At 36.0% G+C, this 144,179-nt stretch overlaps 1 protein-coding gene and 1 pseudogene across 2 annotated transcripts; both read left to right on the top strand.

Moving 5' to 3' along the window:
* Positions 1-17,502: 17,502 nt before the first annotated feature.
* LOC132303098 (high affinity nitrate transporter 2.5) lies at positions 17,503-20,799 on the top strand. Of its 2 annotated transcripts, none has more exons than XM_059800186.1 (2): positions 17,503-19,122; positions 19,943-20,799. In XM_059800186.1, exons 1-2 carry the CDS (start codon positions 17,975-17,977, stop codon positions 20,289-20,291), a joined length of 1,497 nt encoding a protein of 498 aa, XP_059656169.1. In that variant the 5' UTR covers positions 17,503-17,974; the 3' UTR covers positions 20,292-20,799. The 2 variants fall into 2 exon arrangements, 1 of the variants encoding a protein (XP_059656169.1); XR_009481093.1 differs by lacking the exon at positions 17,503-19,122 and adding an exon at positions 19,163-19,760 and having other exon boundaries at positions 19,943-20,081.
* A 37,358-nt stretch (positions 20,800-58,157) lies between these two features.
* Positions 58,158-139,294, top strand: LOC132304885 (alpha-glucan water dikinase, chloroplastic-like; annotated as a pseudogene).
* The last annotated feature ends 4,885 nt before the right edge of the window (positions 139,295-144,179 follow it).

Raw genomic sequence — 144,179 nt, 5'->3', positions numbered from 1 at the left:
TTGGAAGGGCTTTCAGCAGGCTTTGGGTACAGAGTTGAATCTTAGCATTGCTTATCATCCTCAAACTGATGGATAAACTGAGAGGGTTAATCAGATCATGGAGGACATGCTTCGTTCTTATGTTCTTAAATTTAAGGGCACTGGGAGAATTATTTGCCACTTGTAGAGTTTGCATATAATAATAGCTTCCAGAAAACTATTGGTATGGCACTGTTTAAGGCATTGTACGGTCAACCATGTCGATCTCCTATTTGTTGGATGGAGGTTGGAGAGAGCAGATTTTTGGGTTATGAATTCATTAAGGATACTTCTGAAAAGATTGCTCTTATTAGGGATCGCATGCGTACTACCAAGAGTACGTAGGTAGAAGAGTTATGCTGATCGTCATACTCGTGCATTGGAGTTTCAAGTTGGGGATCAGGTTTTACTCAAAGTATCTCCTAGGAAAGGAGTAATGCGTTTTGGAAAGAAAGGGAAGTTGTCACCGCGGTTTGTCGGTTCATTCATGATTACAGATTGAGTTAGAGTTGTGGCTTATCGGTTAGCACTTCCGGACCATTTGGATCGTGTACAGAATGTATTTTATGTTTCCATGTTGCGAAAATTTCTGCTGGATGAGGATCGGTATCAGCATATTGATGTTGGGGAGATTGAGTTACAGCCAGATGAAACATATTTGGAGCCACCCTGTCGTATTGTAGATCGTCGGGATCAGATTCTTCGCAATATGGTTATACCGTTAGTGCGTGTCCAGTGGAGTCAGTATAATGAGGCTGAGTCTACTTGAGAACGGGAAAATGTCATTCGCTTGCAGTTTCCTGAAATAATGGAAGAAGGTAAGAGCGAATTCCGATGACAAAATTCCTTTTATTAGGGGGGAAGAATGTAATACCCCTAATTTTAAAAAGGATAGTCTCGGTATTTATTTTATGATTTTTATTGTTTTTATTTCCTTTTGTAATTCATTGCTTGATTTTTTTGGCTTGATTGTTTAATTTTTAATTTAATTATATGTTTATGTGGTAATTGCAGTAGTTGTTTACTTGTTTTATTAAATAGTGTTTGCTTTCATGAATTTATTTGTATATTAAATGTGTTATTTTTATGTTTATTTTTATTTAAAAAAGGTCTTTAAATGGATTGTGGTAATGGGCCAACAGTTAGGTTGCATGGACTACTTGAATGAGAGTTGGTTATGGGTACGGATATTTACCCATATATAGATAATTGTATATTTATTTACTATACATGTGTATATAAGAATGGAGAATTATTGTTCTAATAATTATTTATTATAATTCTAATATTAGTAATTTCAGGTTAGTAGGGTATATATATATATATATATATATATATATATATATATATATATATATATAATTATATGTATGTATTAGATTATCACATGTAGGACATTATATGTATATATAAATATATTTTAATTTTTTTTTCTTTTGCTTTAAGTTCACCAACTTAGAATGGGAGACGGATTAGGGTTATATAAGCCTATATAAATGTATCAGTATATGTCTGCAAAGGGTAAAGAAACCCAATTTACGAACAGAGAGTTTTGAGAGAAAACTGAGAAGGAGAGAATTAGGGTTTTGCTAGGAACAAGGGCTGGACCAAGGAGAGGTGATTGACACTTGCTCGTGGGTTGAACCAAGAGCAATGGAGGGTCTGTGAAAGCAACCAAGGTCATCGAATTTATCAGTGAAGAAGGTTTAAGGTTTCAAAATTGAAATCAAAGGCAAGTTCTATTTCTTGATCTTTCCCGTAGACTTATGTTCTATGCATGCCTAGATAATCTCCAAGATTTAATCAGACATTAATTTGATCTTGTATGCATATTAAATCAGAGTTAAACTGTATTATGTGTTGTAAATTTAAACTGATTCATCGTATCAACTATTTTCAAATATGTGTTTTAAATTTCTGTTAGTGATGCATACTGGAGTTTATGGGTTACAGAGATAATTTGGGACATAGATTGAACCCTAGGGACTTAAACTAAACAGTACAGAGGGTTCTGCACATCACCGGAGGCGAAGACGATGACAGGGTTCGGAATACGGCTCTCAGGGAGAGAGAGTTGGCTCTCCAAAGGAGAGAGCCAGCTCTAGGGAAAAGAGAGTCGGCTCCACAAGGGGTAGAGCCGGCTCCCCATGAGGGAGAACCAGCTTCACCAAGGGGAGAGCCGGCTCCCTTTGTAATGGAAGCGGCTCTCTTCTTCAAAATTGTTTTTTTTTCCCGTTGTTTGGGTTCTATTTGGCCACTTGGAGTATTCCTAAGTTGTTTAAGTTGCTTTAAATGATTTAAATAACTGTTATGGACATATACAAATACTGAGAAGCATGACTTATAGTAATATGCTAAGAAATGGAACAACAGGAATAAACAATAAATCTGTATGTTGATGATTTAATAAAGGATTTAATTGTTTACTCGTATTTTAGCAATTTTGTTATGTATGATTAATAAAATGTTAATCATGTTACAACCATGTAATAAGCATAGTTGATTATATAAAAATTATTATGCTTATATGTGATTAATTGGTGTTTTAATTTATTATTTATTTCATCAGTTAATGGATTTCTGGATTATATGCACCGGTATGGGACGGTGGCATATTAGGGATGAATTAGCTCAAAACGCTAAGTCCTACCTACTTTAGTATAAGGGAATGGAATAACTTTAAAAGTTAAGTCCTACTTATATTCATGTCAGGTCAATAAATAGTTGAATGACATTACCTTGGTTTTGGATGGATTTTAAATACATACTTATGATACCATGATATGAGCTTGAGTCTCAGGATCGTTGGTTAGGGAACGTATATGCAGTGGGATGCATAACTGGCTATGATGGTTAGAGGTATACCCTGTTAGGTCTAGGCACTCATGTCCATTTCAGGTGCGTTTTGCATGTTCCCTACTAGTCATGTTGAGACTGACCTATAGTCCAGTGGGAGTCCCTTAGTGTGGATATATATATGTACGGACTATATAGTTATTGTTGAGTTGTTTAGGATGTATCTGCATATCGGGTCTCTGTTTGGATTGTAGTTAGAGTAGAACTTGATCGTGGGCCTGACCCACTTATATTTTTCAGGTATCGGACGGTTCCAGTCTTAGAGCTTGCTCGTGCGGAGCAGAGACGGTCACTCATCTTTCCGACTACGTAGGATTGCTACTTATGTTTTAGTTTTGGTTTTCCTTTAGTTCAGTTATTTATTTTTCAGTTAGAATATTATTAGGGGTCCACTAGATGGATTCCCGAGTTGTAATAATATTGAAGGTTTTGGCAGTTTTAGATTACAAGGATTTTTATTTTAGAATTCTTTCAGCTAATTTAATTATTTTTTAATATTCTTTTGTGTTCTGTGTTCGTTTATATACTTAATTGTTTGGTATCTGTCGGATCTGTGCTCGGACTTGATCACCCGTGGCTCTAAAAACGAGGGGTGTCACAATAAGAAGTGGAATGTTCAACTTCATCGCCCTTTACACGTAGCAGGTTATTATTTGAACCTAAAGTTCTTTTATTCAAATCCAAAAATGGAAGAAGATGAAGACATTGCAAAAGATTTGTATGAATGCATTGCAAGGTTAGTCCCGGACATCAAAGAACAAGACAAAATTACCGAGGAGCTGTCCTTATATTCTAAAGCTGAGGGCCTCTTTGGTAATGCCTTTGCTATTAGACAGAGACATACACGAGGACCAGGTAAAGTGGTAAAGTATATTAAGTTAGTATAGCTAAGTTTTAAAATTATTTTGACAATAGAGTCTGTTGCCCAAGTAATGACCCTAGAGGGGGGGTGAATAGGGTCATTGGCAAATTATGGAACTTTTTCGATTTAGCTTCTTTAAGATCATTTTATTTGTCTCTATACTTTAGAGCCAAATATGATTCGTTGTGATTGAATATTTTTCTAGTGAGTTGTAGTGTAGATACAACTTAATATTTGGAATGTAAAACAATGAGCTTGCTACACATGAGAAGATTGCTTTTAGCAAATGAAAATTTCATTTTTGTACATTGAATCATGCTGATTAGTCATGCAACTAAGTGTGATCATCATTGGTTCAAATAAATGAATTTCTTTAAGCTTCAATGCATTCAATTCAACTAATCATTTAGAATTAGCATTGCACAATATTGAAGTGATTAATATTCAAGGTGCAAATGTTATGAAAATATTATCATAGAGTTTATAACAAATTTATCAAACACTTGGTATGCATATAAACTCTAAAGGTGAATGATGTGTTGAATATGCATTTTGTCAAACACTTGGTATGCAGCATCATTTCAGCTATATATGAATCAAATATAGAACATATAGTCTAAGCTAAAATCAATCACTCATTAAACTTAATCCAAGCATTTATTCAATCCTCCTCATACAATCAATTAAGCTTCACATACTAGTTAATTGATTTATATAACTATTCTACTCAAAATAAACTAAACATTTGATATATGAAGATTGAGTAAATAAATATGCAATTAAATGTAAAGAGAGTAGAGAAAATGCAAACCAAGGGACACACGATGTACATGGTTCGACACAATCTCGGCCTACGTCCATGCCTTGAGAAAACCTCTCAAGGATTCCACTATGGCTCCTCCTTACGGGTGGAGAGCAAACCTTTACATGTTCTTGCTTGCGGGTGAAGAACCGACCTTGTAATGAAGCCATCTCGCTTCTCCTTCTTTTGACGGTTAAGAAGGAACCATTACTCACTCTTGTGGGTGGAGAGCTCTACCAAATCCTCTTATTAGAGAGACACCTTCTTTCTTTTATGGGTTGAGAAAGAGAACCCTTACAATAGCTTAAACAAGCATTCCCTTGCCAAGAGCACCTCTTGGTCTTCTTCTCTCAAGAATGGATATATAATGAAGCTTACAATGAATGTCTCTCAAATAGACAAATATACAAATCAAAGCTCTCATACTTAGAGTTACAATTGAAATAATCAAATGAAAGCTCAACTCTAAGTTTGAAAGATGAATCACATGAATGATATACAATGTATTTCAATGGTGATCCTTGTGTGGACATTTAGAGCAAAAGCTCCACAAGGAGAGGGAGGAACTAGAGCAAAAGCTCTGTAGAAGTTCATTTTAAAAGCCTCAACTCGAAACCAGAAAACCCCAACTCTATTTATAGAGTTTCAGCAGTTAAATAAAAAATATAGCTGTTATGCACACTGCCCGAGAGGAAATAGCCATTCATATTCAGATCTGGGCGAAGTTCAGTCGACCGAAATGAAACACCATTGTGTTTCGATCGTCCGAAATGGTTAAGATTGGTCATCATCCTCAGTATCTCTGTTTCGGTAGACCGAAGTAAAACCCTTCTCTATTTCGGTCGACCGAAATGAAATGAGATCTACCGAGTGCCTTATTTCAGTAGGCCGAAAAAACTTGCCTATGCATTTCGGTCTGCTGAAATGAAACTGCTGCTTTATGAGTTGTGTTCTAAGTTAACAGATGAGACAGATTTACACAGGACATCTGCACAAACCTTATTTCCATTGAAACCATTTAAGTAAATGTCTTTACTTTAAGTTTACATCCGCACAGACCTTATTTCCATTTACTTTAAGTTTACAATGTAAATAAGGAAGTACCCCCCATTTGGATTTAATAAAAAATACTAGAAAATTGAAATACAACTAAATCAAAATGTAGAAATTCAGTTTTAGTACAAATTTGGATTTCTGACTGTTTTAGTAAAAATGAATCCTTATGTAGACCAATGTAGACTTGGTCAAAAATTCTAATAAAATCAGTTTAGACTAGTTTAAGTATAAAGAGTTACTACCGAGAAAAATTATTTTGAAATAATTATTATTTCAAAAATCCATTTTTCACACTTAGCCAAAAACATAGTTTTTCATGACGCGCATTCTGGGGTCCTAATGTCCGTTACCAACTTATGGTAATGAAGGTTTCTCATGCCTTAATTGTTGACCAATATGAATTATATGATTGATGTGCATGGTCTTAGCATTTCTAGCACAAGTGATGAGTTCTTTCAAAGCTTATGCGAGCTTGAACTAACTCACTCTTTAGCAAAGACTCCATGTGCAATTATATATGAAGGAAGTGCATAGTCTATTGCTAATGGATATAGGGGCATATGAATGATGATATGATATGCATGGTCCTATAGAGATGAGCTTTCAAATGAAGTTACTTCAAAAATAACTTTACAATTTAAGCTAACACTCACCAAGCTATCTACCCCTTTCTTCAAGCTTTATTCATGATCTTTTAGGCTTTGAGGTATTTTTGCTTCCTTCCTTTCTTTAAGTTGTTTTCTTAATCATTGATGTCCAAGTTATCTTTGGATGGACTTTACATTTGGTTCCTTGCAACTTCATGTCTTCTTTGTCTCCTTTGTTATCCATAGATCTGATCTTGAGTAATGGAATTCTAGGAGTGGTCTTTATGATCTTCATTAAGGTTCTTCTTTGAATGTGAATCATCTACAACACTCAATGTGAACATTAGTGTAATGACCCAGTCATTTCCTTCATTTCCTTTTTCTCAGATTCTCACGGATATTTTTTTTCCGTTGTTCTTTTCCTTTATGAGTTCGGTTTCTTATCACTTAGTGTCATCTTGAGTGCTCTGGAATGACTTCCAAGAATCTTTTCTTTGGATTGACAACTTCCTTTAAGGACCGAGTCATTTCCACATTTTTCGTTTTTCGACATTATTCACTTTTCGTCATTTTCCCTATTTCGTCTTTTTTCCTATTTTGTCTTTTCCCCGTTTGTCACTCTTTGGCACAACCTTACTTTTCATGCTCAGAGTTGATTTTCAACTTCACGTACCTTCATCCTAAGTGGTTTCCACGAAATACGTGTTTTTACTTTTGTAAGAAAGTACTCTGGTTGCTCCCAGTGTCCATAGGGGCATGGATGCATAGTTTTTCAGAATCTTTTTCTTTTCTTGGGGTATTTTTCGTAAATATCTTTTGAAGATATTTTATTTCAGGGGTTGTTAAGAAAATATTTTTCGAAGATATTTTCATTCAGGGCCATTAGTGCAGTTTTTACTTTTTGCAGGGGCATTGTGCAATTAGCGAAAGTTATTGCAAAAATACCTTATCTGGAGCCTGGATCCTCGTACGGGATTCATTTTCACATTTCGTCGAATTGTGTACTCTTAGAATTCCGTTCTGGTCGTTTTTCTCCAGTTTAAGAGTTTCTAACCCCGGTTGCCGCCGAACTTGTTCTAGGCATATCTTTCTGCTCGGGACTCAGTTTTTGATGCCGTTTCTTCCGTTATTCATCTTTTCTCATTTTGAATCTTTTTTGTTCATGGATTTTTGCCTTTTGAGCACTCCTGCTCAAATTTCACTTTTCTAGACCCGGCAGGGCCCTTTCAGGGCACTTTTTGAGATTTTCTCTAAATAGGGGACTTAAAGAGAAAATATCAGATTTTCTTCTCTCTCTCCTCTCTCTTGGCCGGAAGCCATGGCTACCAAGGTGCTGCCACCCTCTTCTTCATTTTCCGGCCACTTCCCTCGAGTGAAACATCGTAGTGCCTTAGTGTTTAATGCTTGTCTTGATGGCACGCATCTTTCACCCTTATTAGAACCTATTTCTGACCATTTTTCGAGTTTGGGTTTGAAGTCAAGTTTCGATTTTGATGGGACTTCTTGGGGATTCTTGTTCATCATGTTGTTCCTAACAAAACCCTTCAGTATCGTCGGATTCAGAACACTTTTTTTCGGTGGAAATTTGAGATTTTCATCTCAAATTGAGGTAGGGGATGTTTTGGGATTTTGTTTATGTTGTATTTGGTGTTTTGCATGATTATACAACTTAATTGCATGCCTTGTATCAAATCTAGAAAGTTAGTAATATTTATTTCTTTGTATAAGATTTAAATTTCAAAGGTGTATATAGTATAGAATTAAATTGTGGCATGATGATAAATTAGGCTTTAATATGTTTGTTAACATATATTAAATTGGGATTATTTGAATAAGATTTGCACATTTTATTTAATATTTTTCTTTTGTGAAAGATTAATTCCCATGGCCATACCTTGCATGAAATTAACTTGTGATATGCTTTTCAATTATGTCTTGGCATGTTGTTTAACATACTTTAATTTGAGAGCATTTGGATGAGTATAAGAATCTAGAGATTTTAATTAAAAAGGGTTAATTAAAATCTATGTAATTGTTCCATTGGCTTAATTAAGTTTTTAACTTGATAATTGGGATGACTAGAACTTGCATACTAGTATATATTAATTTGAAGCCATTTAATGTTGTTTTAGAATTTAGGGATTTGATTATCATGATTTAATTAAATTTCACTTCATTGCTTTAATGACCTAATTAAATTTTTGATGTGGTATATGTAATAACCATGTTATGTTGTTTAACATGTATTAACTAGGGATCATTTAATTGAGATTTGAAACCTAGGGAATTTAATTAGCTTCTTTAATTAATTTCCATTTTTATTGTATTATTGATTTAAATCATGTATTTGACATTAGTAGTATGTTTAAAGCATGATTTTAGGCTTGTAATGGATTTATGAGTTTATGTTTTCAATATTGGATTATATTGTTATAGCGTGTAACGAATCGCACACTGAAGATTCGACATGTGATGTTATTATAGCGCGTAACGAATCGCACACTGAAGATTCGACATGTGATGTTATTATAGCACGTAACGAATCGCGCTCTGAAGATTCGACATTGTCATCCTATAGTAGTTGTGGATTTAGAGCATGAGCTATGTGGTTACAACCTACTTATGCATGGAATATAGTTTCGTGCTTTATATATATTTCGTATATAAGCTGTTAACTTATTTATTTTGGAGTCATTTAGGACATGGTTACTATAACATGGCTAGAGTTTGGCTCTAGTGCGGGAGGTATGAGTTCTCCCCGTCGAGATAGTGCGTACTAGGGGTGGTATTACCAGCGGGTTAGTGCCCGTAATAGCCGTTGAGGTCTTGGCAGAATTCCGAGCTTAGATGTCTAAGTATTCCACTATTTGATTTCGCACTTTTAGATTTCTAGTTGATAACCTAGAGAATCTATGTCTTGCTGTGTGGTATTAGAAATTCTAATTATACTAAATTGCTATATTTAGTTGATTTCGCACTTTTAGATTTTTAGTTGATAACCTAGAGAATCTATGTCTTGATGTGTGGTATTAGAAATTCTAATTATACTAAATTGCTATATTTAGTTGATTTCACATTTTTAGATTTCAAGTTGATAACTTTGAGAATCTATATCTTGTTACTTTGTATAGCATGCTTCTATCTTAGTTAAATTGCATAGATATTGTGATTTATGCTTTATTGTTTAAATGTGACTTAGAAATGGTCCTATAGATTCATTTAGAATATAGACGTTAGGCGGCATGACCCACCTTTGTCGTTTTTGTATATTAGATTTCAAGTCCTATGTTGTTTGAATTGCATAGATGATGTGATTTGTGCTATAAATAATTTAGGGTAGCTTAGGATGCTCCTTGAGTTTCATCTTGACATAGACGTTAGGTGGCATGAGCCCCTTTGACATGTTTCACCTTAAGGTGATAAAATTGTAAAATACTAGGTCGATGCATGCTCATTTCCTACGAGTAGCTTTATGTTACTTACCCCAAAGTTATTGGGGCATATTTCAGGTATAGGAATCAAGCATGAGATTCTCATTATGCTCGGATGATTTGTGGACTTGAAGGTTCCATTCTTGTAAAGGTTGGCTTGAAATGCCATCTGTAGCCTTATTTGTCAAATGTGTATATTTGATTCTAAACTTGTAATGTGTGCCTAAGCACACTTTTTGATTCTCATTTTATGTATATGATAAAAGGCTAAGGGCCAAATTTCATTTGAAGTCCGTGTTTATTCATAATGGTTGTATTTTGCCTTTAATGAGAATATGTGAAAAAGCATGTTTTTTAGTATGTTATTTTGCACCGGAGTGTGCTTTATGTATGAAATTCATTATCTAGCATTCATTTAATATATGAGGTGTGGCCAAACGCCAAACACCATTTAGTTTTCATTTTTGCATTTTAGTTCACATATTGCATTTTTTGGCTAAAATAGTAGAAACCGAGCTTTTAAGGATTCATTTTCAAATTGGGTGGTGTAAAGTGTGTTCTGGCACCTCCACTAGGTCTCATTCATCTTGTATGAAGTGTGGCCAAAGGCCAAACGGTCATTTGAAACCATTTTCTAATTTTGGTTTCCATATTTTTCATTTCAAGTTCATTTTCGCCTTTTTGGCCGTCGGGGGGTCGGATTTTGACTCAGCCATTTCTGGGAGCCACGGACCATTCCCGCGCGCTCAAAATCATTATTTACATTTGCGTGCATGATCGTTTTCAAGAAAAACCATTTCCTTTATGATTTGAGCCTCCTATGGACTCATTTTAAAATTTTCTTGCATAATCTGATTTTAGGGCCTTTTGGGCATTTCCTTCGAAAAATAAATTTCAGTTTTCACATGGTCACTTAGAAAATGTGATTTCAGGGGGGGAGGGGGGGTGGTTCTTCTTTGTGTTTTTCCAGAAAATATTGTCTTGGTACCGAAAATCCCTCGTGAAGTTTCAGCTTCTAGTTTTCATTTTAGCAGCTTTTTAACTCTCTTGACTAGATTTCTTGGGAGGGCGTTTTGGCCATTTTGCAGTGATTTTGTTTTCATTTTCTCTCACAAATTTGGGTAGAAAATTTGATTTCGGAAGGGGTTTCTTTTTCGTGTTTTTCCAGAAAAATTCATCTTCTAGCCCGTTTCTGCTCTCAGATCTTATAGCAGCTTTTTGCCTCTTGTCCAATTCTGATCTAGGGGCATTTTGAGGATTTCACAATGAATTTTTTTTGTTTCCGTTTGCGTTGTCGAGTAGAAAACTCGATTTTAGGGGGGGTTTCTTCTTCGTGTATTTCCAGAAAAACTCGTTTCGACCTCCGTTTCAAGCCTCAGTTCTGGATACTCAATTTTTTCTTCTTGTTGTCATCATGTGCATGCCATTGGGCACCGGCATGGGCGCCGGTGGGCTCGTGCATGGGCGCCGGGCGCGCCATGGCCTTCGTCGGGCCGCCGCGACGTCTCAACTTCAAACCCTCATTTCTCCCTCGTCCAGACTCCAAATCGAGTGAAATTTTTTTTGAACTTGACTAATTTTTCGCTGTCTTTCCAACGGTGTGCTCGGCTGTACCCGAATCTTCCTGGATAATTACTAGTTTACCCTTTTTGCTTTAAGTGCTTGTTTTTCTTCGTCATGCCCTTTCTCCTTTGTCCGGACTCCAAATCATGCGATTCTTGAGTCCATCTTGATTAGTTTTTCTTTGTCCTTCCAGCGGTGTGCTCGGTGGCACCCGAGTCCATAGTTTTTAGAAATACTATTTTGCCCCTGGGGGCTTATTTGTCATATTTTCGATCTTTTGCTTCCGCATCAGTTCTCATTGAGTTCCACAACCTCATGGAAGGTCTTTGACTTCTTAGAGTCTTATTTTCTATTTTCGCTTCCGCATTCGGATCTGTTATCGGATTAATCTTCGGTTCATCACAGGACGCACTGGCTTGAAAAACCAGGGCTATCACAATTAGTCCATAAACACCATTAATGGTTTGTTATCATCAAAACACCTAGATTGTCCTTAGATGAAATCCTTAAGGTCAACAGAGTCGATACAAAGATGAAGCTAAAGTTGCTAAACATCATTACTAATTTTTTTTAATAGCTAATTGGTGGAAAGCTTACGGCAAGTCAACACATCTCCAAAAGTTTGCTATAAAGGTTTTAAGCCTTACTTGCAGTTCTTCTGGTTGTGAACGAAATTGGAGCATGTTTGAGCATGTAAGTATATACTATCTACTAACTAGGTTTGTAATTTAATTGTTGAAAATTAAATTTTTAATTTTTTATACTTACTAGTTAAAGTTGAATTTATTACAACTTCATAACAAGAAAAGAAATAGGCTCGCTCAAACAACTTTGAATGATTTAGTGTTCATCAAATATAATAGGGCATTGAGGTGTCGATATAATATGCGTGACACTCTTGGTCCCATTTTACTCGATGACATTGATGAGAACAACGAGTGGTAGATGGGGAGGATGTATGATGATTTTGATGCAGAAAATGATCTAGTCTTTGAAGATGATTCCTTAACATGGGATGATATTGCTAGTGTTGCTGGTATTGGAGAGGATAGCAGGCCGCACCGGTCTAGGTCAAAAGCTAATTCTAGTTTACAGTTACCAACAAAGGGAGTAGGAAGTTCTTCAGTTCGACTTGTGGATGAGGATGAGGATGAGGAAGAGGAAGAAGAAGAGGCAGATTCAGATGAGATAGAAGATGATCCTAAGAATTATGAATCATTTAGTGACGATCAAGATGATGTTATGCTTATTGATGATGAGGATATTTAGATTCGTTGGTGTTGTCTTCTTAGGAAGAAATGATGTTTATGTTTGTTTTACTTTTATCTCATAATTCTCCTTAGTTGACTTTTGCATCTTTATATTAATATGTTATTATATTTGATTATTCACTGCTGAACTCAAGTACTTGATTTAGTTGGCTTTGGCATGTTTATGTTGAATATTGAACTTAAGTAATTGATTTAGTTAACTTTTACATCTTTATATACTATTGCATCTTTATTGGGTGGGGTTTTTTTTTTTTTTTTTTTTTTTCAATGCGCACCTCGCCTTGCGCCTTAGGCTCCAGGAGGCCTTTGCACTTTTGTGTGCCTTAAGCCTTTCACAACTATGGTGTAACCTCCTCACAACCCTTTTGAAAACTAAGATCATCACTCTTCTCTGTAACTCCTCTTTTTCCAAGACCCGAATGCAAATTTCTGCTCACTGTAGATAACCCCATAATAGTTCCACCTTATATTCCCTTAGAGAATATAGAAGTTTCCCACCTTGATTCCCTGTAACACCACGAGAGAACCAATCACGACCCTTAAAGCTCCACCCTCTATTACAACCTTATAACTTTTGGAGTCTAGCATACCAACTGAAATAAGGCTCCTTTTCAGATCCGTTATATGTCGCACACCTGACAATGTTCTCACCAACCCATCATACGTCTTGATCTTGATTGTTCCAATTCTTAAAATTTTAAAGGTTTTTCCATCCACCGTCAAAATAGAACCATAATTCACCTCTTTGTAGGAGCAGAAAAAAGGACACATATGAACATAATAACCCGAATCAAGAATCCAACTGTCATTAAAAGACATACATGTCATCATTTTTCAAATCACTCGTTATAGCAGCTACCACAGAAGCTGCCTCTTGAACCTTCTCTTTGTCATTCCCATTCTTTGCCTTCAGTTTCGAACAGTGCATGATGTTATGCCCTAACTCGTGGCATTACTAATATTTCTTGTCTTTGTGATTCCTCGATTTGGACCTAGAGCTATTTGAATTTGAGCCTCGATTTCCTTTCACCCTCCACTTGTCACACATCTCCACCCTCCACTTGTCACCATCCTAGCCCCCCATATGTCGCCAATCTCCTTCCAACACATGGTCCAATAAAAAACATAACACATGCCTTCAACTTTCCTTAATTGCACAAAAGTCTTTCCTAGAAAATATCCAAAAAGGTAATTGCACTATTACCCAAAATGAATATATCTCCAAAAGATATTCGCACAAAAGCCCCTAAAAATGAAAATGTCCTCAAAACTTAATCTTACAAATAACCCCAAATAATAAAAGATGAAACAAAACAAGTACAACACAAAACTCTAATGGAAGAAGTGTCGAGAACTATTCTTAAGCACTTAACTTAGCCCGGTTCGATAAAAACCGAACCAGAAAAATAAACAGAAAAGAAAATCCAAAAAAATCAAAAAAGGAACCTATGATCTCTACACCTTAGGAAATCAAGAACTCATCATTCTGGAAAATTCATCTCTCGAGATCTCCATTTATTCTCGACCATTTTATGAAAGCTCGAGCATTCCATGAAAGCTCGAACACACCTCACAGCATTCCCCAGATTTGTTGCACTTTCTTCAAATGACCATATCTCATTTGTTTTAACATCAAATTAGGTCATTCTTGAGCTCAAATTGACCAAAATCTTTCCGATTGTACTGGTCTCATTCCAAAATTTCAACTATGGAGTGAGTTATGATCGTTTTAGTGAGGATGAGTCATGTTTTCCATATGTTAAAAATTTCGGTTTGTATCGAAACCATTCCTTCAGGGCTTAGAACCTCATGGGATGGCTCATGGGATGTTAATAAGTATTTGGTATGACATTAATGAACTTCATTTTATTCATCTTTTGAGTCACATTAGCTATGTAGGTTAATGTGGTCTTTAGTTTCCACATCTGTAATCTTTTTTTTATCCTTTCTATCCTTAGCTTCCGCAGTTGTACTCATGCTCATTCTTGTTGACTTCGTTTGATATTATTTTGTTGTCCTAAAGATGGTATTTGTTTCTAGTGGCGTTTTTATTCATAATCACTTCCGCATTCAGGTTTGGCTTTCAGGTCGGGTTCAGACTTTCTTGGTTAATGCAATGGATCATGGGGTTTTGGGCATTACATTCTTGCCCAAACTGAGGTGAATCACTAATCTTCATCTAATTGCTCTTAGAGTAACTCTGTTTTACACCAAATAGCATCCATGGCACCAAACTAAGTTTATCAACCATTCGAAACAAAGAGAGCAGAAATAGAGAAATTTTTGTAATATGTTTTTATCCCAGAGGTTTAGGCAAATTACACACATATAGACCGTGTATCATTTATTAACTTGACCTTCCCTGAGATTTGGTACGTGTGTTCAACACACTCCCTAGTGCTTTTTTCCAACAAACCTGTTGACTAAATTTTATAAAATGATAATTTCCATTTCCCTTGTATAAAATGCAAAATTATATATTATTATAATATAAAGGCATTATTGACTTTTCACACTCAAAGTCACTTTTCAGTTGCTGGTGAATCAGTGTAGGAGAGATCAAAGTAATAAACGTTAAACGGTTACATGTATCTAATTTACACAAACCTCAAGGAAGATAAGTGTAATTTATCCTTTTTAAAAAGTAAAATAATAAAATACTAGAAATTTAACGTTGAGAAAAGATTATAGAAAAATTTAGGGAGGCAATATTCGCACCCCACTTTTCTCCAATTTCACTCCACTTACCTTTTTCTTCTAAAGGAAATGACAAGTATGTCATTGAATTGATTAATACATAATCCTTTATTTTATAATGTCATCACTACTCTTTGTACAACTTTAACTTTCTTTTTACCTTTTTTATTTCCTTTACATTTTTTTTTTTTTTATATATGTGCTATACTTCTTTTCTTTTCCTTTTTTCGAAGGTCCTTTCAAAGAAGATAATTTATTCTATATAGATAAATTTATTTTTGCCAGCTAAAAGAGATAATTTCTTCAATATGGACGTTTTTTTTTTTGGTACAATTGAAATAAATAATTTATTCCTCAGATATTTTTTTTCAATCCTATCAAAAGAGGTAACTATTTTTTTTTTGGTAATTTTTTTATGGATTTTGTCAAAAGAAATAATTTATTAAATAGAAATAGCCTCTCTTTTTTTTTTTTTTTTTTTTTTATCAAAAGAGATAATTTATTTAATATAGATAATTTTTTTTGAATCCTCTTTTTTTCGTAATTTTTTTTAGATCTTAACAAAAGAGATAATAAAGGACAGTCGTGTTATTTAAAAAATAATCATCATTTACTTGTAAAGTTAGAGTTAGAATTGCTATTTCTTTTAAGATTGGAGTGCAAATGTTGAAAAGTGAAGATTGGAGCGCAAATGTTGAAAAGTGATGAGCAAATATCGCCTACCAAAAATTTATTTATTAAAATGATGTCCTTTTGGAACTAAACTAATCCCACAATGTTTAATTAAACACAATTATCATGACTAATTTTCTTATTTTTACTTCCTAAATTCATATAATTATATTATATATGTCTATATGTAAATTAAGTTGTTTTTTTTTGTGTGGGTAAGGATTGCACTAATAATAAATTTAGATTTTTATTTAATAAGATTTAAAATTTTAAAAAGTATGATTAAAAGATTCCAAGTTCATCTAACAATCTATTGGAGAATAGTCAAAGAGACCTGCACAAACATCATCCACAATTTTTTTAAAAATAATAATAAAAATAAGCTCAGCATTTTGAAATGTCGGCAATTGACTCTCTCACATGCACTGTAAGGTGGGCCCGAGAAAGACTGTGAAGGTAGAATTTTCAATTGATGCCGTTAGCTTTGAGGGAGTTAAAAATAGTCCAATATGACAGGCAATGAAAGTTGACTTCCAATGCATGCCAAGACAGTTGTATGGTCCCAGACGAGCGACATGTATCCATCTACACATATTGCCTCACCTACACGTATCGCGCTATCACACACACTCTTTCGCTCTCTCTCTAAAAAACGCACGCACGCACGCACGCACGCACGCACGCACACACACTCTCTTTCTCTCTCTAAAAAAAGGCTCTATCACGACACTCTCCTCGCCTACACGTATCGCTCTATCACACGCACTCTCTCTCTCTCTCAAAAAACGCGCACGCACACACACACTCTTTCTCTAAAAAACGCTTACACACTCGAGCGGAATATGGAAGTCATACTCTCTCTCTCTAACACACACACGCTCAAGCCGAAGATAGGAGTTAGCTGAAGCTTGAATTTGACAATTCGGAAAAAGGTACGAATTTAAATTTCATAATCTTTTTTTTTTCTTTACTTATTTACGAAAAACTAAATCAACATATCAAACACATTTAGAAACCTTGATCTATCGTTTTAAAATTTAAAATTTATTAGTGAATTTAAATTTCATAATCTTTTTTTTTTCTTTACTTATTTACGAAAAACTAAATCAACATATCAAACACATTTAGAAACCTTGATCTATCGTTTTAAAATTTAAAATTTATTAGTGTTAAATGAATCAAGTTTAAACAGTCTAATTCATTAAAAAATGAAAAAGACAAATAAAAAATACAACTTTCGTCCAAAAAAAAAAAGTATCACTTTTGAAAAACAAAAACTAAATCAATATATCAAACACATTTAGAAACCTTGAACTATTGTTTTAAAATTTAAAATTTAAAATTTATTTGTGTTAAATGAATCAAGTTTAAACAGTCTAATTTATTAAAAAATGAAAAAGACAAATAAAAAATACAACTTTTCTCTAAAAAAATGTATTATTTTAAAAAAAAAAACTGTGACAGTTTAATTTCTGAGAGTCATATTTTTTCGAAAGTAATACTTTTTATGAGACAGTTCAATTCCCTAAAAGTCACAAGGTTAAATAAACTAACGACTTCAATTGGTATAGCTACCATTTAAGGCGGGTTCAAAACAGGTATTATTTCCAAGGCCAAAATGAATCATATTCATTCCAAATAATCAACACTGTATTAATTATATATATAATTTCTTACAAGTCAAAAGATGCATATTCCTTGGATTCTACGTAGCTCTCCAAAGTCCAAACTCCAAAGTCAATTATTGGAAACAAATTGTTTATAATATCTTTCTTTCTGCAGAGATTGATTCAACTACACAACCACTTGGCATTAAAAATTAATCAACCTTCAAAACACAATCACCTCTTAGATAGTCCCTTAACCTTTTCACATCTTTGAATTCTAATTTATGCTCTTTCCCACCTATGAAGCTGCTATAAGCCAGTGTGACTAGGCGAATGTATGGATTTTTGATCGCCAACCCTTCCTTTCTAATCCCACAAAAGGTCAGTCAATCCTAACTCACAATCCTCCGAGTCACAGACGAAGTCTAAATACATATATTTTTGTACGTTTTCATGTATCGCCTCTGCACAAATGGAAAAGAGCACTTTAAGAGCTTACCAAATCTAATTCTATCATTTCATTAGCAAATTCATTTATTCAAGGATACAAGTATGGAGACGCCTCCCACTACAACCAATTCCGACCAATATTCAAAGTTTGCTCTTCCGGTGGACTCTGAACACAAGGCGACTGAATTCAGAATACACTCAGCGGCAGCTCCTCACATGCGAGCGTTTCATCTGTCCTGGATTTCTTTCTTTGCTTGTTTTGTTTCCACCTTTGCTGCTCCGCCTCTCCTGCCGATAATTCGCGACGACCTCAATCTCACCGCCACTGACATTGGAAATGCAGGAATTGCGGCGGTTTCCGGTGCAGTCTTTGCACGAATAGCCATGGGGACCATGTGTGATTTGTTCGGACCCCGTCTTGCCTCTGTCGCGCTCATCCTCCTCACTACACCAGCAGTGTACTGCTTTGCCATGGCCAATTCCGCTATCTCCTTCCTCCTCCTGCGATTCTTTACCGGATTCTCTATTGCCACTTTTGTCTCAACCCAATACTGGATGAGCTCCATGTTCTCTGCTCGAGTTGTTGGCACCGCCAACGGTGTTGCAGGCGGCTGGGGCAACCTCGGTGGCGGGGCAACACAGCTCATCATGCCCCTCGTGTTTTCCCTCATCCGAGACATTGGTTTGGTTAAATTCACAGCATGGCGGGTTGCATTCTTCATCCCGGGTTTGTTCCAGACCTTGTCGGCATTTGCTATCTTTTTCCTCGGCCAAGACATGCCGGATGGGAATTTCTCGCAACTACATAAATCTGGAGAGAAGCATAAGGATAATTTCCTGCAGGTTTTTTATCATGCAGTCACAAATTACAGGGGATGGATCCTGGCGTTGACATACGGGTATTGTTTCGGGGTGGAGCTAACCATAGACAATATAATTGCGCAGTATTTTTACGACAGATTCAATGTGAAGCTTCACACTGCAGGAATGATCGCAGCCAGTTTTGGATTGGCGAATCTGTTTTCGAGGCCGGGAGGAGGATATATCTCAGATGTTGTGGCGAAAAGATTTGGAATGAGGGGTAGGCTATTTACCTTGTGGATGGTGCAAACCTTAGGAGGATTGTTCTGCATTCTTTTGGGGAAAGTGGGGTCTCTAACTGCATCCATTGCTGTTATGCTTGTGTTCTCTGTATTTGTTCAAGCTGCATGTGGCCTCACATTTGGAGTTGTCCCTTTTGTCTCCAGAAGGTATGCATACTAGTACATTTAACTAATATTATATTATCTATTTTTGGGGGATTTATAAAAATTGATCATTGTTCCTATCATATAGATTCAAACTCAAACTAAAAAATAGCTATATGTATCACTTAGCAGCTTCAAATTTTTATTTCTCTTTGTAACGTAATTATTGTGAATATGAATTTTGGCAATTAAGTTTTGCATCATAAAAGTGTCAATTGTGACCAAAAAAAAAATACTTATAAACTTTAAAATATTCGTACTAGATTATTTATCATGTAACTACTACAGATTGACATTTGGGATATCCTCCCCATTGAGGATCGCAAAATATCATACATTATTGAATGGTGATATCAGGATGTGAATCACAACACACCTAACTCCCTTATCCACCATGTCATCATCATGATCAATTGTGAGGTCCCAAATTTGCAAAAGGTTTGCTGAGGAAGATATTCATTTATTTATTATTATTATTATTATTTTCGGAAGCTGATCGAGGAAGATATTCAACATACGAGAACTCACACCTTGGACTAAAAATGCATACATATGACCAAGTGGTGGAAAAAACCATATATTATAACCTCAATCCTTCTCAAGGGAATTAAGCTGCAGTTTACTGGAAATTATTGAATATAGTAAGCCCATATAGACTAGTTCATATTTTCGAGACTACTTTTCATATAAATCAAAATCAAAAATCAAAATTTTCTGCCTGTGCATACTAACAGAAACTATTTTTGTCTCGCATCTATCTGGATATTCTAATAGAAAGTGTCCCATTTTCTAATGTTACACCTGCAAATGTCTCGTTCTTCAGGTCACTGGGGGTAATATCTGGGATGACCGGGGGCGGTGGAAACGTGGGTGCAGTTCTAACTCAAGTAATTTTCTTCAGAGGATCCCGGTACTCGACAGAGACGGGAATAACTCTGATGGGCATCATGATTATATGTTGCACTCTCCCAATGCTCTTCATATACTTCCCACAATGGGGTGGCATGTTTTGCGGTCCATCATCTAAAGGCACCACAGAAGAAGACTACTACATGTCGGAATGGAATTCCACCGAGAAAGGAAAAGGTTTTCACCAACCGAGCTTGAAATTTGCTAACAACAGCAGAAGTGAAAGATGCAAAAGCGACACGACTCCATCTGTAAGTGTTTGACTACTGCCTCTTGATGTTATGTAGGTCATGATGCATGTTTTAGTGAAAAATAAAAAGTTTTTCATCTTGATGTTTTAGTGTTGTACAATTGTGGTTGCAAGGTATAGAGAAATGTCAGGGAATACCATTCAAAAAAAAAAAAAAAAATGTCAGGGAAAGGTAGTATTATACTATTCTTTGAAATTCAGTTGCTCATTATTCAATCAATGGAAGATGTTGATTCCCAGTGATTTATATCCATTATTGTACATATCAATGGCATTGTGACCTTGCTAGAAGAGAAATTGTAGAATCCATAACCCAATAAATTCAGTAGCACACTATGGACTGAAAGGATAATTATCTAAGTTAATTACTAGAAGCCTTTTTTTTTTTTTACGTAAAATATTTTTTTTTTTTTGGTTTTTTTTTTTTTTTTGTAGTTGGCAAATGTGTTCTATTGGGCAGGACATGTAAAATAACTTACTGAAAATTGATGAATAAGTTATTTTTATTAACTTTTAATATATTTTTTGTTAGTAAATATTTTACGACAACCAAAAACTAAAAAAAAAATAAATAAATAAAGTAGAGAGAAGTTGGCGTTTAACACAACTTTTTTCTTTTTTTGTCCTTTATATATCTTTGGACTAAATCAAATAATTATTTGTATAACATTTGCTTATATTTCCAGTCAACTGCAATTATTTTGTTCATATAATTCCGCTCTTTGTGGTGTTGATGTTCATGCCTATGTTTGTGAGTGAACAATTAGTTGGTTTATGATCCTACTTTGGTCTCCTATGATAAGGGGGACTGGGTATTTTGGGTCTGGACTTGTTTTGCATATATAGTTGTATATTCTTAGCTTTTATTTTATTGCATACTTAATTATGCAATAGATATATATATATATATATATATATATATATATACACACACACACACAATTTAATATTGTAAAAATTGAAAAGGTATAAAAATTAGATGTACTTTAAATAGTAGTGTGTGTGTGTGTGTATATACATATAGATATGGATAAATGTGAGAGAATTGGTCGATTTGTGGAGTTTGTTTAATAAAAGTTTTTAACCATTTAAATACTATCATTTTTTTTAAAATGTAAAGAGAAGGTTGTATTTTAACACAACCTTTTTTTCCTTTGGAATAAATTAAATAATATCTTGTTTCAAAAATTAAACAAATATATATCTATATATTTGGATTAAATTAAATAATATCTCATTTTTAAATATTTTGAAAATGTACATTCTACATACATTTTATAGTACTGGGTGTATATATATATTGATTGAGATATATTTGAAAGTAATGAATTAAATTAAAATAATTGTATTAATAACAACAAAAATAGAATGTAAAAATAAATGTAATGATACAATAACTCCAAACAGTAAATGTGGCACATGTTTTTAAATTCAAATAGTATTCTTCAGAGTTCATTAGTTATAAAATAAATATGAATTTCTAACTATTATGTTTTAAATATATAATGACAATAATGCTCACCCTCTCTCACTACTTCATAGGTTATGGTTATGGAATTGAGAAGGCATGAAACATCACAAGTTGACATAAAAATGGTATTATGATTTTTTTTTTTTTTTAGGCTGAAAGCATGGTAAAGGTTGAGAACTAGGATTCTTCTAAACTTTTTTTTGTTAATTATGTCCCCTGTAGCAGTGAATAGTGTGGAAAAAATACTTTTGTTAAAAATTATTTTGTTTTGCACAATGTTAAAACGTTTCATGAATAGTGGTAAAAAATCGAAACAGAAAATTTGTATGTTTTCGCGCTGTAGCGTTTGGTACTGCATCTTTTAAAATAAATCATTATATTTATACCAAATATTTCATGTTTTTGTTTTAAAAAATCTTACAACATGCATTCGATTACTATTCAAAACAATGATTTATTTAAAAATGGTATTATGTTTATAGAATTATGATTTATTTATTTATTTTATTTTATTTTATTTTTTTTGAGGCTGAAAGCATGGTAAAGGTTGGGAACTAGGATTCTTCTAAACTTTTTTTGTGATGTCCCTTGCGCATTGAAGTAACCCTTCATGGCCACTGAGTTGGCTCAAACTTGGCTTGACCACAGGCCCGAATGACCATCACCATAAATATTTAATTTTAAAGATGTTGCATTAGAAGAATTGAATCAGCGTCTTAGTTTAAAATTTAAAATAAATTTTCTTCTATTTTAATTTTAAGGTGACAATTCGACGTTCTCTGTTGCAACAAGAGAATCCGTAGGGCCTGCTTGGTACACGTTTTAGTTTTTTTATTTTATTTTATTTTTTTATATTTATTTTTGTCGAGTATTATAATAGTGAATGGTGGAAAAAATACGTTTGGTAAAAACTATTTTGTTTTGTACAGTGCTGAAACGTTTTCTAAATAGTGATCAAAAATCAATGCAGAAAATTTGTACTTTTGTATGTTTTCACACTATAGCGTTTGGTAGTTTAGCGATAAACAGGTTTTTCTTTTTTTTTTTTCTTTTTTTTTGAAACTCTTAAATGACATTTTTAAATAAACCATTATATATTTTTCAAACTTCTAACAATTTTATACCCAATATGTTTTAATGTGTTTGCGTCCGAAAATCTTATAACAAATTACCAAATATGCATCCAATTATTATTCAAAACACTTTACGATAAAACACTTATTTTGTTTTGGATTAAAACAGAATGCTAAAAACAAGAAGCCTACAAAACAAAGAATCTTACAGCATAATAATGCTGATATAGACACCAGAGATCACTGATGTTCCCAGTAAAAAAGCTACCATTCAAATAAATTTTACATATAATGTTCACCTCTCACATTAACCTGAAACTTCTCTATCTTTAATACCCTTTTCGGTTTCCTGCTCTAATTATCTGTCTAGCTTTTCTCTCATTTAAACTAGTCTTCCCATCTTACCCCTTATAGTAGGTCTAAGCATGTTGAAAGGTAAGTTTAACGGCCGTGAAACTAAATAGGTGAAATTCAAGTTAAGTTCGTTGAAAAAAATATTGAATTTGGTTCAAATTGATTTTATTACGTAGAACATGACTTCATAATATTGGCAATAAATATTTAAACAAATATTTGTATTGTTAAAAAAAATCTCTATATCTATGTTGTTCTACCATTTTTCACCACGGTATAAAAAAAAATTTAATCAATTTTTGTGAAAAAATAAAAAATATCCATTATATCCTTTATATGTGTATTTTTGAATTGAGAAATATCTTCTGCAATATTTTTTATCAAAATTTTATTCCTTGTTTTTGGATTAAAAAAATTATATAGGGATGGTGTTCTTCTTTTGTTTTTCATTTAAAAAATAAATAAATTTAAAGGAGCAGCTATCATTAAACCCACCTTTAGAATACCACCTTTAGAATAATACCAGACGCCGAGAGTTTGATATTATCGTCCTGTACCTTCAAACATTCTCTCTCTTCATCTCCCGGCAGAGGCATGCTTCAAAGATTTGTGTTGGAGGTTTCCAATTTCTCATATATATATATATATATATAGACATACGTATATATAATATTATATATATATATAATATTATCTTAATATTATATCAAAATATCACAGATTTTTGTTGGAGGTTTCATTTTCTCATATATATATATATATATATTATATCAAAATATCACAGCAATTTAACCGAAGAAGGAAACAAGGTGGTTAACATTTTGAGTCATTTAACCAAACGGTATTCGGGTACAGCATGACCCAAAGATGATAGTCGAGTATGATAATTAATAAAAATGATTCAAATATATAAATAAATAAATAAATAAAATACATATTTAATATATATTTCAGGCCGCGGGCAAATTCTAACACAAACTCATCAAGGTGCATTCTCTCATTCATAAATGTCTAACACAATCTCAAAGCTGTCGACATTAGTCCTCCATAAACTTCTAGCATTCTCATTAATAATTTAATATATATTTAAGGCCCGAAAGAGATTCACAATTTAATATATATTTAAGGCCCGAAAGAACACCAACTCATAAGTCATAACGGTGCATTCTCATTCATAAATTTCATACACAAGGTCCTCCATAAACGGCTAGCATTCTCATTCATAATTTAATATATATTTCAGGCCCAAAAGAAAGAGATACTACTAGTCTCACATAAACAGTCAACATTAACCTGCTAGCATTTATATCCAAATGAAAGATATGCTAGTCTAACACAAACCACCTTAGAAAAGGACCACCTCCGAGCCACTGCCGCTGGAGCGGAGGGCTCTGCTGCCGCCGTCCCCCGAACTCCTAATATCTTTTGGCAGGCTTCAAGATCACTGGCAAAAAAAAAAAAAAATTATGTTTTTTTGGGATGGCTATTCAGTACCAGCCCAAAACCTGCTACTGCCCAATCATATCAAGAGCGACTATTAACTCCCATGTATTAAACACCAATTAGACAATAACCATCACAACAACCTAAACAGAATTTGTAGTGACCTCTCGAGGGGAAAGGTCCCATTGAGTTCTTAAAAATCATAATATTTTTTCCATAAAACGGATTTTTTTCCTATATTTCAAAAAACTCCATTCCAACTCTGATGTGATGATTTTTGAAAAAATGAACATCATTGATTGATTTAGAACACCGATTGATACTTATAAAGTTAGAAAAAAGAATGAATCCTCAATTTCCTGGATGACATAATCTATATTTCATGCAAATCCTTATGATACTAATTGAACCTTACTCGTACTCTATTAATTTTCTTTTAGTATCTCATCAAAATTGAAATTATTTTTGTAAGTTCATTAAGGATGTGTTGTTTACTCAATAAATTCCCTCCTCCACCCCCCCCCCCCCCCCCCCCCCCCCCCCCCCCCTCCCTCTCTTTTTTTTGTCCCTGCTTATATTATAAGTAAAAATATAAAAAAGAGTTCTGATAAAGCTGGAAAAAATTGAAACTAAAAATAGGAACCTTTGTGAAACAGGATCAAGAACCATTGATATTTTGACACAACAAAGGGTATTTTCAGGAATCATTATTTTTGTATTAATTCTATTAAGAAAGGCAAACATAATGCAAAAAAAAAAGGGGGGTAATATCAAAGAAACAAAAACAATTGCATATCCTCGAACTACCTACTCAAAGGGACCTCATGGCAAAATAAGTAGAACACACCAAACCTCACATATGGATGTATTCCGGAAGTCGGTGCTCAATGGCCAAGTTTAGGCATAACATTCAGTCTCTCATCTAAATTTGGTAGGGTAGGAAGATAAAGCTTTTCCAGGAGGAAAGAAAGAGTTAATCATGGTTAATATCAAATTTACAACTCCCGTATTAGTATAATACATCTCCCGGACTTATACCCTTTGCTCTTTTGCTTTCCATCCGAACTCTCAAACCAAATTTAACGGACAGTTATCCCAATATGATATATATATATATATATATATATATATATATATATATATATATATATAGGGTAAAGTGCAGAAAACCCCCCTCTAGTATAGGTTTTGTGCACAATTCCCCTTCCTTTTCAAAAGTGAGGGCCGCCAATCCCTAATTTTCAAAAAAGGTGCATCTCAGTCCCTGTTTTCAAAAAAAGGTGCAAATACCCCCTTTGACCACTTTTTGACTAAAAGAAAACATGAAAATCCGATTTTGTCCTTTTTCCTTCCCACTTTACCCCTCATATTATGCCCTATTCACTCTCACTCTATCCCTCCCTCCCTCCCATAACTCTATTCCTATTTTGTGTCATTATATATAGGGCTAAAAGCATAAAACCCCTTTGTTGTTTACAAAAAATATCTACTAACCCCTTCAAGTACATAAACTATCATATTACCCCTTCATGTTTTTAAAAGTATATCATATCACCCCCTTCCCATTAATTGACCGTCTAAAATTAAGGGGATCTTGTCACGTGCACCATATACTATATTATGCTGACCAAAGTACCACTGTTCTCTCATAATGACGAAATTGCCCTTCTCAGTATAAAACAAATTGCACGGGCCTTTACAGATCAAAGCTTCAGTTTTGTTATCTTCTTCTCTCTCGTTTCAGTGGTGTGCTATCCTCCATAGGAGCAGTAACAAAAATTGTAGTACTTCATTAAAGCTGTAATTGATCGATTGAAGTCCCCCAATTGATGATTTGAAGCCCTAAATCGCAGCCCGTGTCAGTCCTAAGTTGATTATTTGAAGCCCTAAACCGCAATCAGCAGAAGCCCAAATGTCTTTTTCCACCACACAATCTGTTAAAAATATGACACACACACAACATACACCACACGAACCACTTGGAATCCACCAAGATCTTCGACCACTGAGCGATTACAAACACAAACACAACACTCGTTTTTAACAATTACACTCAACACTTACTTCCAACACTCGCCTCCATAACACTCAGCGCGCACACACAAACATAACACAACAATTTAGGGCATAAAATCATTTTATTAGATTTTATTTTATTTTTTGAAAAGTAAATGTTTTTATAAAATGAAAAAAGCGTTCAAAAGGGGTATGCGTCCCTAATACAAAAGCAGAATAAAATAAAACAGGAGCTAAGAACCCATGGAATCCAAAAAGTCAAGAAAAAACATCATTAGTAGAGTAAGAACAACCCTTCACCAAGCTAAAGATGGAGCGTAGGATAATCATTTTTAACGTCGCCAAAGAAAGACTCATTTCCTTCAAAAGCTCTATTGTTCCGCTCTCTCTAAATACACCACCAAACACAATGCGGAACTATTCTCCAAGATTCACGAGCAAGACCTTCTACATAGCAGCCCCTCCATACATTAATCAACTCCCTTGTAGACTGTGGCATAACCCAAGAAATACTGAATAACCCAAAAATCGTATTCCAACAATCATGCACCATAGGGCAATGCAAAAGGAGATGATCCACGGACTCACCCTCGCTTTTACAAAGGTAGCACCTATTGACGATAATATTGCATCTCCTCCTCAAATTGTCTAAGGTCAAGATCTTGCCCCAGACGGCAGTCCAAACAAAGAATGCCACTCGAAGGGGAGCCTTGGAACGCCAAACAGTCTTCCATGGGAAATCATAATTGACAAAGTTGGAGAGGTTCAAAAACATGGACCGGACTTCGAAATTCTTATAGGAAGAGTGAGCCCAAAGTAGAGAATCATTACCACTACCAACTACATCATGATGATACAGCCTATGAAGGAGAGCACATACGTCCTCTATTTCCCAGTCCTGAAAAGAGCGCCTAAAGCGCACATCCCAATTGATCCCACCGCTATCAAGCTGATAACAATCGAAAACAAGGGTGTGTTTATTGGCAGCAATACCAAAAAGTCTGGGAAAAAAGCAAGATAAAGGTTGTTCTCCACACCAAAGATCATCCCAAAAACGTATACGTCTACCATCATGAACTTTAATTCGAATATGAGAGGAAAAGACATCCCACCCTTTCCAGATATTTTCCACATACTAACTCCTCTGCCAACAGATACTAGACAGGATGACCACCTGCCCCTTTCTTCCCCAAAACGATAAGAAATAATCCTTCTCCACGGGCGACCGCGTTCCCTACTGAATCTCCACACCACTTGTCCAAAAGAACTCTATTAAAGGGAACCAACCTCCTGACACCTACGCCGTGGGCTTACATATTTGCACCCACTTCACAAGGTGATACTTAACTCATCGCCCCTACCACCCCAAAGAAAATTCCGTTGGATTTGTTCAATCCTTTCCGCAATAGAACAAGGAATCTGAAACAAGGATAAGAAGTAAGTTGGAAGGTTTGAGAGGTAGCTCTTGATGAGAGTGACCTTACCACCCTTCAAAAGATATTATTTCTTCCACCCCGCAAATCTCATTTCGAACCTATCAACCACTGGGTCCCAAAGGCAAACCCAAATAAGAGATAGGTAGAGAACTTACACCACACCTAAGAATTGCCGCTAAAGAGGAAATATCCTGAACTTCCCCGACCGGGACAAGAACGCTCTTGCCGACATTAATTTTCAGCCCAGACACCGCCTAAAAACACACAAGGATACACCTCAGGTATCTCAACTGGGACACATCAACATCGCAAAAGACTAACATGTCATCTGCAAACAACAAATGAGAAATCATCATCTGATGAGAAGAATCTCTCCCGACCCCAAAGCCCTTGATAAAACCCAAGTCCTCTGCCCTCTTCATTAATCTACTCAAGCCTTCCATAACAATGAGAAGGAGATAAGCTGACAAAGTATCTCCTTGTCTCAACCCCCAAGAGCTCCTGAAAAAAACAGCGGGGGACCCATTTACAAGGACAGAGAATTTTACACTCGAAATACATGTCTCAATCCATTTTGTCCATTTCCTTCCAAAACCCATCTTCTAAAGCATATATAGAAGATTCCAATTAACATTGTCATAAGCTTTTTCAAAGTCCAATTTGCATAAAACTCCCGGGACACCGCTTCTCATTCTAGAATCCACACATTCTTCGACAATAAGTGCCGAATCAAGATTCTGCCTGCCTCCAACAAAAGCATTCTGAGAATCCGATACAACCCTATCCAAGACATCTCTCAATCTAAGAGCAAGAACCTTAGCAATGAGTTCGTAAATGCAACCCACTAAACTTATCGGTCAAAGTCCTTAATATCAGAGGCAACGGCCCTTCCTGGGAATAAGGGTAATGAAAGAAGCATTGAGCGACTTTTTGAAGACTCCATGCGTATGAAACTCCTGAAAGGTACTCATAACCTCATTTCTAACCACCTCCCAACTTTCCAACAAAAAGCGCATAGTAAACCCATCTCACCCCGGGGCTTTATCCCCATTACAAGTCAACAAAACCTTCAAAACTTCTTCTTCAGAAAAAGGGAATCTCAAAACGAATTATGTCCTCCTCAGAGATGGAATAAAAAAGAAGACCATCAAGCCTAGGTCTCCACCCCAGTGGCTCAGTGTAAAGCCTTTGATAAAAAGACATGATCCCACTGTGAACCTCATCCTCCCTTACCAACTCTGAGCCATCCACACGACATCGTTTCACACGGAGGGTATACACCCCAATACGACATCGTTTCACATGAGAGCATAATTGTCATTTAAAATTCACAATTTCATTTTAATAAAATATTAATATACTATCAAGGGCATTATTGTCATTTCGCAATCACTAAACATTTTTGTAACGAAAAGGGTTATATGTAGTCTTTGTAAACAACAGGGGGTTGTATGTTTTTAGCCCTTATAAATATACATATATATATGTATATATTGTGAATTAAATGTCATCTGAGTAATTATTTTGTTATGACCATACAATAATAATAATGAAAAAAAAAAAAAAAGTACCAGCAAAACCCATTAGTTTAATTTGGTTCAAGTTCTGGTGGAGCTGACCGAGCTGTTCCAACGACACTTTCCTTCATCAAATCGGTAAGACACAACTGAAAGTTAAGAGTGTTTGGTTTTGGTTGTGTCTTATCCCAAAGCTAGAGTGTTTGGTTGTTTGGAATAGACAAAATGGGATTTGCTTTATTCTGGTCCCAAACAAACTCCTTTGGCAATTGGACAAAGGCCTGCATTTTTACCTATTAAATTATTCTAATTACATGAGGGCATAATAATAATTTTAAGTCACAATGGGGTATTTGCACCAAATCAATAGTATAGGGGGGTTTTAAACTACACTTTACCTATATATATATATATATATATATATATATATATATTTAAAATAAGTGAAGTTCATTTAAAGCATACTCTCATGCGGGGAGCGCATCCCATATTCAAACAAAACTAACAGAGGAAACACTACACCCTTAAGCTATCCACAAAATCCCAAATAGATTTAAAATAAGAAAAACCTATTAACCCAAAATAATAAGGAACTAAGAATGGAGAACTTAAGTGCCCAACTAGAAGCCTCATCTCCCTCAAATATATATATATAATCAATGTACCTTGTAGGGGTTCTTTTTTACTAGGTAATAAAATAAAGATATCAAGAATACAAATACGAAGGAAAACAGAGGAGATGCTCAGTGTAAGAGGAGGAGAAGAAGACTAACTATCAAGATTAAGATGGTGGTAGGGCGAGTATACAACATTCCATGACAGCTTTTCTTCTGTTCGGAAAGTTGGTTCTTTCTTCATTGGACAATGCTATTTATAGATCTAGATTCCATTAGTCATTATCCAGTGGTCCCTTCTATGCATGGTTCCTCGCATGCATCACCCCCAATCCAGATTACGTGAGTAATCCTGAAGATTTAGTGGTCTGAAGGGTTCAATCCTTTCCTCGAGCCTTGTCCCATGTTGCCATGTCACTTCTCCCCTAATCAGGGGCATTAAATGTTGCTTGGCCGTTGGTTGGTCAAGTCTGACACAACATTAATTGTGATTTTAAGGTTTGCTGTCATGACGTGTATAATCCCATCATCTTGTTAATTGGGCCTTGCTGAGAGCGAAGGCACCGCTTGACTTCTCATCCACCAATCCAAAATCCTCCTAAGTTTCCCAAACATGGATTCCTATAACACGAAGATCCTACCTTCATCTCGTGCTAAGGAGCTCCAATCTTTCAAGACAGCATCATCTGGCGTAACACCAGGACTCGGGATACTCAAGAGTCAGTCTCTAGAGACTTGATGGGCCTGGTGTGGCGCCAGGACTTGGAATGCTCGAAGATCGGCTTCTCGAGGCTTATTGGGCCTGGGGTGATGCTAGGGCTTAGAGTGCTCGAGATTTGATCTTTCGAGGCTTGAGGGCCTAGAGCGATGCCAGGGCTTAAAGTGCTCGAGATTTGATCTTCCGAGACTTGAGGGCCTGGAGCGATGCCAGGGATTAGAGTGCTCAAGATTTGATTTTTCGAGGCTAGAGGGCCTGAGGCGATGCCAGGGCTTAGAGTGCTCGAGACTTGATATTTCGAGACTTGAGGGCCTGGAGCGATGCCAGGGCTTAGAGTGCTCGAGATTTGATCTTTCGAGACTTGAGGGCCTGGAGCAATGCCAGGGCTTAGAGTGCTCGAGATTTGATCTTTCGAGGCTTTTGACTTTTCAACTTGTCACGGAGGATTTAGCTAGGGTTGTATTGACTTGTCAACGTGCCACATCAGCTTCTGATAAGTGACACCCACATTTTGCCCCCCTGCACATGCCACGATTCAAAATGAATTATTGCGCGTGCAAGACTAGGTTTCTAGGTCATTTATTGTTTCAAGGAGGCTGAAGAGATGCGAGCATGAAAGGTCGCTTCCAGTTATTAATGCGCCATCTGTTGCCGATTTGATTTTTGGGGGCACCCGAGGTAAGAGGGCAATTAAAAGGGAAACTGTGATAGAGTAAAGGGTTACTTGTGAAAAGGACTTAGAAAGTATGGAGATTACCTGAACTTCCATCATCGTCGGAGAAGAGATCTCACAAAAGTTTAGAGTTCTTTGGTTCATTGTTTCCTTAGTGGAAGTGACTGCCACCATGGTTAGCAAGAAACAAGAGTTATGCAAGAAGAATTGCCCTCCGCCAAAGGTGCCAGCAGATTCGGAATGGCGACGGGCACCATTTTTTGGAAAAAATGACCTGTTTTGGCACCGGGCGAGCAAGGTTGTGGTCGCCGGCGAACCACTTGAAGTGGTTGAATTGATGGAGGAGGAAGTTAAAATAAACCTAGCTCCTCGCATCCCTGTGGATACGATCCTGCGATTTACGGTCGAGTAAGGGCAATATCCATGGTCCTATGTGAACTTCAATAATCTCATAAGTCCAGCCCATAGTTGGGAAAAATGGACGGACGCGATCCTTGTAAACCCGGAGTACGAGGCAATCTTGGACGCAGCGAGTTTAACACCGTGTATTAAGCTGTTTCGCCAAATACACATTCCTCGCGACACTGCAGGTTTATGGGAATTAACCTTGTGATGGAGCTCAAGCTCGCATACTTTCATTACTGCGTGGGGAGAGTTCACTCCCATGATTGAGGATGTGAGCCAGTTGCTAGGCCTACCTTTTCAAGGGGTAGAAAATCCTGGCTCGTGGGAGTTCGTGCAAGCTGAAGAGACTTTGGCTCATGATCTCGAGATGGCACTAGAGAAAACCAAAGATTTTAGGTCGTTGTGGGGCGCACAGGGTGTTCACCATGCTGAGCGAAGCAAGGGTACACGCAAGGCCACTCTTGGGGCGTTAGTGCGATACTATTTTAAGGACTTCCCCATGACAAAAAAGAATATCTCAGAGTAAGAAAAGGGATTCTAGGTCCCTAGGCTGATCATTCTTCTAGTCTCGCAGCCAACTTACTATGTTGGCTATCGAGATACCTGTTCGAGGGGACTCCGAAGGAAACTATGCAGCCACGACTTGTGGATCTGGCGGTGAAGCTAGCGAGTGGTGTGAAAGTGGCCCTCGCATCTCTCTTTATGGGAACATTATACCACTGACTCGATATGGTGTGGGAAGACATGGGACGGTCTGTGAGGCGCTATGTCCATTACTCGTACGCGTCTACCATCTTTCTATAAATGTTCCTGTACGAGAGGTTCCAATCGTATGCTCCCATCCCAGCAGACTTGGCTGTGGACGAGGAGGTGGTACGAGGCATGAGATGGCATGGTCGGTCGCCACGAGGACGGCTAGGATATACCTTGGACCAAAGCTTCCAATTCATTAGTCACCCTTATGCGGTGGACCTGCTTGGGGCTAAAACTCTGCCCATGTATTTTGATGATAATGAGAACATTCCAGCGGGTGCTCATCACTTGAATGCGAGCGAAGTGTTGGTGTTCTTGTTGATGAGCACCCCTGGCTACTTGCCCGCGATATGGGAAGGGGGCAAAATAGCAAAGACATATAACCGTCATAGAGTCCCTCTGTAATTTGGCTACGATAGGGGGGTACCCTCGCAATACATCTTTGTGGAGGGCGAGGACTCTTACGAGAGTAGCTTCGGGAGATTTGGAGTGGCTCACATTGGGCTACTCCGCGAAGGAATTGGCGGTGTCTTCCTGCTAGGAAGAGGCAAGGTCCCGAGATGTACAAAGACGGCTCGCTCGCTATGGGCAATAGAGATAGCGAGCTGGAAAGATTTTTATCAGAGTCCTGCCCATCGTGCAAAGGCATTGGTGATCTATTCGAGGGACCATTCACTGAGGCCTCCAATAGAATTTGATAGGGAGGGACCTCTGCAGCTTCGTGCCTGACCTTGCACCCACTGCAACGTAACAAGGGGCATCATCTCAACCCGTCGCGGCAACCACTAATCTTGCCATCGAGGCAGCCCCAGCGCCTGTTCGTAGGCGCAAAACGAGGGCAACTTCACGCGCAAACCTTGCCCCCCCCCCCAAGCAAACGCGCAGCTGTAAGCGCTGCAGAGCCAGCTATTGCTAGCGTGAGGGAGGAAAGGGTAAGGCCTCCAGTGCCAAGTACATCTCGACCCATGGCCTCCAAGCAGAATCCCACTCGTGGATGGACCAACTGACAGTGAGGATACGACTACTTCTTAAGATGATGGCGAACAGCCTCTCGTTGGAGAGCATGGCTCGATGGCTGCAGCCTTTGGGCCAAGGCAAGGGGGGTCGCGTAGGCTTCACCGGGTGCGAGATGGTGGAATTGACGCCACTGTCCATGATATAAGCTCAGGCGAGGTACTAGCTTCTGACAGTGAATTTTCAAATTTACCTACTTTTGATTTTATGAAAGCCTTAAGTGAGAGTGCCCTGTATTGTTATGGTCAGGAGGACACTTCAACGTGGGTGTGAGAGGAAGAAATGGAAGAGCTCGCGGTGGATGTCTCGCCTCTCATCACCATTCGAGAAGTACCTGTGTGCACGTATACCGCTGAGGTGGCAGAAATGATGCGAGGGTATGTAAGTGTTACATCGTCACCTCAAGCGAGTGCTGACACTGCCAAGGACACAGTACTTTCCCAAGAGGGGGGAGGGTATGTCTCGAGCTGATGTCCAAGTGAGGGCTGGGAAAGGGTCAGAATCCCTAAACCCTGAGGTGACAAGTCGTTCAGACGATGCTGCAGCTGGGTCACCCAGGGGCAAAAATGTAGAGGTGGCCCCGCGAGGTAATACAGATACAATTTCAAGCTCGCCCATGGAGATACGAGAACCCTCACAACTGAGAGATGAACAGATGGGAGAGCACGTCTCTTCTGAAAAGGGTGAGGCCTCTGAGTGAGACCCCCAAGCCTCGCCTTTAGAGACACGGGAGACAGAACAGATCCCTTTGGTAAGCGAGGAGGCGTTGCAAAAGGAGAGGGTTTAAATCTCTCATTTGACGGAGTTACAACCTTACCAGTCCTCCTAGTGCCACAAGCGGAGATTACTGTGGTGAATGCCACGGCTACCCCAGCGAGGCGGTCTACAGTTCCCACTGTTGAGCAAACTACAGCAGAAAGGACTCCTCGTCCTCTTGGCGAGGCAACCTTGGGGACTGAGCAACGTGCTGTGAGTGGCACAGGGCCACAAGCTGCTAACGCGGAGGCGGAGTGGATGGGTATGCCATTCCCTCATGCCTATGTACAACTCCTCGAGGTAGCCCTTGCACATCATCCCGAGGTTGTGCAATTTCTATCATCACGCCATGTATATGTGCGGCACTCAATGTACCTATGCCTTGGCAAAATTTTGGAAGTTTTTGCAGCAATCGAGCAGGGCGCGACCAATGAAAACCTCATCCAAGAGGCCACACTCCTATTGGATGATGTTCAGAGGCTCGAAGTTCCGGTTTCATGTCTGCGAAGACGATTATTTGTGGCTGAGAAGTGTTTGCAGCAATGACTGCTCGCACCACGCCTTCAAGAAGTACGGGCTTGTATTGGCAAATTGGAGGGGGAGCTCGCACAAGAGTGAAAGAGCTTGGAAGTATTGACAGCATACTCACGGGAGCTCGATGATGATTACTCGCTACTGTCATCATATAGGGATTAGACTTGTAGATTACTCTTTTGATTATTGATGTAAATATGAGTCAAGGACTCCACAATTGTAATCGAACAACCTTGAATGCAAAGAAAGAAAATTTGTGATTATTCCACTCTTAGTTTTTTTTTTCAAGAACTCGAGTCATGCACCAAGCTGAATAAAACCAGTAACTTTCATTCAAGATAGCTAAGTTTAACAAAAGTAAGGCTTAAGCCAGACATTATTAATGGGGCTATGATCAGAGTCCTCGAGTATGTAATAATTACTATCACTAGATGTCTTGACAATATAGGGGCCCTCCCAATTAGGTGAGAACTTGGGAGCTGAGAGGCCGCGTATAATGTGTGGAGCAGCTTTAAGAATGAGCTGGCCTGGTTGGAACTGTCGAGGTTGAACATGCTTGTTATATGCTCACGCTATGTTGCGCTGGTACTGTTGGAGGTGCTGTAGGGCTAACTCGCGCCGCTCATCGAGGGCTTCCAACTCAAGCTGCGCCGCCGGGACTGCAATATCAATGGGCAAAACAGCTTCCGTTCCATAGACAAGAGAGAACGGAGTTTGACCTGTGGAGCGTTTGGCGGAAGTGCAATAAGCCCAGAGTGCTAAAGGCAATTGCTCTACCCATGTGCCAGGCTTTTCTTCGAGCGTCCAACTTAAGATTCGAATGAGATTCTAGTTTAAAGCCTCTACTTAGCCATTACCCTGGGGGTAATATGGCGATGAACGCTTATGTTGGACATTGTACTGCCTGAGCAATCGCTTGACTTTATGATTAATGAAAGGAGTACCATTGTCGGTGAGAAGGTAGTGAGGGATTCCGAAGAGGCAAATGATAGTCTCTTGTATGAAAGCCAGAAACCCCCCCCCCCCCCGGTGGCATGCTTAAAGGGATCGCCTCGATCCATTTAGTGAAGTACTCTGTTGTAACAAGAATCCACATGTGACCTCGCATCGGTGGATGGATTGGCCCGATAAGATCCAGCCCCCATGTATGGAATGGCCAAGGGACTTCGCTAGGATGGAGGGGTGTAGCTGGTGCATGGATCTGGTTTTGATGATGTTGACAAGGTCGACATTTTTGTACATGAGACTTGGCATCGTGCTTCATAGTAGTCCAATAAATTCCCTTTTGTAACAAATACGCGAAAAGCTTGCATGAGCCTTGATGCTCTAACTGGTGAGCCTCCTTGAGAGCTTCCATGGCGTCATTGCGAGATAAACATTGCAGATACGTACCATTGAGGGTTCAACGAAAGAGTTCACCTTCCCGAATCTCGAATCGTGCGGACTTCCTCTTGAGCTTTGCAGCAACTTGTTTATCATCTGGAAGGGTACTATGTGCAAGGAAATCAATGAACGGGCGACGCCAATCAACCATCTCGAGAATACAAGATTCGGTCTCAACCATTACAACCTGACATCGCGGGCAGGTGCGTTACAAGGTATTGGCCTGAGCTGCCATATCTGGCCAAAAATAACCCTGGCACTGAAACCGCAGGTACAATGCCAAAGGTGTAGCACAATGCTGCTCGTGAGTTGCTATAAGAGCTGCCTCAGTATCGCGAGGGCCCAAACATTTGGCTAGTGTTCCACATGGCAGGAGGAAGTAGAACAGTCCCTGTAAGAGCTGGAATGATTTCAATTGTGTGAGAGGTAGTGACCCTGTCCGCTGTTTGAGCTGACTAATGATTGGGGCTCGCCAATCATTGTCCAAAATAGTTTGGGCCAGGAAAAGCTCAGCGATGGTAGCTGGACCAATGCGTTTTGTGATGCGGATCTCAGTCATGTCATCTATAATAGTCAGCTTCAAAGCTAACATGGCAAGGGCATATGGGTACCTATTATTGGAATGAGGTACATGTAAGAAATAAACGGAGGAGAGTCTTGCGAGGAGCTTTTGAATAATGGTACGATAAGATACGAACGAAGGCTCGCGTATAGCATACTCACCTGCTACCTGTTTAACAACCAACTTGGAATCCCCGCACACACATAAGCGCGAGATGCCTTTGTCGAGGGTTGCGAGGAGGCTAAGAATGAGTGCTTCATACTCAGCTTCATTGTTAGAACAACGAAAGGCCAGCTTGAAAGCCGCAGTAACCTGCTGAGTTGGCGAGGTGAGAACAATGCCTGCCCCTCCACCCGTGCTAGTGGAAGACCCATCAAAAGCTAGTTTTCATTCGCCGTGACTGTCGACAATGGCAGCCACCTGGAGCTCGTCAAGGGGCAATGCTTCATCGAGGGGCTCATGCCTCTATTCGGGGAACTGCGCGAGCAAATCTACTAAAGCTTGGCTCTTAATACCCTGCGGTGCATAACAGGTAATGTCAAACTCCGAAAGAGCTAAAAGCCATCGCGACAGCTTCCCTGAGATGATTGGCTTAGAGAGGAGGTGTCGATACGGGTCGTACTTTGTGATCAGATGGATGCGATGAGCCATGAAGTAATGTCTAAATTTCTGTGCAGCGAAAACAAGGGCGAGGCAATGACGCTCGATGGCTGAATAGCGAGCCTCAACCACGCGTACAAGGCGATTGAGATAATAGACTGGTCGTTCTTGCCCGTCAACTGTTTGCGCGAGAAGGGCCCCAATGGACTTGTTAGTTGAAGTGAGATAGAGAAGCAAAGGCTGCTCCCTAACAGGTGGGTGCATGGTGGTCGAGGAGGCAAAAATGATCTTGATCTTCTCAAAGGTTGCTTGATAAGCCGCTGTCCAAAGGAAATTGGCATTGCCTTTAATCAAAGTGCTAAAAGGATGAGAGACTTCGGCAAGAGCTGCTACGAACCTACGCAAATACGAAACTTTGCCCAAAAAACTTTTGAGCTGTTTGAAGGAGTAAGGGCGGGGCATATCTGTAATTGCACGAGCTTTGGTGGGGTCGAGGTCGATTCCCTGGCGATGCACCGAAAAGCCTAAAAATTGCCGCAACGTACCCCAAACGTGCATTTAAGAAGGTTCATGTGTAGATTGTACATACAACATCGCTCAAAAACGCGACGCAAATCGTGGAGATGATCCTCTCACCGTTTGGATTTCACGACCAAGTCATTGACATAATCTTCCACCGTGTGATGCAACATATCATGAAAGATGGCAGTCATGGCTCTTTGATATGTGGCTCTAGCATTCTTTAACCCGAAGGGCATGACAGTGTAGTGGAAATTGCCAAGTGGTGTTCGGACCGCAGTCTTGTGGGCATCTCCTTCGGCCATCCATATCTTATTGTAGCCGTTGTACCCATCCATGAAGGAGAAAAGTGAGTGGCCGGCCGTTGCATTAACCAGCGTGTCAATGATAGGAAGATGGAAATTATCCTTCGGGCATGCCTTGTTGAGATCGCGAAAATCGACGCAGATCCGAATTTGTCCGCTCTTTTTCTTCACAGGAACAATATTTGCCGGCCAAGTTGGATGTAAGATTGTCCTAATGAATCCTGTAAGGAGTAAATTTTCTACCTCTGTCTTGATCTGAAGCTCGAGCTCAGGTCTATAGACGCGAGGTGCTTGTTTGACAGGGCGCGAGCCTGGTATGGTACTGAGATGATGTGTCACGAGCTGGGGGTCAAGTCCTGACATCTCACTCTAAGTCTATGTGAAGACGTCCAAGAATTCCTTCAAGAGGGAAATAAGGCCATCTCGCAACGATGGGCCCAATTATAAGGAAATAAAAGTTATCCGTGGTTCTCGTCCTGCAGGGGCGAGATTAACTTCCTCGAGATCCGGCAGTTGCAGTGGCTCCTCCTTTACACTCGTAGGCTCAACAACTGGGCTCGCCAAGTTGGAGCCTGCACACCATCATAAACGATAGACATATCGCCCATCCGGCAGCCTCACTCGTTTGCACTCCCGCAAGGTAGCGATTTTTGCACCACGACGAGGAACATACGGCTGTGGAGGGTAAAAGATGCCTTGTTGTACCTCCTCCCATTTGGGTAGCGGAGTACGAATTATATGTGCCTCTGCTTCTTTATCCTCATCATCCAACTCATCCAAGAAGAGAGCCTCAGTAAAATGTGCCTCATGCTTGGCAAAAGGCTTATCAGAGCATAGAACCGTGACGACCTTGTTACCTAAGATACCCTTGAAACATTGATGGTAGGTAGAAGCTACTATGCCAAAACGGTGTATCCACGCCTGCCCGAGGAGCACATGGTAGGATGTATCAGCCTTGATGACATGGAATTTGGTGGGAGCTCGAAATCTACCAACCGCGAGATCAACATTTACATAGCCGAGAGTCTGGTGGGATTTATTGCCGAAACCATAGACATCGATGGTTTCTTTGACAAGGCGATCTTGGGGCGAACCAACTTTCTGAAAGGTGGCCCATGACATGATGTTGATGGAAGACCCGTTATCTAGAAAAGCGCATCAGAACTCCCTACCATTGAGTTGTGCAATGACATAGAGTGGACGATTCTGAGGGGTAGAGACCCTTTTGTCAGATTCAGAGAAAGAAATGGTCAATGGAGCCTGGTGAGAGGAAGGTTAACTTGACGAAGTGGCTGCACAACACTATTCCTCACCATATTGCGCTTGAACCTTAGGTTGCGTGGGATTGGTTTCTTCTAACTCGTTATAATACGTGACCACAACTACACCGCGATGACGAGGGTACGGATTGCGCCGCACATCCTTTGGCGCGGGCAACTCGAGATCACCACCCTCGAGCCGTTGTTGAAAAATTCACCTCAGAGTCCTGCATACACTTGTTGGATGTGTGGTGGCTTGGTGGAAGATACAAAAATTTGGACTCGCACAATCCTGCGCGGTCGGCTCTTTGTGAGGGACAGGTAGCACGACTACACCGTGCTTGACCCACTGTTCGAGAGTACTGGCAACTTCTTCCATACATACCGGGAATGAGGGAGGATCATTTGTTCGCTCAGCTCGAGATCCATTGGCCCTAACATCTGTCTCGCGGCTCTTTTTTGCCCTGTCATTGAGAGGAGCAACCGGCGTGTCCTTGCGAGTGACCTGTCCAGCGACCTTTGCCTTGGGAGGTGCGAGATCCTTACAAATGTTCCGTACAGCTGTGGTGAGATCGCTGAAGCTGTTGAGACCCAGATTGACTAAGTGTATCCTGTAGGTCTTAGTTATGCCTTGTATGCAAATATCAACTAGATCCCTTTCACTGCTACCCTCGAAGCATTCCCTCGCATGGGTCTAGAAACAAGAAATGAACTTGAGGGGCTCCTCGTGAGATTCTTGCGTTTCTTTGGTGAGAGAGAGAGTAGTGACCCTCTCGATGGCTTGACCAAACTTATCCTGGAACTTCTGGGAGAGTTGCTGCCAAGTGGTGACCGAGCTGGCTCGAGACTACGAAACCATCTATAAGCGAACCCGGTGAGAGACTTGGAGAATTCTCGCAGGCGTACGATTTCGTCATGGCTATGTTGGCCTAAAGATTCCACGAATCTTTGCAAGTGCTCATCGGTATCCCCTTTGACGCCATCATACTTGGGAAATTTTGGGATGATGTACCCCTATGGGTACGGTGTCTGAGCCAGGCTTTTTAGGTACAGAGGCTCCGTACGCAAAACTAACGCACGTGCAGCCGATAGGGCATGCTTCATGAAAAAATCACGTAGCATAGATTTAGTGACATATTCCAGGGAGGGGTTTGCCGGTGGAACTGTTTGAACTGGGGTGGGCTTTGGGGATGCTTGGGCTTGCGTCGGTGGATACCATAGTAGTGGCACGTGAGTAGATGAACTACCTGGCTGGTTATGCTCAGGAAGGGCCACTATAGTGGGAGAAACAGTTCTGGCTTATGCACTTTGCCTGATCAAGGCTTCCAACCTATCAAGGCAGTTATTAAAATCACGGTTGGACTGCAACAACTCCTCATGAACAGAAGGGGCCGCTGAACTTTCCGGCATGGTGATATGCGGTGCACGAGCATTGGAAGCACATGACGGTGCCTGGGATTGAAGAGGAACGTCACCACCACCTCCAACAGAGGGCTCTGAATGGTGAGTCGGCATATCTTGTGATTCCATCTACTTGTACTGATATCCCCAGTAAAGTTGCCAAAATGTAGGGGTTCTTTTTTACTAGGTAATAAAATAGCAATAAAATAAAGATATCAGCAATATAAATACGAAGGAAAATAGAGGAGATGCTCAGTGTAGAAGGAGGAGAAGAAGACCAACTATCAAGATCAAGATGGTGGTAGGGCGAGTATACAGTATTTCATGACAGCTTTTCTTCCTTTCGAAAAATTGGTTCTTTCCTCATAGGACAGTGCCATTTATAGATCTAGATTCCATTGGTCATTATCCAATGATCCCTTCTATGCATGGTTCCTCACATGCATCACCCCCAATCCGGATTACGTGAGTAATCCTGAAGATTTAAGGGTCTGAAGGGTTTAATCCTTTCCTCGAGCCTTATCCCATGTTGCCATGTCACTTTTTCCCTAATCAGGGGCATTAAATGTTGCTTGGCCGTCGGTTGGTCAAGCCTGACACAGCATTTATTATGATTTTAAGGTTTGCTGTCACAACGTGTATAATCTCATCATCTTGTTAATTGGGCCTTACCGAGAGCGAAGCCACCTCTTGACTTCTCATCCACCAATTCAAGATCCTCCTAAGTTTCCCAAACATGGATTCCTATAACACGAAGATCCTACCTTCATCTCGTGCTAAGGAGCTCCAATCTTTCAAGACAGCATCATCTGGCGTAACACCAGGATTCGGGATACTCGAGAGTCGGTCTCTCGAGACTTGATGGGCCCGGTGTGGCGCCAGGACTTGGAATGCTCGAAGATCGGCTTCTTGAGGCTTATTGGGCCTGGTGCGATGCCAGGGCTTAGAGTGCTCGAGATTTGATCTTTCGAGGCTTGAGGACCTAGAGCGATGCCAGGGCTTAAAGTGCTCGAGATTTGATCTTTCGAGGCTTGAGGGCCTGGAGCGATGCCAGGGCTTAATGTGCTCAAGATTTGATCTTTTGAGGCTTAAGGACCTGGAGCGATGCCAGGGGTTAAGGTGCTCGAGATTTGATCTTTCGAGACTTAAGGGCCTGGGGCGATGCCAGGGCTTAGTGTGCTCCAGATTTGATCTTTCGAGGCTTGAGGGCCTGGAGCGATGCGAGGGCTTAGAGTGCTCGAGATTTGATATTTCGAGACTTGAGGGCCTGGAGTGATGCCAGGGTTTAGAGTGCTCGAAATTTGATCTTTCGAGGCTTGAGGGCCTGGAGCGATGCTAGGGCTTAGAGTGTTCGAGATTTGATCTTTCGAGGCTTTTGACTTTTCAACTTGCCACGGAGGATTTAGCTAGGGTTGTATTGACTTGTCAACGTGCCACATCAGCGTCTGATAAGTGACACCCACATACCTTTGCAATATATATGTGTCGATTGACAACCCGTACAAAAGAATTGAATAAAATTCCAAAATTTGAGGTAAAAGAAAAACATGGGAAGAAGAGCACTGTACTGTTTAAATCTATAACATTGTTTAACATATTTATTAAAGGGTACACGCAACAAGAGAAATGAAAATGTGTATATTAAATTTTTTTTTTTTAAAAAAGGAAGGAAATTTAAGATAATAAAAGACAGCAAGTAGAATAGTCATGCATGATTTATAATTCAGTTTTTAAGTAAGGAAATTTAAGAAAATACAAGAACATAAGGAGAACAGTCTTGTATGATTTAAAAAAAAAAAAAAATCTGTTTTCAAGGAAACAAAATTGAAGGACGTGAGAGTAGCATGGTCATTAAATAATAAATAAGCTTAGAGCTAGGTACATTGGATGCGTAACTTACATTCCTACCAAAAAGAAGAAGAAAAAAAAAAAGAAAAGGGATAAAAGGAAAAAGAAGAGGTTCTTTGTTGTTTTAATACTTAGAGAGATATATTTCAAGCTCCTTCGAAAAGCAAAAACATGCCTCGTTGTTGGTCCTCTTAAATCCAATGGAGGAAGGTGTCTTACCAAGTCAAGAAGAGGTCCACATGTTTGTAAACATTAAAAGGAGGCAGGAGAGAGCAAAAATTATGTAATCATAGTCACTTTTCGTTCTCCTGGTAAAGTTGAGTAAACTATCCCGATTAGTTGTCAACTTCAAGAACCACTCATTATATCCTCCTTTTCTTGGAATTGTAAACAGATAGGACATGGACTTTAGCCTGAAGTTTGTGGTCTTTACCCTCTCAGTAATGTTGGCACATGGGATGCTAGTGCCTGTAAACTCATGGATGTAGGCAGATTTTGGTCAAACCATGTTGTATACTGTGTTTGTGTGATAGTTTGATTGACTTTCATTGGATTTCCATGATTTGTGCATTTCTGTTGTCCCAACATACATTATTTAAAATGAGATGTGTGATGTTGTGGCACCAATTTTGTTCCGGGTCGCAACACGGCCAGACAACCCATTTAATACTCTCTTGTGCACTTTTGCAGCCCTACGTTCAGAATGGCTGCTGACAAGTTGAGTACATGGGGTTTACAATGTAAGCATGGAGAGGTAGAGAGGGATGGATGGCCACAGTGGTTAATGGATGATTTGAACCAGGACTGTGATCTTCTTCATCAATAAATTTGATTTGCTTTCGAAGAAAAATAAAATAAAATAAAGAATAACCACAGAAAAACAAATACACTTTCGCTCATATTAATAATTTGAATAGCTGGATGCTGAGGAGCTTTAAAAACTTTGATCTTTAGTGGCGGGTTGCTTATTTTGGGTTTTAGGGGGTCCTTATTACCTGGTGCGATAACAGAGGTGAGGGGAATACAATAGTGGTGAGGTTAGAGAGAGATGTGTGCACTTTTGAATGGTCCCGAGCTATTCCTAACAATGCATTAGACCTTTCAATCGCGGGATCAGTCATAGAGTTCTACGGCTAGATTTCAATGTTATTTGTCCAGGATTAAAAGACAATTTCATTTGACACGACATGGTTAAAGGAGAAGGAATTCAATCACTTGTTAAACAGGTTTGGGAGGACTCATACAATGGTTCGGTTATGTATGGTATTTTCCCAAAACTTGAAATCAAGCAAGGCCAGATTGCACCCATGGAGTAGAGAAGCAAATTCGAGAATCCGCAGGCCAAAATTACAATGCTCCAAGATCAGTTGTCGAAGCTAAAAGTGAGTCAAAATGGATTTGATAGGTGTGAATTCAACACATATATATATATATATATATATATATATATATATATATATATATTTAATAAGTAAATATTTATTAGAATGTGTTCAAAAGGGGAACGCATCCCGAATCTACACAAAAGGCGAAAGCCAATGAAAAAGGTCCTGAGCACCCAAGGAACTCCAAAAATCAACAATCTTCTCTATAGAATATCAATTGAACGGGAGATGGCTGAGGCGTTGAGAGTAGAAGAAATGTATTGGAAGCCGAAAGTCCCACATTGCTTGGTTGAGGCAATAATTCGAAGGAAAAAAGAATGGAATTTCAAGTATTGAAAACTTAGCAGGTAATAGGGTGGAGACTAAACAAGAGGTTAGGTATGTGGCCGGAACTTATTTTTCACAGATCTTTTCTTCATCTACCACCTCTCATGATTCTGGTTGTTGGGATTTAGTACAATGTATGATTACCAAGTTCAAATTGGCCGTCGATGAAATAGGCCCCATTAAGGCTATCTACGACTAAACGGTTTTACTCCACTATTTTTTCAGTCGAAATAGGCTACTGCTAAGGAGGACTTGGTGGTGGGTTGTTAACACCTTTTTACTCTAATCACTTATTGAGAAGCTTCAACCATTAAAATATTATGTTGATTCCAAAGAATAAAAAATCCAGATAAGATGACCCAGTTTCGTCCCATTCCCTTGTGAAATGGGGTTTGGGTGTACAGCTGTTCTCAAAAGTGATGGCTAATAGGTTGAAGCCTCTCTTCCATTTACTAATCAGTAAGTTGAGTGCTTCTATTCCATTTTTTTTTTGATAAGTAAGTTGAGTACTTCTATTCCTAAACGCTTGATTCTTGTTAACATTATGTGAGCTCATGTGGTAATTCCAAGAGAGAGAAGTTCGGCTATGTGGCTTCAATTTTTTCCCTTTCTCAAAAGATATACAAGGCCTAATAGGGCCTCAAACTCTCAGAGAGTCCAAAAAATCAACTATTTCCTCCATGGAATTACAATTTTTCCCGAGAACCCAAAAAAAAACTGGATATGGCAAGAACGTATGATAGGTTGAAATGGGTCATTAATCAAGGTATGCTAAAACAAACTGGGTTTGCAAAACAACGGATTTGAATGGTTATGAGTTGCATTTCATCAGTTTCGTATTCCTAGATTATTAAAGCCGACCGAATCTAGGGGCTTGATTCATCTATTGAGAGATCTAAGGAAAGGAGTCCCTTTGTCTCCTTACCTTTTCCCCTTTTGCACTAAACGCTTGTCATTGCTCATTCACCAAGCTCATCAGAGGAATTAAATCAAAGGAGCTTCTGTTTGGCAATGGGTGCCCCAAATCACCCATCTTTTGTTTGCTGATGATGCCTTGCTATTTTGTAGGTCTAAAGTTTTTAAAGCAACTTGTTTAAAGAACATTATGAATCAGTTTGAAAAATTATGAGTCCAACATGCCAATTATGAGAAGTCAGCCTTTTCTTCAATCCTCATTCGTCAAAAATGTTGAAGGATAATCTCACAAGAATATTTCAAATCCAAGACACTGGGTGCATAAATAAATATTTGTATCTACCACCGGAAGCCAGTAACTCCAAGCGTGCATCTTTAAATATTTTCGAGTTGTTAGGTTCTTAGATTGAAATTTTCGTACAACAAAACTCACTCATTAATGTAATTCTCTTGAAGTCTACACTTAGTGAAGAAAGATACATCAAAAGGAGAAGAATGTCAACTCCAACTACTACAAAAGGACAAGGTTGTCAACTTCATCAACTCAAAGGGTAAAAAGGTAAATTCACACTGATACTCAAATATCACCATATAGGTTCATGCACACATGCTATATATATGCGAAGTTTCCAAATTTTTTAAGCTTACTTTGGCATTTGATTATGCATTTAGAAAAGTTTTTTGAAATAGGAATTTATGCTCATTTTGCCAAGTTTCAAAGTTTCCTAAATTTGCTTAGACATTGCTTGTGCATTTAGAGAACTTTTTTCTAGAACCTTCATGTTTTCTTCGTACTCAATCAATTGAAGGCTTTACATGTATTCAAATCTTGTGAACGACATGTTCAACCAAAGGGATGTACAATTTATTCTCCTGCAACCCTTATATTTTGATGCTTCTTTCTAGCAATCGAAGCATGAGTACAGGGGTGGTGAAGATCCTTCAAAGAAACCTACTTTCACACTAGAGACTTTACACTCAAACCTTATATTGAATTGATGCATCACACAAAGTATTAAAATAAGCAATAGTATTGGGATGCTAGAGCATTAAAAATAGCACGCGTCAAAATTTAAGTGGACCAAGTGAACCACGACCCAAAACAAAGTTCAGGGCGCGTGAGAAATTCAATAAGCTCCCTTGCAATGCAACAGGCCTATCAAGCATAAAGATGTGTGAGTGAGCATGCATGATGAGGCGAGCTTTTATGTAGTGCACTGTGAAGTGAAGATCCTTTGGAGAAATCTAGTTGTGCAACAAGGGCATGTACACCCAACCACTATATTAGATTAATGCCATCACAGAGCACAAAAAAAAAGAAAATGTAGAGCCATGGCATTGCATATATAGAGCATTGTGAAGAACACACGTCAACATTTAAGTGGACCACATATTTCATGAATACACACCCATATGTCGAGTAGGAAAGGAGAATTGCAATTATAGAGGAAGTTGCAAGGGAGCTGACACATTGATCCTTGTGCTAAGGCCATGTGATGTGATACAAAAGTGACATCACATGTTGGCTGCCACCTAAGAATATGTAGATCACAGTGGAAGGAAAAAGTTCTCAAGCGCAACATAGATTCAAAAACATTTATAATGACACACAGATGGCAAATAAATGCATTCATCTACGACTAACAACTTGATATATGGTGAGACCGATAGAAAAAGAAGAATGTATAAATTCAAGTTCCAAGGAAGATGACAAACCATTTATTTAACCATCTCTTCATTTTACGATCCCTGTAATCAAAACAAATTAAGATGTAAAAAATTAAAAAAAACATTGATGTTGCATGAAAGCAATGACAATCACAAAACTAACACATAGAATCATTAAAAAAGAAAGATGCTCATTGCTCACTATTTCAGGCTTCAGCAATTAATAACTTCAATCAAGGTTAAAACAAAGAAAAACAGTGCTACCATAGGATTGCAACAACCAAAAAGTTGTAAAATATATATAATCAAAAAGTGCATATCAACAGATAAAATTAGTTGAAAGAGAGATAGAAACTCTGAACAATTCAATTGAGAGTGGGCGGGGACGAAACATACGCCTTATCAATTGCATAGCCGGTAAGATAAAGAGAAAAGGCACCAATTGGATAAAGGGAAAATTACATATAAATGAAGTTAAAGTTCCATATTTATTTAGAGACTGAGTCAAAGTTCCATATTTCTCTAAAATGGATTGCTGAGGTGGCACATGGTATTTTACTGTTTAGAAAATTATGGTGCCTAAAATGTCCTTTCCTAACAAAAAAGTAGTACCTTCAGTTCAAAAAAGTAGTACCTTCAGTTTAAAAAAGTAGTACCTTCGGAGAAAAAGTAGTACCTTCGCGGGTGTTTAAAAAACATGGTACCTGAATACCAAAAAGTAGTACCTTCAGTTCAAAAAAGTAGTACCTTCGAAGAAAAAGTAGTACCTTCGCGGAAGGGTATTTTAGGCACCACAATTTCTAAACAGTAAAAAACTATGTGCCACCTCAGCAATCCATTTTAGAGAAATATGGAACTTTGACTCAGCCTCTAAGTAAATATGGAACTTTGACTCCATTTATATGTAATTTTCCCTTGGATAAATAACTGATGCAGGAAAACAAAATTATTAAAAAATTAGTGAAAATTGAAACACAATTAATTAAAAAAGGAAAGTAAGGTGAGGAGAGAGAATTACTCATTTTAGCAAGCAATGGCAATAGAGTAATCCGACAACAATTCCGATAACAAATCTCGACGAAGCACATCTGAAAGAAACATTTTACTTATAAAAATGAAATAAAAAGAGAGAGACTTTTATCATCAATCAAAATTCAAAATTCAAAAACAAAAACACAAAGGGGGCAAATTATTTGCAAAAACTAAAGCAGGTGGGTATTTTATTTTAAAATAAAAAAGGATTCTAAATCAACCATTGATTCGTAACAATCCTTACTGTATTATGTCAATTTTTAACCAATTCCAATTCCAATTCCAATTCTTCTGCAAACCCTAGCACGGTCTCCACAGTAATGTAAAAAGTTTGATAAAAATCAATATATTGATATGTATAGGAGGAGGAGGAGAATAAGGTGTGTACAAGTACCACTACCAGTAAAGCCAATCGAACCGACTGTCGTCCCTTTCCTTTTATAGGTGGGAAAACCGAATAAGAAGGAAGGTGATGGAGGATTGGAGCTTAGAGCCTGTTTGGGGATGCTCCATCTTGTTCTATGTCCTTCCCTACGGTGCAAATGGACACTATTGAGGACACCAACTTGTTTGGTATGGGCTGTATTGTGTCCAACAGTGCTAGAACAATTTCTGTTTTTGGGCCAATTTTCGGAACAAAAAAATCATGTTCCAAAGTGTTCCCAAATTTCAGCTGGCCCACTATTCACTGTAGAAAGGAGAACAATAGCCCAAAGTGCAGGAATTCTGAGAACACATATTTAAGAATCGGTGGAACATTGCCCTAATTGTGAACTTGCCTACATCTCTATTCTCGTTCTCAACTGTGAACTTGCCCTAATTTCTGAAAAAACATTCTGACTTGCCCTCTCTCTCTCTGCAACTACAAGCTACAAAATCTACAAGAATTAGAAGTTCGAAACCCACCTCCATCTCTATTCTCATTCTCAATTCTGAAGTTGCCCCCTCTCTCTCTGCAATTGCAAACTACAAAATCTAGCAGATCTGTGAACTTGCCCCCCTCTCTCTCTTTCAAGAACTATCTCAGCTCTGCGTTTTCCGGCGAACCCTACCTCTGCGTTTTCCAGGGAACCCAAAGCTTCGGCGCGCAGATCTGTTACTCCGGCGAGCTCTTGTGTGCTCTCGTCTGCCGATTCCGACGAACCCCACATTTGCGTTTTTTTAACTGAATTTTTGTTTAATCCAAATTCTCAAATCTCTTGTAATTTTTTCACCTGCTATATATATCTATATATATTATCTGAAATTTTAAAAAAATTGTTAGATAATATAATATAGGGATAATTTCACTGACACCCCCAGTAGTTTGGCCAAATATCAGTCTAAAATATCTTTCGAAAATAACTATCACTCATATTACAAACGTTTGCTCCGTTTTTCACTCACACCCCAAAAGTTAGTTTACAGATGTGTCAGACCACTTTTTACGTGTAAAAAGACATTTTTACCCTTTGACTTTAGTTTGACCCTGACTTTGGTATACCCTCATTTTTTTAATTTATTTTTTTACAAAATATCAATATTAAAAGACAATATGGCCCCTCAAAAATTTATAAATTTACAAATTATATTATATATACAGGCAGACATATATATACTCCTATATACACACACAGACATATATATATATATATATATATATATACACACACACACACACACACACACACAAGTACAACACTACCACCAAATACAGCGGCAGAGTCGTCGTCGAATCCGACAACGGCTGCTCATTCGCCGTCAAAGTCGACTCTCCCACCTTCTAAACCGATATCTCCCTCGCCGCGACCTCATCTGCAAGGTCGCTCAGATCCTCCAATCCTCATCATCAGACCCTTTCCTCGACCTCTCCGACTACCTCCAAACACTCCGAATCCTCAGAAGTCCTCAAATCCACAACCCTTGCCCTAGATTTCTTCCGATTCTGCTCCTCATCCATCCCCAAATTCCGCTGATCCGGTCCGATCTGTAAATCCAAGACCCGGATCTGTCTCGCCAGATCTCCAAGACCCAGTCATCTCCCTCTTCGTAGAGCTCGTCTCCACTGGATCTGCCGCCACCGGATCTGTCTCGCCGGCGCCATCAACATTCTCACAGCCGTCTTCGCTCTCCATCTCCAAGCTCGCCGTTACCGCTACTCCACTGTAGAGCTGAGCTCTTCACTGCCGAATTGGAGTTATCATCTCTCCCGCTAATCCACTCACTACAAGTCCCGCGAATCCTCCTCCAGCCGCCCCTCGCTAGTTCTCTCAAACCCAGATAATCCGTATCTATATAGTTCTCACTGCCGATTCAGTCCACCGGCTGTGGCCAACGAGCAAGGGGGTTTCAGACGGCGGCCGGCGAGCAAAAGAAGCTTAGCTCGCTCTCTCTCTCCCGACGACAAGCACTCGTCCTCGCTATCGCTGCCCTAAACCATGTTGCCGCTTCTGTCGCCTGAAGTTTCTACTGTGAACCACGCCACCGCTTCCAACCCCTGCCTCAACCTTATCTGACAACAAAAATGGGTTTGGGTTATGCAACCACAATCGTTGGCGGCACCACCACCACCATCACCCCATCATCACCGACCACCAACCACCAATCTCTCTATACACTTTCTCTCTCTTCTGCAACACACCACCCACCACCAAAAAAGCCTTAACTTTTGGAACCACAACCCACCACCACCACCACCACCACCACCACCACGGCCAACAGTTACATCTACCCAATTGTCGGGGTATAATTGTCTTTTAACTAATCTGATATTTTGAAATAAATGTTATTAAAAAAATAGGGGCAAAGTTGTCTTTTCACATTAACGGAGGCTGTAACTGAAAATCAAAAATGGACCTAAGTGCTAGTTATTTTCGAAAGATATTTTAGACTGATATTTGGCCAAACTACTGGGGGTGTCAGTGAAATTATCCCTATAATATATGACTTATTATTATATAATATAACATATGATAAAATTCATTTTTCTATATATATATATATATATATATCAAAATAGCTTGAATCCTCATTTTTTATATTTGTCTATCTGAAATTTAAAAAATTTAAATTTAAATGGAGAAAGAAAATAATTGTGACTTATTATTAGATAATATAATATATGATTAAATTTGTTTTTTTATTTTTAGTAAAAAGGTACTGAAGAAGCAAATTTTTTATTTATAGGTTTTTATTGGTAATTTTTTAATAAAAAAAACCCAACACTCGTACTAATTTCATGCAATGAAATTTATTGGTAATATTTACAGGTTTTTATTGATAATTTTTTAACAAAGGAAACCCAACAATTTTTTTTTGGTAACTTATAGTTTTAGAATTTGTCACTTAAAAAAATATATATATTTCATGATATTTTTTTTAGTGATTTTGGTTACACTTTTATTCTTCCAAACATGTTTTGTTATCATATTTCTTAGAACAATATACATTACCAAACATGTTCTACCATGTTTTTATTCCAAAATTCTCAGAGCAAATTTGGAACACCAAACATGTTTTGTTCTCATTTCAGAACATCACACTACAAAGCACTTGTTCTGTTTTAGACTAGAGCAGTACACTACATCACACTACACTTTCCAAACGGGCCCTTGTTGTCTGGCCCCTGACCCACCCAACTCTTTTCTTTTTAATGTATTGGCCCGGCCCAATCTTCTCTCTATTTTTAGAGTTTCAAATATTTGGACATTCTTATAGAAGAAGAAAATATCAAGTATAATTGAGTCTCAAGTCCTCTGTCTTCAGCTTAATTGGAGTTTTATCTTTCGAAGGGAAAAAAAAAAAAAAAAACAAATCTATGTTTTCAAGTATAATTGAAGCAACCTTTTGGCCATATTAACAGTGATATACTAGTTAAATTTTTTTTTTTAACAATGACATCCCCTAAGGTCTCAGTCAATGAGAAGATCTCAATTTTTTTTATTTCTTTATATTATAAGCTTCCTAAAATTTTTATTTCCTTTCTATTATCAAACTTACTCAATAGAAGGGCCCCAAAATATTTATTTCCTTATATTATAACTTTCAAAAAAAATTATTTGTTTATATTAGAATGTTCCTAAAATTTTTATTTTCTTATTAAACTTTGCCCAACAGAAAGGCTCCAAATTTTCCATATCTACTTTTAACTTTTGTCTTCTTTGTTGTTTTATTTTATTTTATTTTTCCTTTTTATTTCTTACATATTTTTTTATTAAATTTAAATATATGTTGTATAACTCTAAGATTAATTATGTGACAAGAAAGATTAATTGGATTTACTATATATTAAATATTAAAAGCCCACTTTTATATTTGTCACCTAAGAACTCAAATTATATTGAGCGGCCCTAATTATTGCCCTTTGACTTATGAATTGACCAATTTAAATACTAAAATTATCGTTCTACCCTTTTATAATATTTATAAAATAATAAAACAACATCAAACCCATTCTCCTCTCTCTCAATCTACACAATGTAGTAAAAATGATAAAAATTCGCTATAAGAATTTTGTATGCAATGGGGTGATTATATAAGAATTAAAAGAATATGTATATGCATTGGGGATGATTATTAATCTTGTAAGAATATTGTAAACTTAGTAAAAATGATATAAACTCATTATCACCATTGCTTTTATATGCGTAGGTTATATATTGTAGGCTCGCAGTGGAAATGAATTTGTTAGTGTTTATGTATTCCATTCTCATCAATTTCACTTTTTAAAAATTAATAGAACACTTAAATCAATCAAAATTTGTATAAATTTATGTTTAATGAATAAATTTATTTTATTATTATTATTATTATTTTTAAAATTTATTGATATTTTAGATTTCAAGTTCAAAGAAAATTTTAATGCCTAAGAATTATCGATATTTAAGGACTATAAGTTAATACACACATATCATGTGTCTACATAAAATTACAATATATTTAAGAAGGGTCAAGTGCAAAAAATACCCCTCAAGTATGCTTACAATGCATATCACACCCCTCTTATGCAAAGAACACCTCTCAAGTTTCAATTTGGTACGATCAAGTTATTGTGACCCGAGTTTTGATTCAACCCGGAGCAACAGTGATGAACCGAAAATTGACCCGATAACGGATCCAGATGCGGAAGCAAGAAACAAGACACTGATCTTCCAAGGCATACCACACCTCTAAGACACTAAGATGACCCTCCATGAGGTCTAGGAACTCAAGGGAAACAAAAACATGGGAACAAGAATAAACCTAGGTCTCTAGAGATACGAACCATTCTTAGGACACCATAGTGACCTTCCATGAAGTCACGAAACTCAAGGAAATAACTGAAAGCGAAGTTAGAATGAAAGGGTCAAATGGCTTGAACAAGATCAACGAGGTCAAGTGGGAACGAACGAAACAAGGTTAATCTATCTAAGCAACAACCAAACAAAACTCACAAGGCAACTCCATTTCGGTCAACCGAAATGGAGCTTCGGTCTGCCGAAATATGCCAAGAAGAAAAGGGTAAATGAGCCTTCAGTTTGGTCGACTGAAATGACAAACCGGTCGACCGGTTTGTGGCTCGAGATGAAAAATGGTGCTTCGGTTGACCGAAGCAGAGAACCGGTCAACCAAACCGAAATGGAGCTTCGGTCTGCCGAAATACGCCAAGAAGAGAAGGGTAAATGAGCCTTCAGTTCGGTCGACCAAAATGACAAACCGGTCGACCGGTTTGTGGCTCGAGATGAAAAATGGTGCTTCGGTCGACCGAAGCAAAGAACCGGTCGACCGAAATGAGCCTCAACAGTGAAAATGACTACTAGATTTGGAGTTTTTGCTGAACAATTGAAATCCAAAGGGGTTAGGTCGACCTAAACAAGCCACCGGTCGACCGAAACTGGTCGAAAATATGCATATGAACCTGTTATGCACCTAAATTGAAGAAAAGACTCTAAGTCTTATTTGAAACCCCCATGGCATGATCAATTTACATTATAAGCTAATGTGTGATGATGTGAACATACACACAAGTGTAATATGAGATTTTAAACATGTTACAATGGCCTACAGCCTCATTATATTTCTGTTATAAGATTTGACATGTCAAACCTCCAAAGTTGATAAAAATACATTTCAAAACAAAATGTGGCACCAAATGAGTACAAGTGTAAATATAAACATGCTTGGCCCTTGGCCTCATATTATACATGTTGAATACAATGAAAAGAGTGTACTTATGTACATATTACACAAATGGAATCAAAGAACACAAGTTTGATACAAAAGGCTACAACAATGGCATTTCATGCTAACACTGGCATGAAATGGAAACTCAAAGCTACAAGCCATTCCAATGAACGATAAGTATCACGAACCAAGTCTTCATACCTGAACAAATGCCCCAGTAACTTTGGGGTGAGTAAACAAGTTTACTCGTAGAGAATAAACATGCATCGACTTGATTTCTTTCAGATTTTTAGACTATCATGAAACAGTTCAAAAGGGATCATGCCACCTAATGTCTATGTCAAAGGTTAGACTCAGGGAGCACCCTAAGCTACCATAAAGAAATAACAACAAGAATCATGATATGTATACATATATGAAACGAGACAAGTTGCGATAATCCAAAGAACACGACAAGAAGGATACTTGAATATAGATTTACATAAATTGCATTATCAATACAGTTAAGCAAGGTTTGGAATAATCCATACAACACGACAAGAAGGATGCTTGAATATAGATTTACATGAATTGCATTATTAGTAGAATTAAGCAAGGTTTGGAATAATCCATACAACACGACAAGAGAATACTAGAATACAAGGATCACATAATTTATGCAATTTACATGATTGGAACATACTAGTTATCACAATAGGAAGTATACTCGGATACAAGTTAACAAGAATTACGTTATTAATGCAATTAACATGATTGGAGCATTCCAATTAACACGACTAGAAGTAATACACGAAATCATGAACCAGGCATAATATTTATGCAATTAAACAAGGATAGAACGTTCCATGAAACATGAAAGAGTTATACATGAATCAAGAACAAGGCATAATATCTATGCAAGTAAACAAGATTGGAGCATTTCATATACACGACAAGTTTAAATCTTCAAGGAATAGCAACTTGAAATTTAAAGAGTGAAATCAACCAATGTGGAAAACTCGGATATCGCCCGGATTAAAACCGTACTCTTGAAATCACTTTAGGGCTACTAACCCATGTGTACCTTTCCCCTAGTGCGCACTATAGTGTAGGACATTCCCCCGTACTAGAACCAAGTCCTAACCATGTTAATTCTTAATTGATATCCCAAGTCCCAAAATCAACAAGTTGTGCAATTCAGATTATATCAAATACAAGAAATGCATTAACCACGTTTCATGCACAACCAAGATTTTGGAACACACAAGTCATGCCCTAAGTTCTCAACTATCATGGCATGCGAAATGTCAAGAAATCATAGTGTACATCTATATAGACTAGAACCAAGATATATAGCACATGAAATCTATTGAAGTAAATATACCACAAGTATAAGATACATGATTCAATTACTCATTAAACAACATATGTGTAATTAAACTATTTCATGACAAATGTGCATGTTCATTAAATACATTAATGAAACCTAGATACAAGGAGTCACGATGCTTAATAAAAAGATGAAAGTACATGAAATGTAAGTCCAATTCATAAGTTAACACAAGTTCAATATCAAAGCATGATTAACGCATTGGAAACATATAAGGAAATTTAATCTACTTAAGGGATTAAATTGTCAAGATTACAAGACAAGTCAAGGATTATGTCAAGGACAAGTTCAATATCAAGTTACATGTTCATTTTATAGAAGACACAACCATTTGAATCAAGTTCCATACAAATGAAATAATAAAATATTAAATTTCAAAACTTATCCAATTATTCTCAAATTTGTACATGTGAGGGAACTTATCAAGGAAAAGCATGAATACTAAGTTAGAAACTTAATCAAGACAAAGGAGCCATTGAATGGATTTTAATTAATCCGTTTAATTAAAATCTCTAGGTTTTGAAATTCATCCAAATGATCTCAATTTAAAGTATATTATACAACATGTCAAGACTTGATTTAAAAACACGATACAAGTGATTTCTATGCAAGACACGGCCATGAGTGTTAAACTTTGATACTAGAAAAATAATAAATGAAAGGTTTTAAAACCTAATCAAATATTCTAGATTTAATATATGTGAAACTATATGACATGCATATCAAGAATATCAAATCAGAATTCCAATGGAGTAAATAGTACACTTGGAATAAATTAATTAATCAAATTAATTAAATATTACTATATTTCAAAACACCTCCGATTAGTCTCAAATTCACCTATGTTGAAAAGTATGATACCTGTAATACCCTGATATTTTAAAAGATTTATTAATTAAAATTAATTACTTTTATTTTATTTTTAAATAATTTATTCGATTTAATTTGAATTAATTGCATTTATTTTAATTTTTTGATTGATTTGTTTTATTGAGTGCTTAGATTAATTATTTTACTGTATTTATCTTTCGTAAATTACTGATATGATAATTGTTATGTGTGTGCTTAATTATTGATTGAATTGTTGGCGTGTTGATTTTATTGGTATGGTGTGACTTAGTTGTAATTTATTTTTTTGTTTATGTGGTTAGTGTAATTAGTTTTTAGTTTTTTTTATTTAAGTGTTTATTTAATTATTTGGTTTATTTAAATTAATTGGTTTTGAGCTTAAGGGAAGTTAGACTAAAAGATGTGGTCTTGGGCTTATATGAAACCTTAGTGGGTTAATTAATAAAGGCCCATGGTTATTTAACTATTTAAATGATCATTTTTATATTAATTATAAATATACATATAATTATATATAAATATAATTAATTAATAATTGTTATGGAAAGATATATATAAAGATATATATTTATGGATATATATAGGTCTATATGATTTAATTAACCCATGAGTTAATTATGGAAGGTATATATATATATCTGTAATATAATATATGTTTAGAGATATATATTATTTAAGAATTATTAGTTTATTTGAAAGTCCTAGTAGGAATACGATTTGGATTCTAATGTGTATAAATATACGCATAAGACTTTAGGGTTAAAAGTTTACACGTTAGACAAATAAGAAAGAGAGAAAATGAGAAGGCCGACAAAGAGGAGGCCGGATTAGAGAAAGAGGACATCGGATTTGGAAGAGGCAATCAAGGCTTGGAGTTTCGGTTTCGTTTAGTTTTCTCTATCAAACCTCTTAGAACTCATAAATATTTCACCTTGAGTATCAAGACTTTAAATTAAATTTATTAATTCAAATCATGGATAGAACGAATTAATAAAAGCATTAAATTAAATTTATTTGATTAAATTTTGTGTAGATCGGATTATTTAAAAGTATAAATTATTATATTTTATTCTTTTGGAATTTAATTGGTATATATGTGTGTTGTATATATTTTTAAAAATAAATTTAGAGACTTGATCTGGACTCAAGAGGGTTAGATACGGGTTATGAGATTTTATAGTTTTTTATAATTTGCTGGGAAATTTTTTTTTTTTTATGTAATTTTTTTTAAGTTGTTTTATTAAATTTGTGGGTAAAAATATATAAACTACTAAACTGTTAGTGGCTGTTGATCGGTGCATCCCAAGGGATTTGGATTCGGTGTGGGTGTGTGCATGGAAGTGGGTGCATACACTAATCTTGATCATTAAAATTATTTGAAGGTAAGTGGATTGATCTGGTGCATCGTGGCACATGAAGGGTTGGTGCGCATACGTATCTAGGCCATGTAAGTGGTTTGGTCAATTGTGGATTGATCTAGTGTAGCGCAATTCATGAAGAGTGGTGCTCACTCAGATCTGAACCATTAATTGTGACTTGATGGAGGAAAATAATCCGGTGTGGTTGCACTTAGACAGCAACCGGGAGCTCAGCCAGTCACAAGAAGACACATCAGCCAGAGGGGGTTATCAGGCGCGTGTGCAGCGCGTGGAAGCGCGTAAAGCCAAGTGGCTGCTTGTGGTGGCGCATGGATGCGTGTGTAGAGAGTGTGAGAGCATTTGGTGGCTCGTAGGGACGCATGAGGAAGTGTTTGGGGTTCCGGTAAGCTTCTGTGGTGTCCGGTGATTTTCCAGAATATATTTTAAGCTTGTTAGGGTTGAAAACAACCACTAAAGGATGCATTTGTGGTGTTTTGAGAGCCATACAATATCATTACGATATTTAATGGGTTTAGTCTATATTTAATTAATCACCGGGGATGAAAGGAAGTGTAGATATATATATATATATATATATTATTTTAATAATCAATGGGTATTAAGGAAGGTGTTGTACACATATATATATTAAATAATATATATATGTATATATCATTTAAGATAATTAATGTTATTATTCTTATTTGGTATATCATATTTTCTAGGAGTATGATTAATTAAATTATAATGGATTGGTTATTAAATTTATTTTATGCATGTAATATGCATGAGATGGCTATGTATGAATTAACTTATTGTTAAGTTTAAAGTTGATACATAGTTGAGTTGTAGGTATGGATGAGTTGTCATAGGCGTAAATATATTGCCTGAGTATTTGCATAAATAAAATACATACATTGGAAGCATGGATGAGTTGCTAGTTTATTAGTATAAATATATATACTTGTAGAAGCATGGTTAAATTGCCAATGTATAAATAAATATACTTGTGAAGGCATGGTTGAATTGCCAATGTATAACTAAATATACTTAAAGGAGGTATGGTTGAATTGTCGATATATAAATAAATATATTTATAATGGCATGGTTGATTTGCCAAAGTGTAATTATACTGCTATGTATTAGATGATTAAAATATATCATCTATGGTTATTGTATGGATAAGTTGGATTAGGATTAGATATTCTTAAATTAGAATAGTCTAGTACTTACAAGTTATTGTATAGTTTTATATATTAATAAAATAATACTAACGGTGACATGGATGCTTTGTCAAAGCCTAGATCGTGGTTGTGTGATTTAAACACTTAAAAATCAGTATTGGTTTTGGAATTTAATATAATGTTCTTTTAATTATATTTTATTGTTTAAATTATTAAATTGTTGTCTAGGATGAAATTAAGGTTAGAGAAGTTTCTATAAAAAAAAAAAAGAAATTATGGATTGGACTAGGTATGATTATTATTTAATCATTCATAATGGTTTTGGAATTAATGTGCCTAGTTATAGATGTTGTTGATATGTTGTATATAATCAATTATATATATGTATATCATTGTATATTAAACATAAAAGACTTTATTAGGTTTGGTTTTGATTAGAGATGATCTATTTATTGGTTTTCAGAGGCCTGGTAGAGTGAACTTGCTCGTAGGGTTTAACCCACGATTTATTTTTCAGGTTATTAGAAGTTCAAGTCTCAAGGTTGAAGACTTATCTATTCTTTCTATTTTATTTCAAAGTAGGATAGTATTACTTCAGTAATTATTAACGGATTTATGGATAGTGGATTTTGGTTAAGGGGTCCTTGAGTTACGGATTCCCGAGTTGTAACCATTGACAAGTTATTAATGGAAATTTTTATTTATTAGTTTTCTTCAGTGTATTATTTATTCTTTTTATTTCATTTTATACTTTGTGCTTGTTTGAAGTACTTTAATTGTTTTGATATCCTCTGATTTTGTGAGCGGATTTGATCAACCTGTGTTCCAAAATCAGGGGGTATCACAGTTGATATCAAAGCTTGACCCAGCCGGAAGTGTGCCGACGGGGATGTTAGGCCTCCAAGGGGGGTGGATTATGATGACCCTGTGGGCGGCTATGCCATGGGCGGGTGCGAGAGACACTGTCAAGCTTCCTCACTGGCGAGTTACGGGTACACAGTCTTACATCGCCTGGGTAGAGGAAATGTGAAGTGCTTATATGTAAGTGTGTCATGTCCAATTAGTATGAGGCCTTTTGGGGTAAAGCCCAAGAGCAAGACCGTGCGGGCTCAGGCCCAAAGCGGACAATATCATACCATGTGGTAAAGTGAGTCGTTACAAATGGTATCAGAGCCTAACCCAGTCGAAAGTGTGCCGACGGGGACGTTGGACCTCCAAGGGAGATGGATTGTGATGACCTTCTGGGCGGGTATGCCGTGGGCGTGTGCAAGAGACACTAACAGGCTACCATACTGGCAAGCTACGGGTGCCCAGTCCCACATCGCCTAGGTAGAGGAAAGGTGAAGTGCTTATATGTAAGTGTGTCATCTCCAATTGGTATGAGGCCTTTTGGGGTAAAGCCTAGAGCAAAACCGTGCGGGTTCAGGCCCAAAGCAGACAATATCATACCATGTGGTGGAGTGGGTCGTTACAAATGGTATCAGAGCCTGACCTAGCCGAAAGTGTGCCGACGGGGACGTCGGGCCTCCAAGAGTGGTGGATTGTGATGACCCTGTGGGCGGGTGTGCCGTGGGCTGGTGCGAGAGACACTGTCAGGCTACCACACTAGCGAGCTACGGGTACATAGTCCCACATCGTCTGGATAGAGAAAATGTGAAATGCTTATATGTAAGTGTGTCATGTGCAATTGGTATGAGGCCTTTTGGGGTAAAGCCCAAGAGCAAAAACGCGCGGGCTCAAGTTCAAAGTGGACAATATCATACCATGTGGTGGAGTGGATCATTACAAATAGTATTAGAGCCTAACCCAGCCGGAAGTGTGCTGACGGGGACGTTGGGCCTCCAAGGGAGGTGGATTGTGATGACCTTGTGGGCGGGTGTGCCGTTGGCAGGTGCAAGAGATACTGACAGGTTACCACACTAGAGAGCTACGGGTGCACAGTCCCACATCGCCTGGGTAGAGGAAAGGTGAAGTGCTTATATGGATAGTGGATTTTTAGTTAAGGGGTCCTTGAGTTACGGATTCCCGAGTTGTAATCATTGACAAGTTATTAATGGAAATTTTTATTTATTAGTTTTCTTCAGCGTATTATTTATTCTTTTTATTTCATTTTGTACTCTGTGCTTGTTTGAAATACTTTAATTGTTTTGATATCCTCTGATTTTGTGAGCGGATTTGATCAACTCGTGTTCCGAAATCAGGGGGTATCACAGTTGGTATCAGAGCACTCCAAGTTCAAGTGTCCCTAGGGTGTCTTTCATTGTGTGACTTCCGCGTTGTGTACTCTTTTACTTAGAGCTTAAGTTTAGGATCTTTTGTATTCTAAATTTGGTCCGTTAGTGTGCATTATAGTTAAATCGTTAAGTCTTATCAGCAAATGGTAGGACACCGATTTGGACAGGATTTGAGGAGGCAAGAGCATAGGTGCCAGGATCGTATACTAAATCAGTATGTGGGGAGACAATATTTATTGTGAAAATTGATTAAATGTCATAGATTACGAAGGTTGATAGTTTACGTTCACACAATAAACACGGATGCGAGATAGAGTAGATAACTGAATTGTGGAAAGTATTACTTCTGCACTCAGTATTGTTCAGGGAGGATGAATGTAGTTATAAAATTGGTTTGTAAGTTATGTTTTGAGGATTGGGGTGGTCCAAAGTTATTTAGATCAAATTAGGTGATTTAAATAGTTGAAATCGACTGGTTAAAATCTCAGAATGCATTACAATGATAAGGACATGAACAATATGGAATTTTAATTAACTTACATATTATGAATTAAGGATTTAGTTGCTTAATATTATTCTTGCAATTTCAATGTATATTTATGTGATTTTAATCATGTATTTATCGGATTTTTTTTTTTTATTTTTTATTATGCTTACTTAAGGATTATTTGATGTATAATTATATATGTTACATCAGTTATGGATTTTATAGATTTATGTACCATTAACATAATATGGAGGTATTTTAGGGACAGATTAACGAAAAAGTTAAGTCCTACCTATTTATTTATGGATTGTATGTTTTAATGCACCGGTATGGGACGGTGGCATTCTGGGGATGGATTAACCAAAGAAGTTAAGTCCCACCTATATATTTATAAGGGAGCGGATTAACCATAGAGTTAAGTCCTACTTATTCGTGTCAGGTCAACGGAATAGTTAGATGGCATGCCATTGAAATAATATGGTTGGATAGAATGGATTTTATACATGTATAGATATATGCCACGATATGAGCTTGAGTTTCAGGATTAGTGGTTAGGATGGAGGCTTATATTGCCGATTGAGATGGGTAGCTGGATTTAAGGATGTGTGGGCCCTGGTAGACGGAGGACTCATGACCACCTTTGTGTGCTTTTTACATGAGATACCCACTATCCGGTTGAGACTGTTTTAGTCCAGTGAGAGTCTCTAGTGTGCACTTATATTTATCAATTATATAAATATGGAATTGGCTAATTATGAGATGTGTCTGCTAATTATGAATATGTGTGGATGGGTTAATTTCCAAATGGATAAAAGGAATAATGAAATTTGAAATTAAATAATCAAACTTTTCATTTCATAGATTCGTGAATTTCGAGGACGGAATTCTTTTTGTTAAGGGGGAAGAATGTAATACCCCAATATTTTAAAAGATTTATTAATTAAAATTAATTACTTTCATTTTATTTTTAAATAATTTATTTGATTTAATTTGAATTAATTGCATTTATTTTAATTTTTTAATTGATTTGTTTTATTGAGTGCTTAGATTATTTGTTTTATTGTATTTATATTTCGTGAATTATTGATATGATAATTGTTATGTGTGTGCTTAATTATTGATTGAATTGTTGACGCGTTGATTTTATTGGTATGGTGTAACTTAGTTGTAATTTATTGTTTTGTTTATGTGGTTAGTGTAATTAGTTTTTAGTTTTTTTATTATTTAAGTGTTTAATTAATTATTTGATTTATTTAAATTAATTGGTTTTGAGTTTAAGGAAAGTTAGACCAAAAGATGTGGTCTTGGCTTATATGAAGCCTTAGTGGGTTAATTAATAAAGGCCCATAGTTATTTAACTATTTAAATGATCATTTTTGTATTAATTATAAATATATATATAATTATATATAAATATAATTAATTAATAATTGTTATGGAAAGATATATATAGAGATATATATTTATGGATATATATAGGTCTATATGATTTAATTAACCCATGAGTTAATTATGGAAGGTGTATATATATATATGGAATATAATATATGTTTATAGATATATATTATTTAAGAATTATTATTTTATTTGAAAGTCCTAGTAGGAATAGGATTTGGATTCTAATGTGTATAAATATACACATAAGACTTTAGGGTTAAAAGTTTACACGTTAGAAAAATAAGAGAGAGAGAAAAGAAGAAGGCCGACAAAGAGGAGGTCGAATTAGAGAAAGAGGACACCGGATTTGGAAGAGGCAATCAAGGCTTGAAGTTTCGGTTTCGTTTTGAAACCTTCAGGCGAGTTTTCTCTATCTTTCCTCTTAGAACTCATAAATATTTTACCTTGAGTATCAAGGCTTTAAATTAAATTTATTAATTTAAATCACGGATAGAACGAATTAATCAAAGCATTAAATTAAATTTATTTGATTAAATCATGTGTAGATCGGATTATTTAAAAGTATAAATTATTATATTTTATTCTTTTGGAATTTTGGAATTTAATTGGTATATATGTGTGTTGCATATATTTTTAAAAATAAATTTAGAGACTTGATCTGGACTCAAGAGGGTTAGATACGGGTTATGAGATTTTATAGTTTTTTATAATTTGCTGGGATTTTTTTAATTTTTTTTTTATGAATTTTATTATTACTATTTTTTTATGTATTTTTTTTAAAGTTGTTTTATTAAATTTGTGGGTAAAAATATATAAACTACTAAACTGTTACTGGCTGTTGATCGGCGTATCCCGAGGGATTTGGATTCGATGTGGGCGTGTGCATGGAAAGTGGGTGCACACACTAATCTTAACCATTAAAATTATTTGAAGGTAAGTGGATTGATCTGGTGCATTGCGGCACATGAAGGGTTGGTGCGCATACGCATCTAGGCCATACAAGTGGTTTGGTCAATTGTGGATTGATCTGGTGTAGCGCAATCCATGGAGAGTGGTGTTTACTCAGATCTGAACCATTAATTGTGACTTGATAGATTAAAATAATCCGGTGTGGTTGCACTTAGATAGCAATCGGGAGCTCAACCAGTCACAAGAAGACACATCAGCCAGATGGGGTTATCAGGCGTGTGTGTAGCGCGTGGGAGCACGTGAAGCCAAGTGGCTGCTTGTGGTGGCACGTGGAGGTGCGTGTAGAGAGTGTGAGAGCATTTGATGGCGTGTAGGGGCTTTTGAGGAAGTGTTTGGGGTTCCGGTAAGCTTCTGTGGTGTCCGGTGATTTTCCAGAATTTATTTAAGCTTGTTAGGGTTGAAAGCAACCACTAAAGGATGCGTTTGTGGTGTTTTGAGAGCCATACAATATCATTACGATATTTAATGAGTTTAGTCTATATTTAATTAATCACTTGGGATGGAAGGAAGTGTAGATATATATACATATATATATATATATATTATTTGTATATATATAAATATTATATATATATATATGAATTAATTAATATATGATTAGTATGGAAGGACGTATAAATATATATATATATATATATATATATATATTATTTTAATAATCAATGGTTATTAAGGAAGGTGTTATACACACACACACACACACATATATATATATATGTATATATATCATTTAAGATAATTAATGTTATTATTTATATTTGGTATATCATGTTTTCTAGGAGTATGATTAATTAAATTATAATGGATTGGTTATTAAATTTATTTTATGCATGTAATATGCATGAGATGGCTATGTATGAATTAACTTATTGTTAAGTTTAAAATTGATACATAGTTGAGTTGTAGGTGTGGATGAGTTGTCATAGGCATAAATATATTGCCTGAGTATTTGTATGAATAAAATACATACACTGGAAGCATGGATGAGTTGCTAGTTTATTAGTATAAATATATATACTTGTAGAGACATGGTTAAATTGCCAATGTATAAATAAATATACTTGTGGAGGCATGGTTGAATTGCCAATGTATAACTAAATATACTTAAAAGAGGCATGGTTGAATTGTCGATATATAAATAAATATATTTATAATGGCATGGTTGATTTGCCAAAGTGTAATTATACTGCTACGTATTAGATGATTAAAATATATCATCTATGGTTATTGTGTGGATAAGTTGGATTATGATTAGATATTCTTAAATTAGAATAGTCTAGTAATTACAAGTTAGTGTATATTTTTATATATTTATAAAATAATACTGATGGTGACATGGATGATTTGTCAAAGCCTAGATCGTGGCTATGTGATTTAAAAACTTAAAAATCAGTATTGGTTTTGAAATTTAATATAATGTTCTTTTAATTATATTTTATTATTTAAATTATTAAATTGTTGTCTACGATGGAATTAAGGTTAGAGGAGTTTCTATAAAAAAAAAAAAAAAAATTGTGGATTGGACTAGGTATGATTATTATTTAATCATTCATAATGATTTTGGAATTAATGTGCCTAGTTATAGATGTTGTTGATATGTTGTATATAATCAATTATATATATGGATATCATTGTATATTAAAGAGAAAAGACTTTATTAGGTTTGGTTTTGATCAGAGATGATCTATTTATTGGTTTTCAGAGGCCTGGTAGAGTGAACTTGCTCGTAGGGTTTAACCCATGATTTATTTTTCAGGATACTAGAAGTTCAAGTTTCAAGGTTGAGGATCCGCAGCTGGAGGACTTATCTAATCTTTCTATTTTATTTTAAAGTAGGATAATATTATTTCTGTAATTATTAATGGATTTATGGATAGTGGATTTTGGTTAAGGAGTCCTTGAGTTACGGATTCCCGAGTTGTAACCATTGACAAGTTATTAATGAAAATTTTTATTTATTAGTTTTCTTCAAACTATTATTTATTCTTTTTATTTCATTTTGTACTTTTTGCTTGTTTGAAATACTTTAATTGTTTTGATATCCTCTGATTTTGTGAGCGGATTTGATCAACCCGTGTTCCGAAATCAGGGGGTATCACAATACCCCTCAATTCTAGAGTCACGGGTGATCAAGTTCGAGTACAGATCTGAGGGATATCAGACAATTAATATATAAACAAGCAAGAATAAAAATTGAATTAAGAAATAAAATAATAATGCGCTGAAATAAATCTAAAATAAAAATCCTCAACCTTTAAATAATAAATTAATATTATTTAAATCCTTCAAATCCGTACAACTCGGGAATCCATCCAGTGGACCCTAATAATTCTAACTGATAAATAAATTTACAGAATAAAAATCCAAAATTAAAATAAGAAAAGAAATCCTATGTAGTCGAAAGAGTGAGTGACTGTATTTGCATCACCATAATCAAGCCTTAAGCCTGGTACTCACGAACAATTGAAAAATAAAGGTGGGTCAGGCCTATATTCAAGTTCCATCCTACTACGATCCGTACATAAACCCGATAAGCAGATACATCCTAGATAGCTCGGCAATATCTAAAATAGTCCATATATATATATACACACTATAAGATGCTCACTAGCCTATAACATAGTTTAGCCTGGGTAGAAGGTGACATAAAACACGCTTTCCAGCGGCCAAGTATCTAGACCTACCATGGAACATCAGCTATATCTAGCTACCTAACATTTGCGATATACGCATCCTAACCGTGATCAGGAGACTCAATCTCGTATCACGGTACCATAAGTATATATATAAATTCCTTCCTAGTGTAGAAAGATAAAATAAATATCCGTTATGTCGTTCAACTGTTTTAGTTGATGGACATGCATCCATGTAGGAGTTAACTGTTTAGGTTAATCCATTCTGTATGTATGAAGGGGTCGGACTTAGCTTTTTGATCTAATCCATCCCTGATATGTCACCGTCTCATACCGGTACATATAATGCAAATGATTCACAAATGATACACATTCATTAGAACATCAAATATATCCAGAAGCCAGCATAATAGAAAACAGATATTATTAAGATCCCATCATGCATCCAGTATATGATTATAACCATAAATCCTCCAAATAAATTGTTAAAGTAGTGATAAACAATTTATAGTATCCACGTCCATATAATTGATAAAACAGATTTTAAACAGTTCATCAATTAACATCCACATCATGGTATAATGACTATTAGAAACATGACCTGAGCATATTATACTAGACATCCCTAACCATACTCTCATACTAGTTCATTTAAATTATTAAAACAAAGACTAGTAATGAAAGTCCTCCTTAATCCCTGATGGCATGAAAATTATCATTTTATTACATGACGCCCTATATAATCCTCCATCTTAAAACCTGTGCCTGACATAATATGTCAACTAAGAAGTCTCATTACATATTATATAAAACCCCAACGGTATTTTATACTTACCCAAACAAACTGGTTAAAACAAACCGGTAAATAAAAGCTCCTCTACTCCTGACAGCATGCAACCCTGTATTTAAATTACATGACATCCACATCCACAACCCAACCAACCCTCATGGATCTTAAATATATCATAATTATCTTTGATATAAAAGCCTAGAAATACCTGTTACCTCAGTTCATTGAATTTGCTAAAATAACTGGCAATACGGCCCTCCTTCCTTCCGACGGCATTCATATTTAATATTTTATAATTCATATCGTCTTCTCCAGTTAACCCACCAACTTATTCTAACTGTTCTAAGGGTCTAACAGGTTGATTTTTAGTATTTACAACTTCCCACAACTTTTCAAAAACTCCGTTCAAGCCCTTGAAGTCAGAAAACTACCAAAAATACCCCCGAAGGAGTTCTGTTCAAGGGAGCCGCATCCAATTTTAGGTTGAGCCGGCTCCACCCACATTGGAGCCGCCTCAACCTCTTGTGGAGCCGGCTCCACTTCAATGGAGTTGTAATGACCCTGGATTTTTCAACCCAGTGTGTCCTGTGATGACCTGAACCGAATCCAAGATGCGGAAGCAAAAAAGCAAAAATGGCCTTAAGAGAGGTACGCCATCCCTAGGCACCGCGATGACTCCCTATGAAGCCACGGAATTCAAATGAATAAAGTGTGGAAGCAAAATAAAGATAAGTCCTTAGATATGTACGTCATCCCTAGAGCACAAGAATGGACTCTCAAAGAGTTTCGATACTCAACGGAAACAAAATAAAAAGAAGGGCATCAAAACCCTACAAGAGAAGAGCTAGGGGTAAAATGGTCATTTTACCCCAAGAGGAAGGAATTTAACTTTCAACAAGTCAAATTAGATCTAAAAAATCCTAAAACATCATTTGGTAACTTCACATGAAGTCCCAAGGCCAAGGGAAGAGAAATCCCAGATGAACCCTATCCCGGTTCAAACCAAATCCGGCACCCTCTCACTAAAACAAGGATATCTTGAGGTAGGAGAAAAATATGAAACTGAAACTGGTACCATTGGAAAGACAACAAAAAATTAATGAAGTTAGACTCAAGAAACACCTGTTTCAGAGTCCGGACGGAAAAGATATCAAGTCCCGAAGTCGAAGGAAGGAAAACCCTATTTCGGTTCGAACTAAATCCTGACACTACGTCACTAAAACATGAATAACTTGAGCTAAAAATGGAATCTGAAGCTCTAATTGGTACAATTGGAAAGCTTATTTCGACACGGTAAGTTTAGACTCAAGAATGGACCAATTCGGAGTTAAAACGAGTGAGATATGGCACGTTGAAAAAAAGTGTCTGGAGCAGGAACAGTAACCGCGGGGGCCCGCCAAAAACCTGCGGGGGCCCACCAAATGCAGCAGTAAGCCGCAGGTGCCCACCAAATGGCTGCGGGGGCCCGCCAAATGGGGCAGTGGCATGGGCTATAACCTCAAAAAATGCAGGAACAGTGCTTTTAGCAGCAAATTGAACTTGGAACGCGGTTTATGAGGTCAAGATGACATTTTTCGGAAAAACATGAAAAGGAAACTCCCCCTAAAATCACATTTTCTATGTGATGAAGTTGATAACGGAATTTATTTGTCAAAGGAAATTCCCAAAATGCCCTTAGAGCAGTTTAGGCTCAAAACGACGAAAATGCAACTTTGCACCAAGCATACATTTGACCCCAAATGCACTTCTAATCTGAAAAAAATATACACACACATGTAATAAGTGATTTTGAGCATGCAGGAATGGTCCGCGGCTCCCGGAAATGGCCGAGTCAAAATCCGACCCCCTAACGGCCAAAAGGGCGAAAATGAACTTGAAATGGAAATTTTGAAATCAAAAATTAAAGAATGACCTCAAATGACCGTTTGGCCCTTGGCCACACCTCATACATGATTAATGAGATCCTACAAAAGAATCAAAATGGAATTCCCACACCCGATGTAAACATGGTGACGCAATGACTTGGCATTTTTCAATAATTGCACAATATTTTATGAAATCATAGATTACATAAGATACAAAATACATGTCATTGGCCTCCGGCCTCATCTTATACATGTCAAATATATTGTAAAGAGTGTACTTATATACACATTACATAAATGGAATCAAATATACACATTTTGACAACTGAGGCTACAAGTGACATTTCAAGCTAACCTTTACAAAAATTAAAGCCTTCAAGTCAACTACGATCCAAGCAATGATGAACATCACGAACCAAGTCTTCACACCTGAAACAGGCCCCCAGTAACTTCGGTGTGACTAAACAAGTTTACTCGTAGAGGATGAGCATGCATCGACTCAATTTCTTTAGAGATTTTTAGGACTAACATGATACTGTTCAAAAGGGTCATGCTACCTAACGTCTATATCAAGGTGAGACTCAGGGAGCATCCAAAGCTACTCATGCAATTGAGATAAATTATGGCATACAAGTATACATGCTCAAGTATACTAAGCAATGTTAAAACATGTTATACAACGTACAAGCATACATTTCCAAGTATACTAAACCATATTAAGACAAGTCATGCAATGTCTAAGCATATTTACACAAGTATGCATTTTATATGAAAATCTCGTAAATCAAGTATACTGACACAAGTATACTAAGCTAATAGGATTGTACATATGACAAGTATACATAGCACAAGTATACTAAATGCAATTTAAACTTGTGGAGCAAGTATATAAGTTCAAGTATACTGAATAGGATTCAAATATCCAAGTAAGCATTAATTCTCAAGCTACAAGTAATCCATGATTAACAACTTGAAATTAAATGAGAAATCAAATAGTGGAAAGACTAGGACATGTGGTCGCTAGACCAAGCAAATATTTTCGGGTAATTATGACACATAACGTACTACCTAGTGCGCACTTATGACTTAGAAGACTCTTATCTCCGTACTAGAGCCAAACCCTAGCTATCACATAATTTATGTTCTCACAAGCTTTCCAAAATCAACAAGTTCAACACTTATACAATATCAAATGCAAGTTACCACATTCCATGCACAAGTAAGGTTGAATTCACATAATTCATGTCCTAGAATTCAAGTCTAAGTAGCATATGACAAGTCATGTCCTCAATATGCAATTTATACACTAAACAAGAATATTTTTACAACAATTGAGTCACATTACCATCCTAAGCCACAAGTACTAAATAAGTTTCAATTTAGTAACCAACTTCCAAGGTAAATAATTGTAATACTCTAACAAGTTATATACCTACACAAGATATATGTAAACAAGCCATTCAAGTCAATGATATTCCATATCATGATAAGTCCAATTACCATGTTAAGGAGCCATAAGTATTAATTCTACATCAAGTTAGTAGCATGCTTACAAAGTAATTAAAATGCCACATTTTAAGAGATTTTCAACCTAATCATGGAAAGTCTCTAGATTTCAAATTTAATCCAAATAACCTCAAATTAATATATGTTAAACAACATAGCATGTTCATTTCATATATCAAATCAAAAGGGCAAAATGAGCAAGACATCATCATATAGATTTTAATTAATTTAAATTAATTAAATCTTTAATTTTTCAAAGTTGTTCAATTGATCCCAAATAAATATATGATAAGAACTAAGTCATGGCCATGCTATATATCAAGTCAAAAATGGAAAACAAGTATGGTACAATTAAATAGAATTTAAATCAAATTAAATTCATTTAAATCTCTAGATTTGAAAACTCATTCAAATGGCTCCAATTAATTATATAATAAGGATCAAGTGAAGGCCATGCCACATACCAAGTCAAAAGTGAATTATATGCATGTTACAACAATCATTAATTTCTCAAATTAACATTAAAACATGCATATCACTTGTATTTCATTACAAAAGCAATCAAAATGACTTGAAAAATAAACTATAACACCCCCTACCTCACAAGAGGATTGTTCCCCTTGAATCCAAGGAAAATCAACACAAAATGGTAAACCCTTTAAGGGTTATGTAGAGGAGGATGAGGGGAACAAAAAGTATTCCCAAGGTTAAGCTTGGAAATCAATGGACGGCTCTCAAAATCAAGGTCAAAGCTTAAGGCTTCAAACTCCATCCATGGAGGCTAGGGTTTGTGGTGAGGAAGCTAATGACATAATGTGAAAAAGTGTGAGTGGAGGAATTAGAAATCCTCCACTCACTAGGTAATCCTACACTATGGTCAACACACACATCTATGGTCAATTACATAAAAACCTTTCTTTAAAACCATAATTCCAAAGTGGCCCAAAAATTAATTGCAAGACTTAATCTGGAGCATACATTTGTCACTCATCCAAGCATCCATTGTAGGCTTAATCCTAAGCCTACACTTGTCAACCATCCAAGCCAACAAGTGCACCTATCCAAGGTCAACAAGTGGTTAAGTCTCCACCCTCCACATGTCCTCATCCAAGGCCTCAAAGTGTTTCCACACAAATGTCAACAAGTGGACCAATGAGAGTGTGACACTTGTCACACTTTTCAAAAATTGCAAAAAAAGTCCTTTTTAAAAAAATATATTCCAAATTATTTTGTAAAATGGTTCCTAAGACGAAAAATAATTATTTTATAAAATTACACTAAATCCTCAAAAGTTTAGAATATTACAAAAAGGTTATGCATCTATACCCTTTACAAGAAAAGTAAACACTTACAATTCTTTTCTATAAAAGTGAAAATACACATAGCATGGTATTTAAATATCATGGATGCATGCAAAACTGGAGTCAAATTTGAACACGAAAAGTGAGGTTATGCCAACAAAGTGACAACCGAGAAAAAGACGAAAGGTGAATAATGTCACAAAAGTGAAAATATGAAAATGACTCGGTTCTCAAAGGAAGTCGTCAATCCACGGAAAAGAGTCTTGGAAACCATCCCCAAGCACTTAAGATGACACTAAGTGACGAGAAACCAAACTCAGAAAGGAAAAGATAAACGGGAAAAAAATATCCGTGAAAATCTAAGAAATTAAAGGAGCCGCCTCCATTGAAGGGTGGAGCCGCCTCCACTTCCCCAGCCTCTGTTTTTCCTTCTCCTCTTCCTCTGTTTGCCTTCTTCGCTTCCGGCAATGTTTCATTCCTCTGTCCTACTTTTGTTAAAGATTGTAAAGGTTCAAATTAAGTCCTAATAACCCTAGAAACTTCTCCAATTCTAGTATGAATTACTTGACAAAAGCTTAAACCATGATCGGAACAGTTTATGCTTCTTCCGTTTAACTTCTTCGCTTCCGGCGAAGTTCAATCCTCTGTTCCAAATTTTCTTAAAGTTCTTAAGGTTCAATATAAGTCTCAACAGTCCTGGAAACTCCTCAAGTTTCCATCTAGCATTACTTGACAAAAATTAAAACCGAATCAAAGCAGTTTATGCAAGAAAATACAGTTCTAGTTTTAAAAGCATAACACAGATTACAACCTAATCTAATATGCATACAAGTCTATGTTAAAAGTTAATTAGGTTCCTGGAGACTATTTAAAATGCACAGAATACAAGTTTACAGGAAAGAGATAGAATGAAACTTGCCTTTAGGTTTCAGTTTGAAACCTTTCAACGCCGTCTCAAGTTTCAGAATTCTCTAAGATTGTTCCTTCCTCTGATCACTGTTTCATCCCTCTGTTACTTCCTAATTCCATCCCAAAGCAACCCCTTCTTTCTCCTTTAGCCTTACAGGTGATCTCTCACGACCCTCTCTGATTCCCTCTACAGCTTCTCTCTGTTTTTCCTCTCAAGACACTATGTCGTGAATAAGGTTTTCAACCTAGCAAACCATACTGTCATATATATATATATATATATATAGGTTCCTGCTAAACCTTAATCCTAATTCCATGACTCATTATAAGTCGGCTAACCTAATTATAACATAAACCCTAAATTATAACTCAAACGATGCATTAAACCAATGACTTAATAAATAACTAATTACAATTAAAACAAATAAGTAAAGTCAAACAAATAAATAATAAACTACATAAGTCATTACAACACATAGAAAATTTCAAATCAAATAAATAATTAAAGAAAAACACAATCAGACAACATTAATTTAAATAAACACAATTAATTAATTAAGAAAACAAAACAACCAAGTCACATAATTAAATCAATTAATCAATGAAAAACAAAATTAAATTTCCAATTCTATCCTTTTGAAAGTTAGGGGTATTACATTCTTCCCCCCTAACAAAAGGAATTCCGTCCTCAGAATTCACGAAACTCTGAATTAATATCTCTTCACAATTCATTTCTATTGTCGTGTGGCACAGCCTCTTTATAAGGCTCCACCAAATTCCAATACATCTAACAATATACCAAGTTTCTTTGTTTAAGAAAATAGCAAAAACATACAATTCCTAGGTTGTAGCTATCAATGGTCCAATCGTACCCAATATTTAGTGAAAGGGTAACAAATCCCTATTCCTCCAAGTTCCATAGAACAAATGCATAAAATTCCTATGCAACCAGCACTTAACAAGTTGGTAACGCTATAGAATAGGCAACTGCCTAACTCGATTAACAAAATCCATGAAAAGTCAGTGTAATACGTAAAACTGACCTTCCTCCAAAACCCATTGCTTCCTATACAAAAAAACCTCCCAAATAACCATTTCCTGATAGAAAACTCCTATGTACGAGTTCAACTATCTACAACCTCTAACTGCCGCCTCCAACCCGCGTGTAATCATTACCAAACGAGAGTATTTGTCTCCGTTGTATCCTTAAATAAAGACAAGGTCGTATTATATAACCTCGCTTCCATGCCAGACCAACCAGTGAGACATCCGTACATCCTATCCAAAATTTTCAAACATTGTCGCACTAACCTCCCTATGCCAACAATAGCACAGATAACAACTGAAAAGCTAAGTAATGCTTTTAATTACCCATGCCAACCTAGGATATATATCCGAAGCGTATTTGCCATGATCCAATATTGTATCGCGTTCAAAATTCCTTTCTAGAAATGCGAAGCGTAGTTGTTACTCCAATACCTTCGAAACTCCATTGACATAGCAGTGTTTAACTCCTATAAGAGATATCCACATACTATAACTCTGTTATCAGTGCAATGTAGAACTGAAATAAACTGTCAAAACAAACACCACTAACAGTGATATCCACCATCGAACTTGCTTATCCACTACTCGTATTCCTTATGGAATTAAAAATTCCAACCAATGTCGGTACTTTCTACCAATCATCCCCCCCTGATTAGTCCTACTCCTAGTTTGATATAGGAAGTGGCTAAAACCGCTAATGATATCCAAGTATCAATTTCCCACCTTGTTAGCAGGTGATACACTTGGAGGCAGTGATATACATGTCTTTATCCTTACCGGCTCACCAAGACAAACCTGGTAAGTTGTGTTGTAAGTCCTATCCATTTGACTATACCGTAAAATTTATGAATTTTACATCTTAGTCACTCCGACCTTCCTAAAATCAAAAAGACAACTACCAATCCTCCTTCAGTACCCTAAACTCATCTGAGTAAGATATTACCTCCTGTGGGGTCAGCCCAAATATTCTAAGTTAACCGCCTCCATTTCCCTGGTAATAGCAAGTGTTATTATTCTCATGTGTTAAAATGCAATGGATTGTGCAATAACCACCGCAGATCCAATTACCACATCAGTTGATAAGATCTTCCTCCTCCCTATTACTTTCACCAGACGAAACTTAATGTAAAGTGTGAACAATCACATCTATCCATCTAAGCCGTCTCATGATCCATGCTATTTGTAGGAACTGATTTCTTACCAGTTCCAAAATAGACGAAGTGAAGCTAATTTAATTGTATCAGTCAAGCAAAACTCCCCACCAAAAATCCCGACCCTTGTGTAGAACCAACAATCCTTCATCTAGATCCGTGGAAACTACTCTGTCAGTCCCGCTCTAGTATAAGAAGTTGCTGCAAGGATCTAATGATCTCTGATGGTCCATCTAGATTAATGACCATATCATTAGTCTGGTAACACCAGCTTCCATATTTAGATGTTTCGTCTCACCTTCAAGTCTTTGACATCCTACTTCTCTAACTTAAGTAAGTGTTTATTAGACTTCCTGTCTAACTTCAAATGCGTATGAATCTTTCCATCCCCCAAATAGTCAACATTTTCATATTATTTATGCAAATGAAGTGACTTATTTTCCCCATGATATACAACCCCAGCAACTTCTTCTAATGACATGCCTTCATAAATCAAATTGTTAATGAAGGATAAACTGATGAATAGTTAATCCGTATACTATCCTCAATCGGTGTCATTCTAATAAGTACTTAAACCAGTATAAAATCCTCCTGCCGACTTAGGAACAACTTCTGAAATTTCCAAGAAGATGTTCTGCAAAGTCAGTACTTCCGATCAATCATCGTGGCGTTAAAACACATCAAACTAATCGTACTAGATTATTTGACTCATTATCCCATCCTGAAAACATACCATAATTACGCATGTCTAGGTTCAATAAATTGGCTAGAATTATGTAGACCTACCAAATCCTATGAACACATGCTCACAATCCTAGCGTAATTAACGTTGTTCCTCCAAAATGATAGTTGGTTGATCACATACTTGTGTCCCCAACTAAACCACATTCCCGATCCTGATTAATTAACAAAAAGAAAACACATAATGCACACACACCATAAAACACAATAAAAATCTACGTAACACATCGTTCCTCCTAGCAAAGAAAGTCTCTTTTAGAAATCAACTTTACCTGATTAGTTCACAATCTCCTTATTACAGTTTCGGAGGTAATCATCCAACCTCGAAACCTAAGCTGAAACCATAGCTCACAACAAAATCCCTTTGCCTTAGCAAATTCCAAAAACTTAACCCTCATACTCCTTATACACGGAATGCAAATCATCTAATGTGACTGTAAGGAGGTAACTTAGACCGTCACAACCTAATTCCTATACTCCCCGGAACGTGATATAAAATCATTGCCTCATTCTGAGAAGCACTCCATCCGATTCCTGAACCCTAAAGAGTTCCTTTATCTACCTCTTTTAAAGGTAAAACGAAAGTCTAACTATATATAGGTTGATCCACACCAACTCTATAAGTATTATTCACTATACTATTAGCGAATAAGGTCACTTTTGTGTGATCCTTGATTTCCAAGATTTAATACCCTCTTTCTTGGGTATGTTGAAATCTCCTCCACTAAAATCCTCTTTGGACTCCTTTTCCTCGGTTGTCTCCTTTATGAGAACAACTGAAATCATGTTGGTCCTTTTATATGGTGACCTAAAACACACACCTAAATTTTTCCTTGGCTTATACTTCTAAAGGTAGCGCCAACCAGAACTAAACCTTCAATCCCAAGTTCTGCTTCTAATAGAGAACTCGATAACGTACTCCTCTACTCCTTTGGGTCTAAATTGCTATTGCCGTAGACCCTATCCTCCTCCTAGTATCAACCATTCCATAATTATGAAATATAATTGACATCAGCTCCTCCTAACGAACCGTAAAAGAGTACAATGAATCCTAATATGACTCTAAGTTTTAAGAGACACAACGCGGAAGACTTCTAACGAAAAACACTCCTAAGGACACTAAAACCTGGAGTGCTCTGATACTAATTGTGATACCCCGCAATTCTAAAGCCACGGGTGATCAAGTCCGAGCACAGATCCGAGGGATATCAGACAATTAATATATAAACAAGCAGGAATAAAAACTGAATTAAGAAATAAAATAATAATGCGCTGAAATAAATCTAAAATAAAAATTCTTAACCTTTAAATAATAAATTAATATTATTTAAATCCTTCAAATCCGTACAACTCGAGAATCCATCCAGTGGACCCCTAATAATTCTAACTGATAAATAAATTTACAGAATAAAAATCCAAAACTAAAATAAGAAAAGAAATCCTATGTAGTCGGAAGAGTGAGTGACTGTATCTGCATCACCACGATCAAGCCCTAAGCCTGGTACTCACAAACACCTGAAAAATAAAGGTGGGTTAGGCCCACATGCAAGTTCCATCCTACTACAATCCGTACATAAACCCGATACGCAGATACATCCTAGATAGCTCGGCAATATCTAAAATAGTCCATATAAATATACACACACTATAGGATGCTTACTAGCCTATAACATAGTTCAGCCTGGGTAGAAGGTGACATAAAAACACGCTTTCCAGCGGCCAAGTACCTAGACCTACCAGGGAACATCAGCTATATCTAGCTACCCAATTTTTGCGATATACGCACCCTAACCGTGATCAGGAGACTCAAACTCATATTATGGTACCATAAGTATATATATAAATTCCTTCCTAGTGCAGAAAGATAAAATAAATATCCGTTATGTCGTTCAATTATTTTAGTTGACAGGACATGCATCCATGTAGGAGTTAACTGTTTAGGTTAATTCATTCCGTATATATGAAGGGATATGACTTAGCTTTTTGATCTAATCCATCCCTGATATGTCACTGTCCCATACTGGTACATATAATGCAAATGATTTACAAATGATGCATTCATTAGAACATCAAATATATCCAGAAACCAGCATAATAGAAAACAGATATTACTAAGATCCCATCATGCATCCAGTATATGATTATAACCATAAATCCTCCAAATAAATTGTTAAAATAGTGATAAACAATTTATAGTATCCACGTCCATATAATTGATAAAACAGAAATTAAACAGTTCATCAATTAACATCCACATCATGGTATAATGACTATCAGAAACATGACCTGAGCACATTATACTAGACATCCCTAACCATACTCTCATACTAGTTCATTTAAATTATTAAAACAAAGACTAGTAATGAAAGTCCTCCTTAATCCCTGACGGCATGAAAATTATCGTTTCATTACATGACACCTTATAGAATCCTCCATCTTAAAACCTGTGCCTGACATAATATGTCAACTAAGAAGTCTCACTACATATTATATAAAACCCCAACGGTATTTTATACTTACCTAAACAAACTGGTTAAAACAAACCGGCAAATAAAAGTTCCTCCACTCCTGACAGCATGTAACCTTGTATTTAAATTACATGACATCCACATCCACAACCAAACCAACCCTCATGGATCTTAAATATATCATAATTAGCTTTGATATAAAAGCCTAGAAATACCTGTTATCTTAGTTCATTGAATTTGCTAAAACAACTGGCAATACGGTCCTCCTTCCTTCCGACGGCATTCACATTTAATATTTTATAATTCATATCGTCTTCTCCAGTTAACCCACTAACTTATACTAACTGTTTTAAGGATCTAACAGGTTGATATTTAGTATTTACAACTTCCCACAACTTTCTGAAAACTCCGTTCAAGCCCCTAAAGTCAGAAAACTACTAAAAATACCCCCGAAGGAGTTCTGTTCAAGGGAGCCACCTCCAATTTTAGGTTGAGCCGGCTCCACCCACATTGGAGCTGCCTCAACCTCTTGTGGAGCTGGCTCCACTTCAATAGAGCCTCCTCCATTGAAGGGTGGAGCCGCCTCCACTTCCCCAGCCTTCGTTTTTCCTTCTCCGCTTCCTCTGTTTGCCTTCTTCGCTTCCGGTAATGTTTTATTCCTCTGTCCCACTTTTGTTAAATATTTTTAAGGTTCAAATTAAGTCCTAATAACCCTAGAAACTTCTCCAATTCTAGTATGAATTACTTGACAAAAGCTTAAACCATGATCAGAATAGTTTATGCTTCTTCCGTTTGTCTTCTTTGCTTCCGACGAAGTTCAATCCTCTGTTCCAAATTTTCTTAAATTTCTTAAGGTTCAATGTAAGTCTCAACAGTCCTAGAAACTCCTCAAGTTTCCATCTAGCATTGCTTGACAAAAATTAAAACCGAATCAAAGCAGTTTATGCAAGAAAATACAGTTCCAATTTTAAAAGTATAACACAGATTACAACCTAATCTAATATGCATACAAGTCTGTGTTAAAAGTTAATTAGGTTCCTGGAGACTATTTAGAATGCATAGAACACAAGTTACAGGAAAGAGATAGAAATGAAACTTGCCTTTAGGTTTCGGTTTGAAACCTTTTAACGCTGTCTCAAGTTTCAGAATTCTCCAAGATCGTCGCTTCTTCTGATCACTGTTTCATCCCTCTGTTACTTCCTAATTCCATCCCAAAGCAACCCCTTCTTTCTCCTTTAGCCTTACAGGTGATCTCTCACGACCCTCTCTGATTCCCTCTGCAGCTTCTCTCTGTTTTTCCTCTCGAGACACTATGTCGTGAATAGGGTTTTCAACCTAGCAGACCATACTGTCATATATATATAGGTTCCTGCTAAACCCTAATCCTAATTCCACGACTCATTATAAGTCGGCTAACCTAATTATAACATAAACCCTAAACTTAATTATAACTCAAACGATGCATTAAACCAATGACTTAACAAATAACTAATTACAATTAAAACAAATAAATAATTAACTACATAAGTCACTTACAACACATAGACAATTTCAAATCAAATAAATAATTATAGAAAAACACAATCAGACAATATTAATTTAAATAAACACAATTAATCAATTAAGAAAACAAAACAACCAAGTCACATAATTAAATCAATTAATCAATGAAAAAAAAAATTAAATTCTCAATTCTATCCTTTTGAAAACTAGGGGTATTATGACGAGCGATAAGTCGTTCTTACACGCCAAAATTGATGTAGTGAATGTGCGGTTCAAGGAAAGCCTTTTGGGGTCAAGTTTAAATTTATAAAAAAACCACTACCAACACTACGACTAACGTAGCAAGAGTGAGTAGGGATCGTCCCAAGGGATTGTGGGGATTGAGCAATGTCGGAGTTGATTGTGGAATCACTATTAGGGTTAGTAAGTCGAGTGATCAAACAATTTGTTGGTAGGTTGACTAAAGAGCAACTAGATTAAACTAAGTAATAGCAAAAGAGTGCAATTAAGAGTAAGTAAGAGAGAGAAGAGTCTTGGGATTTAGTGTGATACCCCCGGATTTCCGGATGCGGGTTAGCCAGGCCCACGCCCGATTACCCGAGGATATCAAATCAATTAGAAATAAACGAACACAGAATACAATGAAGAAAACAAGAATAAATAAATTGCTGAAACGAAACTAGACTGATAATACAAAAATACCCTCAGAATAAAATTTAATTAACAAAGAATTATTCTGATACATCCAAATTCTCCATTTCTAATACAACTCGGGAATCAATCTGGTGGACCCCTAAAAACTCCAACACCGAAATCATCAACTGAAAAACTCCACTGCTAAATCATGAACAAGCTCCTACTTCGTTGGAAGAATGAGAAGCCGTCTCTACTCATCACGAACAAGATCTAAGACCTGGAATCGTCCGTTACCTGAAAAATAATTGTGGGTCAGGCCCACGAACAAGTTCTATCCTAACTACAATCCAAGCAGATACTCGATACGCATATACATCCTAAGCAGTTCAACAATAGCTAATAGTCCTTATATAAGTATATTCACACTATAGGACTCTCACTAACTATGCTGAGGGTCTCAACCTGAATAGAAGGTGACATGCAATACGCACCTGAGTGGGCATGACTACCTAAGCCTAACAGGGTATACCTCAACCAAAACAGGTAACTACGCATCCTACTGCATATACGCACCCTAACCGTCGACTGTGAGACTCAAACTCAGATCGCGGTACCATAATTTATATATATATATAAATTCCCATCCAAACCAATGTAGTGCCGCTCAACTGATTCGTTGCCATGACACGACATAACATTAGGATTTAAATGTTTTAATTAAATCCCTACTCCAATTTTATATATAAGTTCCTTCCAAATACAATGTTGTGCCGGTCAATAGTTCATTGGTTAAGACACAACATATAATCAGGATTTAAACGTTTTAGTTAAAACCCTATCCATCCTAACGCAGAAATATAAACAACCATCCAGTATGTCGTTCAACTGTTTTAGTTGACAGGACATGAAACCATGTAGGATTTAACTGTTTTAGTTAATCCATTCCATATGTATGAATGCGTAGGGATTAACATTTTGATCTAATCCGTCCCTCCATATCCCACCGTCCCATACCGGTGTATACCATGTAAATGATCCGTAATGATGCAACATTTTGAGCAGTTCATCAAAGAAAGTCCACATAAACCATATAGTTGATAATACAGAATTTAAACAGTTTATCAACTAACAATCCAAAATCCATCCATTTACCAACGAGACAAAGTTTACTAAATCATCAAGTTCAAATCCAGCATTCATCCCGTTAATTGACAGAAAATATATATGTATAATTCTTCAATTAATTCTAGTCTGACATCCAATTAAATTGACAACACAGGTAATAAATGCAATTATCAGCTATATAACCTATCCTGCAGTAATCCAACATTCACAGTTGACCATACAAATAATAAATGTAATTATCCACCCTATAGTATATCCAACAAGTCCACGGTCACTCAATAAATTGTAAATATGAACTGTTTCACATTATGCATGACAAAAGCTTGTTAATTAACAAACTTATTTAGCCCTACCTCAACCAGTACCATAGTTTTTAATACATATCAAATATATATAGTCCTTAAATGAATCCAAATAAACATGATAGATTTGTTTTACAAACTTGCATACTTATCCTATACTACTCCACCCTTGTCCAAGTGTGAACAATACACTCAATGTAAATGCACACCTTCCATCCCTTACAGTTATGTAATTCATTCTGTAGTCTTACATGCCTATAATCCATCACAGAAATATGAACAGAGCCTAACTCCATTCCCAAATAAACTGCTACAACTAAGGATGTGTGGTTTAGATCCTAAGTCACAAAACAGTTTACTAGTTTGCTTAGAATTTCTATATTGTTCCAAACAACATTACTGGTTGGTTGAATATGAATTAATGAGCCCTCTAAAGACCTAAATTAATCCCACTCATCAACCCCAAATCTTATTTACAGCTCCTAAACACCTCTACCATAACAAAACCAGCCCCAGAACTATCAAAAACTCACAAAACTGGAAACACACGAGGAGAGCAGGTCCCACAAGGTGGAGCCGCCTCCGCCAATGCTTAAGCCAGCTCTAGACCATGGTAGACCCGGCTCCACACCATATAGAGCCGGCTCCATGGTCTTTTGGAGCCGCCTCCAGTTCTCCCTCTCCTCTATTCGTTTGTTTCTTTTCCGTTTGCCTGCACTACTTCCGTCCCTCTGTGTTACAGCTTTTAACACCCTTGTTTGTGTTCAAAATCACCCAGAGGAAACCCATCTAACCCCTTCTACCATTAATTAACAGTAATTTAAAAGAACAATTGCACAGTTAAATACAAAACAAACAGTTCGTAACAAGTTCCAGCACATACTGTTATAAGGAGTTCTAAACATGCAGAGTCAGTTTTAAATTCCATTTAACGATTTCCTCGAACTACTTAGGCATCCAAAGAACACGAGTAAAAGGGAAAGGGATGAGGTTAGAACTTGCCTTTAGCCTTTCCCCGTCTCAATTCTCCGGCGACACCTTTGTTTATCTCTCTGTTTCCTCCCAACTGCTCCAAAACTTCTCACCACCTTATTGTGTCGTAATGGTATTCTAAAACCCTAGTCAAACCCCTTAGATGAGTATTTATAGGCAAACTAACCCACTCTGCAAATTCAAAATTTGACACCTAAGCACAAATCCACACAAATAAAATTAACTTAAATTCCAATCTTATCCTTTTGAGAACTAAGGGTATTATATTCTCCCCCCTAACAAAAGGAATTCCGTCCTCGGAATTCACTAAACTCTGAATTATTTCTTTTAAAATTCATTTCCGTGCGCGTGTTGACTCAGCTCTATCAGTACGAATACATGAAGTCAGAACTTGACAACTAATACATGCCTCCCTAAGTATAGTTAGTTATACTTGGCAAATAAACCATGCCCCCTTTTCGTATATTGTGTTAAACCGTTGCAAATCAACCATGCTGACAATTCAACCATGTTTGTGGCAAATAACCCATGCCGCCTTAAGTATATTTAGTTATACTTGACAAATCAACCATGTCGACAATTCAACCATGCCTTTGGCAAATAAACCATGCCACCTTAAGTCTATTTAGTTAGACTTTAGCAAATCAACCGTGCCTTAATTTAATCATATACCGATTTGAAACTGAACAAAGAACTAAATCACCCATAGTCTGAGCATGCATATCAAACGTATAACATTAATTTTTAATTATAAATTAATTTTTAATTTGTAACAACCCACTCCACCACATAGTATGATATTGTCCGCTTTGGACCTGAGCTCGCACGGTTTTGCTCTTGGGTTTCACCCCAAAAGGCCTCATACCAATTGGAGGTGACACACTTACATATAAGCACTTCACCTTTCCTTTACCCAGGCGATATGGGACTGTACACCCGTAGCTCGCCAGTGTGGTAGCCTGACAATGTCTCTTGCATTTGCCCATGGCACACCCGCCCACAAGGTCATCATAATCCACCCCCCCTTGGAGGCCCGACGTCTCTGTCGGCACACTTCTGGCTGGGTCAGGCTCTGATACCATTTGTAACGACCCACTCCACCACATGGTATGATATTGTCCGCTTTGGGCCTGAGCCCGCACGGTTTTGCTCTTGGGCTTCACCCCAAAAGGCCTCATACCAATTGGAGATGATGCACTTACATATAAGCACTTCACCTTTCCTCTACCCAGGCGATATGGGACTGTGCACCCGTAGCTCGCCAGTGTGGTAGCCTGACAGTGTCTCTTGCACCTGCCCATGGCACACCCGCCCACAAGGTCATCACATTTAGAGATCACCACCAAGCAATGCATTTCTATATTATTGACAAGTGATTAATGAGGGCAATTAGGATGTTGCAATATTAGTGTGTGTGTATTTGGTTGATTCAACAAGTAAGGATGACTAGTTAAGCATGTATTGTCTAAACATCATGTGAAAGGCACAATACATCTAAGTAATGAAGCACATATTGTCTAAATAACATGTGAAAGGTACAACAAATCAAAACAAGTCATTAATCCTTTTATTAGGCTCACAATCCAAATACAACACAAGATTAGAGACATATGCTAATTGCATTCAAAAGCTTGGATCATCAAACAACAAGTATAGATTGTCCTCCCATTTAACACTACACTACAACTACACTATTAGCATGAAAATAAACTAGGGGAGAGGCACAATCCATCAAAAAAATAAGCATGAACCATCAAGAGAATCACAAAAGCATTCTTTTAAGCACAATGTTTTGACAATCTCTAAATCCATGGCATCAATACACATAGACATGCATCAACAACACAAAATCTAGAGACAAGAACATGAACATCAATTCTAGCATACATAGACATATGAATAAAATGAAATGATCAATTGGAAGCATTAAACCACACAAATCATTGATTAAACAAGATCTATATATATCAAGTGTCAAAACATTAATTACAACACTAATCCCTCAATAATACACAAGATTAAGATATAGAAAGCATGCTTGGGGCTAACTCTAGCCCCAAGAGGATGTCTAGCCACTTATGGCGATGATGCTCCAACCCTTAAGGGCTAACTCCATGGAAGAGGTTTGATCCTTGTTGATGAAGATCTCCAATGGTGTCTCTAGCCTCCTCCTCCTCTAAACTTCCTCTCCAAGAGATGATATGAAAAGTATAATGTTCTTTTCTCTCTTTCTTGAAAAAGCAATCCTTATCCTTATATAGGTAGGTCAAAATGACACCCAAAATGAACTGGGGTCGTGCACACGATATTCCCTAATGATTGGATAAAATGACAACTTTCAATGAGATGGAATTTTAACTTTTTCGCACTAGAGGAAGTTCGATCTATCAAACTTCGGCTGGATCGATCCAACTGGCAGAGCTTTTTGGAAAGAGACAAATTCGAGATATTTATGGGAAAAGGACAAAATTGGTTAGTGGGTGGTACAGCTGTGGATAGGATCAATCATTTGGATAAGGACAAAGGTGTTCGATCGATCAAAGAATGATGTTGGATCGATCAAACTTTTGGACTTAAGTGCTTTAGGTCAAGGCTTGGATCTATCTTGAAGTGCTAAGATCGATCAATGTTCGATTGATCGAACCTTGGACTTGGATCGATCGAACTTGCTGTTTTGCTTCATTTTGCTTCTTTCTTTCTCCACTTTGCTCCTTCTTTGTTTAATCTCAGCATTGTTTCAATTAAGCTCTTATTTGGCTGAGTTAGCTTATTTTCGGGATAAGTGCCTGAAAATGAAAATAATACGAAATCAATCTAAAACGGTAAAGTAAGATAGATAAAGGTACTAGAATGTCTAAGCTTAAGGGATTTAAATACGCACTTTTCAGTGTTCATCATATTACAAAGAGTATGGCAGGGCCTAATATAATATGCTAACACACATTGATTTCAAACTAGTTAAGGCCACTTGAATTAAATATTTACCCAAGATAAATATTAAATAAAATCTTTAATACTTGTCCAAAAGCTCTCAATTTAATATATGTCAATGACCATATCAAGGGGTAATATAATATCATGCTACATGTTTAAACCACACTATGAGCAACCGGGAAAATCAAATCTCATACAAGAAAATAATTAAATAAGCATTGATCGATCAAAGCAAGTAAACAAGTTGTATAAGCATCACAAGCATGCTATATAACAAGAAAATAAATTATAATACCCCCTACCTCAATTTGAGATGAAAATCTTAAAAGCCCACCAAAAGAAAAGTGCTCCGAATCCGACGATACCGAAAGGTTTTGTCGGGAACAACACGATGAACAAGAATCCGAAGGAAGCCCCATGAAAATCACAACTTGACTTCAAACCCGAACTCAAGAAATGGTCAGAAATGGGTTCTAATAAGGGGGAAAGGTAGAGCTCGTCGAGGGGAACAATAAACGTGAAGGCCGAAGACTTTTCACTTAGGAAATCAAGTGGAGGAGAAGAAGAAAAGGTAGTAGCCCAAGGAGCTCCCATGGTTGCTGGCCAAGAGGGGGAGGAAGGTTGCTGGCCAAGAGGGGGAGGAAGATGATCAAAATCTGACTTTTCTTTTTTAAGTCCCTTATTTATAGAAAATCTCAAAAAATGCCCCGAAAGGGCCCCGCCGGGTCCAGAAAAGTGGATTTTGAGCAGACGCGCTCAAAAGGTGAAACTCCATGAATGAAAAAGATTTAAAATGAGAAAATATAAACAACGGAAGAAACGGCGTCAAAAACTGAGTCCGAGCAGAGAGATATGCCCCGAACAAGTTCAGCGGCAACAGGGGTCAGAAACTCTGAAACTGGAGAAAAACGACCAGAACGAAATTCTAAAAGTATACGACTTGACGAAATGTGAAAATGAATCCCGTATGAGGATCCAGGCTCCAGACAAGGTATTTTTGCTATAACTTTTGTTAATTGCACAATGGCCCCTCCAAAATGGGTTAACTACACTAATGGCCCAGAATGAAAATATCTTCTAAAAATATTTTGTTAAAAACCCCTAAAATAAAATATCTTCAAAAGATATTTACGAAAAATACCTCAAGAAAAGAAAATAATTCCAAAGAACTATGCATCCATGCCCCTATGGACACCGGGAGCAACCAGAGTACTTTCTTGCAAAAGTAAAGATACGTATTTCGTGGAAACCACTTCGAATGAAGACACGTGAAGTCAAAAACCAACTCCGAGCGCGAAAGGTAAGGTTTTACCAACAAAGTGACAAACGGGGAAAAGACGAAATAGGGAAAAAGATAAAAAGTGAATAATGTCTAAAAAGTGAAAATGTGGAATTGACTCGGTCCTCAAAGGAAGTTGTCAATCCATACGAAAGAGTCTCAGAAACCATTTTTGAGCACTCGAGATGACACTAAACGACGAGAAACAGAACTCAGAAAGGAAAATTAAATGGAAAAATATTTATCCGTAAAATTTCAGAAAAAGGAAAGGGAGGAAAATGACCGGGTCATTACAACTTACCCTCCTTAAAGGAATTTCATCCCCGAAATTCAGAACATACCGGAAAAGAATAGAACAGGGATCGAACAAAAGGTTAAACCAAGGACAACTCATAAACCATCGAAGGACAACCCTAGAAATTTCAAGATCAACTGAAGGAACGCAAAACCATGGAGTGAGACAACACTTCCTATGAATCGGCACGTTAACTCAACGTCAACCACCGAGAGAATCCTAAGACAACAAAACATTGGAACATGATAAAAGAAGAGAGTGACAAGGTAGTACGAACAATGACCAGAACTCGCCCACACTTACTTGTCAACAAGGTAGCATAGCAGTATAAGGCACTAGTTCATAACATGCCACAACTTGGTCAACTCAGAAAACTATCGATACGGATGACATCAATGTTGAAAATGATCATTACCAAAAGCACCGCGAGAACCAGGTATCTACGAGAGTTGGGGTAGCTAATCCCAAAACTCTAATAATAATGTCATAGGCACTGCTACGCTTGAGGCCTTAGATCCACAGTGTAAGTAGAGCCAGTAACTCCTACATTGCAAAAGACCCTTGAAGCCACGAAGGAAAAGGAAATGAAACGGTGCCTCCCTAGCCCACGTCTCACTCCACCAGATAAGGACTGCGATTCTACGCTCACGTGAGCCTTACTCGCATCAACCGTCAGACTAAGGTCTCGAAACACCCAACCAACGAAATAGATAAGAAGGTTCCCGACATGGGTCCTCACGGAGTGAATTTCTCCTATCCAAGGAAGAAACACATAAAACAAGAACGCATCCAATGGACACGACAGACCCTAAGTGAAAATGCTAAAACCAGACATGAAAGTAAACGGCTAGCACACAACATAGCAACAAACTACCTACTCCAGGTGCCACATAAGCAATCAGACATGTTATCAAATCAAAACATGTTATCAAGAAGCATGTATGTACATGGTACGACAATACACGTGAATGAAAAGCGTAAGGTATGCCGACACACGTCACATACGGTCATGCTAACATAAACACGCAGACATAATATCAGGAAGCATAAATATACAAAAAAAAAAAAAGAAAAAAAAAAAAAAAAACATGTTTAACAAGTAACAGATGTCTCAAAACACCTAAGCATGTGAACATGTTATCATACAAGACATGTTATCAAACAAGACATGTTTTCAAGAAGCATTTAAACACGCAGAGCATGGAAACAAAAACATGATATGCACCCAAAACCCGTCGTCCAAGGTATTCAAACCCGGACGCTCTGATACCACTTGTCGTGACCCGAGTTTTGATTCAACCCGAAGCAATAGTGGTGAACCGAAGATTGACCCGATGACGGATCTAGATGCGGAAGCAAGAAATAAGACAATGGTCTTCCAAGGCATACCACACCTCTAAGACACTAAGATGACCCTCCATGAGGTCTAGGAACTCAAAGGAAACAAAAACGTGGGAACAAGAATGAACCTAGGTCTCTAGAGATATGAACCATCCCTACAACACCAGAGTGACCTTCCATGAAGTCACATAACTCAAGGAAATAACTAGAAGCGAAGTTAGAATGAAAAAGGTCAAATGGTACCCTATGACACCAATGACACCTAAAGGAACAAGATATAGTTCAAACTAGATCACGTACACCATTAAATGGCTTGAACAAGATCAACGAGGTCAAGTGGGAACGAACGAAACAAGGTTAACCTATCTTGGTAACAACCAAACAAAACCCACAAGGCAGCTCCATTTCGGTCTACTGAAATGGAGCTTCGGTCTGCCAAAATACGCCAAGAAGAGAAGGGAAAATGAGCCTTCAGTTTGGTCGATCGAAAAAACAAACTGGTAGACTGAAATGAGCCTCAACAGTGAAAATGGCTACTGGATTTGGAGTTTTTGCTGAACAATTGAAATCCAAAAGGGTTCGGTCGACCGAAACAAGCCACCAGTCGACCGAAACTAGTCAAAAATGTGCATATGAACCTGTTATGCACCTAAATTGATGAAAAGACTCAAAGTCTTATTTGAAGTCCCCATGGCATGATCAATTTACATTATAAGCTAATGTGTGATGATGTGAACATACACGCAAGTGTAATATGACATTTTAAACATGTTACAATAGCCTACAGCCTCATTAAATTTTTGTTACAAGATTTGACATGCCAAACCTCCAAAGTTGATAAAAATACATTTCAAAGCAAAATGTGGCACCAAATGAGTACAAGGGTAAATATAAACATGCTTGGCCTTGGCCTCATATTATACATGTTGAATACAATGAAAAGAGTGTACTTATGTACATATTACACAAATGAAATTAAAGAACATAATTTTGATACAAAAAGCTACAACAATGGCATTTCATGCTAACACTGGCATGAAATGGAAACTCGAAGCTACAAGCCATCACAATGAACAATAAGCATCACGAACCAAGTCTTCATATCTAAACAAATCCCCCAGTAACTTCAAGGTGAGTAAACAAGTTTACTCGTAAAGAATGAGCATGCATCGACTCAATTTCTTTCAAATTTTTAGATTATCATGAAACATTTCAAAAGGGGTCATGCCACCTAATGTCTATGTCAAAGGTTAGACTTAGGGAGCATCCTAAGCTACCATAGAGAAATAACAACAAGAATCCTAATATGTATACATATATGAAACGAGTCAAGTTGGGATAATCCAAAGAACACGACAAGAAAGATGCTTGAATATAGATTTACATGAATTGCATTATCAATACAATTAAGCAAGGTTTGGAATAATCCATACAACACAACAAGAAGGATGCTTGAATAGAGATTTACATGAATTGCATTATCAGTACAATTAAGCAAGGTTTGGAATAATCTATACAACACGACAAGAGAATACTGGAATACAAGGATCACATAATCTATGCAATTTAGATGATTGGAACATACCAGTTATCACGATGAACAAGAATCCAAAGGAAGCCCTATGAAAATCACAACTTTACTTAAAACCCGAACTCAAGAAATGGTCAGAAATGGGTTCTAATAAGGGGGAATGGTAGAGCTCGTCGAGGGGAACAATAAACGTGAAGGCCGAAGACTTTTCACTTAGGAAATCAAGTGGAGGAGAAGAAGAAAAGGTGGCAGCCCAAGGAGCTCCCATGGCTACCGGCCAAGAGGGGGAGGAAGATGATCAAAATCTGACTTTTCTTCTTTAAGTTCCATATTTATAGAAAATCTCAAAAAGTACCTCGAAAGGGCCTCTCCTGGTCCAGAAAAGTGGATTTTGAGCAGACGTGCTTAAACGGTGAAACTCCATGAATGAAAAAGATTTAAAATGAGAAAACATGAACAACGGAAGAAACGGCGTCGAAAATCGAGTCCCGAGCAGAGAAATATGCCTCGAACAAGTTTGGCGGCAATCGGGGTCAGAAACTCTGAAACTAGAGAAAAACGACTGGAATGAAATTCTAAGAGTACACGACATGACGAAATGTGAAAATGAATCCCGTAAGAGGATCCAGGCTCTCGACGAGGTATTTTTGTAATAACTTTCATGAATTGCACAATGGCCCCTCCAAAATGGGTTAACTACACTAATGACCCAGAATGAAAATATCTTCCAAAAATATTTTATTAAAAACCCCTGAAATAAAATATCTTCAAAAGATATTTATGAAAAACACCCAAAGAAAAGAAAATAATTCCAAAGAACTATGCATCCATGACTCTATGGACACCGGGAGTAACCAAAATACTTTCTTGCAAAAGTAAAGATACGTATTTCGTGAAAACCACTTCGAATGAAGATACGTGAAGTCAAAAACCAACTCCGAGTGCGAAAGGTGAGGTTTTACCAACAAAGTGACAAACGGGGAAAAGACGAAATAGGGAAAAAGACGAAATAGGGATAATGACAAAAAGTGAATAATGTCCAAAAAGTAAAAATGTGGAAATTACTCGGTCCTCAAAGGAAGTTGTCAATCCATACGAAAGAGTCTCAGAATCCATTTCCGAGCACTCGCGATGACACTAAATGACGAGAAACAGAACTCAGAAAGGAAAATTAAATGGAAAAATATTTATTTGTAAAATTTCAGGAAAAGAAAAGGGAGGAAAATGGCCGGGTCATTACATAAGTCCCTCTAACACATTTAAAAGCAAATTTGACTAAAGTATCATTAGTCAACAATTTTATAAAATATATAAAAATACAAAATTTTGTAAAAAGACCAAAAAGGACAATAAACAATGATTTATTTCTTTATTATTTTTATTTATTTTTATTATTTTTTTCTAACACATTTGCGTAGACTTTCTAGAAGCCTTTGGTGGTGTCGGAGTAGCTGGAGAAGACGGAGTTGGAGAAGAAGGAGAAGAGGTCGAGGACGGTGGAGGAACCGGATAGGGTGGGACAGGAGAAAGAAGATCTGGGAACGGTGCAAATCGTACCAAACACGTTTACAAGGATCAAAGAGGACCTTGTAGGCATTGACGAGCTTAACAAAGCCTTATGTAGTCCAAGCTTGAGTTTGGTGTGGACTGGCCTAAAATTTGAAGATAATTTAAGCTCATATCAAGGAGCGTTGTGGGATACCCCTCGACTCCGAGACATAGGTTGTTCAGGCCTAAGCCCAAACCCGAGAAAATATCAAATAATTAAAGTATTTAAATGAACACAGAATATAAAATGAAATAAGAATAAAGAATAAAACTGAAAGAATACTAAATAATAAATTCTTTAATAATTAATCCCATAATAAACCTCTAATAACTAAATCCTCTAATAGTAGTAATTAATTAAAATTACAACTTGGAAATCCGTTATGTGGACCCCTAATCCAGAATCCAATTGAAAAACTTAAAATCCAAAACTAAAACCTAAAGAAGGAAATCCTACGTAGTGTCGAAGGAGTGAATAGACTGTCTCTGCTCAGCACGAACAATCCCTAAGTCTGGAACTGACGAACACCTGAAAAATAATGGTGGGTCAGGCCCACAAACAAATTCTAATTTACTACATCCCAAACAGAGACTCGGAACTCATATACATCATAGTCAATCTAACAATAACTACATAGTCCGTATATATATAGATACACACTAAAAGAACCTCACAAGACTATAGGGTTGTCTCAACCTGAATCGTAAGCAACATGCAAAATGAATATATAGTGGGCATGAGTACCTAGACCTATCAGGGTACACAATTACACTATATTTAGCTACACATCCCTGGCAATATATGCATCTTAACCATGATCCTGAGACTCAAGCTCATATCATGGTATATAACTATATATATATAATCTGTCCTATCCAAACATAAAATAAATATCCGGTATATCATCCAACTGATTCAGTTGACCTGACATAAAAATATGTAGGATTTAACATTTTTGTTAATCCATTCCGTTATATATGAATAGGTAGGACTTAACGTTTTTAGTTAATCCGTCCCTAATATGCCATTATCCCATACTAGTGTATATAATGCATACAATCCATAAATGATGCTACAGTTATAATATCACATCAAATAAATCCATACATAGCATGATATAAATCATACAGATATTCCTTTGCATTTAATTGAGCAAAATATAACAATTTAAAATAGTATGCATTTAATTTATCTCATAAAAATTACATGCATCTCAAATAATTGTACTCCTCCACAATCCGATCAGATTTATTTAAAACCAAATAATTGATTAAAATAATTTAATCCAACCATATTTAATTAATTTAACCTTTTAAATTAATCAAATTTCATACTTAACATATGTACTTAAATCATGTTTTTAAAATCCTCCATAAATCTAATTTAACAATTTAAAAATCATTAAAACAGATTTAATAACATATTGTGCACAGTAGACAAAATCTCAAACAAAACCCAAATAATTCGGACACATTTTATAAACATTATTTAAACATTGTAGAATACACACCATGCATCAATTTGTCCAAATTACCCAGCATATACACAAACCCATTATATGTATACATATACTGTCATTTCAGTTTTCAATCATGAAAATAGGTTTAATTAATTTAATTAATTAATCCTAGAATTAATCTAGCATGTATATAATTTGAATCAAAGGAGAAGAGAAGAAAATAACTTGCCTTAAGGATTTTGATAAAACCCTAACCTTTTCCTTTCTTTTTCTGTTCCTTTTTCTTCTTTCTTTCTCTCTCTAAACTCTCTGCCTTTTTCCTTCAAAATATACTACGTGATTTAATTTCTAACCCACTTTTTCTAACCTATATTTATATATTTATAGGCTAAATAAAATAACCCAATCATTTTCCCAATCCAAGTCAACTTAATAAAAGAAAATAATAAAATTAAAATATTAAAAGGGTAACTAAAAATATATTATGTACATAATCTATGTATATCCTTATTATAAAAATATATAAAATATATACATCAGATTATTATTATTATTACTAAGTTACAATAATATTAAGTAATAAATTACTTTCCTTTTATATATATATATATATATATATATATATATATATAACTATCCATGAGTAACTAAAAATATGTTATGTATATAATTTATGTATATCCTTATTATACAAATATCAAATATATAGATATCAAATTATTTATTAATACTAGTTACCATAATATAAATAAATAAATTACTTTCCTTTTCTATATATGTCTATATATATAAAACTATCTATGGGTAACTAAAAATATGTTACATATATAATCTATGTATATCCTTATTATACAAATATAAAATATATACATCAAATTATTTATTAATACTAAAGTTACCATAATATTAATAAATTAATTACTTTCCTTTTGAAAAAGTAACTTAAAATATGTTACGTATATAATCTATGTATATCATTATTATATAAATATATAAAATATATACATCAAATTATTTATTAATATTAGTGTTACCATAGTATTAATTAATAAACTACTGTGACGACCCTGGTTTTTCAAGCTAGTGCGTCCTGTGATGAACCGGATATTGACCCGATAACGGATCTAGATGCGGAAGCACGAAACAAAACAACGGTCTCCCAAGGCACAACATGCCTCTAAGACACTTTGATGACCTTCCATGAGGTCTAGAACTCAATGAGAACTGACGCGAAAACAAAAGATCGGAAAAGTAACAATTTAGCCCCCAGGGGCAAAATAGTTATTTTTAAAAATATGGATTCAGGTGCCACCAAGTACACCACTATAAAGACAATGAAAAACTAATCAGATGGACTCAAGAATCACATGATTCGGAGTCCGGACGAAGGAGAAACGATATGACGAAGAAAAACGAGCGCTTAAGGCTAAAAGTGTAAAATGGTAATTATCTAAGAAGATCCGGGTACAACCGAGCACACCGTTTGAAAGACAACGAAAAATTAATTAAGTTTAAAAAAAAGTTCACTCGATTTGGAGTCCGGACGAAGGAGAACGAGTGAAACCAAAAGTCGACGTCACGACGTCGAGACGAGCACCCCGACAAGCACCATGACATGCTAGGGGAAGAAAAGTTCCAGCCAGAACTGAGAGCTGAAATGAGGTCCGAAATGAATTTTTCTAGAAAAAGACAAAGAAAAACCCCCCTCCCCAAAATCAAGTTTTCTACCTACCTAACAACGTGAATGAAAACACAAAAAAACTTATTATAAAATACCCAAATTGCCCCTAGATCAGAAGAGGTCGAGAGGGTCAAAAAGTTGCTACAGGATCTGTCCACGACTAAGAGCAAAAATGGGCCATCAAATGAATTTTTCTAGAAAAACATGAAGAAGAAACCCTCCGCCACCCCCCAAAAATCAAGATTTCTACCCGACAGCGAGGACGAAAACGAAGAAAATGCACTGTAAAATGCCTAGAATACCCCCAAGAAAATCAGGTCAAGAAGTTTAAATCTTTCCGAGCTGCGGCCAAAGGAAATGAAATGGGGTTTCGGGAGGTTTTTAAATTGTCTAAATTGAAAATGCAATCTTAAAATACACCTACAAGACCCCCAGAAGTTTCGGATCGATCGACATATTTTTCAAAAAAAAGTCGATGAATAGTACCAAGTACTAAAATCTCAAGTTTTAAAAAAAAATATTTGTAAATCTTAGAATTAATGTCCCTTGACCTCATGTCATATATACAAAATAAGCATCCAAAAAGTGTACTTAGGTACACCTTACATATTTGGAATCAAGGATACAAGTTTTAACATATAAGGCTACAAAATGACATTTCATGCTAACACTTACATGAAATCAAGGGAGAACTCGTACCCCCCGCACTAGAGCCAAACTCTAGCCATGTTATTTGCAATAATGTCCCAAGAGAATTCAAAATTATGATTAAGTTCAAAACTTATATACAACAATTAAGGCATTTAAACCACCTTCCATGCATAAGAAATTTGAAACCACACAAACCATGTCTTAGGGTTCCAAGTCTAGAATGACATAATAAATAACAAGTCCTCATCATGATATAATATAAAATATAATACCATTAACTTATTAATTTAAATCACACCACAACAATAAGCTTTATATACTAGAATATAACATTACGGTAATAGGCCTCTAAAATAATTACCAATAGTCATCAACTAGATTATAAAATTATCACAATGTTGTTTAATTGCATTACTATTATGGTTATGTTGAAAATGTTCTAAAGTAGCTCTAGGATGATCCCATAGTTCCACTTTGGACATAGACGTTAGGCAGCATGAACCACATGTTTCCGTTTATATTAACTCACAAAACCGTTAAAACTTTAGGTTATACACATGTGCATTATCCTACGAGTAAGTTCTTTACTTACCCAAGTTATTTGGGTCTTTTTCAGGCAAGAAAACTTTGTTTTTGGATGCTCAACATCCATAGCTTGGCTTGGTAGCAATTGGATATCTTTTGTGTTCATTGAGTTCCAGACCTCATGGAAGGTCATCAAAGTGTCTTAGAGGCATGTTGTGCCTTGGGAGACCGTTGTCTTGTTTCTTACTTCTGTATCTGGATCCGCTATCGGGTCAATCTCTTGTTCATCATAGGACGCACTGGCTTAAAGAACCAGGGTAGTCACAGGTGGTATCAGAGATCCTAGGTTTGAATACCTTGGACGACGAGTTTTGGGTGCATATCATGCTTGTGTTGCCATGCTCTATATGTTTATATGTTTCATGATAACATATTTTGGTTTGATAACATGTTTATGTACTTACGTGCTGCATGTGATACGCCGTTTGTTTAGCATGATTTGATTCTAATGTAAAGAGCATGACATATGATGTATGCTAGGTTAAATTTATTTATGCATGACTGTTTTGCATATTTGACAGGACTTAGGATTAGTCATGGGATGTTTGAGTTATAGTTAGGTTGTTTGGTGAGTTGCACTTAGTGCAATGTTTGGTGTGTTTTGGTTTTGTTTAGGCACTCTTCTTAGATGTTGTTAGCATTTGTCAGTTTAGTTTCATAGTAGTTTAGGTCGTCGTTGAGCGTTGACTTTGGATCAGTGGGGAGTCACCTTTTGTTTAGGCTCTTGTCGGGTGAGCCATTAGGCATAACCGTGGTGCTGGATTTGTTGGTTTTGGGCCATGATCAGGGTATGGACCTCTTAGTCTCCTTGTTTGTTTGGGAAGGTTCCTCCAAGATTGTAATTTTCGTGGGTGGGTACGTTATGGGCGGGTGCATGGCACTGTCATGCTACCATGCTGGCTAGCTACGAGCGCAGTTCAGATGGAATCAGCGTTGGGTTTTGTCCGATAGGCATAGTCCCTTTGATTGATGATGATGATGGTTGTTTTGGGGATTAGTTATAGTGATTGATTTGGTTGTTGTTGGTATGGCTAGAGTAGCCATTTCATTTGAGTTCTCCTTGCGTGATGACGCTTTTTTGGTCGAGTCAATTGATCGATGTTTCGGGTTGGTGAGAGCATTGCATTATTAGTGTCACTCGTAGAGTCACTTTAGATTTGAAAATGGATTGTAGGAGTCTTACCATTATGGTGAGGGCTCATATTTGTTTTGAGATAGGTTGTTGTCACATTGGTTTTTGGAGTCAGATTATAGCAAGGACTTATTTTCCTTTTACCTAGACACGATGTACATAGGGTTCATTGTTGCATCATTTTATCTTCTGCAGTTTTTGAGATAACCCTGAATTTTTCAACTCAGTGTGTCATGTGATGACCCGAACGTGATCCAAGATGCGGAAGCAAAAGAAGCAAAATGGCCTTAAGAGATGTACGTCATCCCTAGGCACCACGATGACTTCCTATGAAGCCACGGAATTCAAATGAATAAAGTGCGGAAGCAAAACAAGACAAGTCCTTAGAGATGTACGTTATCCCTAGGGCACAAGAATGGACTCTCAAAGAGTTTCGAGACTCAACGGAAACAAAATGAAGAGAAGGGCATCAAAATCCTACAAGAGAAGAGCTAGGGGTAAAATGGTCATTTTACCCTAAGAGGAAGGAATTTAACTTTCAACAAGTCAAATTAGATCTAAAACATCCTTTGGTAACTTCACATGAAGTCCCAAGGCCAAAGGAAGAGAAATCCCAGATGAACCCTATCCCGGTTCAAACCAAAACCGACACCCTCTCACTAAAACAAGGATATCTTGAGTTAGGAGAAAAATCTAAAACTAAAACTGGTACCATTAGAAATACAACAAAAAATTAATGAAGTTAGACTCAAGAATCACCTGATTCAGAGTCCGGACGGAAAAGATATCAAGTCCCGAAGTCGAAGGAAGGAAAACACTATCCCGGTTCGAACCAAATCCTGATACTACTTTACTAAAACATGAATAACTTGAGCTACAAATGGAATCTAAAGCTCTAATTGGTACCACTGGAAAGCTTATTTTGACGCGGTCAATTTAGACTCAAGAATGGACCAATTTGGAGTTAAAACGAGTGAGATATGGCCCGTTGAATAAAGGTGTCTGGAGTAGGAACAGTACTCGCGGGTGCCAGCCCAAAAGCTGCAAGGGCCTGCCAATTGCAGCAAAAACCCATGGGTGCCCACCCAAAAGCTGCAGGGCCCTGCCAAATGCGGCAGTGGCGTGGCTGGAACCTCCAAAAATGCAGAAACAGTGTTTTTAGCAGAAAATTGAACTTGGAGCGCGGTTTATGAGGTCAAGATGACATTTTTCGGAAAAACACAAAGAGGAAACTCCCCCTAAAATCACATTTTCTATGTGAGGGAGTCAAGAACGGAATTTATTTCCCAAAGGAAATCCCAAAAATGTCCTTAAGGTTACATTTTTCAACAAATGGGTGAAATGAGTCCATAGGAGGCTCAAAACACTAACGAAAGGGTTTTTCATGAAAACGATCATGCACGCAAATGTGAATAGTAATTTTGAATGCGCGGGAATGATCCGCGGCTCCCAGAAATGGCCGAGTCAAAATCCGACCTCCGGCGGCCAAAAAGGCAAAAATGAAATTGAAATAAAAAAAATGAAAACCAAAATCATGAAATGGTTTCAAATTACCGTTTGGCCTTTGGCCACACTTCACACATGACTAATGAGATCCTACAGAAGAATCAAAATGGAATTCCCACACCCGATGCAAACATGGTGAAACAATAACTTAACATTTTTCAATATTTTCATAATATTTCATAAAGTCATAAATTACATAGGATACAAAATACATGTCATTGGCCTCCGGCCTCATCTCATACATGTCAAATACATTATAAAGAGTGTACTCATGTACACACTACATAAATGGAATCAAATATACACATTTTGACAACTGAGGCTACAAATGGCATTTCAATCAAACCTTTACAAAAATTAAAGCCTTCAAGTCAACTATCATCCAAGCAATGATGAACATCACGCACCAAGTCTTCATAACTGAAACAGCCCCCCAGTAACTTCGGGGTGAGTAAACAAGTTTACTCATAGAGAATAAGCATGCATAGACTCGATTTCTTTAGAGATTTTTAGACTAACATGAAACAGTTCAAAATGATCATGCCACCTAACATCTATATCGAATGTGAGACTCAGGGAGCATCCTAAGCTATACCTTAGCTCATTTCTAGCATAATTCACACCCTTCATGCAATTTCAAACAACATAAAGACATGCAATACAAAGTAACAAGATATAGATTCTCAAGGTTATCAACTTGAAATCTAAAATACAAAAAGGGCAAAAGTGGGTCATGTCACCTAATGTCTATGTTCCAAATGAATCTATAGGATCATTCCAAAGCTACATTTGAACATTTCTAGTATAAATCACATCATGCATGCAATTCCAAACAACATAAGAACATGCTATACAAAGCAACAAGATATAGATTCTCAAGGTTATCAACTTGATATCTAAAAGTGCGAAAAACAACTAAATATAACAATTTAGCATGGATGTACTTAACAACATTAATTCACCAATAGCCAAAACCAGAAGTCACAATTAAACATGATTGTCAACTTGGAATTGAATGCAAAATCAAATAATGGAAAACTTAGAGATCACGTCTCGGACTAAACCAAGATCAAAATGGTTATTCCGGGTATTAACCCGCTTGGAAGACCACCCTAGTGTACACTATCTCAATTGGGGAGAACTCATGCCTCCCGCACTAGAGCCAAACTCTAGCCATATCACTTGTAACAATGTCCCAAGACTCCAAAATAAACCAAATTAGTTCACAACTTATACATAATTTATATAATGCACGAAACCACCTTCCATACACAAGTAGGTTGAAATCACACAATCCATGCATTAGAGTTTAAATTCTAAGATGGCATATATAATGTCAAATACAAAGTGTGCAATTCATTACACAAGGCAACGATATATTCCATGAAGAAAACATGTTCTCAAGAATATAAATATAACAACAATGTTATCCAATGCTTAAAACACAACCAAGTGAATATACAACAAGTCCAAATCCATGATTTATACATAAAATCAACTTCTACAACACAATTAAATCCATAGAACAATTTGATAGAATTTAATTAAATAAAATAATTAAATTCTCTAGATTTAAAATCAATTCCAATTAGCCTTAAATTAATATATGTTAAACAACGTATTATGGTCGTTACATATATCAAATCAAAAGTGAAAAGTGAGCAAGATACCATCATGTAGAATTTAATTAATTTAAATCAATTAAATCTCTAGATTTCAAAAGTTATTCAAATGACCCCAATTTAATATATAGCAAACACTAAGTCATAGTCATACCATATATCAAGTCTAAAATGGAATACAAGCAAGACACAATTAACTAGAATTTAAAAATATTATTTCCAAAAATCCAAAAATTTTTAACTTTAATTTTTAATTTCGAAATAAAATTTTTGCATTCTTTATTTCCTTACATTTTTACTTTTTGCATTTTTATTTTTATTTTTATTCACTTGTCTTTTTATTTTTATTTGTGTACATACTTGTTTTATCTAAAATAATAATAATAATAATAAAAAGACGATTTTTCAAAGAAGCATTCCGTTTTGCTAGAAACGTTAAACTTAGCACCCATTTTGCATATTTCTTACATTTTTCAATTTTTCTTTGCATGTTTTCACATATATATTAAAAAAAATAAAAATAAAAAATAAAAAACAAAAAGTAAGAAAATTTTGTATATACTTGCATTGTACATATTCTTTCCATTTTTTTTTTTTTGCATTGTACATGTTCCTTTTCATTTCTTGCATTGCACATATTGTTTTTCATTTCTTACATTGAACATATTCTTTCATTACATTTTGCCTTATTTAATTTTCTTTTTATATTTTGTTCATGCATTTTATTCTTTGTTTTTCTTGCATTTTGTATATACTTGCTTTCATTAAATGAAAAATATAAAAAGATTCATCATTGTGCCCTTATGTGTAGTCATGCATACTTTATGCTTTAGTTAGGGCTTGATCTTATATCTCTCTTGCATCATGTGTTACATTGCCTTAGAATAGTTGATTTGATTATTCTTATCCCATTTGATATTTGATGTGAGTTTGCTAGTGTGGTTATTCAAGTAAGTTGTTGATTCTAAGTTTGGGGGAGACATCTTTAAAATTGGATCATGACCGAGCTTCATGTCTACACCACCACGGTATACTCTTTCCACTTTTTTTTTTTCCATTGTTCTCATTGCACATTGAGGACAATGTGCGATTTAAGTTTGGGGGTAAGGTGTGTTGTTGCATTCTACTTAAGATTTGAGCTTTAAATGCATGATTGAGATTTGAGATTGATGTTAGCTATGATTTTGATCTTTTGTGGACTATATTGCTTAAAATTTAAAAATTGCTTGACTTGAGAGTCCAATACTCCTTGTATGCCTTGAGGATGCCATTTATGAGTAAATTTTTCAAAAGATTGATATCTTGCTTGCATTTGTGGTCCACATCATCCTGAATTTGTGATTGTTTTGAGATTCATTCTAGGATTCTACACTAGCACCGGCGCACGCTAGCATTCAATTGTGGGTTACATGCTTTGTTGATTATTGAATTGGTTATATCCCAATTGGGCTAGTAGTGCATTGAAAGCTTTCATTCTTGATAAAGGTGGATAACAACCCCTTTTCATTGAGTAGCCGGGATTCTTGCCTCATTAAGCAGTGAACTTCTCGCGTCGAAAGGTGGAGGGCCCAAACTCTAGGTTAATAATTGATTAAAAAAAAAAAAAAAAAAAAAAAAAAAAAAAAAAAAAAAAAAAAAAAGAGAGAAAAAGTTGTAAAAGTAATAAAAGTGAGGACTTCTCCCAAAAGGTGAGAAGTAGGAAATGATTAGGTGGTTGTTGTCTTGATTTGTAACCTAGTTGATTTGAGTTTGTAAATCCGTAGGGGTGTCTTAACACCTAATGCCCTAAAGTCATCTGGTTTGGGAGTCATTGACCTAACGCTTGCTACATGAATCTTCTAGAAAGCTTAAGAGATCAACACATTGCACAATATTTCCATCTTTGATCCTCAATAAAAAAAAATAAAAAAAAAAAGAAAAAAAAAAAAGAAAAGAAAAAGAGTGAAAAGAATAAGCGCACCTAGAACAATAAAGCTTTAATAAAAGGTCCACTCTCTTATCTTGATGATCGGTACTAGATTTATGTGCTAGTTTGAGGGTAAGGATGTGATTACTTCTCTAGTTGGCTAAGACAGCAACACACTTGATGCCGGACCTCTCACATGGATTCTAGACTTATTTCGATTTTCATGATCATTTTCTTGATGTGTGGAGGACCATGCTTGCTTGTTTGATATTGAAATTTTGGGAGATTGCTTAGAAACGGTTGAAAAATTGCATACTTGAGGTAGTTTTCTCCCAATGCTTGTTTGCAATATTGGTGCCTCTTTTGAAAGAATAAACTTAATGTTTGTGGGTACCATTTCTGGAAACCCTCACGAGACTTTACTCGTCCACTAGGGGTAACCTAGGGGTTTAAAAGGGTTGTTGCATATGCTAAATGCAATCGTGTTCCCTACGAAAATGGTGTTATCATTTTACTTGCTTTCCAGTTTATACTTGTTTAATTATTCATTTCATTCCTTTACTTCTTAGTTCATTGCTAGGGACTAGGAATATTTAAGTGTGGGGGTGTGATGAGTACCGAAAAGTGCGCATTTAAACCCGTTAAGCTTAAGCATTCTAGTACCTTTATCTATCTTACTTTGCCGTTTTAGACTTATTACGTGTTATTTATATTTTCAGGCACTAATCCCAAAATTGAGCTAACTCAGCCAAATAAGAGCTTAATTGAAGCAATCCTGAGATAAACCAAAGGAGGGAGCAAAGTGGAGAAAGAAATGAGCAAAAAGGAATTAAGTTGTGCAGCTGAAAAGTTCGATCGATCCAACTTAGAGTTCGATCGATTGAACATCTATGATCGATCACAGTACTTCTCGATAGATCCAACCTTGGCCTTTGCTGAAATTCAAAGTTTGATCGATCGAACATCACCTTTGATTGATCAAACCCTATTTTGTCCTATTCAAATGATTGATCTTATCCACAGTTGTACGCCTACTAACCACTTTTGTCCTTTTCCCCATAAATATCTTCGAAATATCTCAGCCTTGTCCTTATCCGGAGGAGTCAGACCACTTCAATCGATCCAAGATGCAGTTCGATCGATTGAACCCATCTTCGATCGATCCAAGTTAAGGTTCGATCGATCGAACTTCCTCCAGCGAGAAAAAGTTAAAGTCCAGCTCATTTATTCCGTCCTTCATCCAATCATTGGAGAATATGCCTTGCACGACCACAGCTCATCATAGGGTGTATTTGACCTACCTATATAAGGAATATGATACACTTTTTGGATAATCTCTCTAGAGTCTCTTGTCACACATTGAAAATCATCTTGGAGGCTCTTCTTGGAGAGGAGGAAGGAGGGAAGCTAGAGCACCATTGGAGGAGATCTTCACCAACAAGGAGTAGCCATGGAGTTAGCCCTTGAGGGTTGGATCATCACTACCATAAGTGGCTAGACATCCTCTTGGGGCTAGAGTTAGCCCCAAGCATGCTTTCTATACTCTAATCTTATGTATTATTGAGGGATTAGTGTTGTATGATACATCTTGATATTCATGTATATATAAATCTTGATTTTTCATGATTTGTATGGTTTAATGCTTCCAATTGACTATTCTATTCTATCCATATGTCTATGTATGCTAGAGTAGGATATTCATGTGCTTATCTCTAGATTTAGTGTTTTTGATGCATGTCTATGTGTATTGATGCTATAGATCTAGAGATTATCAAGATGATATGCTTAATGAATGCTACTTTGGTTCATTTGATGGTTTATGCCTATTTTTGATGGTTTGTGCCTCTCCCCTAGTCTAGATAGCTTTATTTTCATGCTAGTAGTGTAGATTTAGTGTAGTGGTAGTGTAATGTTAGATGGGAGGACAATCTACTCTTGATGTTTGATGTTCCATGCTTGTGAGTCCAAATGACATATTCCTCTAATATTGTGTTGTATGTGGATTGTGAGCTTAATGAAGGATTAATGACTAGTTATGTTATGTTGTATCTTTCACATGTGTTTAGACAATTTATTCCTTTCCTAGTAGATATTTTGTACCTCTCACATGATGTTTAGATAATGCATGTTTAACTAAGTCATCCTTAAGGATTGCTTGGACTATAAGCTTAATGAAAGGTTCAATGACTTGATTTGATATTTTGTTCTCTTCACATGATGTCTAGACAATATATTCCTCTACCAATAGATGTATTGTGGCCTCACACATGTTGATTGAGACAATTTGCACTTGTTGAGTCACCCTTACCAATTGAATGTCTTTTACACACACAACATTGTTACAACACATTCATTTCCCTCATTAGTCACTTGATTATGGTTTGGAATAGTATTGTTTGGTGGTGATCTCTACACCCCAAGACCTTTCCTTCTTACTTACTCTTTATTTTATTGCATTTTAATTAATTCTTTTCTAGAAGTAATCAACCAACCCAATTCTCTTTTGCAATCATTTGGTACGCTAGAGTCAAAGTTGAAATTTCAACACGTATAATCCCTTGGGACGATCCCTACTCACTCTTTCTACGTTAGTAGTGGTGTTGGTAGTGGTTTTTATAAATTTAAATTTGACATAAAAGGCTTTTCTTGAACCACACATTCACTACATTCAGTTTGGCGTATTGGAACCGCCGTCGTCATATGCTTTGCTACAAAAGTAAAAATACATATAGCATGGAATTTAAATATCGTGGATGCATGCAAAACCGGAATCAAATTCGAACACGAAAAGTGAGGTTATGCCAACAAAGTGACAACCGAGAAAAAGACGAAAAGTGAATAGTGTCACAAAAGTGAAAATGTGAATATGACTCGGTTCTCAAAGGAAGTCGTCAATCTATGAAAAAGAGTCTCGGAAATCATCCCCGAGCACTCAAGATGACACTAAGTGACGAGAACCCGAACTCAGAAAGGAAAAGATCAACGGAAAAAAAAAAATATCCGTGAAAATCTGAGAAAAGAAAAGGAAAGAAAATGATCGTTTCATTACAGTTTCGTTTACTACCATGTTAGTAGTATGATTTATGTTATTGCAATGTATGAGTAGGTGAAGGTCTATCCACATTTGTTTTCTTGTTGTGTGACATTAGCATGCCTTATTTATATGCTTAGAGATGTCGTGTTGTTGTTGTGCTTTAATGACATGCTTTTGTGTTTATGTGGAGACGTGCCGCATGTACTCTTGACTTTATCTATGTGAGTAGATTTACTTATTTGGTAGTTGCATTCCTTGTCATATGCATGACTTCCATGTTTGGTTTTCCTTTTGTTTCCCTCGGTCGCACGTAGTTATATGCCGGTTTCTGTAATGGTTTCATTGTGAGATTCTTTGTAGAGGAGTTTTCACATTTGTTTTGTCTTAAGCTGTCTACTTCCCTAAGGTGAGAAGCATGCTCCATTTTCTTATTTGATGTGTTGCCACTTGTGGGATAATAGGGTTTCTCCTCTTTTTCTTGGTTCGTGTTTGGGACTTCACAAGGAGTGAGTCTCTTTTCTTCGTTGCTTTATGCACGGTTTTGGGGTTGGTTGGTCCGTGACGATCGCCGTTGTTGTCTTGAGTCCTTGGTGAGGATTTGGTGAATTTTAGTTGACTTACTCCCATATAGGGGGCGAAATCTTTGACCTTGTTGTCTTTTGTTTCAGAGGTGGAGTTGTGGTGTTGTCCTTCTTAGGACTGGTGGTTCCTTTCCTTCGTGTCTTCCCATAGGGAGTTTTTGTCGTGGTTGTTGACGAAGTTATGGTGCTCAAAGTGAGTTGATTTATGTGAGATCATTTTACGGGGACTTGTGTCCATATCATTGAGGATTTATTTGATTTGTAAAGTGAGCTCGATGCTCTTTTGAGGATGTCTTTTGGAAACTTGCTTTGGTTTTTGGAGACCTAGATGTGGTTGACTCTTAGGAGAAGTTTTGGGGGATTGCTGTTGGATATGGCTTGTTTGTGGAGTTTTCTCGTCCTAGTTATGGCTAGGCATAGTTTTGAGGAATCGTAGTTCCAGTGACTGTTTATGGACTGAAATTAAGGAATTTTGATTTAGCTTGGTAATGCCAAGCACGGTTTTGGGAGACTTATTTTGTGACCTAGGTTGTTAGGATTTTGATGTGTGTGCCACGTGGTGGACTTGTTTTTCGAGGATTTAGTTATCCGTGAAAGGGATTTTGATCCGATGTTTAATTCCGGTGTGGTTTTGTAGTTGATCTGTTTCAAGGAGATATGTGGGACTTTCGATGAAATGTCTTGTACTGAGATTCGTTTTGATTCCTGGTGGTGTTGATTTGTCTGTCAGGCTTTGGATTCTTGATTGATGTTGTTAATAGGATTGTTTTGTGACATTGGAGTTGTTGGTTTTGTTGTATTGAGGATTGAGACCTTAAGCCAGAAGGTACCTATAGCATAGTCGTTAGGGTTTTGAGAGTAGCCGGGATGTCAACGTCTTTGGACCATGTCTCAGCTCTTACAGAATCTTGAGTTACCGGATTGCTTTTAGTAATGATGATTCACGACATTGATGTCATTTGTATCGAGAAGTTTCATGGGTAGACCTAGTGGGGGCAGGTTATAAACTAGTGCCTTATACTGTCATGCTATCGGACAAGTTGTGTGTTGTCGGCGGGTGCTAGTTGTCGTCGATGCTACCTTACTGACGAGTAAGTGTGGGCGAGCGCTAGGTACTATCATTGCTACCACACATTTGAGTACATTATGGGCGGGTTTTGGTCGCTATTCGTACTGCCACATTGTCTTTGTTCAGTACCTTGATTTGATACATGGTTATCTTGGAGTTCTTTTGGTGGTTGTTTTTAGATCGGTATGATGGTTCATTAGGAGGAATGCTTACGGTTGTTGCTTTCCGTTTCTTTATCTGATCTTGGGTTTTGTATGTGACCTTTGACTTGTCATGTGGCCGTATGGTCATTTTTCTTTTTAGGGGTTGTCCTGTCGTAAGCATGTGGGTGTGAATGACAATGGTTTGTGCGTTATCTTTCAGTTTTAGGATTGCTTTCGTAGCATGTTGTCTGGGACACTCGGAGATGTACTCCGTAGTTGTTCTGGTTTCACCTTTTTTTGTTGGGCCTGGATTTCGGGGATGAAATCCCTTTAAGGTGGGAAGGTAGTAATGACCCAGTTATTTTCTTCCTTTCCTTTTTCCTCAAATTTTGCGGATAAATTTTTTCCGTTATTTTTTCTATTCTGTGTTTGGTTTTTCATCACTTAGTGTCATCTCGAGTGCTTAGAAATGGTTTCTAAGACTCTTTCCTTTGGATTAACAACTTCCTTTAAGGACCGAGTCATTTCCACATTTTTCGTTTTTCGATACTATTAACTTTTCGTCCTTCTCCATATTTTGTCTTTTCCCCTTTTATCACTTTTTGGCACAACCTCATTTTTCGTGCTCGAAGTTGGTTTTTAACTTCACATATCTTCATTCTAAGTGGTTTTCACAAAATACGTATCTTTACTTTTGTAATAAAGTACTCTGGTTGCTCCCGGTGTCCATTAGGGTATGGATGCATAGTGTTTCAGAATCTTTTTCTTTTCTTGGGGTGTTTTTCGTAAATATCTTTTAAAGATATTTTATTTCAGGGGTTTTTAAGAAAATATTTTTGGAATATATTTTCATTCTGGGTCATTAGTGCAGTTTTCACTTTTTGGAGGGGCCATTGTGCATTAATGAAAGTTATTGCAAAAATGCCTCGTTTTGAGCCTGGATCCTCGTATGAGATTCATTTTCACTTTTTGTCTAGTCGTGTACTCTTAGAATTGTCTTTTGGTCATTTTTGCCCAGTTTCAGGGTTTTTAGCCCCGGTTACTGCTGAAGTTGTTCGGGGCATATCTCTCCGCTCGAGACTTAGTTTTCAATGCTATTTCTTCTGTTGTTCATATTTTCTCATTTCGTTTCATTTTCGTTCACGGAGTTTTGCCGTTTGAGCGCATCTACTTAAATTTCACTTTTCCGGACTCGATAGGGCCCTTTCGGGGCACTTTTAGGGTTTTCCTATAAATAGGGGGTTATAAGATTAAAAAGTGATCTTCCCCTTTCTTCATGCACTACCAGAAGCTGCCATGGCAGCCCAAGGGGGCTGCCACCCTTCTTCTCTCAATTAAACCTCCTTCCCTTTGTTAAAAAGTCATAGTGCCTTTGTGTTTTGTGTTTGTCTTGACTATGCGCATCTTTCCCCCTTATTAGAACCCGTTTTTGGCCAATTTTTGAGTTCGAGTTTGAGGTCAAGTTAGGATTTTTGTAGGTCATCTTTGGAGTTTAATGTTCACGGCGTTGTCCCCGACAAAACCCCGAAGTATTATCAAATTCGGAGCCATTTCATTTTGGTGGCTTTTGAGATTTTCATCTCAAATGGAGGTAGCGGGTGTTATAGTTTCATTTTTTTTATTGTCTTGCATGCTAATGATGCTTATACAACTTGTACGCATGCTTTTGTTCATAATCTAGAATTTAATTTAATTATTTTCTTTGTGTAAGATTTAATTCTTATGATGATATTCAACTTAGAATTAAATTGTGGCATGCTAGAAATTTAGATCTTGGTATGGTGGTTGATATATATTAAAGTGGGATTATTTGAATAAGATTTGCAACTTTTATTTAAGATTTATCTTTTATGAAAGTTTAATTCACATAGTTGTATCAAGTATTTAATAAACTTGTAATGTGATATTAAAATAGGCCTTGGTGAGTTCTTGAGTATATATTAATTTGAGAGCATTTGGAGTTGTTTAAAAATCTAGAGTAAATTAATTAATGTGATACCCCTCGGATTCGAGACACGGGTTGATCAGGCCCAAACCCAAACCCGAGGGAATATCAAACAATTAATATTTAAAATGAACACAGATTACAAAATGAATTAAGAAATAAATAAAAGCTGAATGAATTCTAGAATAAAATCCTTTCGAATTAAATGCTTAGAAAATCAATAATCCAAAACCTCAAATAGTTTAAACAACTCGGGAATCCATCTCTAGTGGACCCCTAATAAAAATCCAAACTAAAATGAAACTACTAAAAGAACATCTAAAGTAAACCATGGAGAGAAGTCCTACATCGTCGGAAGAGTGAGTGATAGTCTTTGCTCAGAATGATCAGGTCTAAAACTGGAACTGGCAAATACCTGAAAAATAGAAGTGGGTCAGGCCCACTAACAAGTTCCATCCTACTACAATCCAACAGAGACTTGATACACATGTACATCCTAACCAACTCAACAATCACTATGTAGTCCATACATATATATATATATATATATCCATACTATGGGACTCTCACTGGACTATGATGAGGGTCTTAACCTGAGTAGAAGGCAACATGCAAAAAACACCTGAGTGGGTATGACTACCTAAGCCTAACAGGGTATACCTTAACCAACATAGCCAGTTACGCATCCTACTGCATATACGCTCCCTAACCGTCGACTTTGAGACTCAAGCTCATATCGCGGTAACATAAATATATATGTAACATCCTATCATGTCCATTCATAATAAATCCAGTTAGTCGTTCAGCTTGTTCAGCTACACATACTTACATATCCATAACAAGTAATCCGTTAGTCATTCAACTTTGTTTCAGCTGATCTGACTTAAATATAAGTAGGATTTATTTTATAATCCATTCCCTTATTCCGTATAGGTAGGATTTAGTATTTTGAAACTAATTCGTCCCTAGTATGCCACAGTCCCATACCGGTGCATACAATCCATCCATCCAGTAGTTGATAATATAGATAATGAAAGTAAATATCAACTAATCCATACAACCAACAATTGATACTAAAAATAATAATATAAGCATCAATAAGCATAGTAAAATTACATACATAAGCATGCTTAGTTCATACTGGTCTACAAGATCCAGAAAATTGATAAATTTAAATCATAATACCACTATACATCAACTCATCCCCAAAGAGCATAATTGAAATACATGATCATAGTATGTTGCGATACAAGCTTCAATTATATAAACCTTCACATAAAATTGCTAACAAAAATGATTAAGCAATTTAAATCTTCCAACTCTAAAACAGTGTACTAATTTGTTTAAACCATATATTGTTCAAGTGATGATAATAATTAGATTATTAACATGCTTCCTAAAGCCTTAATATGTCTCTAAGCATCATCTATACTTCCCACATACAGCCCTAAACCCAATTGGAACCACAAAAATCCAACCATTGTAGCTAAAACTTATTGGAAACGGAAGAAAAATAAAAATTTAACAAGGAGCGGGCTCCAAAAACATGTGGAGCCGCCTCCAATAAAGTGTGGAGCCGGCTCCACTTCAATGAAGCCGCCTCCATTGAAGGGTGGAGCCGCCTCCACTCTTCCCAGCCTCCTTTTTCTCCGACGCCAGCTATTTTTTGACTTTCTGATCATCTGTCCTCCATTCCTAAAGCTCTTAGGTGTCTAATACTAGGTCCGAGTGTTTCCAAAATTAATTAAACTCTTAGTTCATCAACCAACATCAATTAAAATACAATTTATACAAGAAGAATTTAAACCGGAACAATTACCCATTCATGAACGTACTGTTTCAAGTGATCACCCATGCGAACCAGATTAAGTTTAATGTTTTCCTAAGGTGTTCCAGCACTGATTAAATCCTTTATTCATTAATTGACATCAATTAAAACATAAAGTAAATCAGGAGTTACACAAGAAAGAATTTAAAGCAAACAATAACCAACTTGTAAACACGTCCAGTTTTAAGTATCTCAGACATGCAATCGAGTTTAATCTTAATCTTTATTTAGTCCTGGAGTTGTTTTAGTCATGTAAAGAACACGAGTCAGAGGGAGAGAGTTAGGAATAGAACTTGCCTTTAGATCTCAGACCGTTGTCTTCTTAAATTCTCCGGCGAAATCCAACTACTGTAAACCCTCCTCTGTTCTCTCTCTGCCTCCACAGTCGTGAAAAGGATTCTAAAACCCTAAGCAAAACTTAATACTTACATTTATAGGCCATCCTTAAACCTAAGCCTAAGTGTAATATGAGACAGAGAACTAAGTCGGCTACAACGTAAAGAAAATAAAACAAAACCCTAATTAATTGCAATACTTCAATTAAAGACAAATAATAAATAAAAATAATTAATCAATTTATTCAATTTAATTCAAATAAGTCACATAATAACAATTAATTCAATTTAATTCAAATAAATCAAATAATAACAATTAATTCAATTTAAGTCAAATAAATCAAAGAATAACAATTAATTCAAATAAAACAAGCAAGTAAACAATTAAACCAATAAAAATATAATTAAATTATTAATTAAAATACCAGGACTATCCTTTTAAAATTAGGGGTATTACAATTAATTAGCTTAATTAATTTTATTTTAAGTGTTTTAATCACTTAATTAGTTATTTAATGTTATATATGTGATGACCATGATATGTCCTTCAACATATATAAATTTGAGGTTATTTGGAATTAATTTGGAATTTAGAGAATTTAATTATTTTTATTTAATTAAATTCTATCTAATTGCTCTATGGATTTAATTGTGTTTTGGAAGTTGTTTCTATGTTTAAATCATGGACTTGGACTTGTTGTATATTCACTTGGTTACATTTTGAACATTCGATAACATAGTTGTTATATTTATATTCATGAGAATATGTTTTCCTTATTGAATATATCATTGTCTTGTGTAATAAGTTGCACATTTTGTATTTGATATCTTTCATACCATAGTAGTTATGGACTTAGAATATGTATTGTATGTGTTTCCAATTTTGGTTGTGCGTAGTAGATAGTTGATTATCTTGTATATACATGTTGTTATATACGTTATTGCACAACTTGTTAATTTTAGAAACTTTGAGATGTCATTATTTGACTAAGGTTAAGACATGGTTCTAGTACGGGGGATTGTCCCTCTATAAGTCTAGTGTGCACATAGGGAGGTTACCCGTGGGCTAGTAACCCTAAAGTAACTATGGCATCGGTTTGATCTGGCGTGACGTCCAAGTATCCACCTGGTTTGATTTCGCATTTCATTTCAAGTTGATAACTAGATGATATCGTAACTTGTTGATCCTTATTTGATTTTCCATTTTGGAGTTTCAAGATGTTAACTTGAGAAATCATGCTTTATGGGTGGTATTGGAAGTTCCAATGTTGGTTAAATTGCATCGATATCGTGACTTGTGTTTTATTGTTCTAATGTAACTTAGGATGATTCCTTAGACTCATTTGGACATAGACACTAGATGGCATGACCCACTTTAATTGTTTTCGTATCTTAGATTGCAAATTGATACTGTTCAGAACATATATCTTATCGCGTTATATAGTATGTTTCTATATGGTTAAATTGCATGAATGATGTGATTTGTGCTAGAAATGATCTAAGGTAACTTAGGATGCTTCCTGAGTCTCATTTTGACATAGACATTAGGTGGCATGAGCCCCTTGACATGTTTCACCTTGTTTCACCTTAAGGTGATAATTTTGTAAAATGCTAGGTCGATGCATGCTCATTTCCTACGAGTAGTTTTATGTTACTCACCCCGAAGTTACTGGGGATTTGTTTCAGGTACGAAGGCTTGGTTCGTGATGCTCATCATTCCTTGGATGCCTTGTAGCTTTTAAAAGATTCAATCTTACACCTCTATGCCAATCCATATCTCGATCTCCTTCGTCCTGTCCTCCTCATTGGACAAGTTTATTAAAATTGTCGATTAAAGAAGTTCTTCTTAACTTTTGTGTTACACTTTCCCTGAAAGTAAAGCGTTGTTTACATTCAGCATTTTTATTTTTGTTCAGTCATACCTCAAAAGTTATGATGTCTTCAAACCTGCTTGCTCCTGGCTTTTCTTAACAGCTGCAGAAAAAAGTTTCTCCAAGTTATTGAAAATCAATCGGAGATTAATGCTCAATATCTAGCACACATGAGCATGAAATTGTAGATACATGTGTTATTTTGTGTGTCTGGTAGACTGTGTGTGCATGCCTGTCTGCCTTCGTTTCTTGTTTGGATGTGTATTTATCATGACTCTCTCTTGCCTTATAGTAGCTGGTAGAGAAGTTCAACCTTGATGAAAGTATAGGATTACACGTACGTATAGTTTAGGTGTTAGGTACTTATAGCTGACCTCAAATATAGTTAGACTTGGCTTCTATTAAGTCTAGACGAATGAGTTATTTAAAGCTTCTTGTAAAGTGAATCAGATTCAGAATAACTCATATTGACATGAGATCCAATTGTGCAACTGAATAGGTCGCTGTTAGTTCTCCAACTCAAGGTTCTATTTCATTAGTTGATATCCATGTCAGAAATAATAGCAACACTTTACTTTTACACTGGGGCGCGATACAAAATAAAAAAGAGTAAGCTCATTTGTACTTACAGAAATTTCCATTAAATTTTCACCTACATCATTTTAATTTATTTTTTTCGCCTTTCTTTCACTTTTTTCCAGGAAGTGGGTACTTCGTACTCATCGTCCAAATGGCACTAAAGTATATAAAAAAGAGCTCTTAGAACTCCTTTTGTGAAAGTAAGTTCCAAAAGCAAATATAATCGACTTTAAGAATACTGAAAATGGGGGAGCATCCTTTCTACTGATGTAAGCAGACAGATGCTAATTTTTCTTCCATTGTTTCTCTTACAGTCTGGCTCTGATTCTTTAGTGAAAATAGAGATTGATGATCCTGCCATACAAGCAATAGAGTTTCTAATATTCGATGAAGCCCACAATAAATGGTAATTGCATGGAAATTTCACAAGCTGTGTTGCTTTAACATAATCTTTAGAAATGACTGTATCTAGTCCTTTTCTTCTCCTCAATTCTTTTATTGGTAGGTTCAAAAATAATGGTCAGAATTTCCAGTCAAGTTACCACTGAAGGAGAAGCTGATCCCTAATGTTTCAGTTCCTGAAGATCTTGTACAGGTTCAAGCATATTTGAGGTGGGAGAGGAATGGTAAACAGATTTATACTCCTAAACAAGAGAAGGCAAGCATCACTATTTTATGGATTGACTATAGATATTGTTCACCAGTTCACTTTAGTACTTCATATTCAATTATGTTTTCCTCCTTCCTCCTATTGAAAGAGACAGCCATGTTGCAAACTCCCACTTCTTATTTAAACGTCGCAGTGTGTTTGTAATAGACAATGTGTAGAGAAACGTGCTAGTTTTAAAAACTTTTTGAGGAATTTTGATTCATAGATCTTGATTCATCACATAGAGACAAGTTTTATGCAAAAATAAAAATATGATGTATCATTCAATTAATGGATTGAATACTTACATCAAAAGTCTGAGTAAACCTTTAAAACTTTCCTCTAAAGTGAATGTTCTCACTTATTGTAAATCCCTTAGCAAAATGCCTTCTCCTTGGATCTCCATCTTCTTGGTAATTATTTTGCCTTTAGGAATCACTCATAAGCCTCTATGAATGACCTTGGAAAACTAGGCTTGTGGGAGCTTCCATTAGATGAGAACATAAACCCTAATTTTTTAGAGAGAGAAAATATATTCCTTTTTCCTTCTTCCAAAAATCACACCCAAAAATATACATAGACCATGTATATTTATAGGCAACAAAAAGATAAAGAAAAGGAAACAACAAATCCTTCTCAATCTCTAATTCACATGTCTCAAATCTAATATGATTTCAATATCAAGTTGGGCTATGAGTGAGAATCCATTGGGCTTATTATTTTATTGGCTATAATGAATTAATAATTGACCCGGTCCATGGACCCAATTCAATTAATTCATAAATTAATTTCTACTCCACTAAAAGAAATTAATTGAACTCCAATTAAATAATAAATAACCTCTAAGTCAATATCGCACTTGGACCCCTCTATGCATAATTAGTTATCGGATAAATAAAGCCATCAATCCGACTACTTAATTAATATATTTATTTTGATACCTTTAATTATTTCTGACTCGATCACTATAAAACATTTGATTGACAAAAATAATAATTTAAATAAATAAATATATAATAAATCATTTTGTCTAAAAACACACGAAGGCCTTCGAATTTACTTTGTGATCAACCATAATCAATACAAAATAAATACAAGTAGTAATGATGCAAATATTGAAAAAAATATAACCCTCTAACTATTAATTACATAATTACCCAAAGTGTCGGTCTAAGAATCCCAAAGAATCCGCCGAACAAATCAAAGTAATTATTAATTAATACAAGAGTTTATACTTTTCTCATACTTAAGAGTCAAATGTCATGACGGTGATAGGGAGCAATTGCATACGACGGCTCTCGCAATATATCTCAACCTAACGCGGATCCAGTTCAAGTCTTAATTAATTATGAGTCCATCCATAATTACTGACTATGAACAATTTATGATTACTATTTATATACCATGCATTGATCGCCATCACATACATATATATAAATATCTCTTGTAATCAAATGGGCACTATCAATTCTATAATGAATTAAAACATAATACATTGAATTCACCAATTATATAAAGTTTAAATATTTCAGAAACGTTAGGAATATATGTCACTATAATCCAGATAGGAATTTGCTATGCCAGGGCATATAAATCCCAACAGCTTCCACTTGCCCTCATAGCTAATTCAAATTGCATCTAACTCCAATGTTATCCAGGTGATGATCAAAACTATTGATCGATAACACCTTTGTTAATAGATCAATAAAGTTGTGTTCCAATGCAATGATCTAGCCATGAGCATATTTTCTTGTCGGACAATATCATGTAGGATATGATACTTTCCTCTTAATGTACCTTGTTCCTCTATGAAACCTTGGGTCATTTGTTTGGACTACTTCTGCACTATTATCGCAATATAACTCGATAGGCAGGCTAGTATGCTCCACAACCTCTAAATCAGTGAGATCAAACCCAAAGGCTTCCTTTGCCGCCTTTAAAACTGCAATGTACTCCACCTGCAGGTTTAAGTCAGCAGTTGAAATCTGCTTAACAATCTACTAACTGATTTCCTTTCCATTGAGTGAACATATACTAAGTCATGAACCTCATAGTATCTACTTCTAATTGAAAATCAGAACTAGCATTCCTGACTAGTACCATATCATCACATCCATAAATGAGTATGATATCATTGGTTCTCCTTAGGTACTTAATGATATTTTTCACAATAACCAGTTATCAAGTCCAGGATTGGACTGATATCTATTGACTATCCCTACTATGTAGCGGATGTCCTGTTTAGTATATACCATAGCATATATGAGACTCCTATATGCTAAAGCATATAGTTCCAGTCTCATTTGCTCAATCTCTTCTGTCAGTCTTGTAAAACTACCTACTGGAGAGAGCAATCCATGTCAATCAAGCAAGAACTCATACTTTGAGTTATGCATACCAAACATGGTCAAAACTTTATCAATGTAGGATTATTAAGATAAGCCTATTTTCCTTTTAACCTGATCTTGCAAAAGCTTGATTCTAGGAATATAGCTTACATTTTGAAAATCCTTCATTTAAAAGTAATTGAACAACTACCTCTTTATCGATGACAAAACTTCCACATCATTCTAAATGAGTATGATGTCATCAATATATATATAGAATCAATAAAATAATGACATTCCCTTGTACACTCATGATTTATTCACTAAGAAGTCTTCTGATATCTTTTTGTAGATTAACTTGCCTTCTATAGGAATCACCCTACTAGAAAGTTTTACAAGATCCCAGAATTTATTAGAATACATAGATTCCAACTCTGATTTCATAGTAACTCGCCAAAACGATCTGTATCCATATCGGTTCACGCTTCCGTGTAGCTTACTGGGTCCAACTCATGTTTAACAGGGATATCCATAACAATCTCACCTAAAAACACGATTCTGTCGGATTGGATGATAATCCTCCCACTACATCAATGTACTGATGCAAGAATCTGTGTACTAGATGATGCTAACGCATCAATAGGGAATTCATATATTATTTTCAATCTCTATTATAATAAGTGTGTTCATATGTGGTACATCTGGTATTCATACCATATTCTCTAACATTATGCTACTAGGTATATGATTCATAATATGATCCTCTTATAAATAAACAGTGAGTGTATACAATTAACTTTTATTATTGAGATCATAAAATAATCCATCCTAGTGCTTTTTAGAGTAGCTATCAAATCTATCATGCGTATGATCTGTTTCCAACTTACTTGTCCATATCAAGCGCACATGTGCAAGACTACCCCATATGTGCATATGATTCAAACTAAGATTTAGTCAAAAACACAGCTCAACGGTATCCTTGAGACAGACTAAGATGGAATGCAATTCATAATGTGCATTGATATCGTCAAAGCTAAACTCTAAAATGAAAGAGATAATGTATAGATCTAACCATGTTAAGCGGAATTCTATTATTCCTTTTTGACACCTAAATCCATTTAGCGTCAATTACGGAAAACCTAGTACACCATACCCTCATTGACCATATAGTCTTTGCACTATCCCAAGAAATACTCATATCCTCGATCAGATCGAAGTGTCTTAATAAGTTTACCTAATCTGTGCTCCACATTAGTCTTGACCCTTTCAGAATGTACCAAAAGTTTAAGACTCGTGTCGCATCAGATAAATTTATCCAAAACGTGAGTAAACTTGCTTGGATGTTCATAAGCCTACACGTGTCTGTGTGTACCGACTCCAATTGTCCTTTATGTTTAGTTCATCTGGCTAATTAAGCCCTTAGAGTTATCTATCCTTCAAAACAGGGTTCACAAGTTTGGTTTAGGCTCTTCTGCCTCACTAGGTAATTAACCTTCTTTGACCAATCTTTGAATCTCATTTTGACTGATTACAACCCAAAAATAGACACTAAAAATACAATGAGTCAGAAATAACAATTTTTCTCTTAATATTCAATCTAGAAGATACAACATTAGTTTCTACATCCTGCAAATCTTAAGAGTTTGTGATTATAGTATATTAACCATCTTTCAATACACCAGAAGCAATTGCATATCTATTCAATTTTATAAAACCAATTTTACAAAATAACAACACAGTTTTTATAAACCACAAGTGAAACAAAAATTAGATTGCGTCTAACTTCTGTGCATAAAGATAGTTCTCTAATTTCAGATGTAATACTCCCACTGACTTAACTACAATCTTGGCATCAGGAAAAAAGATAAATATATATCCATATCATCAAGGCTTCTGAATTCCTGAAATCCTTACAATGAATTGCAAACATGTTTAGTGGCTCCAGAATCTATCCATCAAGAATTAATAAACGCAACCACATAACATGACTCAATGATTAAATATATATTTTCCTATGCCACGTCATTGCTTAGACAATTCGTCCTTTAGTGTTTTAGTTAGCGACAAAAGAAACAGTTTTCTTCGCCCTCAACATACACTGCCTTATTCCTTTTAACCTTTTTGAATACCCATATTTTGTGCTAGCCTAGTCCTATTATCATCCTCTTTTTTTTTACTTTGCCTTTCCACTTGGGCCTAGAAGAAGATGGTATAGACTAGGTTAGATTAATAGGAACGCCTATGCTTTTGATTATCCCTTCATCTGTTACCAATTCTATAAGAATATCAGCGAGTGTGAACTCAAACTGATTCCTTATTTAGTTCACTCTAAAAGAGTCGAACGAATTTGGTAACAAGACAATAATCATGTCAACTTGAAACTTACCACCCAAGTCAGCCCTATTGATCTCCAGCTAATTTTTAAATAATAAACAATCATTTTCAAAATACAACCTCATACTGGAGTTCCTTAGGCTATCTTGATGGTGTTCAAGTCTGACATAGTACATAGGCATACGCTCTATCTAATCTCACTAAAACATCTCATTAAGTATCTTAAAGTAAATGAATTGGGTATAGGAGTATTAAATAGATTTTGTACCCTTACGTTGTGAATAATATATCTAAGTTCATTTCCTAGTCAATATTAATAAGGTCCAGTTATATTGAATATGTAAGCAAGCAGATAAACTGGATTACACATAATTAATCTGAATATAAATGCATTCATACAATATGCAAGGTGAATTATTAATACTGTCATGCATATTTAAAATTAAAATGAGTTTGTTAACCACATAATATAATAAATCTCAATCAAACAAGAGATCATTATCATTATTGGTGAACAATCCCTTTTAATTAATGCGGGTCCCTCAACTCTGTAGCATAATAAATCAACCAATCTATATGTCAATAACTTATCCTGTTGGAGGAGTTCATTATTACTATTATTGAGATTCATTTACTATTAGGTGAGCACTTCCATTAAAATAGTACGTGGGTCCCTTTACCACTGCATGAAAAATCGGATAACCAATACGCCAATAACTTATTCGGTTGGCGAAGTTCATTATTGCAATTGGCGGGCAAATCCCATCATTTCCATATCTCTTAAGATAATGCCTTGTCTATCATATGAAATGATTCCCGATTTATGTTTATCCTTTCTAAAATCAATTAGTGTAGACCACTCCGTTGGGGAGTTAACACTATTGATTTTAGATTGAGTGTGTAACGTTAATAATGCTCTAATGAAAAATAAAATATTAAATATCTTGCCATTATAATCTAGACTCTTTAAATCATGCATAGGGTCTTATTTTTAAAGATCTAATTACAATAAAAATTTAATATTTTAATGTTTATGAGACAACCATTCTTGTAATATTAAGACTCTTCAAATCATGCGTGGGGCCTTATTTTTGAAGATCTAATTACAATGGTTTTAATAACGAAGGCCATGGGGCAATGTATAAAAATCCCCCCTCCCACTCAATTTTTAATCATACATCATTAGGGTTTTCATTTTATTCATTTACATGATATAATGCATGCAAAACGTCTTGATTTTAATCCAATTAAATTTAGAAAATATTTGGACTTTAAACGATTCACTAATATTTAATTTGAATCACACTTTAAAAATAATTTACAAAAATAAATTTTTATTTCCCAGTAAGTGCCCTCAAATTAATTAGGAATCAAATCCGATTAATTTTCATAATTTAATTAATATAAATCAAGTCATTTAATTAAATATCATGGATCCAATACATGAATAATAATAATTAGCAATTAATTATTTCATGCATCACATACAACAATAAATGACAGATAAAGCAAATTAAATGGCCAATGGATTTAGCTTTTAACATTTAACTGCTCTAAGAACTGCACGAGGGTCTTCTATTAGCTTGTGAACACCTGCAGGGAGCTGGTACTCGTTTGGAGAAGCAAAACGCCGATTGGAACGCGCCCGGAGGGCCCCACACGCATTCACACGTGCCTAGGGCAAGTAGCAGGACACTGCATGGGCCTCCACGCGCCCCCACGCGCTGGCACGCGCCTGCACGCGCTAGGTGTGCGTGTTAGCGCGTGAGACGCGCCTGCATGCGCTTTGTAGATGCTGCAGCGCGTGATTCCATGCGCCTATCTTGTACTTGCGCCGCATCACTCAGCGCGTGCATCTCACGCGCATTCCCATTGGGCGCTCATATAGCGCACCATGGAATGCGCTGCATGGGATCTTTTTCGCTTCTGATCTTTGATCTGAAGGCTGCTGGTGCGCGTGCATATGTACTGCGCCACACCGGATCATTCGTCCACCTTCCGGCAATGTCCCTCGCCGCCGGCATTACTCCGGTCGCCTAAAAATCGCCGATAAATTTCAGAAAATTAATAAAAAATTCCAGAAAATTAAATTAAGCCTCAAAAAATTCCAGAAAAAATTCCGAAAAATTCTAGAAAATTTCTGAAGCCTAATTTAACCCTCTTAGACCTTCTTGAAGCTTCATAGCATCATTTGGTGAAGATTACGTGTCTTTAAAAATATTTACAATTTGAAATACAATGGAAAAAATTAAATTACATCATTGAACTTTCAAACGGCTAAATCAAAGCCTTAATTACATTCATCCAAAAATAAAATTACATTCAATAAACCTATAAGTTTCATCCATGGCCCAAACACACATCATCATCCATTCACAATTATACATACATCATCATGTATCAATATATTAAATCATACATCAATATATATATATATAATTTGGATCCATGATGATGAATTTCATAAAAACATGATCTCTAGTAATGAATCAAATCATGTTTTGATACCACTGTTAGGAAACGTGCTAGTTTTAAAAACTTTTTGAGAGATTTCGCTTCATAGATCTTGATTCATCACATAGAGACAAGTTTTATGCAAAAATAAAAATATGATATATCATTCAATTAATGGATTGAATACTTACATCAAAGGTCTGAGTAAACCTTTAAAACTTTCATTTAAAGTGAATGTTCTCACTTATTGTAGATCCCTTAATAAGATGCCTTCTCCTTGGATTTACATCTTCTTGGTAATTATTTTGCCTTTAGGAATCACTCATAAGCCTCCATGAATGATCTTGGAAAACTAGGCTTGTGGGAGCCTCCATTAGATGAAAATATAAACCCTAATTTTCTAGAGAGAGAAAATATATTCCTTTTTCCTTCTTCCAAAAATCACACCCAAAAATATACATAGATCATGTATATTTATAGGCAACAAAAAGATAAAGAAAAGGAAATAACAAATCCTTCTCAATCTCTAATTCACATGTCTCAAATCTAATATGATTCCAATATCAAGTTGGGCTATGAGTTAGAATCCATTAGGCCTATTATTTTATTGGTTATAATGAATTAATAATTGGCCCGGTCCATGGACCCAATTCAATTAATTCATAAATTAATTTCTACTCCACTAAAAGAAATTAATTGAACTCCAATTAAATAATAAATAACCTCTAAGTCAATATCGCACTTTGACCCCTCTATGCATAATTAGTTATCGGATAAATAAAGCTATCAATCTGACTACTTAATTAATATATTTATTTTAATACCTTTGATTATTTCTGACTTGATCACTATAAAACATTTGTTTGACAAAAATAATAATTTAAATAAATAAATATATAATAAATCATTTTGTCTAAAAATACACGAAGGCCTTCGAATTTACTTTGTGATCAACCATAATCAATACAAAATAAATACAAGTAGCAATGATGTAAATATTGAAAAAAATATAACCCTCTAACTATTAATTACATAACTACCCAAAGTGTCGGTCTAAAAATTTCGAAGAATCCGCCGAACAAATCAAAGTAATTATTAATTAATACAAGAGTCTAAACTTTTCTCATGCTTAAGAGTCAAATGCCATGACAGTGATAGGGAGCAATTGCATACGACGGCTCTCGCAATATATCTCAATCTAAAGCGGATCCAATTCAAGTCTTAATTAATTATGAGTCCATCCATAATTACCGACTATGAACAATTTATGATTACTATTTATATACCATGCATTGATCGCCATCACATACATATATATAAATATCTCTTGTAATCAAATGGACACTATCAATTCTATAATGAATCGAAACATAATACAGTGAATTCACCAATTGTATAAAGCATAAATATTTCAGAAACGTTAGGAACATATGTCACTATAATTCAGATAGGAATTTGCCATGCCAGGACATATAAATACCAACACAATGAACTTATCCAGATCAGTTACTAGCGAGGCAAGTGGACAATTTTGTTTTGAGTGCTAATTGGCTGGTGCTAGTCATGATATAAAGCCAGGAGATTGTTGCAAGGCTCAATTTATTTTATTTTGAATCTATTTTGACATATTCAATATCAGGAACTTCAATTTGGATCCTCTGAACAAATTATTAGACTTGCTATCTAAAAAATATTTGTTGTCTTTGACCTCAATGTCATGAAAATAGATATTGTTTTGCTTAATTTGTTTCATTCAGAAACAGGAAATACACAAATATTCAGGATTAAACAATTTAAGTAGGACTTCAAGTTCATTGATGGTTCTGTAGCTAAACTCAGAAGGGACTGCTGATATGTGAGACCATAGTTAAATAAGTAGATATGTTTCACTTCGTGTAGCAGAACCTCGTTGGATTAATAATAGGGGTGGTATTAAATGACTATACAAGATGTTATATTCTTGTATCATCTAGGATTTTATGTTGAATTAGAGGGAGAATATACTTTTTTTGTTAGATCATTCCTTTTGAGAGGGTCTTTAAGCGATAAACAAGAAAAGAAACAAAAAGAGTTCATGTTAACTAGTCTTAACTATAGCCTGCCACTATGAAGAGGTGATGATATGTTCTATTTACTTGTTGCTTTGGAAAGAAGAAATGGGTTTTAGAATGGCAGAAAAAAAAACCTCTTTATACAGTGAGATCCTATTTTCTCATAGAGCACACTGAGAAGGGAATGAGTCCTTTCAACCTGAATTCTACTCTTTGGGGATTAATCACAGTAATGGAGGTCTTCTGGTTCTTGGAGAAATTGATTGATAAAAGTTGGAGTTGTGCCAGTGTTGGGATTCATTTTAAGGTGCTGGGTCTTGGCCTGGGCTAATAAGAAACTGTGATTTGTAGTCTTTGAGCGTATTATCGTGTCAAATTCCTTTCTCTTCCTACTCTTGCTCTTTATTTTCACTTAAAAAGTTCGAGATAATAGCAGAATAGGTGATACTATTTTTGCAGATATGCAATGAAGCTTAACATTACTTGAAGGGTGGGTCGTAGGGTCAAGCGAGATTGTTTGATGAGAAATTTTCTCTTTGATTTCCATATTAGTTATTCTACAATTAATTTGTGAATTCTATTGAAGAAGTTTCTATGCCTTGTGGACCAATTGTACGAGTATATGCTCTATTTTCTCTCCTATCACTCAGCAACACATTCTTACTTGTCATAGGAGGAATATGAAGGTGCTCGAATTGAGCTACTGAAGGAAATAGCTAGGGGCACTTCCATACAGGACCTTCGTGCAAGGCTAACAAACAAAAATGTACAAGTAAAAATAAGAAGCCGCTTCTTTCTGAAACGAAGAACAAAGTACCTGATGATCTTATACAGATGGAAGCTCATCTACGATCGGAAACGGCGGGAAAACCAAACTATTCCCCAGATCAGCAACATGTAAATCTGGACTCTCTCATACACTCAAATTTCTTTATAATTTTTTATTAGTTCTTATATTATAACAAAAGCACATTAATAATGGGATATTCCTTCACTCTTTTGCATAATTAAAAAGGGGTGTGTGCTCAATTTTAATTTGTGTTGTGTTAGCAGAGAGAATTTGGAGAAGCGAGAAAAGAGTCACAAATTGAAATAGAGAAGGGCACTTCTCTCGATGAGACACAAAATAATATTACCAAAGGAGAGATACAAGCTAAGGTTATGAAGCAACTCGATAAAAAGAGGTACTTTACCCCAGAAGGGATTCAGCGCAAGAAGAGGGACTTGATGCAGCTTCTCAACAAGTATGCTTCTGGATCTATGGAGCAAAAGATCTCAGACGAACCACAAGCCCTGTCCGCAATGGAGGTTTTTGCTAGAGCAAAGGAAGAACTAGGTGGTGGTTCTCTTATGAGCAAGAAAATATACAGGCTTGGGGATAAGGAACTTCTGGTGAGATCATGACCTGCTACTGATTTTTTCCCTGGGTAGTTTTAGTTGCGAACATTATTCTAAATTTCGGACTCTGTACATTTTCAAGGTACTAGTAATGAAGTCTGGTGGAAAAACAAGGGTTCATTTAGCTACAGATTTGAAGGAGCCAGTTATCCTTCATTGGGCTTTATCAAGAAAAGCTAAAGAGTGGCTGGTAAGTTATTAAAGTTTATTAATCATATACATTGCATCTTGTGAATCATAAATCATTTTGATGAAAACTATTATTTTCTGCATGGACTACTTGTTGATGCCTTTCAGCATCTCTCTTATAATGATTTATTGTCACTTTGCAGGCACCACCTCCAAGTGTATTGCCCCCTGGTTCAGTTTCCCTAGGCATGGCCATTCAAACACAATTCACAAGCAGTTCTTCTGAAGATCCAGCATACAAGGTGTGCCAAGAGAAAATCGATGTGATTTTATATGCTTAATAACTGTGTAGCTGGCTGATACTTTTTCACCCAAAAATGGAATAAAAATAAACTGATACATTTCTGTTATATTCTCTGAAGAATAGTTTATGATTAGATGTGTAAACAGTAACTTCATAGTTTCAATTCAATTTGCAGGTTCAATCCTTAGAAATAGAAATTGAGGATGGCAATTTCGTGGGAATCCCATTTGTCATTTTATCTGGCGGAAAATGGATGAAGAATAATGGTTCGGACTTTTATGTCGAATTTGGTGTGGGATCTAAGCAGGTCCAAAAGGTTGCTTTCTGTTTTGTATTCTAAGAATTCTTGCTCTAGGTTTCTTATTTTTCTTTTCATTCTTCTTCATCTCAGATCGCTTTCTATATGTAACGTATTTTTTCCACTTAAAAGGATGCTGGTGATGGCAAAGGTACAGCTAAGACATTATTGGATAAAATAGCAGACATGGAAAATGAGGCACAGAGGTCCTTCATGCACAGGTTAGTATTCCCTGGGGACTCTGAGCTACAAAGCAATCTTTTCTCTTCACAACACTTCATGTTCCATTTATATGACTACCTTTACTTTCATCTTTTTATATTTCAAGTGTTTTGGTAAATTTGGGTGTGCTTCAGGATCTTATCAATTTTCGTATGTGTTGATTAGCAGCAGAAGGCTTCAGGAAAGGAGGCATTGGGTTGATAGATTTTAATCTTTTATGTGATGCTTTTTCACATTATTGTGTCCATATACAGATCCCGTGTCTTGTTTTTGTGTACCTTGTCCTTTAATATAAGCTAGTTTGGAGTTACTTCTTTATTTTCTGACAGTTTCTTCTTCAATAATTGCAATTTTTTTTAATTATTTTAAATGCGCTCTAACCCCACCTCTTTGTAATAAATGTTCACAATAGGAGCAAAATTCAAGAGGCTATTGACAAAATCTGCATTACCTATCTATTGGCATTTTAAATATAACTTACGCATGTATGCCATCCTATTTGGGGCTTCAACTAAATCCCTAATCTTAACATGTACCATCTATCTATCTCATGAGAAATCCATGTTATCAACTAATATTGATGGTTTTATTTTCTAACTCGTGTTTGAGCTTGTGAAAATCTAATGAACCGGCTATTGAAGTAATAAGTCTTTTTTTTTTTTTTCCTTCTCAGATTTAATATTGCGGCAGACTTGATAGATAGAGCGAAAGAAGCTGGTGAATTGGGTCTTGCTGGAATTCTTGTGTGGATGAGGTTTATGGCTACAAGGCAGCTTATATGGAATAAAAACTACAACGTAAAGCCACGGTATAATTCTTTATGCAATAATTGCCGTATGCATTTGAAGATTTGATCTTTCATTAATCTTACACTCACGGGAACCCAGCATGGCGACCAAGGGAAATAACATGCCCTTGTAGCACAACTGAAGAGGGACGCTCGAGCTAACTTCTCCGCACAAACAGGGAAAAAACCAACCCGCACACCTGTCGGCTATCGATAGACTGCTCGAGCTCCTCACATGGCGGGTCGCTGTGTGCCGGCAAGGGGAAGGACTGGAAACGGCCTCTTCGGGGGCCTTCCCCAGGCGGCAAACAGTCACGGGAACCTAGCGTGGCGGCCAAGGGAAATAACATGCCCTTGTAGCACAACTGAAGAGGGACGCTCAAGCTGTGTGCCGATGTCGCCAGCGGGAAGCTCCAGTGAACCTGATGCGACACTGAAGCTTTCCGCTGGAGACGTCGGCACGCACGTTCAAGGATTTTTTTGCTCAACCACCAATTGTCATGATGTTTGTGGTTGGCAACTCGATTTTTGGCCCGACCGCAAACTGGCAGTGCATGGGGGGCCATTGTCCGCCCCCATCACCCGCGTGACCTGTGGCCACGAAGTGTGCAAGCCCATGAGGCATGCTCCGCGACAACAACGTTGAGGGCACATGGATCACATGTGGCACTATGAGAGTCACCCCATGTGACATCATTCTCTTGCGTTAATGGTTTGCCAAAGGGATTCCTGACCAGTTCTAAATTTTCCATGAATCAAATTCACTTGGAGGGCAAAAGGATATTTTATTAATATTCTGACATGTTTCTTTAAGAAGTTGTAAACTTCTGTATGCATGTACTTTCTACTTGTGCTGTACATTTTCATGACTATTCTCTAAGTGGGTTTATTTTGTGCTTTCAACTGTGCAGCGAGATAAGTAAAGCTCAGGATAACCTTACGGGCTTGCTCCAGAATGTTTATAGAAGTCATCCACAGTATCGGGAAATTTTACGAATGATTATAACTACTATTGGTCGGGGAGGTGAAGGAATTGTGGGACAGCGAATCCGAGACGAAATCCTGGTTATTCAGGTGGATATCTAGGCTTGCATTATTTTTTCCTCTTTGGGTGTGAATGCACGTACCCTTTTTATGAATAAATTATTCTTCATTGCAGAGAAATAATGACTGCAAAGGTGGAATGATGGAGGAATGGCATCAGAAGCTACATGATAACACTAGCCCTGATCATGTTGTCATTGTTAGGAACAGTGCTAGTTTTAAAAAAAATTTGAGGGATTTAAATTCATAGATCTTGATTCATTACATAGAGACAAGTTTTATGCAAAAATAAAATATGATGTATCATTCAATTAAAAGATTGAATACTTACATCAAGGTTTGAGTAAACCTTAGATCTCTCCTCTAAAGTGAATGTTCTCACTTATTGTAAATCCCTTAGCAAGATGCATTCTCCTTGGATCTCCATCTTCTTGGTAATTGTTTTGCCTTTTCGAATCACTCATATGCCTCCATACATGACCTTGGAAAACTAGGCTTGTGGGAGCCTCCATTAGATGAGAACATAAATCCTAATTTTCTAAAGAGAGAAAATATATTTCTTTTTCCTTCTACTAAAAATCACACCTAAAATATACATAAACCATGTATATTTATAGGCAATATAAAGGTAAAGAAAAGGAAACAAGTAATCCTTCTCAATCTCTAATTCACATGTTTCAAATCTAATATGATTCCAATATCAAGTTGGGCTATGAGTGAGAATCCATTGGGCCTATTATTTTATTGGCTACAATGAATTAATAATTGGCCCGGTCCATGGACCCAATTCAATTAATTCATAAATTAATTTCTACTCCACTAAAAGAAATTAATTGAACTCCAATTAAATAATAAATAACCTCTAAGTCAATATTACACTTTGACCCATCTATGCATAATTAGTTATCGGATAAATAAAGTCATCAATCCGACTACTTAATTAATATATTTATTTTGGTACCTTTGATTATTTCTGGCTCGATCACAATAAAACATTTGTTTGACAAAAATAATAATTTAAATAAATAAATATATAATAAATCATTTTGTCTAAAAATACACGAAGGCTTTCGAATTTACTTTGTGATCAACCATAATCAATACAAAATAAATAGAAGTAGTAATGATGCAAATATTGAAAATATAACCCTCTAACTATTAATTACATAACTACCCAAAGTGTCGGTCTAAGGATCCCGAAGAATCCGTCGAATAAATCAAAATAATTATTAATTAATAAAAGAGTCTATAATTTTCTCATACTTAAGAGTCAAATGCCATGACGGTGATAGGGAGCAATTGCATACGACGGCTCTCGCAATATATCTCAACCTAACGCGGATCCAGTTCAAATCTTAATTAATTATGAGTCCATCTATAATTACCCACAATGAACCATTTATGATTACTATTTATATATCATGCATTGATTGCCATCACAAACATATATATAAATATCTCTTGTAATCAAATGGACACTATCAATTCTATAATGAATCGAAATATAATACATTGAATTCACCAATTGTATAAAACATAAATATTTCATAAACGTCAGGAGCATATGTCACTTTAATCTAAACAGGAATTTGCTATGCCAGGGCATATAAATCCCAACAGCTCCCACTTGCCCTCATAGCCAATTCAAATTGCACCTAGCTCCAATGTTATCCAGATGATGATCAAAATTATTGATCAATAACACCTTTGATAATGGATCAACAAAGTTGTGTTCCAATGCAATGTTCTAGCCACAAGTACATTTTCCTCATAGCCAATTCAAATTGCATCTAACTCCAATGTTATCCAGGTGTTGATCAAAACTATTGATCGACGACACCTTTGTTAATGAATCAACAAAGTTGTATTCCAATGCAATGTTCTAGCCACAAGTACATTTTCTTGCCGGACAATATCATGTAGAACATGATACTTCCTATCAGTGTATTTTGTTCATCTATGGAACCTTGGGTCATTGGTTTGGACTACTTCTGCACTATTGTCGCAATATAGCTCGATAGGCAGGCTAGTATGCTCCACAACCTCTAAATCAGTGAGATCAAACCAATAGGCTTCTTTTGCCGCCTTTAAGGCTGCAATATATTCCACCTGCAGGTTTGAGTCAGCAGTTGAAATCTGCTTAACAATCTACCAACTGATTTTCCGTCCATTAAGTGAACATACACTAAGTCATGAACCTCATAGTATCTACTTCTGATTGAAAATCAGAACTAGCATACCTGACTAGGACCATATCATCACATCCATAACTAAGTATGATATCCTTGGTCCTCCTTAGATACTTAATGATATTTTTCACAATAGACCAGTTATCAAGTTCAGGATTGGACTGATATCATCTGACTATCCCTACAATGTAGCGGATGTCCTATTTGGTATAGACTATGGCATATATGAGACTCTCATATGCCAAAGCATATAGTTTCAGTCTCATTTGCTCAATTTCCTCTGCTAGTCTTGGAAAACTACTTACTAGAGAGAGCAATCCATATCAATAAAGCAAGAACTCATTCTTTGAGTTATGCATACCAAACCTGGTCAAAACTTTATTAATGTAGGATTATTAAGATAAGCCTATTTTTCTTTTAACCTGATCTTGCAAAAGCTTGATCCTAGGAATATACCTTACATCTTGAAATTCCTTCATTTAAAAGTAATTGAACAACTACCTTTTTATTGATGACAAAACTTCCACGTCATTATAAATGAGTAGGATGTCATCAATATATAGAATTAAGAAAAATAATGACATTCCCTTGTACACTCATGATTTATTCATTAAGAAATTTTCTGGTATCTTTTTGTAGATTAACTTGCCTTCCATAAGTATCACCCTACTAGAAAGTTTTACAAGATCCCAGAATTTATTAGAATACATAGATTCCAACTCTGATTTCATAGTAACTCGCCAAAACGATCTGTATCCATATCGGTTCACGCTTCCGTGTAGCTTACTGGGTCCAACTCATGTTTAACAGGGATGTCCATAATGGTCTCACCTAAAAACATGATTCTATCGGTTGGATGATAATCCTCCCACTACATTAATGTACCGATGGAGGAATCTGTGTACTAGATGATACTGACGCATCAATAGAGAATTCATATATTATTCTCAATCTTTATAATAAGTGTGTTCACATATGGTACATCTGGTACTCATACCATATTCTCTAACATTATGCTACTAGGTATGTAATTCATAATATGATCCTCTTTTAGATAAACAGTGAGTGTAAACAATCAACTTTTATCATTGAGATCATAAAATAATCCATCCTAGTGACTTTTAGAGTAGCTATCAAATCTATCATGCGTATGATCTGTTTCCAACTTACTTGTCCATATCAAGCGCACATGTGCAAGACTACCCAATATGTACATGTGATTCAAACTAAGATTTAGTCAAAAACACAGCTCAACGATATCCTTGAGACAGACTAAGATGGAATGCAGTTCATAATGCGCATCGATGTAATTAACGCTAAACTCTTAAATGAAAGAGATAATATAGCATAACTGATCATAGATCTAACCATGTTAAGTGGAATTCTGTTATTCTTATTTGATACCTAAATGCATTTAGTGTCAATTGCGGAAAACTAGTACACAACACCCTCATTGATCATATAGTCTTTGCACTATCCCAAGAAATACTCATATCCTCGATCAGATCGACGTGTCTTGATAAGTTTACCTAATCTGTGCTCCACATCAGTCTTGACCCTCTCGGAATATACCAAAAGTATAAGACTTGTGTCGCAACAGGTAAATTTATCCAAAACGTGAGTAATCTTGCTTGGATGTTCACAAGACCACACGTGTCCGTATGTACCGAATCCAATTGTTCTTTATGTCTATTTCATTTGGCTGATTAAGCCCTTAGAGTATTCTATCATTCAAAACAGGATTCACAAGTTTGGTTTAGGCTCCTCTGCCTCACTAGGTAATAAACCTTCTTTGACCAATCTTTGAATCTCATTTTGATTGATAACAACCCAAAAATAGATATTAAAAATACAATGAGTCAGGAATAACAAATTTTCTCTTAACATTCAATCTAGAAGATGCAACATTAGTTTCTACATCTTGCAAATCTTAAGAGTTTGTGATTATAGTATATTAACCATCTTTCAATGCACCAGAAGCAATCGCATATCTATTCAATTTTATAAAACCAGTTTTACAAAATAACAACGCAGTTTTTATAAACCACAAGTGAAACAAAAATTAGATTGCGTCTAACTTCTGTGCATAAAGATAGTTCTCTAATACTAATATCCTCATACCCTCTAATTTCAGATGTAATACTCCCATTGACCTAACTACAACCTTGGCATCAGGTCAAAAGATAAATATATATCCATATCATCAAGGCTATTGGATTCCTGAAATCCTTACGATGAATTGCAAACATGTTTAGTGGCTCTAGAATCTATCTATCAGGAATTAATAGATGCAACCACATAACATGGCTCAATGATTAAATATATATTTTCCTATGCCACGTCATTGCTTAGACAGTTCGTCCTATAGTGTTTTAGTTAACGGTAAAAGAAACAGTTTCATTCGCCCTCAACATACACTGCCTTATTCCCTTTAACCTTTTAGATACCTATGTTTTGTGCTAGCCTAGTCCTATTATCATCCTTCTTCTTTGCTTTGCCAGTCCACTTGGGCCTAGAAGAAGATGGTATAGACTAGGTTAGATTGATAGGAACGCCCAAACTCTTGATTATCCCTTCATCTGTTACCAATTCTATAAGAATATTAGCGAGTGTGAACTCAAACTGATTCCTTATTTAGTTCACTCTAATAGAGTCGAACGAGTTTGGTAACAAGGCAATAATCATGTCAACTTGAAACTTACCACCCAAGTCAGCCCTATTGATCTCTAGCTAATTTTAAATAATAAACAATCATTTTCCAAAATTCGATTTTATACTGGAGTTCCTTAGGCTATCTTGATGCTATTCAAGTCTGATATAGTACTTTAGCATACTCTCTATCTAATCTCACCAAAACATCTTATTGACATTTAACATGATGCTTGAAGAAAATAAAATAATGTAAATGTTAGCTTTGGAGCGTATTCGAGGTAAACTCTAAGAATATTGCACCAATTCATCTCATTTGCCTTATTTCACTTATTCAAAGCATTAATGTTCTCTTGGGTATCTTAAAGTAAAAGGATTAGGTTTTAGGAATAGTAAATACATTTGTACCACCACGTTGTGAATAAAATCTCTAAATTCCTTTTCTAGTCATTATAAATGAAGTCCACATACATTGAAATTAGCAAGCAGATAAAATGGATTAGACATAATTAGTCTGAATATAATTGCATTCATACAATATGCAAGGTGAATTATTAATACTGTCATGCATATTTAAAATTAAAATGAGTTTGTTTACCACATAATATAATAAATCTCAATCGAACAAGAGATCATTATCATTATTGGTGAACAATCCCTTTTAATTAATGTGGGTCCCTCAACTCTGTAGCATAATAAATCAACCAATCAATATATCAATAACTTATCCTGTTGGAGGAGTTCATTATTACTATTGTAGAGATTCATTTGCTATTAGGTGAGCACTTCCATTAAAATAATATGTGGGTCCCTTAACCACTGCATGAAAAATCGGATAACTAATACACCAATAACTTATTCGGTTGGCGAAGTTCATTATTGTTATTGGCGGGCAAATCCCATCAGCTCCATATTTCTTAAGACAATGTCTTGTCTATCTATATGAAATGATTCCCGATTATGTTTAGCCTTTCTAAAATCACCTAGTGTAGACCACTCCGTTGGGGAGCTAACACTATTGATTTTAGATTGAGTGTATAACGTTATTAAAGCTCTAATGAAAAATAAAATATTAAATATCTTGTCATTATAATCTAAACTCTTTAAATCATGCGTAGGGCCTTATTTTTAAAGATTTAATTACAATGAACATTTAATATTATTATTTTCATAAGATAACTATTCTTGTAATATTAAGACTCTTCAAATCATGCGTGGGGCCTTATTTTTGAAGATCTAATTACAATGGTGTTAATAACAAAGGCCATGGGGTAATGTATAAAAATCCCCGCTCCCACTCAATTTTTAATCATTCATAATTAGGGTTTTGAATTTATCTATTTACATGATATAATGCATGCAAAACGTCTTGATTTTAATCCAATTAAATTTAGAAAATATTTGGACTTTAAACGATTCACTAATATTTAATTTGAGGCACACTTTAAAAATAATTTATAAAAATAATTTTTTCGTTTCCCAATAAGTGCTCTCAAATTAATTAGTAATCAAATCCAATTAATTTTCATAATTTAATTAATATAAATCAAGTCATTTAATTAAATATCATGGATCCAATGCATAAATAATAATAATAAACAATTAATTATTCCATGCATCAGTTAAATAAATAAATAACAGACAGAAGCAATTTAAATTGCCAATGGATTCAGCTTTTAACATTTATATGCTCTAAGTAATGTGCGAGGGTCTATCATTAGCCGCGTCACATGGGATTATTTCCCATCAATCCCTCTTGATCTCCGGCCAAAACCTTGCCGCCAACAACTCTCCGGTCGCCGGAAAATCGCGGAAAAATTTCAGAAATTAAATTAGGCCTTAAAAAAATTCCGGAAAATTTCTAAAAAATCCCAGAAAATTCCTGAAGCCTAATTTAACCCTCTTGGACCTTCTTGAAGCTTCATAGCATCCTTTGACGAAAATTACATGGCTTTAAAAATATTTACAATTTGAAATACAATGGAAAAAATTAAATTACATCATTGAACTTTCAAACGGCTAAATCAAAGCCTTAATTACATTCATCCAAAGATAAAATTATATTAATTTAACCTATAAGCTTCATCCATGGCCCAATCATACATCATCATTCATTCACAATTATTCATACATCATCATGTATCAATAAATATCAACATATTAAATCATACATCAACATACATCAATAAAAATATGTATGAATATAATTTTGGATCCATGAATGATGATTTTCATAAAATCATGATCTCTAGTAATGAATCAAACCATGCTCTGATACCACTGTTAGGAAACGTGCTAGTTTTAAATTTTTTTTGAGGGATTTAAATTCATAGATCTTGATTCATTACATAGAGACAAGTTTTATGCAAAAATAAAACATGATGTATCATTCAATTAAAAGATTGAATACTTACATCAAGGTTTGAGTAAACCTTAAATCTTTTTTCTAAAGTGAATGTTCTCACTTATTGTAGATCCCTTAGCAAGATGCATTCTCCTTGGATCTCCATCTTCTTGGTAATTGTTTTGCCTTTAGGAATCACTCATATGCCTCCATGAATGACCTTGGAAAACTAGGCTTGTGGGAGCCTCCATTAGATAAGAATATAAATCCTAATTTTCTAGAGAGAGAAAATATATTCCTTTTTCCTTCTACTAAAAATCACACCTAAAATATACATAGACCATGTATATTTATAGGCAACATAAAGGTAAAGAAAAGGAAACAACTAATCATTCTCAATCTCTAATTCACGTGTCTCAAATCTAATATGATTCCAATATCAAGTTGGGCTATGAGTGAGAATCCATTGGGCCTATTATTTTATTGGCTACAATGAATTAATAATTGGCCCGATCCATGGACCCAATTCAATTAATTCATAAATTAATTTCTATTCCACTAAAAGAAATTAATTGAACTCCAATTAAATAATAAATAACCTCTAAGTCAATATTGCACTTTGACCCCTCTGTGCATAATTAGTTATCGGATAAATAAAGTCATCAATCCGACTACTTAATTAATATATTTATTTTGGTACCTTTGATTATTTCTGGCTCGATCACAATAAAACATTTGTTTGACAAAAATAATAATTTAAATAAATAAATATATAATAAATCATTTTGTCTAAAAATACACGAAGGCCTTCGAATTTACTTTGTGATCAACCATAATCAATACAAAATAAATAGAAGTAGTAATGATGCAAATATTGAAAATATAACCCTCTAACTATTAATTACATAACTACCCAAAGTGTCGGTCTAAGGATCCCGAAGAATCCGCCGAATAAATCAAAGTAATTATTAATTAATAAAAGAGTCTATAATTTTCTCATACTTAAGAGTCAAATGCCATGACGGTGATAGGGAGCAATTGCATACGACGGCTCTCGCAATATGTCTCAACCTAACGCGGATCCAGTTCAAATCTTAATTAATTATGAGTCCATCTATAATTACCGACTATGAACCATTTATGATTACTATTTATATATCATGCATTGATTGCTATCACAAACATATATATAAATATCTCTTGTAATCAAATGGACACTATCAATTCTATAATGAATCGAAATATAATACATTGAATTCACCAATTGTATAAAACATAAATATTTCATAAACGTCAGGAACACTTTAATCTAAACAGGAATTTGCTATGACAAGGCATATAAATCCCAACAGTCATCTGTCAGGTATTGCGGAAGTCATCTTTGAAGGACTTGTCTTTTATTTTATTTTATTTATTTATTTCATTTTTAGAAATTGTCTAATTGGAATTTTCTTGCAGGCGCTAATTGTCTATTTTTTAACAAACTTCTGAAGAGTACATTTAATGATAATGGAGTACACTCAACACTTTCACCTTCACTTTAAAGTAAGACTTTAATAGCATGGAATGTTTTTAGGTTTTCTATTACTGGTGTCAATCTCATGAGTCCTTCCTAGCCATTATGCTTCATCAAGGCAATAATTTTCCTTGGGTCATATACCATCGAATCTTTCTGACCACCTCTACCTGTTATTTTTGCTGGCCTTCATCTTGTCATTTTAGCAGTTTCAGCTTAAAACAAGTCACCACTTGATTCATTTATTGTCTATATTACACGCAACAAAGGAATTTTAGATGACTCAATCATCTTCAACACAATCTGTTTCATCTTCTAACAAACTCTTGTACTTTGTAATACTATTGTCTCTTTTACCACTCATCCAATTTGATAATCCCCATTTCAGCAACTACCTTATGCAGCATTATGAACCAACCAACGTTTCTGATCTTGTATTTGTTTATGAGGTGCAACCTATAAGTTCTACATTGGTCATCTGCCTACCACAACCTCTCTTTTCTCCATGTATAGGACATCCTTGTTGAATGATGAGACCCTATTGATAATGCAAGAATATTGGCCCTAATGATAATGCAAGAAAGTTAAAGAGTCAATGAAGTGAGATACTTACCATAAAAAAATAAATAAATAAAGAAGAATAATTTTTATTATTCCAATGTGCTACAACAAAACCAAAAAGGAATAACTTCAAAAGGAATGGATAGTGACTATTTTGAATCCTTCTTCAGACATAAATATAAAACACAAACTAGAATCAGGGCTAATTGCAAACTAAATAAATAAAATAATGAAATATTCAAGTTTTGGCAGTTGCCCCCTCGAACTAAAGATATTACATTTCAGCACCTTCAATTATTAAAAATGACTGCAAGATAAAAGAGGTTTTTTTGTAATTAACCTTTAGAATAATTTATTAGGAGAATTTGTACTAACTAAATACAAAAATCAGGTTTAACATATAAAAATATATGCTTTTTTTTATAATAATAATAAAAAAAAATAAAAAAAAGGTAAAAAATATTGCTTCCATGGGAATTAATGCATCCCTAAGATAAAAACTCCAGCAAAAGATTGAGGAAAGGCCTTTCTACAATTATTCTCCACCTGAACATAGGACAATTTACACAAAAAATATATATATACAAGAAAATATGAACCTGTAGAATACACTGAAACAATGTCGAAACAAGACAATTTAAAAACTTGCTAACATGAGAATCAATAAATTTTTGGAAAAGTGACAGTAGAAAAATTATTCAATAAAAAGTAAAGCTTCAAGTGTTTACAAAAATCTAAAAAAAGCATTAGAAAACATCAAATGTACATTAAAAAAAAAAAAAAAAAAGATTTTACATGTAATTGTTATTCATTCTTTGACATATGAATATATAGAGAGAGACGGAGTGGAGAGGGAAACGTGGCAACATTGAGTGAGGTATAACATCACAAATCTAGCTTATATGTCATGTGATAGATTCAGCCTGCACAACCTAAAACAAATATAAGTTGACTACGACGATTTACACTAAAAAAAAGCTGCTTTCAACTGAAAGAAGTACATCTTTGTGAAATATGGTCCCTAATAATCAAAGTAGTTTACGTCCTGTCTCCAAAATGGACTGACTTGTTGTATGGTCATTCAAGTACAAGAAAGCACGAACTCTGTTTGGTTTTGTTATTTCCCTAAAGTCTATTGGGATAATTTAAGACAGTGACCAAAAGCACTTCACTGACTGCTGTTAATTTGGCAAGCATTGAATGACCTCACCTAATCTAGTAAATCTCATTACAAAATCTATTCAAGCAGGGCACTAATTTTCCAACCATAATAAGCCCAGTGAATAATATAACAGGGAAATGCTATTTAGAACAAAAATTCAAAAATCAAGAATGTTAGTCAAGGGTTTTGTATCCCTTGAATGCATTTGATAAGATCAAAGTTTAGGTCTTACTCAATGCATCCAAGAAAAAAAAAATCCCTGGGTTAGCATTCTCGGTTAGACTGTTAAGTATGACAATCATTATGCATTTAACAGACCAAAAATACTTGGAAATGAGTAATGTAAACAAACATCTTTAGTAACCCAAAAATTCAACCCTAACTGTAGTTTAACATTCAATAATTTATCATCCTCCTAGCTCATGAATTAGATAAAAGCACAAAATTTAACCAAATAACAATTGGATGGACATCATGGACTACAAAAATGCTGGAAAATTGTATGAGAAGGAACGAGAAATTGATAGCTGGTGTACCTCAGAAACAGGGTGAGTGGCTAATACAGCCTGAGGAGAAACAGAAATCACACGAGGCTTTTGCATTGGCAACTTCGTTTTCTGGACACCCAAACACTTACCGCGAAATTCGGTTGATAAAGGCGACTTTTGTCTCCGAGAAGTTGCTTGAGCTTTGCGAGAAGAATTTGTTTTACTTTGATGCTCCAGAATCGTTGGAGGAAGCAAACTCTGGTGAAGCAAATTACGGCCTTGCTCATTTTCCTAAATCACTGATTAGAATCTGAACAATAATCAGGAATCAATGTACATACAATATAAATACAAATACAAATATTTATACAATTAAATAGTATGCAAAAAAATATCGATCTTTCAGTAGTTACTGTGTTTATTAAATAAAAATAATAATTATCTAAAAATTATTTAAAGAGTAATTTCAAATTACAAATTATCTAATAATTTTTATTTTTCTTGTCACACATCGATTTTGAGTTATAAATGGTTAAATGAAAGTTTCTTATAAAACTATAGAACTAAAGAAATATTAATCACACTTTTCTCGGCATTTGACTAACCTTTTCCACATGAAAGTTCTCTTATAAAACTATAGAAATATTAATCACACTTTTCTCGGCCTTTTGACTAACCTTTCCCGTCCTTTTGGCTAAGAGAGTTTCAGTTGTTCAGTATATGCTATTATTAGATGTGCAAAGCATTGATTTCAATATTTATTTATTAATTAAAAAAAGAGTTTTTATAAAATAAAAAATTACCTAAAAATTATTTAAAGAGTTTAATTCAAATTATAAATTACCTAATAAAATTCATAAAAATTAATTTAAAGAGTTTACTTCAAATTACAAATTACCTAGTAAAATTCATTTTTCTTGTCCCATATTAATGAATAAATATATATGTGTAGAAACAAGATACTTATAAAAATGAATCATCTGCCAAGAACCGCGTTTTAGTTTTGTTATTTTTATTTTGGAATATGAAGAGAGAGGAGAGGATAGGCTGATTACATAAATATATATATATATATATGGTAATTTACCATAAGTAATTGAAGTAGTTGAGCATGAGAGCCAAATGAATCAAAAGATTTATGTTTGGTCCGGGAAGGGATTATGGAAGTTTTTAAATGAATGGAAAGATAATATACTTTCATTAAGTGAGGTTTTGAGATTACATGAAAGTCTTTTATAAAATTATAGACCTAAAGAAATATTAATCACACATTTCTCCGCATTTTGGCTAACCTTTCTTGGCCTTTTGGCGAAGAATCAAATGTAGTACTAAATTTTTTTGGGTTGGCCTTTTGGTTAACCTTTCTCGGTCTTTTAGCTAAGAGAGTTTTAGTCTTTCAGTCTATACTATTATTAAATGTGCAAAGAGTTTCGTCTTTCAGTATTTATTTATTATTATAAAAAAGAGTTTATATATATATAATAAAAATAAAAATAATAAAAATAAAAAAAAAAGAGAGAGAAAAATGCAAAAAAAACCCTGTACTATTGCGAAATTTGCAACTAACTCCCTAAACTACCAAAATTGCATAAAACCCCCTGAACTATACAAAATTGTTGCAGATCACTCCATCCAGCCACCGGCCGTCCAAAAATAAGCGTGTGATTCTCACGCAATAGACAAATTGAAAATTTTGGACAATAATGCCCTTCCACCATCTGCGACATCCCCTCCTCCACCTCAACCCTGCACCTCAACACCACCGCCACCTATCTATGCAAACCCATAACCACCACCACCCATTACCCCATTCCAAATCTATAACCAAATAACACATCAAACCCATAACCACCGGTCCACCACCACCTTCAACCAAAACCATCACCGCTCTCTACCCAAGACTTCCACAGTTACCATTCTACCCAACCAATCCACCCTAGCCAGAAAAATGAAATTAATCATGGCAACCCCTCTGTCGTTGCTCTACCCTCTGCCAAATCACCGTCGCTGCTCTACCTTCTGCTTCATCGATCTCATCTACCACTGCTTTATTGTAATACCCCTAATTTTAAAATGATAGTCTCGGCATTTTAATTATTGTTTTATTGCATTTTTGTTTGATTATTTGCTTATTTGCTTACTTGTTTAATGGTTTTATTATTTATGTGATTTAATTGTTTAATTATGTATTTAATTGCATTATTTGGTTAATGGGTTATTTAATCGAATTAATTGGTAAATTGTTTATTTAATTTATTTGATTTATTTACATTTATGCTTAACGTAGTGTATAGATTAGAGTTTTATTCTTTTATGAGATTACGTTGTGGCCGAATAGGATTTAATTAAGGTTTTTCTGTCTCTAATTATAAGTGGACTTAGGTTTTGTATGTGTCTATATATATACTGTTATAAGTCTGTATAGGGGTTGTAGAACCTTATTCACAAACAGTGATATAGAGAGAAACAGAGAGGGAATTGTGAGATAAACAGAGAGTTTACAAACGGGGGTTTCGGCTGTGGATTAAAGGACGGACTTAGGAGGAGGAAAGGGTGAGCAGGAGGAGGTTGACAATGAACGGACGTCGTCAGAAAACTTAGGAAGACGGCGACAAGGTTTTGATTCAAAAATCTCACAGGCAAGTTTTATTCTGTCTCTCTCCCCTTGACCTATGTTCTGTGCATACCTAGATGATCTCTAGGATCTTAATCGGATATTAACTGAATCTTACATGTTTAATATAAGTTAAATTGCTCGTCTGTATGTGTTTAATTTAATCTGTAACTGTTCTTGCAAGTTTGGAGTTCATTGTCTGTTTGTAAAGCATAATGAATCGGTAACTATTTTCAGAGTTGTTTTTAATTCCAACTGTTGTACATAAATAATTAGGATGATACTGGGTATAATTTAGACTGTTAAGATCAATATTTTTGAAGAACAGAAGGATTGGAAATGGCTGGAGACGAAATAAAACGCCAGAGGAGGTTTAGGGCTCTCAGAGAGGGAGAAAGCCGGCTCCATGGAAGAGGGAGCCAGCTCCCCCAAGTGAAGAGCTGGCTCTAGGGGATGTAGAGCCGGCTCCCACCCCTCTAGAGCCGGCTCCATGCTTGGTTGGAGCCTGCTCTCAAGTTTTGAGAGCAGGCTCTCATATATTTATGCAATCTGGACTTTTCTAGGTACTGTTTGGATGAGTTTAGTATTCTGAATTGTTTTGGGGAATGTACTGAGGGTTCTAAATGTAATTTCATGGAATTTCAAAACCTTATATTGCATAAGTTACACCGGTATGCTAATTGAATGAATAGTATGAAATTAAACAACTTTGCGTACTGTGAATGGATGGAAGGGATTTAATTGCTTAGTTTTAATCTAGTAATTTAACGGACTATAGCATGATTATAAATATTGTTTTGGATGCACAATAGGGTCATTTACTTATCAAACTTGATCTATGCTTGTTTAGGATTCTAATTGCTCAAATAATAAACGTTGTTCTGCAATTACATGGATTATTGTTTTAGTTACTAATTGCTGAACTATTAAACTATGTTCCGTCAATTACATGGATTTATGTGTTGGACTTTAATTACTGAATTATTATATTAAATTCTGTCAATTATATGGATGTTATGGATTGTATGCACCAGTATGGGACAGTGGCATACTAGGGATGATTTAGCTCAAAACACTAAGACCTACCTTATTGGAATAAGGGAATGGATTGTAAAATATTGAATCCTACTTATATTTAAGTCAGATCAACTAAGTAAGTTGAGTGACTACCTGGATTAATTGATATTTGTGTTAAGTCAGATCAACTGAATAAGTTGAGTGACTAACAGAACTAAAATTCTTATGTCAGATCAATGAACAATTGAATGACATACTCTAGTTTTCGACGGACTTTAAATATATGATTATGGGACCATGATATGAGCTTAAATCTCAGGATCGTTGGTTAGGGAGCATATATGCAGTAGGATGCGTAGCTGGCTATGATAGGTTGAGGTGTACCCTATTAGGCTTATGTACTCATGCCTACCTAGGTGCGTTTTGCATGTTGCCTTCTATTCAGGTTGAGACCCCCTTTGTAGTCCAGTGAACGTCCCTTAGTGTGGATATATATATGTATGGACTAGTTAGCTATTGTTGAGATATCTAGGATGTATCTGCGTATCAGGTCTCTGTTTGGATTATAGTTAGAATAGAACTTGTTCGCGGGCCTAACCCATTCTTATTTTTCAGGTATCGGACAGTTCCAATCTTAGGGCTTGTTCGGGCTGAGCAGAGACGGTCATTCACTTTACCGACAACGTAGGATTTCATTCGATGTTTTAGATTTGGATTTTTTTATTTTCAGTTGTTTATTTTTTAGTTGGGATTTTATTTAGGGGTCCACTAGATGGATTCCCGAGTTGTACTCTTGGAGAATTTTGGAAAGGTTGGATTATATTAATCTTTAGCGTTTGAGGATTTTATATTTAGAATTCTTTCAGCTTTATCTATTTATTTATTAATTCATTTTGTATTCCGTGTTTGTTAAATATTAATTGTTTGGTATTCCCTCGGGTTCGGGCTTGGGCCTAATGAACCCATGTCTCGGAGTCAAGGGATATCACATCTACCCATGACATTATGAATCATTTGGCGGTCGTTTCTCGGCTCGCTTCCGAGTTCTCAACCCGGTTCGATCTGTAAATCCAAGACCCGGATCTTTCTCACCGAATCTCCAAGACCCAGTCATCTCCCTCTTCGCAGAGCACATCACAACCATAACCGAACCAATCGTCTCCGCTGGATCTGCCGCCGCCGGATCTGTCTCGCCGGCGCCATCAACATTCTCACAGCCGTCTTCGCTCTCTATCTCCAAGCTCACCACTGCCGCTACTCCACCGCCGAGCCGAGCTCTTCACTGCCGAATTGGAGTTATCATCTCTCCCGCCAATCTACTCGCTACTGAGTCCTACAAATCCTCCTCCAGTCACCTCTTGCCGGTTCTCTCAAACCCAGATCATCAGTATATATATAGTTCTCACTGCCGATTCAATCCACCGAGCTCAACTGTGGCCAGCGAGCAAGTTGGCTTTGGACGGCGGTCGGCGAGCAAAAGAAGCTCGACTGGCGCAGCAGTGGGTGATGGGATTCGAACGGTGACCAAAGCTTCCCAGCTTCGGCTCTGATACTCCCTCTTTGCAAAA

This window comes from Cornus florida, unplaced genomic scaffold (genome assembly GCF_030987335.1).
Source record: "Cornus florida cultivar Cherokee Brave unplaced genomic scaffold, ASM3098733v1 CherokeeBrave_3.0.0_Hap2_Chr04, whole genome shotgun sequence".
Taxonomy (NCBI): Eukaryota; Viridiplantae; Streptophyta; class Magnoliopsida; order Cornales; family Cornaceae; genus Cornus; species Cornus florida.
Note: the sequence above shows the minus strand (reverse complement) of the source record. Positions and strands in the feature narration are given on the sequence as shown.

Coding starts and splice junctions, on each gene's coding strand:
- LOC132303098 (XM_059800186.1), top strand. CDS start 17,975: ATGGAGACGCCTCCCACTACAACCAATTCCGACCAATATTCAAAGTTT. Junction 19,123..19,942: donor GTCCCTTTTGTCTCCAGAAG/GTATGCATACTA, acceptor CTCGTTCTTCAG/GTCACTGGGGGTAATATCTG.